The following is a 144179-nucleotide window of genomic DNA, read 5'->3' as shown; positions in this document are numbered from 1 at the left end:
GGGTAGTGTCACCGCATAAAAACACCAGACCAACGCCTCTTACGTCTGCTTCCATAACAGCAAGGACTTCTCTGGGTTACAATCGATTCCGCTGTCAGCCAGTAGAGTCCCATTGGTCTTTAATGTCAGTGTAACCATGCAGGCTGTGCTTACATTTTGAGGTCTACCGTCTTATATCATAATCTTGGACTGTTTGATCTATACAGTACTTTGGACTGGGATCACATCTCCACACCCGCCATCTTGGGCCCACCATCTTGTACTGTGATATCATAGAGGCTGCCCTCTTGAATTCGCCACCTTGAACTGCTCAGTGACTCTTTGACCTTGGTGAGAGGGGCTATAAATTAATTCAGTCAGGTCTACAACCAGTACGGCTGCCTTCTGGATTTTAGTACACAAGAACTCTTCCTGGGTAATAATTTCGTGATGGCTGGGTGTTGTGTGCTGTCCTTAGGTTAGTTAGGTTCAAGTAGTTCTAAGTTCTAGGGGACTGATGACCACAGATGTTAGGTCCCATAGTGCTCAGAGCCATTTGAACCATTTGAACCTGAGCCCTATTTTATACTTTGTTTCCCGCAGAGTGATGGGGTTCATAAATCAAGGGAGCTTGTCAAAAATCGGAGATAAGGTAGGAGGAGAGGGTTGGAAGTATATTATCCCTCATGACACGATGTAGATGGTCTCCAAAAAGTCCTGAAATTCTCAGAAGCCTTTGCTAGGCAATAGTATTTTTGGTGAACAAAATGGACTTGGCTAGCATTAATTAATACCAATAAACTTCCTTTCTTCCTACCTGTAGCTGAGAGTGATTTTTATGTACTTCTTTCCCTACAGACTTTCAACCGTATCCTAATAGCCAGTTGAAGGTGATTTATTGAGCTTTTAATGGTGAATCTTTCCAGTCCAGCCGTCTGATTTCAGAATCTTACCTGAAAGTAGTCAGGGAGCAACAGGGCTTTTAAACTCCTTTTTAACTTGTGATGTAGTGCCGTACCTCGCAGGTTAATGCGAGGCTCGCGTCTATTGTTTATTGATATTGATTTAGTAATCTAACAGTGCGGCCAGCTAATCCTGGTCTCCCGAAAAACATTTCCAATTAAATATGTGGAGCAGTATATTGCGTCTTCGGCCTTGTATGCAGCACATCACAAAGAGAACTTAGATTCAAACCAAGGCCGCGAATGTGACTTCGCATGATTTGATGGAAGCTCTGAAAAACGGACGAGAGGAATGTTGCACTTGGCGACGCCTCTGCCAGCATTGGAATAGTGGGCAGAGGAGAGCAGAGCTATGGAGAGTGGCCGGTATATCACGCATATCTGGGTACCAGTGCGACTTACTCAGCTTTTGACGTGGCTGTAATGTACACGAAAAACGAAGAGGCGATCGTAGCTCAAGTAGGAAGTGAAGCACAGACGTTGAAGCAATAATTTCCATCGGTATTGGATCGAATGAACAATTACACTACGCCAAATGCTGCGCCCTCATGACCCCCACAGCGATACTGCTAAGTACTAAATGTGCGCTGAATATGCAGTGTTGATATGAAAGTGATAAATATGTAAGAAACGTCAGTGGCAAATGCGTACTCAACAGAAAAAAAGACGTTCCCCTTGTAGAAAAAATGGCAGAAACGTTGGAATATTTGGCAGTAGTAGCATAAAAACTTTGATAGGGTATCCTGGCGAATTAAAACTGTCTGCCGGACCGAGACTCGAAGTCGGGACCTTTGCCTTTCACATCAGCGCACACTCCGCTGCAGAGTGCAAATCTCATTCTGGAAACATCCTCCAGGCTGTGGCTCAGCTATGTCTCCGCAATATCCTTTCTTCCACGAGTGTTAGTTCTGCAAGGTTCGCAGGAGAGCTTCTATGAAGTTTGGAAAGTAGGAGACGAGATACTGACGGAAGTAAAGCTGTGAGGACGGGGCGTCAGTCGTATTTGGGTAGCTCAGATGGTAGAGCACGTATCCGCAGCTCGTGGTCGTGCGGTAGCGTTCTCGCTTCCCACGCCCGGGTTCCCGGGTTCGATTCCCGGCGGCGTCAGGGATTTTCTCTGCCTCGTGATGACTGGGTGTTGTGTGATCTCCTTGGGTTAGTTAGGTTTAAGTAGTTCTAAGTTCTAGGGGATTGATGACCATAGCTGTTAAGTCCCATAGTGCTCAGAGCCATTTGAACCATTTTTTGGTAGAGCACTTGCCCGCGAAAGGCAAAAGTCACGAGTTCGAGTCTCGGCCCGGCACACAGATGTAATCCGCCAGTAAGTTTCTTAGCTACCGTTTTTTTTCTAAAATCACTCATGTTCGTCTTTTGCAAGTTGAAAAGATAAATTGCACGTTTTAGAATGAAGGTGAAAGCCACAAAATTACCTTCGACGAACATATGAACTCAAGTGTTCAAAGAGACTGCTCTGACGTCTGTATCTCGTGGTGTAATGGTTAGAAGAGTTGAGTGGCAATCTGAACGTGCAGAGTTGAAAGCTTCATTTTTTATTTTTTTATTTATGAAACCACTAGAATGGAAAAGACGGCCTAATTTCGTACACTGTTTACCCAAATTATGTAATCGACCATAGGAGGAACGAAATAGCTGGTCTTTCTGCATATCGGCTCCACTATAATTCAATCAATTTTCTTCAAGTAGCTACAGCTACGAAAGATATGGAACCTTATATCAGAGTAAACATCCAACCACAAAAGCAATCTTTGGTGAGCAATTGTCAAAAGATAGAACCGAACATGAAATGATTGTTAGTCCAATGTAAGGAACGTTACAGATTCGTACAGCTACACTTAATAGTTATTATCCCTAAATGTTTAGAAGCAGTGATTACGTTTTCCCAACAAACTGACGAAAGAGTACTTCGATCAACAGCGAACAATTAAGAATGCCATTAAGACCGTCGCAAAGAGCCAGTTTCATCGAATTAAAAACATAACGATACTGGATCATCTACTTGTCAGAAAAATTAGCTATAACCTAGGAAGTTTGTTATGGACTTCTAGAAATAAATTATGCCCATAATTCAAATCTTTACAGAGGTGCTTGAACTCAGATATTCGCATCTGGAGTAACGAGGTAAGTAAAACTTTTAATGGACTTTTAATCCGGTATAGCCAGTTGAATACAAACCAGACATCACGGTAAATTATTGAGAATAGTAAATGTCGTCCAGAATGAAATTTTCACTCTGCAGCGGAGTGTGCGCTGATATGAAACTTCCTGGCAGATTAAAACTGTGTGCTAGACGGAGACTCGAACTCGGGACCTTCGCTTTTCGCGGCCAAGTGCTCCACCATCTGAGCTACCCAAGGACGACTCACGATGTTCTGACGGAATTAAAGCTGTAAGGACGGCTCGTGAGTCATGCTTGGGTAGCTCAGATGGTAGAGCACTTGGCCGCGAAAAGCAAAGGTCCCGAATTCCAGTCTCGGTCCGGCACACAGTTTTAATCTGCCAGGAAGCTTCAGTAAATATCGTGATTCGCTGTATTTTGCTGTCGGTGGTCTAGTTAATCAAAACGTTCCAGCATAATGCACCATTACATAGCTACAAATTTCGTCTCTCACATGGGTCGGACCATTATTTAACTTGCCATTTGCATGGCCAAAATGCTTGTGTTAGTATCCATTGCGATGTCTACGCTGTGAAATGCAGTTTCAAAAGCCCTTCTAAGACAAAAAAGTGTCCAATTTCCACATGTTTTTCAGGTTTTCGTCATATATAGGTCTGACGTCTCAGATGTGAATTTTGGGGTGCACAGTATGCCGTATGCATGCATCTGAGATTATCTGCAAACTAAATATGTAGTCCAACAGCACCTAAAGGAAAAAAGACTAGAAGGGGAAGACGAGGAAGAAGATGGAGAGATAAGTGCAACTCAGTGAACCATCATGGCAGCAATAGCACCGTGGAAGAAGTTGGGAGAGGCATTTGAAAAACCGCGGGACACTAATTGCTGGTAAGAAACATAGTAATTAAACACATACCAACAAACGAATATACCGCTAGATGTCGTTACTAATGTCGTGGCTTAAACTCGAAACCTTTACCTGCAGTTAACTGTATTATGCTCCTGCTGCTGATTGTGGATGGATGGCTGTAACGGAGGTGTTGATGACCCATGTCAGACGTAGCATGTTGCTCTGATATTTACTTATCTCCTTTGTCATGCTGATGATGTCGAAGTCTTTTAATGAAGTTTTTTTCGACCACGCGGCCTTTCCTTCAAAGTGAGCCTAGCTGCAGCCGCACATGCTTCAACAGACACCTGCAGTATGGAAATATCGTAACTTGCCCTTCGCGTATGTCACATATCTGGCACATGAGATTTTAGGTGTCCTGGGCCCACAGGATACAGTTAATTGGCAGTAACTTTTATTGGTAAAAGCTAAACAAGTTCACTTCAAGGATGAGTATAGAAATGGAAGTTGCCTGTGTACTGCGAACTGTGGATTAACTATCCACCTGTGCGATGGTTGGAGCCTCAGAGTTTCAATTGTGTATTGCTAGACTAGAGATCTGAACCAAATAAGTGCATGGAATTCAGGACAAAGCAACAACAGCCTGACATTCGTTACACACATGTCTGCTGTAGGTACTTCCAGTACACATGAGTCTTTCTCCTTTTGTTTAAGAATTCGACGTTGCACACATGCGTGTTAACAGTGGTTCATATTCCCGAAACTGGCGATCGGAAAAAGGCCAAACAACCATTCATTATGTTTTATCGTCATCGTTATTACTCTCTGACATGAGTACATAAAAAGGCATCAGAAACACTATACAAAAATCACCTTTCCTTGGAATACGCTTGAACCAGCAGTCTCTGTCTTACTGTCTTAGTTGTATCTGCAACAGGAGGTGGACCAAATAGACTTCTCTTCTTTATTTAGACATATATTTCTTAAAAGAAATTGTCCTGAGATATATGCATGATATAGAGGCTAATTATTGGCGTTTATCGAGTTTACATTGCAGCTATCAGTTATTTGTTATAAAGTAAGACAAGTTTATTCAGAACCAGTTTACAAATGTTCATTCAGGGACACACACAAACACGTATGGAGCAGCACAAACTCAAGACAGAAGCGTCAATTTCACGTACGGATTTCGAATCCACTATCTCCAGAGAAGCATCTTAGTTTATTGGCCCACTTGGTCTCCACAAGCCGGACCACTTTGGCTTCACGGCAGACATAAATCAGCAAGAATTTTTGAATAGGTCTTCCTCAGTCTGACACAATTACACCTCCTTTTGACGGAGATGTAGACGTTTACTTCCTCTTCAGACACAGTATCAGAGCGGGAAACAGAAATCACATCGCAGGCAGTCAGTAGCCATGACTCAGTGCGAGAGTTCGGTTCGAGACAGAGTCGTCGCTCTGATTGAAGCAGACGGACTTTCAGCAAGAGATTCTGCTTCAAATGGCTCTGAGCAATATGGGACTTAACATCTATGGTCATCAGTCCCCTAGAACTTAGAACTACTTAAACCTAACTAACCTAAGGACATCACACAACACCCAGTCATCACGAGGCAGAGAAAATCCCTGACCCCGCCGGGAATCGAACCCGGGAACCCGGGCGCGGGAAGAGAGATTCTGGCAGGAGGTATGGTTTCTATACTACTACTGCAAAGAGATGATGAAGAAATTATTTTGAAAGAGGCACTCCCAACAGAGTTTCTTCCCCAGGCAGGAAGACAGTGAAAACGCACCAGAAGGACAGACAGCTTGTGAGTAAGAGTCAACAATTCCCCTTCCTAAACTTGAAGCAGTTGTGTCAAGAGATCTGCTTCCTGGGCAACAGGAAGGGAGAGGGAAACTCGACTGCACGCACAAAGACCAGCTGTGAAACAGGAACTCAGAGAGGAAAATGTTTTGCAGTAGCTGGGATTCGTGGAGATTTACCTGAACGTGGCACTGGAAAACTTAATTGTCATTGACGAGAATGTGTTTTCCAAGAATAACGATGGTTCTAGAATGATTTAAAGCCAGATAGAAAAGACATCGTGAAAATAAAAATGAGTTATTCGCAGCTGTCGGTTTCCTGCTGGAGTTGAATTTCTGCAAGAGAAGCAGGCATACATCACAGGCATGACGGAACTCTTGATAGCGGCAGTACGCCAATATACTGAAGAGTGTGATGCTTTCTTCACGGTGAATGCTGTACACCGAAAGAAAAAATGAAATGTGTACCCTATGTGATTAAAAGTATCCGGGCACCCCCAAAACATACATTTTTCATATTAAGTGCACTGTGCTGCCACCTACTGCCAAGTACTCCATATCAGCAACCTCAGTAGTCATTAGACATTGTGAGAGAGCAGAATGGGGCGCCCCGAAAACTCACTGACTTCGAATGTGGTCAGATGATTGGGTGTCACTTGTGTCATACGTCTCTGCGAGAGATTTCCACACTCTAAACATCCCTACGTCCACTGTTTCCGACGTGAAGTGGAAAGGTAAAGGGACACGTACAGTACAAAAGCGTACAGGCCGGCCTCGTCTGTTGACCGACAGAGACCGCCGACAGTTGAAGTGGGTCGTAATGTGTAATAGGCGGACATCTACCTAGACCATCAACAGGAATCCCAAACTGCATCAGGATCCACTGCAAGTACTATGACAGTTAGGCAGGAGGTGAGAAAAGTTGGATTTCATGGTCGAGCGGCTGCTCATAAGCCACGCATCACCCCAGTAAATGCCAAACGACGCCTCTCTTGATGTCAAGAGCGCAAACATTGGACAACTGAACAGTGTAAAAACGTTTTGTAGAGTGACGAATCACGGTACACAATGTGTCGATCCGATGGCAGTGTGTGGGTATGGCGAATGCCCGGTGAGCGTCATCTGCCAGCGTGTGTAGTGCCAACAGTAAAATTCGGAGGCGGTAATGTTATGGTGTGGTCGTGTTTTTCATGGAGGGGGGCTTGCACCCCTTGTTGTTTTGCGTGGAACCATCACAGCACAGGCCTACATTGTTGCTTTAAGCACCTTATTGCTTCCCATTGTTGTCGAGCAATTCGGGGATGGCGATTGCATCTTTGAACACGATCGAGCACCTGTTCATAATGTACGGCCTGTGGCGGAGTGGTTACGCGACAATAACATCCTTGTAATGGACTGGCCTGCACAGAGTCCTGACCTGAAACCTGTATAACACCTTTGGGATGTTTTGTAACGCCGACTTCGTGCCAGGCCTCACCGACCGATATCGATACCTCTCCTCAGCGCAGCACTCCGTGAAGACTGGGCTGCCATTCCCCAAGAAACCTTCCACGCACCTGATTAAACGTATGCCTGCGAGAGTGGAAGCTGTCACCAAGGATAAGGTGGGCCAACACCAACGTTACCGATGGAGAGCGGCACGAACTTATAAGTCATTTTCAGCCAGGTGTCCAGATACTTTTGATCACATAGTGTATGTTACCTGTAGCTTACGGAATTTCTCTGTGGGTCAGTCCTCGCTGCAATCAACGCTCGGTTAATGTTTTGTTATTTGCGTTCCTCTTTCTTTGGGGCAGTACCAATGACAATGTTGTCAAAAAATATCTTTTTAAAGTTTGTATTGGCCAAAAGATGTGTTAAGTACGCATAATGCTTACGCTATAACCACAGTATACGCTCCAAAAAATGAATCACGTTTGGTGGATGACCTTTTCAGTTTTCAGTATTCTTAAGAAAGACAAAACAGTAATAATTGAGACAGCTACTGATTTATGATCTTCAGCTTTCAGTCACTGCATCTGAGTGTTGTTAGTATTATGCTCTAGTCCCTAAGCCTAGTTACGCAAATTAGAGTAAAACTCATTGGTTAATACTGTTGATATTTCGGACGTTTGTCATTTCAACATTGCTTCCTTGAGATGCGGGGTATGTTCTGCATTTCCAGTCCCGCTCAAGATCAGCATCGATTATACAAACGAGTTATTCGTGAGGCTAGTAAAATTGGCAACATCGCATAATATGTTTGGCAAATCTTTGATCTCCATGTTACTTCTCGGAATGGTATATAATCAATCTGCTAAATTCACTTGATATTAGCTAATAGTACAGCCATGAGAGAGCGCAGAATATAGCATTGACTCGTTAGCATAGCTGTTACGTGATCGCTTTCTGAAACAATGGCTGTATTAGCTGTGGGTTCGACGCTCGCTGCAGTACTGTTATTTCCCATTTACGTTTTCCTCTTCTTTAAGTTGCCAGACCGAAAATATACAAGCATATTTCAAGAAAATGTCTGCATGATAAATCTTCTCATAATCGGTATTCAGTATTTTTTAGACCTAAAGGTGAAAAACTTACTAAATTCCTGAATTATACACTTGTAAATACCAGCGTTTTTTCTGCTTCAGCCAAAACAATATACAATTGCATTAAATGATGAGTGACACTGAACAACATTTTAAGTAGACAGACAACTTAATTTAGTCTGTAGCAGAGAGAGTGGGGGAAGTTGCAACAAATCGACTATTCATGTTGGTGTGTAGAATATATGAGTCTGGCAACATACCATCTGACTTTGGGAAAAGCATCATCCATACAATTCCGAAGACGGCAAGAGCTGACAAGTGCGAGAATTATCGCACAATCAGCTTAACAGCTCATGTATCGAAGCTGCTTATAAGAATAATATACAGAAGAATGGAAAAGAAAATTGAGAATGCGCTAGGTGACGATCAGTTTGGCTTCAGGAAAAGTAAAGGGACGAGAGAGGCTATTCTGACGTTACGGCTAATAATGGAAGCAAGGCTAAAGAAAAATCAAGACACTTTCATAGGATTTGTCGACCTGGAAAAAGCGTTCGACAATATAAAATGGTGCAAGCTGTTCGAGATTCTGAAAAAAAGTAGGGGTAAGCTATAGGGAGAGACTGGTCATATACAATATGTACAACAACCAAGAGGGAATAATAAGAGTGGACAATCAAGAACGAAGTGCTCGTATTAAGAAGGGTGTAAGACAAGGTTGTAGCCTTTCGCCCCTACTCTTCAATCTGTACATCGAGGAAGCAATAATGCAAATAAAAGAAAGGTTCAGGAGTGGAATTAAAAAACAAGGTAACAGGATATCAATAATACGATTCGCTGATGACATTGCTATCCTGAGTGAAAGTGAAGAAGAATTAAATGATCTGCTGAACGGAATGAACAGTCTAATGAGTACACAGTATGGTTTGAGAGTAAATCGGAGAAAGACGAAGGTAATGAGAAGTAGTAGAAATGAGAACAGCGAGAAACTTAACATCAGGATTGATGGTCACGAAGTCAATGAAGTTAAGGAATTCTGCTACCTAGGCAGTAAAATAACCAATGACGGACGGAGCAAGGAGGACATCAAAAGCAGACTCGCTATGGCAAAAAAGGCATTTCTGGCCAAGAGAAGTCTACTAATATCAAATACGGGCCTTAATTTGAGGAAGAAGTTTCTGAGGATGTACGTCTGGAGTACAGCATTGTATGGTAGTGAAACATGGACTGTAGAAAAACCGGAACAGAAGAGAATCGAAGCATTTGAGATGTGGTGCTATAGACGAATGTTGAAAATTAGGTGGACTGATAGGGTAAGGAATGAGGAGGTTCTACGCAGAATCGGAGAGGAAAGGAATATGTGGAAAACACTGATAAGGAGAAGGGACAGGATGATAGGACATCTGCTAAGACGTGAGGGAATGACTTCCATGGTACTAGAGGGAGCTGTACAGGGCAAAAACTGTAGAGGGACAGAGATTGGAATACGTCAAGCAAATAATTGAGGACGTAGGTTGCAAGTGCTACTCTGAGATGAAGAGGTTAGCACAGGAAAGGAATTTGTGGCGGGCCGCATCAAACCAGTCAGTAGACTGACGACAAAAAAAAAAAAAAAAAAAAAAAAGCAGAGAGAGACTTGCCGTGGTAGCGAGAAAGCTTCAGCAACCCCAAGCACGTGGGCGGAACATAACTACGTTCCTGGACTATTCTAATGTCATATTATGTAAATATCGTTCACTGTTTCACCTAAACCCTCTGACAGAGAGACGTAGCTGAAATGCTTGATGGTAGGTAAACCCAAATGAACGCATCTATGTTCGATATGTCTCAAACCAGTCAAAACGCTTGGTGGTTATTGTAAAGGTAGAATAATGTCTTTGAGATTGGTGAACTGGGAACATCAACTTGTCTCCTCACGCTACTGCTCATCAACTCTTCCTTAACTGAAAAATTGTGGGTCAATAATTATAAAATAACGGAGTGACAAGTAGATGTCGAGACCCCACGCCACAGCTGTAATCGCCTTGCAAGTATTTGATAAAGTCATTAAGATGATATGAGAAAGGAATAGATTAAAAATTTAGGCATTAAAGGGCGTTCATTGCATCTGTTAGGTTTAATTGACTGCGCTTAGCTCCCAGTTAAAACATTGCAATGTCATCAAAAATCTAAGCAAAACAAAATTCTTAATATCATGTTCAAAGTCAGGAAATCATAAACATCAGATTCACGGACTCCTTATCTACTTGAAGAAAAATACACTCCTGGAAATTGAAATAAGAACACCGTGAATTCATTGTCCCAGGAAGGGGAAACTTTATTGACACATTCCTGGGGTCAGATACATCACATGATCACACTGACAGAACCACAGGCACATACACACAGGCAACAGAGTATGCACAATGTCGGCACTAGTACAGTGTATATCCACCTTTCGCAGCAATGCAGGCTGCTATTCTCCCATGGAGACGATCGTAGAGATGCTGGATGTAGTCCTGTGGAACGGCTTGCCATGCCATTTCCACCTGGCGCCTGAGTTGGACCAGCGTTCGTGCTGGACGTGCAGACCGCGTGAGACGACGCTTCATCCAGTCCCAAACATGCTCAATGGGGGACAGATCCGGAGATCTTGCTGGCCAGGGTAGTTGACTTACACCTTCTAGAGCACGTTGGGTGGCACGGGATACATGCGAACGTGCATTGTCCTGTTGGAACAGCAAGTTCCCTTGCCGGTCTAGGAATGGTAGAACGATGGGTTCGATGACGGTTTGGATGTACCGTGCACTATTCAGTGTCCCCTCGACGATCACCAGTGGTGTACGGCCAGTGTAGGAGATCGCTCCCCACACCATGATGCCGGGTGTTGGCCCTGTGTGCCTCGGTTGTATGCAGTCCTGATTGTGGCGCTCACCTGCACGGCGCCAAACACGCATACGACCATCATTGGCACCAAGGCAGAAGCGACTCTCATCGCTGAAGACGACACGTCTCCATTCGTCCCTCCATTCACGCCTGTCGCGACACCACTGGAGGCGGGCTGCACGATGTTGGGGCGTGAGCGGAAGACGGCCTAACGGTGTGCGGGACCGTAGCCCAGCTTCATGGAGACGGTTGCGAATGGTCCTCGCCGATACCCCAGGAGCAACAGTGTCCCTAATTTGCTGGGAAGTGGCGGTGCGGTCCCCTACGGCACTGCGTAGGATCCTACGGTCTTGGCGTGCATCCGTGCGTCGCTGCGGTCCGGTCCCAGGTCGACGGGCACGTGCACCTTCCACCGACCACTGGCGACAACATCGATGTACTGTGGAGACCTCACGCCCCACGTGTTGAGCAATTCGGCGGTACGTCCACCCGGCCTCCCGCATGCCCACTATACGCCCTCGCTCAAAGTCCGTCAACTGCACATACGGTTCACGTCCACGCTGTCGCGGCATGCTACCAGTGTTAAAGACTGCGATGGAGCTCCGTATGCCACGGCAAACTGGCTGACACTGACGGCGGCGGTGCACAAATGCTGCGCAGCTAGCGCCATTCGACGGCCAACACCGCGGTTCCTGGTGTGTCCGCTGTGCCGTGCGTGTGATCATTGCTTGTACAGCCCTCTCGCAGTGTCCGGAGCAAGTATGGTGGGTCTGACACACCGGTGTCAATGTGTTCTTTTTTCCATTTCCAGGAGTGTATTTGAATTATGGTGAAGTGGATAAGCAGTAAGGACAGCTATTTCATTACTCTCATAATCGATTTGATAATATGCGTGAACATAGTCCAAAATTACGCTGTCGTTTTCTTTCTAGTGAACTGCTACTCGTAGTCATGGTGACGAACATCAGCACATTCTCCGTGCTATAAGGTATGCAGATTCATTACACGAGGTAATAATGGCATTGCGGGAAAAATGTATCAGCACACCCGGATCAACTCCCGATCAAAAAATTAAAACACGTAGCTTCAACATTGCTCCTTCCGATTACTACTCCACTCCTTTAATGATTATGCCACCAGAGTGACTGCACTGCAGTCTCCTTGAACACTTGAGTTCATAGACTTGTCGGAAGTAATTTTGTATCTGTTATGTTCGTTCTAAAGCGCGCGAAGTTATCATTTTAACTTGGAAATGACGAATTTGAGCGACTGTAGACAAAAAAGCTTGTTGGTAAAATTGGTCTCACATTCTTAGTCAACCCTGAACGGCAGACAGTGAGTCCTTGTAAGAGCATTCATAAAACTTTTATAGCCGTTTGTTCGTTCCCAGATGCTGTTGCTGCGATTCAAACATTCAGTCAGTCCATAACCTTTGTCGTATAGCACGCGGGGCATAGGTGAATACAGAGTGAGCATCGGATACCTTGCTTATCCTGAATCAATGACCCACTTCACTTGTCTGACAGAGTGAGCATCAGATATCTCGCTTATCCTGAATCAATGACCCACTTCACTTGTCTGACATCACACCCTGTCTCGGTTTTTTTGCAGCTGTTACCAAATGGTCCGATTTTTCTGCCGTTTTGTCTACAGTGGCACAACTTTTCTGCTGTTGAGTAAACCATCATATTACTACTGATGATTGTTTTGAAAATGAGAACCATTTGCATCACGACACTTCTCTACAGGATGCATCGCTGATGAATTTACTGCTGACAACATGTCTGGAGTAATTGCTTTACATGCAGCAGTAATTTGCTCTCTTATGTCCTTCACAGTCGTTGGAATCTCTTTACATGATCTCAGAGGAAGAAGTCTATCGGCATCATATCAAGCGATCATAAAGGCTGCATCTGAACAAGACTGCCTCTTCCGACCGACCCACTTGTTTGGATTCAGGCGATTTAATGCATGTCTTATCACTGTAGAATTATGATCAGGACAATCATCATGTTGGAACCACCTACTTTGACGAGCTCTTACGGACACATTTTTTAATTTATGAAAAAAAAATGTGCTTACTTTTCCCCTTTCTAGATGCCATCATCAAAAATAAGGGACGAACAGATGGTGTCCGTTGATATCACACCACACATTCACTCTCCACTGTCGTTGGTTGTGTGGTGTCACCGCCAGACACCACACTTGCTAGGTGGTAGCCTTTAAATCGGCCGCGGTCCGTTAGTATACGTCGGACCCGCGTGTCGCCACTATCAGTGATTGCAGACCGAGCGCCGCCACACGGCAGGTCTAGAGAGACTTCCTAGCACTCCCCCAGTGGTACAACCGACTTTGCTAGCGATGGTTCACTGACAAAATACGCTCTCATTTGCCGAGACGATAGTTAGCATAGCCTTCAGCTACGTCATTTGCTACGACCTAGCAAGGCGCCATTACCAGTTACTATTGATATTGTGAATAATGTACAGTCAAGAGCGACGCTCATCATTAATGCATTAAAGTTAAGTATTCCACCAGCTACGTCCGTTTTTTTCTAAATTCTAATTTCCTTGTCCTGTTCCAGACCTCACGCCAGCCTGCGTGAGCTAAAACGCGTGCCTTTCGGCTTCCTCTTGTAACCCGGTGTTGGCTCTCCTGCCAACCCACAACAGGTTGAATACGTAACGAAGCCAACGTGGTATTTCAGTTGACCAGTAATGCATGTTTCTGACATATACACCCCTATGTTTTGTTAATATGGCCTTATCAGAAGGAAATAGTTGCTCCGTAGATTTAACGTCTTTCTGCGGGAACCACTCACACTATTCAAAACGATGTTGAAAATCTCGGTACAGAGATATACGGAACGGCTGATATTAATGTCTTGAGTTCATATACTTGTCGAAAATAATTTTGTGTCTGTTATGTTCTTTCTAAAGCGCACATAGAACGCTTCTTTGGCTGATACTAAAACCTCTTTGTATTTGAAGATAAATGGCATCAGGATTTATTGCAGCATAAGCAAGAATCTCTTATTCTGTAGGGTATCTGTCTCAATTCGTATTCGTTTCCTTGGAAAAAAACCTTCCAGTCTCGCTAAGTCTTTTTACGAGTTTAAAGCAGGTGGAACCAGCTGGACAGCTTCTACCTGGTGTTCTCGGTTAATGATGGCACCATCTGCTATAGATTAAGAACATGTCGACCAGTTCTTACTTACTGCATGGCACTCTACTCCTGAAAATGGTTTATGCCTTACTAATGATTCAATTATGTGAATGTTATAAAAACAAGACACAGTTCCACTACACTTCAGTTTACTCCTGCAAAGGGCAAGACACAAATTGCAACATATCTATTTTCACCATTACCCAGCTTTCCATTGAGACTAGTGTAAATGTCACATATTTAACACCTCGGCGGCGCTCTTCTTGGAAAGGGGCGTAACTTGTGAAACCCCAGCGTCGTGACAAATAATATGTCGGGATTAACTGTGGCAGAGACGACTCTAAAAATTCAGTGATGGATTAAATGCTCACAACAGATTAAAGTGAAACTTAAGTTGGGATATTCACAAGCTTTTATTCAAAACCACTGACAGAGGATTTCCTAACTTAGGGAATCAAAAGCATGATTTTAGTGTACTCTCAATTTCTTACAAAAAATTATGTTGAAGAACAAACGGTAAAAGCATAACATGAAGTTGCTCGATTAACCATTAATTACGATGAAATTGAGGCAGTCAAATAACAGTAAGCAAAAGTTAATTGGTAGGAATTTGAATTTGTTAAGCATCATCTCCCTTTTCTAACAAATTTACCCCAATCTAACTACGCATCAATAAAAATGACTGTGTGGCTTGAAATAAAAACTGAATTTATCTCTACAACTGCGAGTGAACTGTCGAACTTGGGAAGGCTAAACAGGAAAATATGTTCCCTCCATCCTAACGTGCCGGTGCTGCAAGTTACTCTCGCCATATTCTTTGATGTAACGTGAGTAGACCGCTGATGGCGTGGCTGGCTGCTATCAGGTGCGTATCTAGAATTGCTGTGCTGTGAACTCGAATATTGGACTCCGTCTGTCTCTGCAACAGTGGGGAGCTGCTTTCCAAATCTGCCATCCTAGTCTGCCATCCAGGCTGAGAATGAAGTCAAGACTCTACTATCTCGTACCCCTTGAGAAGCCAGAGTACTTGTTTTTCAGGTCAGAAGGAAGACTGCCTGCATTTAGCGTCTAGAAAATTTTGATTACAACTCCTCAAAAAGTTACATTTTCTACACCAAAGGTGTAATTGTTTTTCTGTTAGAAACCTCCCACCAGAAGCCGGAAAAAACATCAGATCCAATAAGCCAACTTAGCGCTCCTGTATTCTTAAAAAAAAGTGTAGCGTGCAACAAGGTGGAGTGTAACGTAACTATGCCGGTGCTTGAGAGATAGCGTGCTGTTAACGAATTTTCAGAATGATAGTGCCAGCCCACACACGAGTGCTGCGACTTCTCCAACAATCCGACACCTCGAGTTCACTATCATCGATCATCCTCCATACAGTTCCGACTTGGCACCATCCGATTTTCATTTGTTTCCACAAGTTAAAGAAGACCTTCAAGGACTTTCCTTTGATAGTGATAAAGTGGTGCAAGAAGACGTGAGGCTTGGGTTCCGTCAAACAGTTTACAATGATATTGTCGACAAACTGGTCTCCCGTTTGGGAGAAATGTGTTCGTCACCAGTGTAACTATGTTAAAGAATAAATATGTAGACATGAAGAACAAAGATGTAGAATATTAATAACGTTTGTTTTATTCAAAAATATTTAAGAATTCTCACATAAAAAATTCGGAGGCATTACTTTTCTGCACGCCCTAATATCGTAGCTCCATTAAAAAAAAAATTGGTGTATGTATCTCTGAATTTGGAACAACGGATTGCTGTTTGTTTCACGATCCTTTGGCCACTGGTCGTCAAGGTTCAAACAGATTAAATATGTCTTTAGGGGACCAGAAGTACTGTAATTTGAGGTTAAAAAGTTAAGCGTGTTAGTTTGGCTTGAGTTACCATGTCTTGAGTTACAGCTTCCAAAGCTGTTGTCATGTGATGTCTCAGTTCTTTCATTGTTGTAGGTAACGGACGCACACAAACAAAGTATTTTATAAAGCACCAATAGAAATAATCACATACAGTCAATTACGGTGACCTTAGAGGCCAGTAATGTAAGGCTGAATCATTTGGTCCAGTGCGACTGATCCATCGTTCAGTAATACTTTGATTTAAAAATTCGGCCGGCCATGGTGGCCGAGCGGTTCTAGGCGCTTCAGTCTGGAACCGCACGACCGCTACGGTCGCAGGTTCGAATCCTGCTTCGGGCATGGATGTGTGTGATGTCCTTAGGTTAGTTAGGTTTAAGTAGTTCTACGTTCTAGGGGACTGATGACCTCAGATGTTAAGACCCATAGTGCTCACAGCCATTTGAACCAAGCCATTTAAAAATTCCAGCACTTCCAGATGCCAGTGTGGCGGTGCCCCATCCTGTTGGTAAATGAAGTCGTTCGATACAATCTCCAACTGTGCGAAAAGAAAGTTCTCAAGCATATCGATATATGTGCTTCCTGTAACAGTGTTCTCGATAAAGAAGAATGTACCATAAACCATGCACAAAACAAATTACATTTTGGAGAGTTCCTCTCATGTTGTACAAGTTCATGCTGTTGTTCCGTACCCCATATTCTGACATTATGACGGTTCACCTTTCCATATAAGTGAAATGTTGCATCGTCACTAAACACTAAGGAGTGTAAGAAAACTGTCGTCCTTCATCTTGCCAATAACGAAATTACAGAACTCCACACGTTATTGTTTGTCACCTTCACAAAGAGCTTCCAGTAGCTGAATTTTGTACGGTTTCATGTGCAAACGTCGACGTAACACACGCCAGACAGACATTAGGGGCATGTTGAGCTGACGAGCTGCATGGCGAAAGGATTTCTACGAACTCGATGTGAAACTATAGCGGACGCATTCAATGTCTGTGTCAGGCACTCGGGGACGGCCTGGCGATTTGCCTTTACGCAAACAACCGGTTTCTCTAATGTTCATGCCATCGTCTAATGCTCTATGCTGTAGGAGGATCCACATCATACCTAGTGTGAAAGTCACGCTGAATAGTTATTACTGATCCGTACTGCGCAAAACGTAGAACACGGAACGCCTTCTGTTGTCCCGATACCGTTTTTAAGAGAACTGAGGTGACGCACACTGCTACTACACAGCGGGAATCATGTAAAACTCGAGAGTTTGCTCTTTCCAACAGTACGTTGTTCAGGGGAATATCTCAAATAACGTAAAAGTTACAATTTTTTAAATTAGACGATTCTTTTTGATGTATTCTTGGCTATGCAAATGATTTTTCATTTCAGTGCAGTCGTACATAGTAGGTAACCACAACGCTATCTGTATTCTGTCTGTTGAATACCGCCTATTCGTCGAATATGGGGTGTCTAGGATACCTGCTTTCTCGGATCGCTAGACAACATACAAATAATTCGTATTCATGAGTTTTATTACAAAATGAGCAATTATAATACTTAACTTTGTGTTAAACAGATGTGTCGCAAACAAAGGCTGACAGACAAAATAAGCAAGCTTCTTCAGTATATACAATTCCTAAGGCGCTGCTATACTAGCGCCTAATCTTGAAGCTTCTTGGTCGCAAGAAGTGGCCGCGCTGTTTGAGGCGCCATGTCACGGGCTCTGCGGCCCCTCCCGCCGGAGGTTCGAGTCCTTCTTCGGGCATGGGTGTGTGTGTGTTCTTGATAGTTTAAGTTAGGTTAAACAGTGTGTAAGTCTAGGGAGCGATGACCTGAGCAACTTGGCCCCTTAGGAATTAACACACATTTGAACATTTGAAGCTTCTCTTCGAGTGGGCCGCGACCAGTTTTTTTTTTTTATTCTTTATTGTGATTTCATTCCCCTGCCCCATATGGGCAGGGGAGGGCTGTCAGCAGCACAATCCTCCGCTCTTCAGCCGAGTGACACGACAACTAAAACAAGACTAAAATAATACATACATAAGGTGACATGACAACGAAAACAAGAAGAAATTGATACATACATAAGGAGATAGAAAATAGAAAAGGGGAACATAAAACAGAGTAAGGGGAGAAAATGGAGGTAAAAATACACTGACATGTAGACGTTCATGGGGGACAGTTAAAAAAGTCACCAGAAAGTTAAAAAGCACAGTTGGCGATTCTTAAAACACAGAGAAGACACTGAATGCGCATGCACAGGTTAAAAGTTGGCCACAGTATTAAAAACACTCTGAAAAAACACACTTAAAACCCACTTGGAGCACACACAACGAAGAATAAAACTACCAGGTGGGACCTGCCGAGGGAAAGGTCAGAGAGGATGGAAAAGGAGGGGAGAGCGTTGGGCAGCTGGGGAAGCGGGGGGATGAAGAGAGGAGGGGCAACCGGAGGTTCACGTAGAGGCAGGAGACATGTGGGGCGGGAGAGGAAAAGAGAAGACAGGGCAGGAGGGAGTGCAGAGACACTGAAAGGAGGCACAAGAGATGGAGGGGAGTAGGAGGAGAAAGCCGCTCAGAAGGAGGGAAGGGGAGGAGAGGGAGCCCTGGGGAGGAGGCAGGAAGAGGGGGTTAGAGTTGGTAGAAAGGGTAGATGTCAGGGCGAAGCTCATCATCCGGGAGGGGTAGATGGTGGAAGTTGTGTTGGGAAAGGAGATGGAGGGTGTGGAGATGGAGAGAGGGAGGGACACAACGGTAAAGGCGCGGCAACTGGTTGGGGCTGGAGAGGAATGGAGACATCAGGGGGTGAGGGGGATCAAGGCGACGGACAATATATAGTGTGCGGATGTGTTCAAGGAAAAGGAGAAGATGGGGGTAGGGGATGAGGTCGTAGACAAATGTAATGTATTGCGAATACATAGAAAGAAGGATCCTTTATTGTATGATTATATGATAGCGGAACAAACACTGGTAGCAGTTACTTCTGTAAAATATCTGGGAGTATGCGTGCGGAACGATTTGAAGTGGAATGATCATATAAAATTAATTGTTGGTAAGGCGGGTACCAGGTTGAGATTCATTGGGAGAGTCCTTAGAAAATGTGGTCCATCAACAAAGGAGGTGGCTTACAAAACACTCGTTCGACCTATACTTGAGTATTGCTCATCAGTGTGGGATCTGTACCAGATCGGGTTGACGGAGGAGATAGAGACGATCCAAAGAAGAGCGGCGCGTTTCGTCACAGGGTTATTTGGTAACCGTGATAGCGTTACGGAGATGTTTAACAAACTCAAGTGGCAGACTCTGCAAGAGAGGCGCTCTGCATCGCGGTGTAGCTTGCTCGCCAGGTTTCGAGAGGGTGCGTTTCTGGATGAGGTATCGAATATATTGCTTCACCCTACTTATACCTCCCGAGGAGATCACGAATGTAAAATTAGAGAGATTAGAGCGCGCACAGAGGCTTTCAGACAGTCGTTCTTCCCGCGAACCATACGCGACTGGAACAGGAAAGGGAGGTAATGACAGTGGCACGTAAAGTGCCCTCCGTCAAACACCGTTGGGTGGCTTGCGGAGTATAAATGTAGAAATGTAGATGTAGATGATAAGCGTGGGGGACCCGTGACCAGTCGGGCGCGGCGCTTATATTGTCTTCGCATAGAGGCCTCTGCTGTCGCGTTGTCATCCTGGAGAGGGGTCGGTTAGCGTGCAGTTGGCTGACGTCTTGTCACAGCCCTCTCTGCTCTCTTGTTCCCGACTGGCGTGCCGGTGCTTGACTTTACGCCGTAACACTGTCTATAAGGAAAGTTTCGCCGCACGTTTCTCAAAATGTGCATGAATGTTCATTGTCTCTAGGACACACCACAGCACCTTGTACAGTACTGAGCCTGCTCGCTCAGTCACATGACATTTGACTCATGTGGGGGTAATGTAAGCAATACACGAAAAACTACTAATTAGCCACAACAACAATATATAGCTATGCTTAAGGTTTGGCAGTTTCGTGAAATTCAGGAGGTGATAGTTTTAAATCCTACCACCCTATAAATTAATGTTCTGTATGAAGGAATTTAAAATAAGGAATGTTACACAGTAGGCAGGGATACATAAACTTTTATGCTGATTTTTAATTAAAGCTAACTATCAAAAGCGAAAATGTTACCCTTCGAAAATTATTGCTTTATTCCGAACCCAGCACAATACTTTATTTGGTTATTAGGGACTAATTATCTATGAAGTGAGTTGCAAATGAGCAATTCGATCTCCATACACATAGTACAGTAACGGATAAAAAGTTTATCAGGTTTTAAGTAGCTTGAAAAATATGGTAACATTCAGATCAAACAAGGAAGAAATTAAACCAAGAAAAAAATGCGTAGAAATGAAAACAATCGTGTTAAACAGACTGTAACTGTGTTCGCGACAAAACATTACAGCAGCAAGAAGCGGGACGAGCAAAAGTTCCAGAGTTGTACACATCATGACTGCAAATGGTTCAAATGGCTCTGAGCTCTATGGGACTTAACTTCTGAGGTCATCAGTCCCCTAGAACTTTACAACTACTTAAACCTAACTAACCTAAGGACATCACACACATCCATGCCCGAGGCAGGATTCGAACCTGCGACCGTAGCGGTCGCGCGGTTCCAGACTAAAGCGCCTAGAACCACTCGGCTGCCACAGCCGGCTCATGATTGCAAACTTTTATTGATTTGTTAGTTACTGCTGTTACATTTGATCTGCACCCTAGAAGAAATTGCAGTTAGTGTTTCAAAGGCGTATATTTTTTATTAAAATCCATGGTACACTAAAAACATTGCACCTCGTCGTGGACATCGTAGCAACGGAAGTTGTTAGATCTCAGGGCGATACAGTAATAATACTGAAGATTCCTCGAACTGTGAAGCAAACTGCTCGAGCCGTGCTCCAGCACAGCACTAGTGAAAAGATCGTGTTATTCCTCGTGTAAAGGGGGCCACGAGCCACGTAACCGGATGCTCGACACACACATGCTCAAGCATGCTTGCACAAGCATGGACAAATTTTTGTATGCTTAACCATACTTGTAGAAGCTTCAGTCTGTTTATCAAAATATATCGAGCTCAGATTACTATTCGATAGCTTTGGCAGCCTTTTTCCTTGTGTTATGAAAAAAAGGGGGGGGGGACCCTATGTGTGGAGTAAAGTGCAGTTAAAGCAACGACAATATTATTCTAATATTAAGTATTTTTCGCTCCAGTATGTCCCACATTATTCTTATTTTTCTTCTCTTTCCCTCTGTTATGCAGGACAAGTCATAGTATGTAATGTTATACAGGGTGGTCCATTGATCGTGACGGGCCACATATCTCACGAAATAAGCATCAAACGAAAAAGCTACAAAGAACGAAACTTGCCTAGCTTGAAGGGGGAAACCAGATGGCGCTATGGCTCCCCGCTAGATGGCGCTGCCATAGGTCAAACGGATATCAACTGCGTTATTTTTTTTAAATAGGAACCCCTCATCTTTTATTACATATCCGTGTAGTACGTAAAGAAATATGAATGTTTTAGTTGGACCACTTTTTACGCTTTGTGACAGATGGTGCTGTAATAGTCACAAACGTATAAGTACGTGGTATTACGTAACACTCCGCCAGTGCGGACGGTATTTGCTTCGTAATACATTACCCGTGTTAAAATGTACCGTTTACCAATTGCAGAAAAGGTCGATATCGTGTTGATGTATGGCTATTGTGATCAAAATGCCCAACGGGCGTGTACTATGTATGCTGCTCGGCATCCTGGACGACATCATCCAAGTGTCCTGACCGTTCGCCGGATAGTTACGTTATTTAAGGGAACAGGAAGTGTTAAGCCACGTGTGAAACGTCAACCATACCTGCAACAAATGATGATGCCCAAGTAGGTGCGGCTAATCCGCACATCAGTAGCAAACAAGTTGCGCGAGAATCGGGTATCTCAAAAACGTCGGTGTTGAGAATGCTACATCAACATCGATTGCACCTGTACCATGTTTGTATGCACCAGGAATTGCATGGCGACGACTTTGAACGTCGTGTACAGTTCTGCCACTGGGCACAAGAGAATTACGGGACGATGGCAGATTTTTTGCCCGCGTTCTGTTTAGCGACGAAGCGTAATTCACCAACAGCGGTAACGTAAACCGGCGTAACATGCACTACTGGGCAACGGAAATTCACGATGGCTGCGACAAGTGGAATATCAGCGACCTTGGGGGGGTTAATGTATCGTGCGGCATTATGGGAGCAAGGATAATTAGCCCCCATTTTATCGATAGCAATCTAAATGATGCAATGTATGCTGATTTCCTACGTAATGTTCTACCGATGTTACTATAAGATGTTTCACTGCATGACAGAATGACGATGTACTTCCAACATGATGGATGTCCGGCACATAGCTCGCGAGCGGTTGAAGTGGTATTGAATAGCATATTTCATGACAGGTGGATTGGTCATCGAAGCACCATACCACGTCCCGCACGTTCACCGGATCTGACGTCCCCGGATTTCTTTCTGTGTGGAAAGTTGAAGGATATTTGCTATCGTGATCCACCGACAACGCCTGACTACGTGCGTCGGTGCATTGTCAATGCATGTGCGAACATTACGGAAGGCGAACTACTAGCTGTTGAGAGAAATGTCGTTACACGTATTGCCAAATGCATTGAGGTTGACGGACATCATTTTGAGCATTTATTGCATTAATGTGGTATTTACAGGTAATCACTCGGTAAAAGCATGCCTTCTCAGAAACGATAAGTTCACAAAGGTGCATGTATCACATTGGAACAACCGAAATAAAATGTTCAAACGTACCTACGTTCTGTATTTTAATTTAAAAAACATACCTGTTACCAACTGTTCGTCTAAAATTGTGAACCATATGTTTGTGACTATCACACAGCGCCATTTATCACAAATCGAAAAAAGTGGTTAAAACTAAAACATTCATATTTCTTTACGTACTACACGAATATGTAATAAAAAATGGGGTTTCCTATTTTAAAAAAAAAGCAGTTGATATCCGTTTGACCTATGGCAGCGCCATATAGCGGGCCAATCATAGCGCGATCTGGTTTCCCCCTTCAAGCTAGAAGAGTTTCGTTCTTTGTAGTTTTTTCGTTTGATGCTTATTTCGCCAGATATTTGGCCCGTCACGATCAATGGACTACCCTGTATAACATTACATTCTTTGACTTGTCCTGCCTAACAGTTCGACCTTTGTACAGAATTTAACAGTACGAAACGAAAATTAAATCACATCAGATCGCTGACGAATGCTTACACACACATTCAAGCCTTCACACGTTTGAGCGCTAGCACAAGCATGCATAATGGAAATCATGCTTGCGCAAATTTTTCCTACACGCGCTCAAGCACTCTTGTTCATGCATACTTGTGAAGCACTCAGTTAAGTGAGTGGCCGGTTAAGGGAAAAAATTAAAACCAAAAAAAACAAAACAGAATGCTGCCGTGGCAACGTCAATATAAACAGCTGTTGGCAACGTCAACATACGGAGCTGCGTGCATCGACTTGAGCTGTTGCTCTTAATTTCGATTCTTTTTCGAATTGTTTTCGGCAGTTTACTTCCAACGTGTGTATCGGAAACGTCAAGGGAAATACATTTCCAGTTCGGTTCCGGTGTTGATAGAGTACGAAAGACGAGTGCTGGCTTAGGTCGAGCATCTTGCTGTAACCTTTACAGTGCATTCCACGCTTTCGGCGGTAGAGTGCCACAGTCTTCTCGTGACATTCAAGTTGCAGTTCATCACAGAGGAGTAACGCACCTCTGCTGCCATGGACGCTGGAGACACCGCTACCATGGACGCCGGAGACTTTCACGCAAGAGCAGGAGACTGTTCTACGGAACACTTAGAATCTGCCAAGACATTGGTAAGTGTCTAATTTGGAACCAGTGGCGTACATACGTATTCCATGCAGCAATGTTGTCAGCGCTCCTCATGAGATATGGAGATATGGTCATAGAGCAGCACGCAGACGATGTGTTCTGGACGTAAGAGACGAAACCATACTGTCATCTTCTTATCTCAATATAGATACGAAATCGTGTTCGAGAAAGAAAACTGTGCTATTAGATCCTAACCTAAACACAGCCTTGGAAATCGCTACATATTCGGGAGAAACAGCCAAATATTTGTGACAGCTGACTGTAAATTTCATTGTTGCTGCTTTCAGTTGCAGCAATTTTACCTGGACTGTTAGGTACCAACCTAGCCACAATCTTGGAAATCTGACATATTCGGGAAAAATAGGTAAGTATTTGTGACATCCAAGAACAAGTTTCACTGCTGTTGTAGAAATTCATTGCTTGTTGTCGTCTTTCATCGGTGACGTGAAACCATCGTCCGGCAAAAATTTACTCACGGCGGCGGCGGCAGTAGTGTGCTGACGTTGGCAACGTCCGTTGAATTCTAGGAATTCACGACGACCAATAGCGACACAGATGCAGGCAGAAAATCAGGTTTCAGCCGGTAATTGGAAATTTATCTCCACAATACTCATACTTATTTGGTAACATCGATCGGGAATTCTAGTTCCACGACGAAGGACAAACACTTGTAGCTGGTTTCAATTCAGAACTTCTCTAGTGAGCAAATTGTAATATGTATGTCTTTCACGCAAGTACTAGAAGCTCATTGTTTAACCGATGGGAAAACCTCTCGTAATCTGCTTGACTGAAGTGTTCACAAATGTCATGTCTTGGGTAGAATTTTTAGGATAAATTCCAGTGTCCGATTCCACTCGTCGGGTTTGACCAATGATGTCGTACCTAAGGCAAAGATGTTGCATAGAGGCAATCTTTGAAGGGAACGGATCATACTCGATAACAAACGAATATAGCATGCGATAAAATTAAACTCACATTTAACGCGGTCATTATTTACTCACGATTTGCATGTAAACGAGTTGAAGATAACCGAAATAAATAATAACAGGAGTGTAAAAAATTTGTGTCTAGTTAGAATTATTATCATAATTTATGCGAATGGAGGGGCACAGAGAACCATTAAACTATGTTACAGTATAGTGCATTGTAAAATCGCACTTTATTTCCACAAACACTGCACTTGCAAAATTCTGCAATAATGCCCAATGATTACAAAAATATTATAGTGTACGGTAAGCCATTTCGTCAAGGAGAATTTTATGGTTTTACATTCGCTGGATTCGCCAACACACAAACAAACATTTGCATTCCAACCTAACCAAGACGTTGGGGTACTCTACAGATCGGTCTTTCACCACAGCCAGGTTTTTAGCTTTCATATTCGTTGGCTTTGTCAACTAACAACCAAACAGTTTCATTCTAACCTAACGTAGACCTCTGGTTATGGTACAGATTAGTCTGACACCACAACCAGATTTTTTGATTTCATATTCGTTGGCTTCGCCAACTCACAATCAAACTGTTGCATTCCAACCTAACCTAGACCTCTGGCTACGCTATAGATCAGTCTGTCACTACAATGAGGTTTTTGCTTTCACATTCGTTCGCTTCGCCAACTAACAACGAAACTGTTGGATTTCAACCTAAACTAGACGTCTGACTACGCTACAGATCAGTCAGTTATCACCACCAGTTTTTTGTTCTCGCATTTGTTGGCTTCGCCAAGTCACAACCAAACTGTTCCATTCCAATTTAACCTAGACCTCTGTCTAGGCTATAGATCAGTCTGTCATGCAACCAGATTTTCTCTGCCAATTCCAGCTGTGGTCTTATGTTCCAGACCAACAACACCACAGGAAATCACGATATATTCGAAAATACAGCCGAAAACAGCTTAACCGTACTTCTGGAAATCGCGACCTGTTACTAGAGTAATAGTCGAGTATTTGTAACAACAAAGCATATAAAAGTCATTGATCCATTCCGAGGAATTTAACACCAGATCACTAACCCTCCTAAATGTACGATTGCAGCTTGTACAAATTCGTGGTTCCCGCCAACGTTTCGAGCAGTTCACTTGTCAATATAAGATTAAAATAGGACATTTTGTACCTATTTTGTACGTGACATACCACTGGAAACCTTTTAACTAACTAGTGAATAAACTATAAATTGTGAGCTCCTTTGAATAAAATATGGAGTAGTAAAATTTACGATGGTTTAGTAACAATGTCACAATGTCCTTCCCTTTAATTTTCTGGGATTACGTTCTGTTGTTATGTCCAATCATACCATACCCTCGGAAATTTCTAGTAGGAAACCACGACATATTCTGAATGAAACAGCCATATATTTTTATCAAACAAGGGCCCAATGCCATTGCCATTGCTTCATCCGCATCAGTTTAAGATATCGTCTTATGTCCCAGCCTAACCACATCTTTGACGAAAAATAAGCAGAACCAGAACTATATATGTAGCCATAGATCTACTTATTTCTATACTGTATGTATGTTAATTTGTGCGCTCGCGCGACGAAACAGTCACGTTAACGTTGGCTAAATAGATCACGTCTGCTATTCCCACTGTAACTGGCTAAAGTTCACACTGCGTAACAAAAGCACATCGTACAGTGCAATTTCAATTTTACAGTTTCCGAAGCTGTCGTGCCATATTTGGTGGATTTCATATTTATGGCTCAAATGGCTCTGACCACTCTGGGACTTAGCATCTGAGGTCATCAGTCCCCTAGAACTTAGAACTACTTAAACCTAACTAACCTAAGGCTATAGATCCTGCCCGAGGCAGGATTCGAACCTGTGACCGTAGCGGTCGCGCGGTTCCAGACTGAAGCGCCTAGAACCGTTCGGCCACACTGGCCGGCTTCGTATTTACACTGCCTAATTTCCCAAATTTGTAGTTCTAGTGCCACATCGCATTAAAGATCTGTCCAAGGGACGTCCTTCTCTTCTCTATTTATTGTGCTACAGTGCCTGAAAGTGCAATACCGATATAAAAAATTAACATCAGGTGTCACACGCATTAACTCCAAGTCGGATCACGAGAGTAATCTTGTCTGTTTTCCATCAATAAAGGCAGTATTACGATTCATGCTATATAGTTGTGTGTAGTTTTGTCGCGATACAGAAGTAATTGTTTTTCGTAACCCGGGAGACATTAAGAGAAAACAGCGAAACGTTTGTAACAAGCAACAATATAATGAACAAAACGCCGGGAATTGATTCCAAGATATCAATACTCTTTCAAAACCCAACTATATAGAATGAGTGCAGTAGTGTTGTGTACGTCGCCTGTTTCCGGTTTACCTGTTGGATAACGGTATAGTGGAGTGTATAATAGATATAGCATGCTTCGTCCAAGTGGTTTACGTCACATGAGGATAACACAGTAGAAATTAATGTTACTGACTTCTGGTCTTTGTTCAATACATTTCCGAGACGTCACCACGTGAACAAAGTACAGAATGTCACGTGGGGTTTATGACTGAATTGAAGAGTTGCTAGCATATTCCATGTTGTTGTTAATTCTCACGTCACTGCATGGCGTTAGATACATGTACCTATGTTGGTGCTGTGTGTGAAACAGTTCCGGACTGTCGTCATGTGAATAGAACAGAGAGTGTAAAATTAGATTTGTGGTTGGGTTGGAGAGTTAGTAGCAAATAGATTGTTGTTCTTCACATAGAGGGAAGTTTGAGATTAAAAGTAATTACATCCGTTCCTTTAGGGGCATTTCCTAAAGATCTGTGTAGTTCTGTCTGGGTGATACTTTAAAACAGGGATTAGGAGTACTGCATATTGTTAAACTATCGTCGCAGTTATATGTTTTGTAAACTTTCACATTAATGATCTGCGAAAGGGACGTCTCTGTTTCTCCCATAAATGGAGTAAGGCTTGAAGGTGTGCCTTCATGTGGTCCTATTGTTCCAAAACGTCTGAGAATAACTTCGTGGCGGTACAGATCCGAGTCAGAGCGGGTGGACAGGGGGCCGCCCCGGTAATGGATGATATCTGGCACACAGCACAGTGTGATGCCGTACAGTTCTTAAGTCTGAAAAAATGTAGTCAGATGTGGTAGCGGTACACTATCTATACAGTACAATAAATTACAAACAACTGACAGAAACGTAACTGTTGTTGTGGTGGTGACTGGTCCAGAGCAGTAGGTATAAACATCCTCTCTGTAACAGTGCACTGTGTGCTAAGGGCAGTTTGGCGATAGCGGTGGAGTGTGGTCTCACGTTGTGCAGACGAGATGCCTTACGGAGAGTGTTGGTGCGACCTTACAGCAGTCCGGAGAGGCGGTGCCCAGTGCTGCCTGGTGTGGTATTTGTGTAAATTATATGCAAGTGCGTCCATTTCCCATTCCTGTCTACATGTACATCTACGTGATTACTTTGCCATTCACAATAAAGTGCCTGGCAGAGGGTTCAATGAACCACCTTCCAGCTGTCTCTCTACTGTTCCACTCTCATACGGCACGTGGGAAAAACGAGCACTTAAATTTTTCTGTGCGAGCCCTGATTTCTCTTATTTTATCCTAATGATAATTTCTCACTATGTAGGTGGATGCCAACAGAATGTTTTCGCAACTGGTGATTGAAATTTCATGAGAAGATCCCGTCGCAACGAAAAACGCCTTTGTTTTAATGATTGCCACTCCAATTCACGGTCCGCCGCTCGTGGTCTCGCGGTAGCGTTCTCGCTTCCCGAGCACGGGGTCCCGGGTTCGATTCCCGGCGGGGTCAGGGATTTTCACCTGCCTCGAGATGACTGGGTGTTTGTGTTATCTTCATCATCATCCAGGAAAGTGGCGCAATTGGACTGAGCAAAGATTGGGTAATTGTACGGGCGCTGATAACCACGCTGTTGAGCGCCCCACAAACCAAACATCATCATCATCATCATCCAATTCACGTATCATGTATGTGGTACCATCTCCCCTATTTCGCGATAATACAAAACGAGCTGCCCTTCTTTGTTCTTTTTCGATGTCATCCGTCAGTCCCACCTGATGCGGATCCCACACAGCACAGCGACACTCCAAAATAGGGCGGACAAGCGTGGTGTAAGCAGTCTATTTAGTAGAGCTGTTGCACTTTCTAAGTGTTCTGCCAATGAACCGCAGTCTTTGATTTGCTCTACCCACAACATTATCTATGTAATCGTTCCAATTTAGGTTATCTGTAATTGTAATCCCTAAGTATTTAGTTGAATTTTCAGCCTTCAGATTTGTGTGACTTATCGCGTAATCGAAATTTAGCTGATTTCTTTTAGTACTCATGTGAATAACTCCACACTTTTCCTTATTCAGTGTCAATTGCCACTTTTCGCACCATACAGATATCTTATCTGAATCATTTTGCAATTCGTTTTGATAATCTGATGACTTTAGAAGACGGTAAATGACAGAATCATCTGCAAACAATCTAAGACGGCTACTCAGATTGTCTCTTATGTCGTTAATATAGATCAGGAACAATAGAGGGCCTATAACACTTCCTTGGGGAACCGTGGATATTACTTCTGTTTTACTCGATGACTTTGCGTCTATTACTACGAACTGTGACCTTTCTGACAGGAAATCACGAATCCAGTCGCACAACTAAGACGATACTCCGTTGGCACGCAGTTTGGTTAGAAGACGCTTGTGAGGAACAGTGTCGAAAGCCTTCTGGAAATCTAAAAATATGGAATCAATTTGACACCCCCTGTCGATAGCACGATAGACGTATGGGACTGGGCAGTGACGAGTGTTCGCCAATCAGTACTAGTAAACCGCACAGTTTTAAGATCTGGAAAGGTGGTCTACTGCAAACAACAAGAGAGTTTTCAAGCATTTTAAACATAGACTAAGTGAATTTCTCACTATTCTAAATTTAGGATGAGTTTATTTTTTTACTATTCTCTCCCAGCAAATGTAGTAGTTGTTTAAACATAATGCAAGTGCACTTAATCTTAGGACATGTCAGATCCAAAGATAGGGTGACAATTGCCTAAACTGCGACGGTAATGGGTGGGGGGGGGGGGGGGGGGCAGAGAATTGTTTACGCCTGTGAACTTACGAGAAATAGTATGCAGGAATTCCAGAAATGGCCTCACTGTTTTAAAAAATACCGATAAGCCTCCGAGTGAATTATAGTCTGCAGAAAATACGTTAACTGGTTTTTCATGTCTTTGAAAATAGGTCAGGAGAGTGGATACTACCTGCAGGATGAAAGACATCTTCAGGCTCAGATTGACAAGCTTTGTCAAATAGACAGGCCTGAAAGTGCATGGGAAACAAACAAACACCTTTTGTCCAAGATCTGACATGTCTGGAGACTCCCCAGACTTCGATGGGATACGAGCCTGACTGTCGCCCATCATACGGCCCGACAACCAGGGCTGATGCTCTGGGGTGCCATTCCTTTTCATAGCTGGACCCCTTTGGTTGTCACCTGCGGTACCCTTATGGCACAGCGGTATGTCAACGATATTCTACGCCCGTTCTGTTGTCCTTGAGGACAAACTATCCCGGGCTAAGATTTCAGCAAGATAATGCACTCCCACATACGGCAAGAATTTCTACTGCTTGTCTTTGTGCTTGCAAAATCGTACGTTGGCCAGCAAGGTCATCGGATCTCTCACCAACTGAGAACGTTTGCAGCATTGTGGGTAGCGTCCTCCAACCATCTCGCGATTTTGACGATGTAATGCGCCAACCGAGCAGAATTCCTCTGGAGGACGTCCACACAACTCCATCGATCACTGATCTATATATATGCAAACTGAAGCTGCAAATAAAAATTTGTGCTAAAGCATCTGCAATGCTGTTCTAGTTTAGGCAGAATACCAAGCGGGCTCAGGTGTGAATGGGAATTTGGATTGAGGAGAGAGGCGTGCTAGGCTAGTTCGTGGGCTTGTGCAGAGCCTCTGTACTAGGGTGGCCAAGTGGTTACATTTGCCAAGTGAGCAGGAGACCTGGGTTCGAATCCCGAACTAGGTAAAAATTTTCATTCGTTGCTTCAGTCCCCATATACATCACAGATGGCTGAGACTTGCCCTATAACTGGTACAGGTTGAAGGGAGGGGTGTATACCTTGCCCATTGTTTCAGAACAACAGACTTGGACCTACAGGAGTAACAAACATCCTTTGTCGCAGGGGGGAAATTTGACAACAATACAGTCTGACCTCATGTTCTAGGTCATCCATCTTGGATTCTGACATCACAGACCTGCACCATTATTCCAGGTCAGCCATGTTGAATATTTTACCTAGCACAAATGACCAACTTCTACCAACATGACAATGAGCCATCTCGAATTTTTCAGTTTTCTGCCAATTTATACTTAGGATAACTGTCCTACTTACACAGCGACGTCACAGAAGTGGGGAAAAAACGCAATAGCGCATTTGGGCTATTGTTTGAATTTCCAACCAATTTTCGATTTTCCTGCCATTTTTTAAAAATTTTGCACCAAATTTTGAATTTCCTGTTATTTTATACATAAAACAATTAGCCTTTGTAAGAATTCTGGCAACAGTGCATCACAATGTAGGGGGTGGGCACGAAATCTGGCAAAATTGCATGCTGAGCTACTTCTCTCCCAATCTGTCCATCTTATCCTGCCCCTCTCTCTGTCCATCTGCTGCTCCTCTCTCTCCCTGTCCATCTGCTTGTCTCCCATCTTTTTTTTTTCATGTCCTCCCCTGTCTGTCCATCTCCTTCTCCCCCTCTAGCTCCCCCTACACTTTCTGTCTTCTCTCCAGGCCCTCTAAGTCTATCTTCGACTCCGCCCTCTCCTTTCCCTCATTTGGTTCTTACCTCCACAGTATTTCTTTCCAAATAGTAAGTAATATTTGAACCAAGTTTGGCTGTAAGTTGATCCAGGGGTTTAGAAGCAGCTTATTACCCACAACTTTACCGGAATATGTACATATACGTTTCGCATGTATCGTATTTCACGCATATTTATACACAATTTCTACACCTGTATCTCTAGCGAATGTCTCCCTGCAGTTTCATTTTCAAGCAGCACAGTGTTTATGAGGCTGTGTGTCGTGAACGATGTGTCGTACAATAATATATTTTTGCAGATACATTCAATGGCATATGTGACTACGTCTGTAAAATGGGTTGCAACTACAGTCATTAGTAGAGAAGTAATAAATTTAAAGATAATGTCTGATGTGGCAGTTGTACTGCATGGACAGCGAAAATGTGAACGATAAGCATTTTCGCTTTCATCATTTCGTGGTAGGTGTGAGCCAAAAAAAGTCTTGTTAAGGTTTGAAATTAGCTGCAATGTTGCTGCAAGTCACTAACTACTACCGTTCTGAAATACTGGATGAATTTATTCTGGCTGTTTGCGCGTCGTGAACTATGCCTCTTTTTGACTCCCAGCTTCCATCCCTTCGACGGGTAGGTAGTTCTTACCTCCATCGTGATTCTTCCCAGACAGTAATTAATTTGTGTACCAAGTTTGGCTGGTATCGATCAAGTGGATTACAAGGATATGTGGACCATACATGCATCCAGTTTTATGGTGTATATACAGGGTGATCAAAAAGTCAGTATAAATTTGGAAACTGAATAAATCACGGAATAATGTAGATAGAGAGGTACAAATTGACACACATGCTTGGAATGGCATAGGGTTTTATTAGAACCAAAAGAATACAAAAGTTCAAAAAATGTCCGACAGATGGCCCTTCATCTTATCAGAATAGCGATAATTAGCATAACAAAGTAAGACAAAGCAAAGATGATGTTCTTTACAGGAAATGCTCAATATGTCCACCTTCATTCCTCAAAAATAGCTGTAGTCGAGGAGTAATGTTGTGAACAGCACTGTAAAGCATGTCCGGATTTATGGTGAGGCATTGGCGTCGGAAGTTGTCTTTCAGCATCCCTAGAGATGTCGGTCGATCACGACACACTTGCGACTTCAGGTAACCCCAAAGCCAATAATCGCACGGACTGAGGTCTGGGGACCTGGGGGGCCAAGCATGACGAAAGTGTCGGTTGAGCACACGATCATCACCAAAAGCGCGCGCAAGAGATCTTCCATGCGTCTAGCAATACTTTGTTTCTTTTTTTTTGTTCTAATAAAACCCCATGTCATTCCAAGCATGTGTGTCAATTTTTACCTCTCTATCTACACTCCTGGAAATTGAAATAAGAACACCGTGAATTCATTGTCCCAGGAAGGGGAAACTTTATTGACACATTCCTGGGGTCAGATACATCACATGATCACACTGACAGAACCACAGACACATAGACACAGGCAACAGAGCATGCACAATGTCGGTACTAGTACAGTGTATATCCGCCTTTCGCAGCAATGCAGGCTGCTGTTCTCCCATGGAGACGATCGTAGAGATGCTGGATGTAGTCCTGTGGAACGGCTTGCCATGCCATTTCCACCTGGCGCCTCAGTTGGACCAGCGTTCGTGCTGGACGTGCAGACCGCGTGAGACGACGCTTCATCCAGTCCCAAACATGCTCAATGGGGGACAGATCCGGAGATCTTGCTGGCCAGGGTAGTTGACTTACACCTTCTAGAGCACGTTGGGTGGCACGGGATACATGCGGACGTGCATTGTCCTGTTGGAACAGCAAGTTCCCTTGCCGGTCTAGGAATGGTAGAACGATGGGTTCGATGACGGTTTGGATGTACCGTGCACTATTCAGTGTCCCCTCGACGATCGCCAGGGGTGTACGGCCAGTGTAGGAGATCGCTCCCCACACCATGATGCCGGGTGTTGGCCCTGTGTGCCTCGGTCGTATGCAGTCCTGATTGTGGCGCTCACCTGCACGGCGCCAAACACGCATACGACCATCATTGGCACCAAGGCAGAAGCGACTCTCATCGCTGAAGACGACACGTCTCCATTCGTCCCTCCATTCACGCCTGTCGCGACACCACTGGAGGCGGGCTGCACGATGTTGGGGCGTGAGCGGAAGACGGCCAAACGGTGTGCGGGACCGTAGCCCAGCTTCATGGAGACGGTTGCGAATGGTCCTCGCCGATACCCCAGGAGCAACAGTGTCCCTAATTTGCTGGGAAGTGGCGGTGCGGTCCCCTACGGCACTGCGTAGGATCCTACGGTCTTGGCGTGCATCCGTGCGTCGCTGCGGTCCGGTCCCAGGTCGACGGGCACGTGCACCTTCCGCCGACCACTGGCGACAGCATCGATGTACTGTGGAGACCTCACGCCCCACGTGTTGAGCAATTCGGCGGTACGTCCACCCGGCCTCCCGCATGCCCACTATACGCCCTCGCTCAAAGTCCGTCAACTGCACATACGGTTCACGTCCACGCTGTCGCGGCATGCTACCAGTGTTAAAGACTGCGATGGAGCTCCGTATGCCACGGAAAACTGGCTGACACTGACGGCGGCGGTGCACAAATGCTGCGCAGCTAGCGCCATTCGACGGCCAACACCGCGGTTCCTGGTGTGTCCGCTGTGCCGTGCGTGTGATCATTGCTTGTACAGCCCTCTCGCAGTGTCCGGAGCAAGTATGGTGGGTCTGACACACCGGTGTCAATGTGTACTTTTTTCCATTTCCAGGAGTGTTTATTATTCCGTGGTTTATTAAGTTTTCAAATTTATACTGACGTTTTGATCACCCAGTATATATTTATAAATCTTTCACCTTGTAGCCACAGCTTAAAGCACATAGCAGCTGTACAAAATAAATATTTCGAGTCTGTAGTCTTGGACGGCAACAATGTGAAAATGAGGGTCTGCTTTCGAGATATCCCTGTTACCTTCTGCACAATGAGAAAGACGGCATGAACGCTGCCAAAAAATCCGTCTTTAGTTTCTGCTAGGTTTCGACCTACAACTTCATGCTGACGTTTAGTGGTAACTCCTTGCTGACCATGACCCAACAACCTATTAGCAAATTCTAATATGCAAACAGTTGTTCATGAGGCTCCTGCCCAGATGCCTCCAGCTTTATTGGTCCTGGGCCGCTACATCCCCATGTCTTACACAGTTTTTTTTCCATTCAGTACCTTAAACAACCAAAATAATTGTTTCCCTGTACTGGTTTATTATCTGAAAACATTCACTTTATGATCTTTATCTGTTGGTGTAAGTTTTCTTGGGGGCTAAGAACGCCCTCTTTATGCTACAGCAATAATTTTAGAGTGGCTCGCTCTGTTGCTAGGAAGAGCCTGTGTCTCCTGAGGGGAGCTTGGTGGAGGAGGCGGCAGAAGAGGAGGAGGTGGAGACGGCGGCAGAAGAGGAGGAGGCGGAGCCAGCGCCGGCGAACACGTGGGAGGCGTGGGTCAGGCAGCAGCGGCTGCTGAAGCAGTTCGATGCAGTGCACGACGAGGCGCAGCGGCTGCGCGTCATGAACTTGCTGCTGCAGGCCAAGATGAGGCGCTACTTAAAGCGGCGCGCCAAGTCCCTGGGCAGCACTTCGTCCTCATTTTCCGTAAGTCCAACTCGTCACCTCTTCCCACTACACTCCATTGAACAGCAGTGTCTCTCAAAACCTGACGACTCACCGCTATCCATTACACTCCTCGACAGAATTAGTTCACATCTGTTACCTCTGGGAGACTGAGCTCTCAGTGCTAACCTCCATTCTCCACAGCATGGCAGAACCACAAAAACTTCCTCTGTAAGACTGCCCCTCATTCCTACTAGGGTTACACCAAAAGTAAGGTTCCCAATGAGCTACAGCCTAGAGGGAAGGTGCTAGGCTAAATCCGACAACAGTACCACGCGCAGTGGCTCCCCCACTCTCGAGCTCGCCCATCCGCCATAAGGTTCGTATGAGCAGTTGCCAGCGGGTTCGTGCGCATGCGCAGAGCTGAATTCGCGTATGAGCAGTGCCTTCCTCCCGCTTCTGGCTACTTGAAGCGTGGCTGTTTGCTGTATGAGCAGTAGCAGCAAGTAACCAGAAGCTACCCGTAAAAATTTTTCTGGCGCGCCCAAGCTGCCAGATTCGCGCATGCGCAGAGCAAGCTGAGTTATAGTGGGGGGTGGAGGGGTCCTTCCCACGTGACCTGTGTATATGTTTCGTGTCTTCGTTTACAGCTCCCACGTCAAATGAAATCAAAACAGATTTCTGTGGCCACGAGCCATCAAGTGAATTAATATACAGTCTCATAACCATGAAAGACCAAAAGAAGTTAGTAGTTTCAATTTTCTGATTTTATATTATTTCCACATTACAGCAATCAACCATTAATGCCTTAATGAAGCTATTTCTGTCTGTTTTAGAGAGTTTTGTAGAAAAATTTGCTTGTATTAATTTTTTTCCGCCGACGCTGTTAATTTATTTGAAACGAAGTGTTTCATTTCTTACTATTGGCTACTTTCAACCTCGTTCAATTTAAAGTGCAAATTTTCATTTTCTGGGACGAATGACGTTATACCATAATAAAGAACAAACATGACAATACAGCACTGAACCTCCAAGAAAATTGGTATCACGAAAACCACATGAAAAGCTGAATATCAGGTACTTCAGAGGGCATCTGGACATCGAAATGTGCAATTAGAGCGGAATGAAGCATTTTAGTATGGTTTATGAAATCCCGATGCTGCTGGAGTAGTCTCTGATGTCCTGTTCCTTTTATGACACTGTAAGATCTCTTAATGCTATATACGTACGAACATACGTAAACATTGACTTGAAGCTGACTAAGTAGGAAAATTTGGTCAGTAGTTTTGAACTAAATATTTTGTTTCAAATATAATGACAGCTGTAGCAGAATCTTACAAATCTGCCTTCTGTGGAAATGCTTTTCGAACACAAGGCACTCGTCTAGTACTTCCTCTAGGCCTGAAGTTATTTCTTAATTTGTGTTTACGTCTTAAATTTATAGAATGCCATTCTATGTTAAATTTTAGACTGGCAGCGTACCGTATTTTATCGTTTTAACCCCCCACATGGATTCATATTTATTCCTAGAGTAGAATATAAACTGTCAGTTGTACAGTTTCTTTGCCTCAAATACAACAATGTTAATTTTTTCACATTCTGAAATAGTCATGAAATTTATTGGCCTTTATTCCGGTGTAAGCTACACAAGAAACTGTCTCATTTTTTTGCAAGAAATTTGTGTTCCATCCTACTAGCTTTTTGCAGTGCTATGTAGATGTAAACCTGTTGGAAATGCTACATAACAATATTGAAGAGTGCGAATTAAAAAGAAAATCTGACAAAGTCACCCCTTAGCAAAATTTTATTGTACTTCGAGCTGTGGAGTCTAATTTTGAAATGATATTTTGCCAAGAACTGTTTCCGTATTTCCATCGTTTATCTGAGTAGGATATGATAAATCAATTTCTCTAAGTACAACTCAGTATGTCCTCTCAACAACATGCCGCATGGCTCCACATGTCACGTTATGCCCTACCACGCACGAAATTCCTCCAGGAATACGATGAAATGCGTATGAGCAGAGCAAGCACCAAGCAGGGGCTGCCTACGTCATCGTGGCTGCGCATGCGCAGTACAGCCTGGTGTCTGGCGCTTTCTGGTAACTGCTCAAACGAACCTACACGCTACGCGCTAGAGACGGGTAGTTCGCGAACGAACGGGTGCAAAGGAACGGTTCACCAAGATGAACGAAAGAACCGAGGAACGAATTTCAAGGAACGATCGGTTCATAGTTCACTTCGGTCGCGGCGGTCTACTTATAGTTCCAGGGAACGAGGAACTATCGGTTCATTTCAGCGGTTCTAGGCGCTGCATCTGGAACCGCGCGACCGCTACGGTCGCAGGTTCGAATCCTGCCTCGGGCATCGATGTGTGTGCTGTCCTTAGGTTAGTTAGGTTTAAGTAGTTCTAAGTTCTAGGGGACTGATGACCTGGAAGTTGAGTCCCATAGTGCTCAGAGCCATTTGAACCATTTTTGATCGGTTCATAGTTCACTAGTTCACTTCGGTCGCGGCGGTCACTTCGGCAGTTCTCGTTCCAGCCTCGGTCGCATGCTCGTCTCAGTCTCGGTCTCCCTCGGCCGCACTCGTCGTTCTTCGCAAGACAACCTGTCTCAGTTCCACTGTCGACTACTCCTAGTTATTTCAGTATCCAGTTCGTTTCGTTCACTGCGCTCGCCCGTTTTACATGTGTTCCAAGCTGTTCTTCCACTTGGGTTGGCTGTTCAGCGTCCACGACCGGTAAACAAAAAGTATTTTACAGTTACGTAAGTTACATAAAAATCACGTTGTATGTAATAGGTAGGTCTTTTCAGGTAACAAACGGGCATATCAGCTCACTTCATTATATCGATGAACAGCAAAAGACATAATTATAACAAGGCAAGTTTCTTTTGTTATTCATATATTTTTTGGTTTCATCGACTTGATTTACTAACTAACTTTCAATAATTTGCTTAATTTTTAGTCTAAGAAAATTCATATAAATCGATTTTCGTGTATCTTTCATATACAAAACATCACATTTAGGAAGGCTCTAATTATTTTTATGTTTGGTTGTTTCTAATTTGCATTACCTACTAGTTTGGTTTCTTTGGAAAAAAAAGTGGGTTGTGGGTCATTTTGGCTCAGTAGCAAAAGCGGTGCTTCTCCATTTGAAAAGACATAGATTGCCATAAAATCGTATTTACTTATTATCTCAAAAACATTTGTTCAGAAGGAGCTTTCAAACCAAAAACTTTACTACTGCGAACTTAATTATTATTATTATTGCTCCATTAACTTTAATAATGCAACATAAAAACCTAATTTTTACTAAGCGTTTGACGCAAGTATGATGAGAAAACCGCATTTTATTTTATGCTTCCATTAAGTCTACTTCGCCTACGAACTCAGAGACAACGTGAAGTATATATAGGGTGTAAACGATTATTGTTTACAACGTAGCATAGCTATGTAGTGGAAGTCGAAACGAAGAATTTTATAGAAGACATTTGTGGTCTATTAAGTTGGGAAACAGCCACCAAGAGGTTTACAAGACTACACGTGCTATAGCTCACGCGCGTCTCGTGAGATTTTCATGTTCTCTTCTCCAGCTCTCTACACATCGTCATCGATTGTTTCGCCATTGTTGCTTGCATTAGTTTGTTATTTCTTCACTGCCTAATTATTACATGTTTGTCTGTTTGTTATATCTGCTCGTAACGGGCAACACATCGTCCGTAATCGGCGAGCAGTCTGTACTTGGGGCCGGTTTTCCGTGCCCGCTACAGTTGGCTAAACGAGAGATTCTGCAGAATCACAGAAATTACTTCTAAAAGTGTGTAAGACTTCTGTAATGAATAAAAACTACACTCCTGGAAATTGAAATAAGAACACCGTGAATTCATTGTCCCAGGAAGGGGAAACTTTATTGACACATTCCTGGAGTCAGATACATCACATGATCACACTGACAGAACCACAGGCACATAGACACAGGCAACAGAGCATGCACAATGTCGGCACTCGTACAGTGTATATCCACCTTTCGCAGCAATGCAGGCTGCTATTCTCCCATGGAGACGATCGTAGAGATGCTGGATGTAGTCCTGTGGAACGGCTTGCCATGCCATTTCCACCTGGCGCCTCACTTGGACCAGCGTTCGTGCTGGACGTGCAGACCGCGTGAGACGACGCTTCATCCAGTCCCAAACATGCTCAATGGGGGACAGATCCGGAGATCTTGCTGGCCAGGGTAGTTGACTTACACCTTCTAGAGCACGTTGGGTGGCACGGGATACATGCGGACGTGCATTGTCCTGTTGGAACAGCAAGTTCCCTTGCCGGTCTAGGAATGGTACAACGATGGGTTCGATGACGTTTTGGATGTACCGTGCACTATTCAGTGCCCCCTCGACGATCACCAGTGGTGTACGGCCAGTGTAGGAGATCGCTCCCCACACCATGATGCCGGGTGTTGGCCCTGTGTGCCTCGGTCGTATGCAGTCCTGATTGTGGCGCTCACCTGCACGGCGCCAAACACGCATACGACCATCATTGGCACCAAGGCAGAAGCGACTCTCATCGCTGAAGACGACTCATCTCCATTCGTCCCTCCATTCACGCCTGTCGCTACACCACTGGAGGCGGGCTGCACGATGTTGGGGCGTGAGCGGAAGACGGCCTAACGGTGTGCGGGACCGTAGCCCAGCTTCATGGAGACGGTTGCGAATGGTCCTCGCCGATACCCCACGAGCAACAGTGTCCCTAATTTGCTGGGAAGTGGCGGTGCGGTCCCCTACGGCACTGCGTAGGATCCTACGGTCTTGGCGTGCATCCGTGCGTCGCTGCGGTCCGATCCCAGGTCGACGGGCACGTGCACCTTCCGCCGACCACTGCCGACAACATCGATGTACTGTGGAGACCTCACGCCCCACGTGTTGAGCAATTCGGCGGTACGTCCACCCGGCCTCCCGCATGCCCACTATACGCCCTCGCTCAAAGTCCGTCAACTGCACATACGGTTCACGTCCACGCTGTCGCGGCATGCTACCAGTGTTAAAGACTGCGATGGAGCTCCGTATGCCACGGCAAACTGGCTGACACTGACGGCGGCGGTGCACAAATGCTGCGCAGCTAGCGCCATTCGACGGCCAACACCGCGGTTCCTGGTGTGTCCGCTGTGCCGTGCGTGTGATCATTGCTTGTACAGCCCTCTCGCAGTGTCCGGAGCAAGTATGGTGGGTCTGACACACCGGTGTCAATGTGTTCTTTTTTCCATTTCCAGGAGTGTATATACTCCAGGGGGGAGGCAACGGCCCCCTCTTGGTGCCCTCCATCCTTCAATCACCTACACTACTAGTTTTCAGTTTTTCACAAGAACCATATAGCAAGCACAAATGAACGGTGAACGAGTAAAAATGAACGGTTCCCAAAAAAGAACTATCAGCAGTGAACTAGTTCCCAAGGATGAACGAGTTTGCCCATCTCTACTGCGCGCTCAGTGTTGGCTTGGCAGCCGTCTGAGACGGAAGTGTTGATCGCCGCTCCCGCCATGTGCGAGGTTCGAGCAGTAATCCGGTTTCTCCACGTAAGGAAGTTACCATCTGTTGAGATTCATCGGCAGCGGACTGAGGTTGATGGTGAAGAGTGCACACCATGTTCATTCAGCACGTCCGCAAATGGTGCAGGGCTTTTGTTGAGGGTCACACAGAAGTTCACAATAAAGAATGTAGTGGAAGGCCGCCTATTTCGGATGCGATTGTCCCGAAGATCAACACTTAGCTGCTCAAAGACTGGAGGGTCATTGTCCGTGAACTTTTTGAACGCGTTCCTCAAGTTTCGCACCCCACTATTGAAAGAACTTTAACAGAAACTTCCAGGCAGATTAAAGCTGTGTGCCGGACCGAGACGTGAACTCGGGAACGTTGCATTTCACGGGCAAGTGCTCTACCATCTGAGCTACCCAAGCGCGACTCACGCCCCGTCCTCACAGCTTTACTTCTGCCAGTATCTCGTCTCCTACCTTCCAAACTTCACAGAAGCTCTTCTGCGAACCTTGCAGAATTAGCACTCCTGATAGAAAGGATATTGCGGAGACATGGCTTAGCCACAGCCTGAGGGATACTTCCAGAATGAGATTTTCACTCTGCAGCGGAGTGTGTGCTGATATGAAACTTCCTGGCAGATTAAAACTGTGTGGCGGACCGAGACTCGAACTCGGTACCTTTTCTTTGAACCTTTCAGCAACTGTATCGTCTGAATTGGGAAGTCGGTAAAAGGATCCAATTATTATTTTATTCCGGTTGCCAACAATGACCTCTGCCTCAAGGCCTTATGGTGCACAGTGCCATTGGGTACAACCAGAAATCATAGTTTGTGCTTGTCCAGGGTACTGTGACAAGCGTGACTTACATGAACGACATCCTGCGACCTGTAGTCATACCCTTTCTGCATAGCACACCAGACGCCATTTTTCAGCAAGACAATGCACAACCACATGTTGCTACAATAACACGTGCCTTCTTGGTGTCACAGGACCCAGCCTTTTGCCCTGGCCCACCAGATCGCCACTCTTGTCGACAATCGAAAATGTGTGGAACATGGTGAAATGACAGGTGGAGCACTGTGACCCAATGCCAACCACCACAGATGAGCTTTGGAACCAGGTGAATGCAGCATAGATGGTTATATACAGGACGCCATTGGCACCTTATAATCATTGGTGCCATTATGCATGGAACAAGTTATTAGGGCCCATGGGGGCTCTTTTTTGCACCTACTAGGCCACAGGACACTTGCTGACCAAGATGCCTGAAATGCTAATTTGAATGTCCTATTTCTAGTCCTTCAAAGTGATTTTTTTTTCTGAACATGAGTGTGTAAAAAAGTATGCAGTTATTGTACAAGAGAGTCATCCTCTTAAAGTGTGTAGAGCTCTTTGCTAAGGATTAGTATGTCAGGGTGCTGGAATATTAATAATAATGTCTCATTTCTGGTAATATTCCAGACGATCAAGAGTGCAGTTGTAAAGTTATTAGAACATGTTAAAGACTGGCAGCTGCCACCTCCTGTATTGGTCTGTGTGGTGAATTGAAGAAATATTTATCTGTTCCCAGTGTGTGAGGGTAACGTAATTGTCTACTTACCCAAGTGCCCGGCAGTAGCATTCAGCCACTCCCAATCTGGCGCAATGCAGCCAGCCACGCACGTAAAACCGTTCCACACTCCATTCTGGCTCGACCGGATGTGGCACCATGGCCATGGCACTGTGTGGGAGTCCTTGCACTGGTTGGGTGAAGAGGGTTTGGGTTGGGTTGTTTGGGGAGAGAGACCAAAAAGCGAGGTCATCGGTCTCATCAGATTATGGAAGGACGTGGAAGGAAGTCGGACGTGCCCTTTCAATGGAACCATCCAAGCATTTGCCTGGAGCGATTTAGGGAAATCATGGAAAACCTAAATCAGGTTGGCACTGGTTGGCAAAGCCTTTAGTGCAGGGCAGTCATAGCACATGTTGGTCGGGCATGCATAAGAAACACATGGCGTGGGTCATGGAAGATAAGCTCCTGCAGTTTTCTTGTTTATAGTGGATGTCGCTATTGTTTCCATCCTACCCCAGTGTTGTTGGTAGTTGTAACAGCACAAGTGGGCTAGGAACTAGTGGGGGAATGGTGAAAGATGGAACCTTGGGATTTCAGTGTAATTTAGTGATGTCTTGCGTGTGACATACAATGAGTATTTATATTTTTTAACATACCTAAGTTTCTGGAGAAAAGTTACTACTTGCTTTTTTTATCCCTTGCCAATTTTTTTACACATCTGATACTATAACACAGTATCTAATTTGCAGTGGGCAGTCTGATAGTGAAGTCACAGTGCCTAGGCCATTTTTGGGTCATAAATTATAGTAATCAAAATAAAAATAGGTCAGATAAACATCCAACAGCCATTTCGAATCACAAAATATAAAAGTTAAGATACTGGTGGTACAACTATGTTTGCAGTTTTGTATCATACATTATACTAATGGAAATAAGGTTAACTACACATGCAGCCATCTAGAAGCCATTTTGGCTTATAAATTATAGTAACTAAGATGAGATAGTCAAACATTTGACCTAAATAAATACTGAGTAATAGCACAAATGAACTACTGGGCTGCAGTTTGTTTATATAAAGGTCAAAATTTATAGCCATTACGAAAACTTTCAAACGGCACATGTACGAAACTTCTCTGATATGATCTACTTCTATGAAAAATTCCTATAGCCACAGGGTTTTTTAGTAACTGTCTTTAATTTTGTTACCTGCTTCCAACTAAAGTGTATAGAGAGTGGATGATGTAACACCAATTTTATTTCAGCAAATAACTAAAATTTAATCATGTGATATTAAAAGCAATTTAAACCCTGGACCTGAAACCTTTGGTCGCCTTCAGAATTCCATGTTCTAGGCAATTTTGAATTTTACATCTCACTATGTCATGAACATTCTATGTGTCAATCTACATTAAATAATAGATAAACTGCTAAACGGATTTTTCTCAAATTTGATAAATATGATTCTCTACGCTCATGACAGACGTGTATGCTTCATCAAAATGCGTGTAGAATGTAGTTTTAAAGATCTGTCCATCCAAAACATAAGCAGTCCAGGTTGGAAATTCTAAGTTTTCTGGTCCTAAATATTTCGAATCTCTACAGTTTTTAATCCTAAATAGAACAAACGTGCTTTATTTTCGATCAGAAAAGAGTCTACGAGTAATTCTAGATCAAAACCAAAACTGGACTCATTACATAGCTACAATGTGCAAGAAGGCATCAGCATCTCTCCATGACCATTAAAAATACGAAAACCTCTTCCCGCTTGACCAGAGAAAGAATATTGGACAAACGGTTGTTGTTCCGGTTCTTGATTACACCGTCATTACTCTAACGGTCTCTATCAGGAAAACTCACTTCACTTGGAACTGGCGGTGAACGCATATGTCAGACATATCTGTGACGTTCGACTCTTTTGCCATGTTTCACCATCTCAAGCACAACAAGCACAATTATGCTGGCTATGTGCAGACCAGTGCAGAGATTTCCATGCATGCTGTTACCTCTACCGTCTTATCGTGGTATGCAATCCCTCATTTCTCTCCTCGTCTGCTCAAGGCCGGAGAGGTACGAATCACCCATTGTACGCCATGTGAGTAAAATGTACGTGAACAACACAGCAGAGAAAATCGTTCTCAACAGAGCAAAATCCTTTTTGTCCATTCCACTATTCAATTCTTGGCAGTACTGGGATGCTGAATTTAGTATGATCTCCCTTTCTATTACAGAAAACTGAATAGCATCTTTAGCGTCAAAGGATAGTTAATGACAGATCTATCAAAACAATGATAAAGTCAGCCTTTGCTCTGCATGCGCCCCATACCACATTTCTGCTAAATAACTTTCTTCCCCTCCAGATCTTTGCCATTTCCTAAGGCCCCTATCCAAGGGCATCCATACCAGAACACGGGGAGGGGGCGCACCCATCCCCCTTGCTTTCAGGGAAAGAAAGAAAATAGTATAGTCAGGCGTTTATCTTTCAAGAAAATGATTTAAAAGTAGGTATTAACGCAGGTTTTTAACGGGGTCGAAATTGGAACTTTTTTATGCCCACTTACAATTCGCCATTCGTCTTTCAAAATATTAAAAATACTCCAACCCCCAAGTCTAGCCCATGCCCCACTCTACAAACTGTAGTATGGGCGTCCTTGACTTATTTGGCGCAATCTATCTAAATTTATCTTCCTCCCAACTCATCGTGTCAGAAAATATCACTTTTGTCAATCCATAAGCATATTTTGTATCTACTATTGTCGCTATTATTGTTATTATTATTGTTTAGTAGCATTTGTAGCAATACTGTTAGTATTGATGCTATTAGCTCTTAGTATTGTTATTCACATTGTGATTCGATAAATTAAGTTTCATTTCTATTACTATTTACCATATTAGAATTAACATCATTTCCTTAAGTGTATGATATAAAAAATACTGCATGTGTAGAAAACTGGTCCACTGTAAGAGAGGGGCTTGAGAGGCCCAAGTCTAATCAGTTTAAATAAAAAAAAATATAGATAACAAAAAATAATGAAATCAGATCTTTCAACCTTCTTCTGCAATTTCTCTTCATCTTTAACAGGGAAAAGTGCTTTCTTTTTTCATTATGCTTATCTTTTGCACGCTAGCGTAGTATACGTATATTTCTTGTGCAGATATCGTCAAGTCCATCACTATCGGTTGGAGGAGAGACAGAGCAACTCGCTGAATATCTTGAAAAGGAACTGCTCAAGGCCGGAGAGGTACGAATTACCCATTGTACGCCATGTGAGTAAAATGTACGTTAAATGCCAACTGTGCCTGGTTTCTGCGCAAGTTTTAGCTTCCTATTCTTTACCTCTGCTAACTTCAGAATTTCGCAAAGTCTATCCCAGTCGACACTGTCTAAGGAGGTAAAAAGTCCACTGTTAAGATCGGTTCAAGATTTATATCAGTGATCTAATTTATTTACTCGAGTCAGTAGCATACACATAGGATTCTATAAATTCACAATTTAAGGTAAGGAAATTGATGGAATTTATATGTATACAAACATAAAAGAAAATTGAAATCAGTCTTTTTCCCAGAAACGAGCAACTGACACAGCGCTTTCTTGTGCCATGAACACCTCCGCATCGATTTGAGAACCAGCACAGAATAAACAATGATCCGAATTTTCATTGTCTGTACTTCTCTACATCACATAGTGTTGGCCCTTGTAGGTATCCCCATTTCATTAGGTTGTCCTTAGATTTGCTTATGCCCGTTCGTAACCTGCTCAGCACTCTCCATGTGGTCCAGTCCAAGTTGTGAACTGTCGCATCCCAGCACAGTTTTGTAGTGCAATAGGAACGTTGACGACAATCTGAGGGTTGTTGGGGTCTCCACCTTTGTTGTCGGAGATGAAAGGGAGAAAGCTCACCGAAACGGAACTTAGTGGTTATTGGTTGCAGTGGTAATGTTTTAGAATTAATGGCAGGATGGGTATGCTGAAGAGTTCAGTATTTACACTCCTGGAAATTGAAATAAGAACACCGTGAATTCATTGTCCCAGGAAGGGGAAACTTTATTGACACATTCCTGGGGTCAGATACATCACATGATCACACTGACAGAACCACAGGCACATAGACACAGGCAACAGAGCATGCACAATGTCGGCACTAGTACAGTGTATATCCACCTTTCGCAGCAATGAAGGCTGCTATTCTCCCATGGAGACGATCGTAGAGATGCTGGATGTAGTCCTGTGGAACGGCTTGCCATGCCATTTCCACCTGGCGCCTCAGTTGGACCAGCGTTCGTGCTGGACGTGCAGACCGCGTGAGACGACGCTTCATCCAGTCCCAAACATGCTCAATGGGGGACAGATCCGGAGATCTTGCTGGCCAGGGTAGTTGACTTACACCTTCTAGAGCACGTTGGGTGGCACGGGATACATGCGGACGTGCATTGTCCTGTTGGAACAGCAAGTTCCCTTGCCGGTCTAGGAATGGTACAACGATGGGTTCGATGACGGTTTGGATGTACCGTGCACTATTCAGTGTCCCCTCGACGATCACCAGTGGTGTACGGCCAGTGTAGGAGATCGCTCCCCACACCATGATGCCGGGTGTTGGCCCTGTGTGCCTCGGTCGTATGCAGTCCTGATTGTGGCGCTCACCTGCACGGCGTCAAACACGCATACGACCATCATTGGCACCAAGGCAGAAGCGACTCTCATCGCTGAAGACGACACGTCTCCATTCGTCCCTCCATTCACGCCTGTCGCGACACCACTGGAGGCGGGCTGCACGATGTTGGGGCGTGAGCGGAAGACGGCCTAACGGTGTGCGGGACCGTAGCCCAGCTTCATGGAGACGGTTGCGAATGGTCCTCGCCGATACCCCAGGAGCAACAGTGTCCCTAATTTGCTGGGAAGTGGCGGTGCGGTCCCCTACGGCACTGCGTAGGATCCTACGGTCTTTGCGTGCATCCGTGCATCGCTGCGGTCCGGTCCCAGGTCGACGGGCACGTGCACCTTCCGCCGACCACTGGCGACAACATCGATGTACTGTGGAGACCTCACGCCCCACGTGTTGAGCAATTCGGCGGTACGTCCACCCGGCCTCCCGCATGCCCACTATACGCCCTCGCTCAAAGTCCGTCAACTGCACATACGGTTCACGTCCACGCTGTCGCGGCATGCTACCAGTGTTAAAGACTGCGATGGAGCTCCGTATGCCACGGCAAACTGGCTGACACTGACGGCGGCGGTGCACAAATGCTGCGCAGCTAGCGCCATTCGACGGCCAACACCGCGGTTCCTGGTGTGTCCGCTGTGCCGTGCGTGTGATCATTGCTTGTACAGCCCTCTCGCAGTGTCCGGAGCAAGTATGGTGGGTCTGACACACCGGTGTCAATGTGTTCTTTTTTCCATTTCCAGGAGTGTATTTATGTAGTTCATTTATTATCTCTTTGACAACTTATAAAGGATATGCCAGTTCCTAACTCCTTCTTTAATAAATGTCGGAATCAATTTATTCTTATCAACAGGCCACACGCCTAAGCTTACAAGAGACAATTACTATTCCGTAAATCGTTCTTGTTAATTACGAAACTGCAAATGCTATCTATTCTAGACAAAGACAGATCGTCTATGTTCAAAGCTATTGCCCAGAATAGATAATGATTACTTATCTTGCAGTTGATGTGTGTGTCACCAGATCTGATCACCGACTTCTCGCTGAGAATATTACTTCTGGATACTTCTGCTGCTGCTGCCTGGCATATATACTGTTCTAAGTCGCGGCTAACCTATAATGTCTATTCGGAATATTTCCATTAGCTGGCTCCTTCGACGCGTAAACATTTTAATGTTCGATTTCTCTTATAGATTTCCACTCGATGTTACTACTTACGTATACTGGAAAGCTTCCTTTAGCGTCAGGGCTTGTGCCTCTTGGCGCAGTGTCAGATAGATCCATCACGTGTTTAATCCGTGATCCGACTTGCTACTTGATGTCCCTACTTTACGTAAAATATGGTAAACTTCTGTTGATGTCTGACTGCGGCTCAAATCGTGTCTTAATGTGCGTATATTGCTCTTAGGCGTCTTACCTCTCTTCCCTTCACAAATATCCTCCTCTATGGTTTTCCAATTCTTAAACTCTGATACCTCTCATTTCATGAAGTTACAACTGTTCTCCTTCCATCTGATGTGACAAGTGTTGCTTACTAATTTTTTTCTTTTTTTTTCTTGGAACTGGACAGAACAGATAGTGAGCATTCTACTGGCTTTACCCCTGCTTGCAGTAGACTTATTTTGGCTTACCTCAGTTTTCCTCTGGCTTTCTTGGCTGATGTATTTAGTGCAGCTGTTGACTGTAAAAAGCTCTTCCTAGTTTTCCGTCAACATCATGGCGAAGCATATCCATGCAGCGGGTGTAACTCATTTTCTTAGACTTCCTTTCTTTAGACATTTGCTTCTACTTCTCAAGTTTTGTCAGCAGGGGAATTCTTGCCCTTCAGTATAATTTACCAACAGGACTTGTTTTCAGACATACATTATTTACCCTTGTAGTTTAATTAAGGACATCAACTTCTTTCGTGTGTCCGGGCATATACCACGCTGGAGAGGCATATTCATCAGGCCAGAGAGAGACTGCTATGGCAAAAGTACGTACCACCTGGCGTGGGCACTCCCATCACCAGCAACAAGCTTCCGGATGATGTAGTTTCGAGCTAACACCTCATATTTGGTACTAAGACAGTGGCGCCATTAATTGAGTGATCTCTCTACGGTAACTCTGTGGTACATGGGCGTAAAACAATGCTCAAGCTCGCCACCTCCCCAAACCAGTTTCACTTTTCATCCAGCCTGTCTGTTTCGTTGGTAGAAAGAGCAGACCTGAGTTTTATGTGGGTTTGGCTTCAGCTGGTCCTTGTCATAGTAATTAGAATTTGTTCCCAGAATTATTACCAACACTACTATCTCTTCTTCAGAATCGCCTATCTATACTGGCAAAGCAAAGTCGTCGGCAAATATGAAGCCTTTGCTTGGGTTAGGTCTTGGCTGATCATTTGTGTAGACGTGAAAGAACACCGGTCACAACACACTTCTTCGTGGTAGACCTTATCTTTGAACACTCGGTGCTTTCCTTAGAACACAAGAGAGACTCTTCGATTGTTCAATAAGGTGGCAATTATTCTGCTGAAACCACAGTCCTGCGTCAGAGCGTAGATCTAGTGGAGAATTATGTGGTGTCACCACTCCAGTGATCTTCCCCCTTTCAAAAACATCCTCTGTGTGCTGCGTTGGATAAGTTATTGTAGTAATCAGCAATTACATAAGGAGTGATCAAAGAGTTCCTTTCGAAGACCACACAGTCCACAATCGGTTTGCCAATCTGGAAAAATCGCCATGAGCATTGCGGTAAACATACCACCGACGCACCAAGTTGAAGATATCCTCATATTAAAATACTGTGTCCTGCAGTGTGAAGAAATCCGTAGCTGGCAGCGACAGATCCTTGTCCGACAGGAATCGTCGACCCTTCGAGGAACTGGTGTTTGTCTATATGCAGCATCGTTGACAGAACCGACTGCGGACCTTTGATGCAGAGCCGGGTGGAGGGTCTGAATCAGAGGCTAAAACGGTTTTGCGACCGTGTTGGCTGCAGATTCCTTGACTTGAACCATAGGGTGGTTGGGTTTCGGGTTCCGCTGAATAGGTCAGGAGTTCACTACACTCAGCTGGCGGCTGGACGGGTAGCGGAGGCTGTGTGGCGAGGACTGGGTGGTTTTTTAGGTTAGAAGGCCTCGGGAGAGTACGGGGTGGGCTGCAATCTCGAAGGGTGCATGGCAAATACAGGACGTGCTTGGATCAAGGAACAGTCGGAATTGTAGTTGTAAATTGTTGTAGTTGTGCTGGGAAAGTCCCTGAACTTCAAGCGATAATAGAAAGCACAGAAGCTGAAATCGTTATAGGTACAGAAAGCTGGCAAAAGCTTGAAATAAGTTCTGCAGAAATTTTTACGAAGTATCAGACGGTGTTCATGAAAGACGGATTAGGCAGAATTGGTGGTGGAGCGTTTGTGTCTGTCAGTAGTGGTTTATCTTGTAGTGAAGTCGAAATAGATACTCCGTGCGAATTGGTATGGGTGGAGGTTATACTTAACAGCCGAACTAAGTAAATAATTGGCTCCTTCTACCGACCCCCAGACTCCGATGATATAGTTGCTGAACAGTTCAGAGAAAATTTGAGTCTCGTAACAAATAAATACCCCACTCATACGGTTATAGTTGGTGGGGACTTCAACCTTCCCTCGATATGTTGGCAAAAATACTTGTTCAAAACCGGTGGTAGGCAGAAAACATCTTCCGAGATTGTCCTAAATGCTTTCTCCGAAAATTATTTTGAGCAGTTAGTCCACGAACCCACGCGAATTGTAAATGGTTGCGAAAACACACTTGACCTCTTAGCCACAAACAATCCAGAGCTAATAGAGAGCATCATGACTGATACAGAGATTAGTGATCACAAGGTCGTTGTAGCTAGGCTCAATACCGTTTCTTCCAAATCCACCAGAAACAAACGCAAAATAATTTTATTTAAAAAAGCGGATAAAGTGTCACTAGAAGCCTTCCTAAGAGACAATCTCCATTACTTCCGAACTAACTATGCAAATGTAGACGAGATGTGGCTCAAATTCAAAGATATAGTAGCAACAGCAATTGAGAGATTCATACCTCATAAATTGGTAAGAGATGCAACTGATCTCCCATGGTACACAAAACAGGTCCGAATCCTGTTGCAGAGGCAACGGAAAAAGCATGCGAAGTTCAGAAGAACGCGAAATCCCGAAGATTGGCTAAAATTTACAGACGTGCGAAATTTGGCACGGACTTCAATGCGAGATGCCTTTAATAGGTTCCACAACGAAACATTGTCTCGAAATTTGGTAGAAAATCCGAAGAAATTCTGGTCGTATGTAAAGTACACAAGCGTCAAGACGCAGTCAATACCTTCGCTGCACAGTGCCGATGGTACTGTTACCGCCGACTGTGCCGCTAAAGCGGAGTTATTGAACGCAGTTTTCCGAAATTCCTTCACCAGGGAAGACGAATGGAATATTCCAGAATTTGAAACACGAACAGCTGCTAGCATGAGTTTCTTAGAAGTAGATACCTTAAGGGTTGCGAAGCAACTCAAATCGCTTGACACGGGCAAGTCTTCAGGTCCAGATTGTATACCGATTAGGTTCCTTTCAGATTATGCTGATACAATTGCTCCCTACTTAGCAATCATATACAACCGCTCGCTCACCGATAGATCTGTACCTACAGATTGAAAAATTGCGCAGGTCGCACCAGTGTTTAAGAAGGGTAGTAGGAGTAATCCATCGAACTACAGACCTATATCATTGACGTCGGTTTGCAGTAGGATTTTGGAACATATACTGTATTCAAACATTATGAATCACCTCGAATGGAACGATCTATTGATACGTAATTAGCATGGTTTCAGAAAACATCGTTCTTGTGCAACGCAGCTATCTCTCTCTTCGCACGAAGTAATGGCCGCTATCGACAGGGGATCTCAAGTTGATTCCGTATTTCTAGATTTCCGGAAAGCTTTTGACACCGTTCCTCACAAGCGACTTCTAATCAAGCTGCGGGCCTATGGGGTATCGTCTCAGTTGTGCGACAGGATTCGTGATTTCCTGTCAGGAAGGTCGCAGTTCGTAGTAATAGACGGCAAATCATCGAGTAAAACTGAAGTGATATCAGGTGTTCCCTAGGGAAGCGTCCTGAGACTTCTGCTATTCCTGACCTATATAAATGACCTGGGTGACGTCCTGAGCAGTTCTCTTAGGTTGTTCGCAGATGATGCTGTAATTTACCGTCTAGTAAAGTAATTTACCGTCTAGTAAGGTCATCCGAAGACCAGTATCAGTTGCAAAGCGATTTAGAAAAGATTGCTGTATGGTGTGGCAGGTGGCAGTTGACGCTAAATAACGATAAGTGTGAGGTGATCCACATGAGTTCCAAAAGAAATCCGTTGGAATTCGATTACTCGATAAATAGTACAATTCTCATGGCTGTTAATTCAACTAAGTACCTGGGTGTTAAAATTACGAACAACTTCAGTTGGAAAGACCACATAGATAATATTGTGGGGAAGGCGAGCCAAAGATTGCGTTTCATTGGCGGGACACTTAGAAGATGCTACAAGTCCACTAAAGAGACAGCTTACACTACACTCGTTCGTCCTCTGTTAGAATATTGCTGCGCGGTGGGGGATCCTTACCATGTGGGATTGACGGAGGACATCGAAAGGGTGCAAAAAATGTCAGCTCGCTTTGTATTATCCCGTAATAGGGGAGAGAGTGTGGCAGATATGATACGCGAGTTGGGATGGAAGTCATTAAAGCAAAGACGATTTTCGTCGCAGCGAGACCTAGTTACGAAATTTCAGTCACCAACTTTCTCTTCGGAATGCGAAAATATTTTGTTGAGCCAATCCTACATGATCATCAAAATAAAATAAGAGAAATCAGAGCTCGAACAGAAAGGTTTAGGTGTTCGTTTTTCCCGCGCGCTGTTCGGGAGTGGAATGGTAGAGAGATAGTACGATTGTGGTTCGATGAACCCTCTGCCAAGCACTTAAATGTGAATTGCAGAGTAATCATGTAGATGTAGATGTAGATGTAGACGTATCGGCAGCCAAAGAATAACAGCACTCATTTGGTAATAACGTCGCCATAGGTGACGCTCATCGAAAGTACGCGAATGCCACAAAATCCGTCGTCTACATGTCGATGCTTATACACCCGCATCGGGGTCGCGCTACGTTGCATGTACGCTGCAGCAACGTCCTCAAATGGAAATTTTTTGATCGTCTCTTATAATGGTCTGATAACTATGTGGACATGGACAAAGCCCAGAACTCTTAAGCACCACAATGGTCCTTCATTGTGATTACTATTCCATGGCTGCCTCTACGGCATACGATGTTGAGGCTACGGGAAAGGGGAAAAAGGGCTGAAACCGTGCGGTAAAATTACTGGTCTGCTCCGAGTCACTGAGTGCCCTACAAGCTATTCAGCACACGTTTCCAAGCATCTGAAAAATTTAAAAACCTCCTGCAGTCCGCTGTTTCCATCCAAACGCTACGACCTGGTTCACGAGGGACTTCAAAGGAAAGAGCTCGCAGATGCAGTATGAAAGGATATCCTTGCGTGCTGCACTGTGGCATTCTCAACGTGCGCTTCCTTACATGCCGCTGTTCCTGTGTCCATTCATTTAATGATATAATTTTTTATTCCATGGACCACAATGTATTAGTTTCTGTATATGCTGATTCTCCAGCTTAAATTGGATACCAGTCCAGTGCCACTAGTTTACGCTATCATTAAATCAAAGAAGCTTTTTTGTTGTTTTATTTCTATAACATACAATTTGTAACTTCCGAATGTGTTAAAACAGAAACCTTCTTAAACCTAAAGAATACTTATCTCAATATACGGGGTGATTATAATCAAAACTATACTTTTAAAACGCTGTAGAAATAACACCATTGGTCAGAATGGCGTCAAATTGCAACGGAATATTGTCGGAGAAGGGGGAAAACGTGTGGCAGAGCAAAAAAAAAAAATAGTGTGAAAACTGATTAATAGATGGCACTGTATGTGTCAGAACATGTAAATGAAAACACCTTGTAACGCCGGAAATGCATAGCCTCCTATTTCCATCTATTGTACTATTTTTTTTCCTTGCTTTGTTACCTCAAGATATGAAATTTCTGTCTCTTTGTATATTGTAATTGTTTTACTGTTTGTATATATATATTTATACATTTATGTCGATGTATAATTGGTTTGTTTCGTAAATATTATTTGTATTTTTACGCTGGGTCTTGCCTAGGGAAAACTGCTATCGAACGATTACGTCGATAGGTCGTGTGAAGAATCAAAGTGTGTAGGATCTTTGGTAGTGTTAACTCTGCCGCGTGGAGCGCGGGCTGAGCAGAAGGAGTGTGGCGGGAGTAGCGAGTGGAGCAGGAGGTGTGTTGTGTGACGCTCCCGCGAGTTGCCGCGCTTTCGGGGTTTGGCAGCATGTAATTGCGCTCGACTTGCGATGATAGTTTCTGAGATGGTGTCGCGGACGGGAAACATTAACTAGCGCACATCAAGAGCCCGTTTCGTCTGGTGACCGTGTAGAGAAGAAGGCGCGCCAACATCCAGCTTCTGCAACAGCGACGGCCGACAATGAGTGACTGTCGCCACCTCCTCGACCGACGGCTTCAAACCTTCAATCAACCGACAAGGAAGACTGGACGCACGTAAAGTTTTAGAACTGTATGGCAGACCTCAGCTTTTCAAACTGTTCCATTTTCGTCACTATAATTACAGCAACTTAGCATGAACTTTTGTTGCTCATTGTCCCAATTGCATTACCAAGCAGAGTCCCTTCCTTTTCCGAAATGAACCCGAGTGTCGCTGAAATTCAAACGCCAGCATTAAAGTAATATAGCTAACTCGTTTTCACTGCTTTAATTTCAAAGTCCAATTATGGCATTAATAGCTGGCTACAATATTCAGATTACACAAGCACGAATTAAGAGTGCGAGCTTTGTTACCGTATTTTAGCTTACCTGTGACTGCAGCTCAGCTTGGTACGTACTAAATTTTACTATTGTTAATTGTTCAGAATCATTTAATTCAAGTTCAAAGTTAAATCTCTTCTTTCTAAATTGCGTAGATTCAAGTAGCTTTTGAAATGATTGTTGAGGTAGTCCAAGACTAACCGTATTTTACTGAATTTCGATGTGCTTCAGAAAGAAAGCTCACTATTAACTTCAGTCACTAAATTAACTTTCGATTTTCCGGTTTTATTAATTCTTTTGCTAAATTAAGTCAGGGTGTAGCGAAATTTATTACTTCTGACAAACTTTCAGTTTTCACACTACACGTGTCAACCTTCAGTTGCCACGCTTCTAGTGCTAATTATATGTGTAATAACCTTTCTTTTTCAGTTTCTATAGTAATTGTCCTTAGGACTGGCGACCGTGATTTCCCCCAAATCTCAAATACCTAATTACCGCTAGTTAATTGTTAACGTAACGGCTGCACATTTACTTTCTTTATTAACTTTACCCATTTTCAAAATTAATTTCCACCAGTTTCATTAGCACTTTTCCTTTCATTTAGATGTAACCCTTTACTCCCTCTTTACCGACAGGTTAACTTCGGTGACGATTGCTTTTCCAAAACTCCCATTAGGTACACGCGGCTTCATTTTTCACTGTCATTAAGGTCGGTAAGTGAGGGGGAGGTTACAACCTGGCCGCGCGGGATTAGCCGAGCGGTCTTGGGCGCTGCAGTCATGGACTGTGCGGCTGGTGCCGGCGGAGGTTCGAGTCCTCCCTCGGGCATGGGTGTGTTTGTTTGTCCTTAGGATAATTTAGGTTAGGTTGTGTGTAAGCTTAGGGACTGATGACCTTAGCAGTTAAGTCCCATAAGATTTAACACACATTTGAACATTTTTTTTGAAGACACCTGTCATGCGCACGACCTATTGAAGTTGGTATAAACACGCCGGGTACACGGTTTTTCCTTCTTTCACATCTGCGGGGTTCGCCATGACTGTCTCAATGCAGGATCGCGCTTTGCTTATAAAGCCGTATTACAAAATGATGACTGTGCACTCGTCGTTCTGCAGAAGTTCCGTATACTGAACGGTTTGAAAGAAGGTGTTGGTCGGATGACTGCTGTGGTTCTGGAAAAATGATTCGGAAATTCGATAAGACGGATTCTTTTGGTGTGCAACCTGGTACAGGGAGGAAACGAATTGATTCGACATCAGTGAAAGCAGTGGCCACGGCACTGCAGGAGGAGACGAGTGGTGGTGTGCAAACGTGTAGTGTACGGAGAATTGCCCGAACATTGGACATACCCGTGACCACAGTGCGTAAAATCATACGGAACATCCTTCTTTGCTATCCATTCAATATTACCCATGTGCACAAGTTCCTTCATGTTGACCTGCCAGCAAGAGAGACCTTTGCTTTAGAATTTCTTGCTCGCCTGGAAGTGGACAATTATCGGCCATTTTGTGGACAGCCGAAGCCTACTTCCATGTGACAGGATATGTCAATACACAGAATTGTCGAATATAGTCAACGGAAAATCCACACACAAGTCAACCAGTACCACTTCATCCTGAAAAGGTCACTGTGTGTGTGGGTTTATGGCATGATTTATCACAGGGTCCTATTCTTTCGAAGAGACAGCTGCTTCTGGCCCTGTTCCCAGTACCGTCGCTGGTAAGCTCTGTGAGTGTCTTTTCCAGCTCTCCGACAGTGTGGATGTGTGGATGGGGTCACTTTTATCAGAGATGGCACACCTCCGCACATTGCAAATCCAGTTAAGCAGCTGCTAAAGCGCCATTTCGGAAATTCTAGAATTATCAGCCGCCATTTCTCTACAGCCTGGCCGTCCCTATCACCTGATCTTAATCCGTGTGACTTCTGGCTGTGGGGATATCTGAAAGACGTTGTGTTCAGTATTCCGATTGCAAACTTAGTCGCACTGAAGGCGCGCATTGCGCAATCCATTCTGAACGTGAGCCCAGATACACTTCAGTTGTGGAACATGCGCTTTCTTGATTTCAGCTTGTTGCAGAAAACGGTGGAGAGCATATGATTTGCACCAGTCACATGGAAATTAATTTACATCTACACCTACATGGTTACTCTGCAATTCACAAAAAAAAAAAAAAGTGATTCAAATGGCTCTGAGCACTATGGGACTTAACAGCTCTGGTCATCCGTCCCCTAGAACTTAGAACTACTTAAACCTAACTAACCTAAGGACATCACACACATCCATGCCCGAGGCAGGATTCGAACCTGCGACCGTAGCAGTTGCGCGGTTCCGGACTGCGCGCCTAGAACCGCGAGACCACCGCGGCCGGCTTTAATTCACACTTAAGTGCCCAGCAGAGAGTTCATCGAACCATTTTCATACTACTTCTCTACCATTCCACTCTCGAATGGCGCGTGGGAAAAAGAAACACCTAAATCTTTCCGTTCGAGCTTTGATTTATTTTATTATGATGATCATTTCTCCTTACGTAGGTGGGTGTCGACAAAATATTTTCGCCTTCGGAAGAGAAAGTTGGTGATTGAAATTTCGTAAATAGATCTCGCCGCAAAGCATACCGCCTTTGTTTCAGTGACTGCCACCCCAACTCGCGTATCATATCAGTGACACGCTACCCGCTATTGCGCGATAACACGAAACGAACTGCCCTTCTTTGCATTTTTTCGATGTCCTACGTCAATCCTACCTGGTAAGGATTCCATACCGCGCAGTAATATTCCAGCAGAGGACAGACAAGTGTAATGTAGGCTGTCTCTTTAGTGGGTTTGTCGCCATCTTCTAGGTGTTCTGCCAACAAAGCGCAGTCTTTGTTTTGCCTTCCCTACAATATTATCTATGTGGTCTTTCCAATTTAAGTTGCTCGTAATTGTAATTCCTAGGTATTTAGTCGAATTGAGAGCCCTTAGATTTGTGCGATCGTATACCCAACATTTATCGGATTTCTTGTAGTACTCATGTGGGTGACCTCGTACTTTTCTTTGTTTAGTGCTCATTGCCACTTTTCGCACCATACACAAACTCTCAAAGATCATTTTGTAATTGAAATTGATCGTCTAATGATTTTACTAGACGGTAAAGTACAGCGTCATCTGCAAACAATCTAAGGGGGCTGCTCAGATTATCACCTAGATCATTTATATAAATCAGGAACAGTGGAGGGCCTATGACACTATCTTGCGGAACGCCATATATCACTTCTGTTCTACTCGATGATTTACCGTCTATCACTATAAACTGTGACCTCTCTGAGAGGAAATCACGAATCCAGTCACATAACTGAGACGATACTCCATATGCACGCAATCTGATTAATAGTCGCTTGTGAGGAACGGTATCAAAAGACTTCTGGAAATCTAGGAATATGGAATCGATAGGAGATCCCTTGTCGACAGCACTCATTACTTCATGGGAATAAAGAGCTAGCTGTGTTGCACAAGAACGATATTTTCTGAATCCATGTTGGTTATGTGTCAATAAGTCATTTTCTTCAAGGTGATTCATAATGTTCGAGTACAGTATATGCTCCAAAATCCTACTGCTAATTGAGGTCAGTGATATGGGTCTGTAATTCAGTGGATTACTCCAATTTCCTTTCTTGAAGATTGGTGTGACGTGTGCTACTTTCCAGTCTATAGGAACAGACCTATCGTCAAGTGAGCGGTTGTATATGATTGCTAAGAAAGGTGGCCAAGCGGTTAAAGGCGCTACAGTCTGGAACCGCGTGACCGCTACGGTCGCAGGTTCGAATCCTGCCTCGGGCATGGATGTGTGTGATGTCCTTAGGTTAGTTAGGTTTAGGTAGTTCTAAGTTCTAGGGGACTGATGACCTTAGAAGTTAAGTCCCATAGTGCTCAGAGCCGAGCTAAGAAAGGTGCTATTGTGTCTGCGTACTCTGAAAGGACCCTGATTGGTATACCATCTGGACCGGAAGTCTTGCCTGTCTTAAGTGATTTGAGTTGTTTCGCAACATCTAAGATATCTACTTTTATGTCGCTCATGCTAACAGCTGTTCTGGTTTCGAATGCTGGAATATTTACTTCGTCCTCTTTCGTGAAGGAATTACGGAAAACTTTATTTAGTAACTCTGTTTTAGTGGCACCATCATCGGTAACATTTCCATCGCTATCGCGCAGTGACGGTATTGACTGTTTTTTGCCACTGGTGTACTTTACATACGACCAGAATCTCTTTGGGTTTTCTACTACATTCTGAGACAATATTTCATTGTGGAAACTATTAAAAGCATCTCGCATTGACGTCCGCACTAAATTTCGAGCTTTCGTGAAACTCAGCCAGTGTTAGGGATTTTGCGTTCTTCTGAGTCTGGCATGCTTTTTTCGTTGCTTCTGCAACAGTGTTCGGACGTGTTTTGTGTACCATGGTGGATAATCCGATTTGATTTTGATTGATGCTTTTTATGCGGTTTTTGGACTCAGGACAATTAAAAACCTATGTGATTGATGCGTTTTATGCGGTTTTTGGCTTCAGGACAATTAAAAACCGATTTTTCACATCCGATGGAATATGACCCGTCCGTGGTGGGTGCGCGTACGTAACTAACAGTATCACGCATGTACACCCATGCACACTGATCTGTACAGTTTCTTTAGTGTCAAACGTACACGTTAGGCATTGTTGTATGATTCATTTGTCATTTGTAGTCGACCACTATTAAATTATGATGCTTCCAGCTCCATCTGTTGCTCCTTTTTGTAACTATTTATTTTTCTTCTACCATACGTTTTTTCCCTTCTCCGATAATATTCCGTTACAATTTGACATCATTCTGAGCAGTGGTGTTATTTCTATAGCGATTTGAAAGTTTAACTTTAGTTATAATCACCTTGTATAGGCAGTTATGTACCGTGCTCGCTTCTCTATGTATGTAGGACTAAACTCAGAAACGACTGTAGGGATTTTGATCTGGTTTTGACTAATAGATATCCCGGTCTCGAGGAAGTTTTCTGAATATATAAGAGGCAGTCAAAAAGTTTCCGTTTGAGGGCGTTGCTACAGCGTATATGCGCCGTAGCGCGACTCCGATGCGGTTGTATGAGCACCAAGGTGTAGGCTAGAGATTAGTGTGGCATTCGTGTCTTTTCGACGTGCATGCGGTAAATGCGGAAACTTCAACTGTGGCGACGTTATCACCAAATGCGTCCAAACAGGGTAAACACCAAGTTATTTGTTTCTTGATTGCCAAAGTGCGAACACCAGAAGACGTCCATAAGGGAGTGAAGAATTTGTAATGGGCAGCAGGCATGTCGGTCGAAAACCACCGTTGTACAACGGTGTGCCAAGTTCCGTGCTCGTCGCGATTCGGAACAAGGGGCCCATGGCAAAATTGTCGTAACGCAGATGTTACACCGACCCAAATGAGAGACACTCGAGCATCGGCCCTGTAGCCCTGATTATCGCGCCTTCGGTCCCTTGAAAAAGGCCTTGAAGGGTTGACGATTCCTGTCGACGAGTACTTGCAGCAGGCAGCTACGGACTTATTCTCACAACAGGACACGTTGTTTCACCAAAAGGGTATCTTCAATCTGGTGCATCGGTGGGATGGTTGCCTCAATGCTCACGGCGATTTTGCCTGACCGGCACACCGACTCTGGACTGTACGGCCAACGAACAAGGAACTTTTTGATCCCCACTTATAATTTACAAATATTTCGTTGAAAATGGCTGTACTATAATCAGTTAAATAACGCCGCCGCTGTGAAATGATAACACCGCCATTTAGCAGAACAGTAACCGTAACTCGAGACAGATGTGAAGCTTGGGCATAACCCAAGTCCAACCTGATGATCTAGCACGTGCATCAAAACTGAAAGGTCGCGGTATGGAATCTTGGTTGGATGACGTGTTTTTAACCTTCTTTTGACCTATCATTCGCCTCTCAATGACTTCGACTTTCGCCAGAAGCGAAATTTGATTTAGATTCCATGTTAAACACTAGATTTCTGCGTTAGGCAGTCAAGTCGTCCGGTCGCAGTACGAAGCCAGATGGGAGGAAGTGGGGCGGGGAGGTGTGGAGAGGGAGTCGCTAGGAACGTAATAGATTATACCGTCTTTACAAACTTGACTCACCCATGTTTCTCACTATATCATTTGGCTCGTAACATTTGAAATCCAGCCGGCTTGTACATTCTTTCTCTACAGCATAATTTGAATTTTAAACTCTATCTGTATTATATAATACACTAGCTATACGCCACCGCTTCGCAACGGAAGGTAAAAAAAAAAAAAAAAAAAAAACCATTGCACACCTCAAATACATTCCTGGCCATTAAAATTGGTACACCACGAAGATGACGTGCTACAGACGCGAAATTTAACCGACAGGAAGAAGATACTGTGATATGCAAATGATTAGCTTTTCAGAGTAGTCACACAAGGTTGGCGCCGGTGGCGACACCTACAACGTGCTAACATCAGGAAAGATTCTACCCGATTTCTCATACAAAAACAGCATTTGACCGGCGTTGCCTGGTGAAACGTCGTTGTTGTGATGCCTCGTGTAAGGAGGAGAAATCCGTACCATCGCGTTTCCGACTTTGATAAAGGTCGGATTGTAGCCTATCCCGATTGCGGTTTATCGTATCGCGGCATTGTTGCTGGCGTTGGTCAAGATCCAATGACTGTTAGCACAACATGGAATCGGTGGGTTCAGTAGGGTAATACGGAACGCCGTGCTGGATCCCAACGGCCTCGTATCACTAGCAGTCGAGATGAAAGGCATCTTATCCGCATGGCTGTAACGGATCGTGCAGCCACGTCTCGATCCCTGAGTCAACAGATGGGGACGTTTGCAAGACAACAACCATCTGCACGAACAGTTCGACGACATTTGCAGCAGCATGGACTATCAGCTCGGAGACCATGGCTGCAGTCACAGCTGACGCTGCATCACAAACAGGAGCGCCTGCGAAGGTGTACTCAACGACGAACCTGCGTGCACGAATGGCAAAACGTCATTTTTCCGGATGAATCCAGGTTCTGTTTACAGCATCGTGATGGTTGCATCCGTGTTTTGCGACATCGCGGTGAACGCACATTGAACGCGTGTATTCTTCATCGCCATAATGGCATATCACCCGTCGTGATGGTATGGGGTGCCATTGGTTACACGTATCGGTCACCTCATGTTCGCATTGGCGGCACTTTGAACAGTGTTACGACCCGTGGCTCTGCCCTTCATTCGATCACTGCGAATCCCTACATTTCAGCAGGATAATGCAGGTCCTGTATGGGCCTTTCTGTATACAGAAAATGTTTGACTGTTGGCCTGGCCAGCACATTCTCCAGATCCGTCACCAATTGAAAACGTCTAGTCAATGGTGGCCGAGCAACTGGCTCGTCACAATACGCCAGTCACTACTCTTGATGAACTGTGCTATCGTGTTGAAGCTGCATGGGCAGCTGTACCTGTACACGCCATCCAAGTTCTGTTTGACTCAATGCCCAGGTGTATCAAGGCCGTTATTACGGCCAGAGGTGGTTGTTCTGGGTGCTGATATCTCAGGATCTATGCACCGAAATTGCATGAAAATGTAATCACATGTCAGTTCTAGTATAATATATTTGTCCAATGAATACCCGTTTATCATCTGCATTTCTTCTTGGTGTAGCAATTTTAATAGCCAGTACTGTATATGTTCCATCCAGAATGAATTATCACTCTGCAGTGGAGTGTGCGCTGATATGAAAATTCCTGCCAGATCAAAACTGTGTAAGACAGTGGGGCTCGAACCTGGGACTGAGTCGGGTTCCGATAGCTCAGTTGGTAAAGCACTTGTCCACGCAAGGGAAAGGTCCTGATATCGAGTCTCAGTGTGGCACACAGGTTTAATCCACCAGGAAGTTTCAACGTATTTCATTTCCAGAAAACGATTTTATCAACACCATTCGTATCACCATGTGTTTCAGTATACATCAACAGACAAAGAAGTGAAGAACGCAGAAGGAGAGGAGAAACCAAAATGTAGCTTCTTTTTTTTCGAGAATATGTGCCGTTATTTCAGTAATAATAAAAAAGCACTCTGTCTGTAGGGCACAAGCGGCCCATCGGGATCATCCGACGGCCGTGTCATCCTTAGCTGAGGATGCAGGTAGGAGGGGCGTCTGGTCAGCACACCGCTCTCCCGGTCGTTATGATGGTTTTCTTTGACCGGAGTCGCTACGATTCGGTCGAGTAGTTCTTCAATTGGCATCAGGAGGCTGAGTGCACCCCGAAAAATGGCAACAGCGCATGGCGGCCCGGATGGCCACACATCCAAGTACCGGTCATGCCCGACAGCGCTTAACTTCGGTGATCTGACAGGAACCGGTATATCAACTGCGACAAGGCAGTTACCTCGGTGATAATAAAATCAATAGAAATTTACGAATATTTTAGCACTGTGAGCTCACTTATCAGCATGATGTGACACTCCCTCTGGGTTGGATGCATTCACTGATTCGTTTCGGAAAGTGCATCATAAAACCGTCTCCTGAGAAATTTTGACCACTACTTCATGAGTGGTTCTTGACATACTGAATACTGGCAGGTGAGAGAGTTGATGGCCAACCTGACCCACATATGTTATGTTGACAGATCTGGGGATGCTGATAGCTACTGGAGAACCAAATTATGATGCGTACCGTTCATAGACACATGTGCTATGTGCAGACGAGCATTGTCATGCTGTAAAATTGCACCACGATACTGTCAGGACGCGCTACCTCCGTGACATACCATTCTGCCGTTCGAGTTCCCCTAATCTCCACCAGCTCTGACTGGAAGTCATACCTGAGGGCTCCCCACATCCTAATCCCAAGAGTGAAACCGATGTGTCTCTTGAAAACATGGGAAGAATGCGACCTCTCCCACGTCGTCACCATATTTGCCAATGATAGTCATCGGGATACTGCAGAACCCCGATTCTTCACAGAAAATAACGTGACGCCATTTATCACAAGTCTGTGCTTTCACTCACGGCACCAAACTAAATACAGCTATTTGGGTTGTAGTGTTAACAACAGCCTACAAATTTGATGGAAATTACCTAGTATGGCTGCTGCTAGTCTCTGACCAGTTGTGTGGGATGACAGAATGTTGCCGGGGTTCCATATTACTTGTTCCCAGATGGCAGGCAAAGCTGGGGAGGGAGGTCGTTCAAACCCGCATCCAGTAATCCTGATTCAGGGTTTCTGTGATTTCCCTCAATCGCTTCAGGCAAACGCTAAGATGGTTCCTTTGAAACGATACGGCTGACTTCCTACCCCCCCCCCCCTCCAGTCCCTAACCCAATGGGACGGATGATTCAAATGGTCAAATGGCTCTGAGCACTATGGGACTCAACTGCTGTGGTCATAAGTCCCCTAGAACTTAGAACTACTCAAACCTAACTAACCTAAGGACAGCACACAACACCCAGCCATCACGAGGCAGAGAAAATCCCTGACCCCGCCGGGAATCGAACCCGGGAACCCGGGCGTGGGAAGCGAGAACGCTACCGCACGACCACGAGATGCGGGCGGGACGGATGACCTCACTCTTTGGTCCCCTCTCCCAAATCAACAAACCAACCAATCTACCTCTTATAAAAAATTACAAATATGTAAAGCTGCCAAATGGTTCAAATGGCTCTGAGCACTATGGGACTCAACTGCCGTGGTCATAAGTCCCCTAGAACTTAGAACTACTTAAACCTAACTAACCTAATGACATCACACACATCCATGCCCGAGGCAGGATTCGAACCTGCGACCGTGGCAGTCGTGCGGTTCCAGACTGCAGCGCCTTTAACCACTCGGCCACTCCGACCGGCTTAAAGCTGCCATCTGGCCGTGGGTGCTTCAAGTATATAGTGGTACCAGCATCTGACAGAGTTCGAACTCTGTGTCTGTATATAGTTCTGTGTTTAGCTTCGGCCGACCGACGTGTCCTTCTCTGCCAATGGGTTCATTAGATGTGGTATGGAGCAGCATGTTGTCAGCAACCGCTCTCCCGCTCGTTGTCGGATTTCTTGACCTTGGAACCGCCGCTAATCGGTCAAGTAGTTTCTCAATTGGCCTTACGAGGCTTATCGCACGTTGTACCTGTCCTCCACCAAGGAAGAACCCCTATCAGTACTGAGAATCGAAGCTGGGTCCTCCGCATGGCAGTCAGCCGTGCTGACCACTCTGCTAAGGAGGCAGACACGTACTGGTGAGCCAAAATTCGCGCTCGCGGCCATGAAACGCGATTCCTTGCTTCATTTCCGGATTACGACAATAATAGCACAGTTATCCACATGTGTCCGACACGCTTAATATATTCTCCCTGTTATTGCTATCAGCTTTCTGTGGGTGGCTATTGCATGTTGAATTTGAGAATAGTGGGTGGTTACATTAGGATTGTGTGTGCTTTGTGAGACAGAGAGGTAGCTTTGACAATCTGTCATGAAGATTATCTACGTTTTGTGGAAGATATGCTGTCACTGATACTGTATGTAACACATTACAACTGGCTGCCCTTCTTGAATTTATGGCATACAATTACTTTTAACATCTCCACATCGATATGTTTTCTAGTTATTTCTGTACTATTACAGGTAATTTATTTTTAACTGATTATTACTTTTCATTAATATTTCTTGCCATGTCTGACCAATAATCGCTATGTCACCGTTAAACTGTAGTTATAGCATGTTTTTTGATAAGAAACAGTGTACATGACAACTTTAGTGGGAACATCAAAATTATAAAATAAAAAAATTGATACCTATACCTGGAATCAAACATGAGTATTCCTTCTCAAAACGCTGTCCACTGCACTAACTGGGTAAGCTCCTTCTTTTTTAACGGATTTGACGCAGTTAATTTAAGGCGTGTCCAGATGCCCTTCCTGTCGCCAATGTGTTATTCCCTGGGGCAGAATATGTACGCCCCAACACTCAGCGTGTGTGCTATAGGTAAGTGATCAAAAGTTTTGTAAATAGTCGCGAATCGTGTATCTGAGGCTTTAATAGCCTATCAGTACAGTGCTCACCTGGTGGGGTGTGGAGAACCCCCATTAAGACCATCCCAGGCTGTGTAACACACCGACCCTCGCCATTAATCCAACAGGCAGATTCTATCCTGGGCTAGACGCCTCCCCAACTAAGAAGGTGTGCTTTAAAATGCATAGCTATCTGGTTGGGTTCATGGGTCATACGTATTCCTCTGGTTATTTACATGTGTAATACCTTGACAGTTTCTGACCCTTGCTGTGACCATATAGTACCATTAGCATGTTCTTAAATAACCTGCTGTATAAATCAAATGTATATTGCGTATGTCACACAATGCGTTCCATCCTTTACTACGATTCCAGTGCATCAATGTTTCCATAAGATTACTCTTTTCTGTATTTGATCAAGAATATAAGTTGAAGCAAAACCGTTTTAGCTAGATAAGTAGCAGAAGATTGGGCAAAGTGTTCAACTGAGAATGACGATGTGTAAATAAGCAGGTTGCGTTGCATCTAGATAAATGGTAAAATAAAACTCTTTGATCAACATTCTGTGCATTAGATGTATATTACTTGGGTAATTCACTAAGTAATGTACGACATTTATTTTTTTCAAAACACATGTATTCTTAAGAGTTTGAATTTGGTGAGACTATCAATCAAAAATTTTTTACAAGTGTTAAGGAAGGAAGGAATGAAGGACGGAAGGAAGGAAGCAAGATTTGGTTTACTGTTCCCTAGACGTAGAATTCATTTGAGTTGAAGCACAAGCTCGGATTATGCAAAGGATGGGGAAGGGATTCGGTCATCCGGCCGCGCCCTTTCGAAAGAAACCACCCCGGTTTTACCACAGCGATTTAGAGAAATCAAAGAAGAGCTACACTACTGGCCATTAAAATTGCTACGCCAAGAAGAAATGCAGATGATAAACGGGTATTCATTGGACAAATATATTATATTAAAGCTGACATGTGATAGCATTTTCACGCAATTTGGGTGCATACATCCTGAGAAATCAGTACCCATAACAACCACCTCTGTCCGTAATAACGGCCTTGATACGCCTGGGCATTGAGTCAAACAGAGCTTGGATGGCGTGTACAGGTACAGCTGCCCATGCAGCTTCAACACGATAGCACAGTTCATCAAGAGTAGTGACTGGCGTATTGTGACGAGCCAGTTGCTCGGCCACCATTGGACGAGACGTTTTCAGTTGGTGAGAGATGTGGAGAATGTGCTGGCCAGGGCAGCAGTCGAATATTTTCTGTATCCAGAAAAGTCCGTACAGGACCTGAACCAGCGGTCGTGCATTATTTTGCTGAAATGTAGGGTTTCACACGGATCGAATGAAGGGTAGAGCCACGGGTCATAACACATCTGAAATATAACGTTCACTGTTCAAAGTGCCGTCAGTGCGAACAAGAGGTGACCGATACGTGTAACCAATGGCACCCCATACCATCACGCTGGGTGATACGCCAGTATGGCGATGACGAATACACGCTTCCAATGTGCGTTCACCGCGATGTCGCCAGACACGGATGCGACCATCACGATGCTGTAAACAGAACCTGGATTCATCCGAAAAAATGACCTTTAGCCATTCGTGCACCCAGGTTCGTCGTTGAGTACACCATCGCAGGCGCTCCTGTCTGTGATGCAGCGTCAACGATAACTGCAGCCATGGTCTCCGAGCTGATAGTCCATGCTGCTGCAAATGTCGTCGAACTGTTCGTACAGATGGTTGTCGTCTTGCAAACGTCCCCACCTGTTGACTCAGGGATCGAGACGTGGCTGCACGATCCGTGACAGCCATGCAGATAAGATGCCTGTCATCTCGACTGCTAATGCTACCAGGCCGTTGGGATCCAGCATGGCGTTCCGTATTACCCTCCTGAACCCACCGATTCCATATTCTGCTAACAGTCATTGGATCTCGACCAACGCGAGCAGCAATGTCACGATACGATAAACCGCAATCGGGATAGGCTACAATCCGACCTTTATCAAAGACGGAAACGTGATGGTACGCATTTCTCCTCCTTACACGAGGCATCACAACAACGATTCACCAGGCAACGCCGGTCAACTGCTGTTTGTGTATGAGAAATCGGCTGGAAACTTTCCTCATGTTAGCACGTTGTAGGTGTCGCCACCGGCGCCAACATTGTGTGAATACTCTGAAAAGCTAATCATTTGCATATCACAGCATCTTCTTCCTGTCGGTTAAATTTCGCGTCTGTAGCACGTCATCTTCATGGTGTAGCAATTTTAATGGCCAGTAGTGTATGTCTTGGTGGCTGGAATCGTATTTGAGTCGTCGTCGTCCTGCATGAGAGTTCATTGTACTAACCAGTGCGCCACTTCAATCGGTTTTACAAGTACTATTTCTCTAGATAATCACCACCACGTTCTAATGCCTAACGCCAGCGTCGTGTAGGAGCAAGTACTCCCTGTTGGCAAGAGCTCTTGTCCTATACTGTTAGCCATGTTTTTATTGCATATATCAGGCTCTTATCATCTTCAAATAGTGGTCAATTTGGAGTAATCTTAAGTGTCCCAAATAGATTGATTCGCCATTCTGAGAGCAGTGATTGTGACAAGAAAACCGGAAAAAAACTGTTTCCTGAGAGAGTGTGTTCTTGTATGTAAATAACACCGAATATTGCAGAATAACTTCTCTTACATTAATAATAAAGTCCCGGAATCTGTAACAAATGTGGGCCGGCTGGGGTGACCGAGCGGTTCTAGAGCTTCAGTTTGGAACCAGGCGACATCTACGGTCGCAGGTTCGAATCCTGTCTCGGGCATGGATGAGTGTGATGTCCTTATGTTAGTTAGGTTTAAGTAGTTCTACGTTCTAGGGGACTGATAACCTCATAAGTTAAGTCGCATAGTGCTCAGAGCCATTTGAACCATTTTGAACCCTAACTTGGCGATCATGCAGCTCAGTTTCTGCACCTCATGACGCTTCACATCTTTTGACCATTCGTCCAACTATACCCCTGCATCATTACAGCACACTGCTCACAAACGTGTAAGCATGTCCCCATCTTTTCTTTTCCGCAACCAAGAATCCAAGTAGACCACGTGTCTTGCGTAGCCATTTTGATGCGGATTTGCTCGATAATTTGCCTTCGCACACACGCAAAAGAAACATCAAATTTGAAGCCCCTGAAATATAAAAATACCGACACCAAGAAGGAGTTGTGCGAGATAAGTGAAGGTGAGGGGAGGAGTGTATCTACGTCTGAAAGATAACAACCGTTGAAATTTCGTGCCAATAACGCTGGTAGCGCCACTCTGAGGATGCAAATAATGTTTGCTTTAAATACGATCTGTATTAGTCGTGAGCATCAGCTACCCTTGGGATTTGACGTAGTGAGCTGACGTCACTCAAGAATGCTTCTAAGACGAAGGAGACGCCACTATCAATAGCTCACTGTGTTTGAGCGAGGTCTTGTAATAGGGCTACGAGAAGCTGGATGTTGCTTCCATTATTCTGCAGAAAGGCTCGGCAGGAATGTAGTCACTGTACATAACTACTGGCAACGGTAGTTACAAGAAGGTACGGTCGCAAGAAGACCGGGCTCCAGACTGCCATGTGGCACTACCGAGAGGGAAGGCCGTCGCGTTCGACATACGGCTGTGTCGCATCATACTGCGTCTGTAACAGCAGTTCGAGCACCACTTAGTGCCACAGTAACACAACGAACTATTAGAAATCGGTTATTTCAAGGACAGCACTGAGCTAGGCGCTCTGTAGTGTGCATTCCACTGACCCCAAACTACCGCCATTTGTGATTTTAGTGGTGTAAAGCGAGAGCTCATTGGAGGGCTGAGCTGAGGTGTTTTGTGGTTCCTGATGATAGCCAACTGTACAAGAGTGTTACACCTGCAGTCTTGAGAGAAATGCAGGTGGTGAGCCATGGCCTGCTCTTTACTGAGTCTTGCAGTGAAATGTCTCAGCAGTTTATTTTTTTTAGTGTTCAGCCCTGAGGTTGGTTTGCAGCAGAACGACATTCTCCTCTTCTGTCTGCTTCCCTCTTCATTTCCACGTATGTGTTTCATCCAACGTCATTCATGATATCCTTGGTCGCCTGCACTGATGCCTTCCATCAATAGCTCCTTCTGCTATTGTTCCAGTAATGTTGTTGTGTCGTAGAATGTGCCCTACAAGTTTGTCTCTTCTTGTTTGGATGTGCCTCGGCAGGCGTAGCTGCCTGTTATTCTTGAATGTGATGATATCTGCCAATCAGACTCCTTACTTTCTGTGATCATTTCAGCATCTGTTGTGTTATGATCTGACTTAATATTCTAAGATTATTTCTGAGCGTATATTTCTAAACTTTCCTCAGCATGATTAATTGATAGTACAATTGCAGGCTTCTGTCCAATTTGATTCTATTTAGTGCATGATATGTTACAGTCTGACTCAACTATAATCTTGAACTACTATGAGCTGTAGTCTCATGTGCACTTGTTCCTTAAATTATTTTGCATTTGATTATTTACACCTCCTAGCTCAAATAGGAATGGAGACATAGGAAAAATGTGTTTCTCAACCACTGACTAGTAGGTTGCCCTGCACAGCGCGTGTGTTGTGTTGGAGTAGTATCAGTCTGCTCTGTAGACCTGTTTTACCAGGATCGTAGATACAGATGGGTATGGCTGTTGGAAGGTTGAGACAGGTAGAGGAAGGGATGGACAAAGGGAGGGGGCAGGAGGGACTGGAAAGGGAGAGAGGGAGCATGAAAGGATGGAGAGAGAGGGGGGAGGAGAGGAAGCACAGCGAGAGGTAGAGTAGTACGAGATGGATAGGCAGAGTGGGGAGAAGGAGAGGGATAGGGAGAGGGGGCTGTAGGAGATGGACAGTGGAAGTGGGGAGGAGAAGGTGCATGTGGAAATAGGGATATGAGGAAATGGACAGAGAGAGAGAGGGCGAGGAGGAGATGATTATAGAGAGGCTGGAGCAGAAGATGGACAGAGAGAGGGGGAGGGGAGGAACATGCAGTAGGCAGGTGGAAGGTGCAAAAGGGTAGTGAATAGGTGGAAAAGGAAGAGGGGATGTGTGTGTGTGTGTGTGTGTGTGTGTGTGTGTGTGTGTGTGTGTGTGTGTGTGTGTGAAGCTGGTCAGAGTGGCCGAGCAGTTCTAGGCGCTACAGTCTGGAACCTCGCGACCACTACAGTTGCAGGTTTGAATTCTGCCTCGGGCATGGATGTGTGTGATGTCCTTAGGTTAGTTAGGTTTAAGTAGTTCTAAGTTCTGGGGGACTGATGATCTCAGAAGTTAAGTCCCATAGTGCTCAGAGCCATTTGTGTGTGTGTGTTTGTGTGTATGTATGTGTGTGCTTGTGCACACGCACGCGCGTGCATATGACCAGGAGCTTCTCCTCCACCATTGGACTGATTTCAACCAAACATAGTACACATACTCCTTGCTATTGAGAATGAGCACCTTGGAGGTTAGAACCTCATAGCATACATAGGGGTAGAAATACGGGCAAATGTGTTTCCTACTGCTGACATGTAGTCTGCCACCATGGCAAGCATATTATGTGGGTACTTTTGGCATTCCTTTCAGTGGCTATATGTTAACTTGACATGAGGGAGAAGAGACAGGGAGGAGAGATGGAAAATGGGACAGAGAAAAGTGGGAGAGGAGATGGACAGAGAGAGGGAAGGGAGTGGATGTACAGAGAGAGGGGGAGTATGGAATGAAAAGAGAGAGAGTGGGGCAGAAAAGATGGATAGGGAGAGAGGGGAGAAGATGTACAGAGAGTGTGTGGAGGAGGGGATGGACATAGAGAGGAGGAGGAGGAGGAGGAGGAGGAGTGGACGATCACAATGCGAGGAGGAGAATGAGATCGACAGGGAGAGTGGGGAGGAAGAGATGGACAGAGAGAGAAGGGCAGAGAAGATGTCTAGTGAGAGGGGAGAGAGAGATGGTGGGGGAGAGGTGGAGGAGGAGATGGACAGAGAGATGGGGGAGGTGGAGGAGATGCAAGAGGCTGGTATAATGTGCCAAGTGGTAGTGGGCAGGTGGAAAAGGAAGAGGTGGCTGGGTCTACATGGACAGAGAGAGGAGGATAAGAATATGGACAGAGGGAGGAGGAGGAAGATATTATGAGAGTGAGGGGAGGAGGATATGGTCAAAAGAGATGGGGTATGAGATAAAGAGACAGAGTGTCGGGGGAGGAGGTGATCGACAAATAGAGGTGGAGGATGTGTTGGACAGAGAGATGGGAGGCGGGGAGCAGAAAGAGAGTTGGACACAGAGGGTAAACGAGGAGACTTTTCAATATATGTGTCAAATGCGTATGTGGGTGAAGCTGTGGGGAAAAGTTTACCACATAAATAAAATATTGGCAGAAATAAAAAAGCTGAGTTTAATTTGTTAATGTGTGGGGCTTTCGCAATCTGTTACAATTTCTGCATGAATGATATCAATGCAGATTGCATTGTAGAGGAGTGATATGATGAAGAGGATGTGATAAGTAATGAGAAGGATCATTTAATGAGATTTAGGTGTCATGAGGTGATTAGGATTGTATCATGAAGAGAAGGGGTAGACTGGAGCCTAGACTTGGAATAGAAGAGACAGAGTAAGTCATAATTGCTAGGTTAGATCAATCTCAACAATTATTTGCCGGCCGATGTGGCCGTGCGGTTAAAGGCGCTTCAGTCTGGAACCGCGTGACCGCTACGGTCGCAGGTTCGAATACTGCCTCGGGCATGGATGTGTGTGATGTCCTTCGGTTAGTTAGGTTTAATTAGTTCTAAGTTCTAGGTGACTGATGACCTCAGAAGTTAAGTCGCATAGTGCTCAGAGCCATTTGAACCATTTTTGAACAATTATTTCACGGTATTGAACGAGGGGTGAGGAAGTTTGAAATTACTATGGGTAAGGGTGTGTGGAGATGCAAACAGGCATGTGGAAACTCCGGAATAATGGAAGGTCAGAATTTTTCATGATAAGTACAAAGAGGTGTTGGTAGCTGACTTTGTATGAGACATAGGGCAGACAAAGGCATTGCTGGTGTGGAGACTTTACCAGTTAGTATAAGATGTGGATGGGGGTGGACTAGCGTATAAGGGCAGCAAGACAGAGTGCATCAAGTTCAATGATTTGAAAGTACTGGCAAATTCGCAGATCTTTGTCATATTTTCATAACCGGGTATTGCTTAAAATCCAGCCACGCTGATGTTGGGATCTTGTTGGAGTCAATATAGTGAGAATACAGCAGACCACTGCACGAAGCACCGAAAGGCCACTAGTAGTTGGTTCACGGAAATATTGCGCTCTGAATGAAACCGTCAAGTCGACTATAAACCAAAAAATATGCCACCGACAGGTTTCTGTGTCGACTGTAGACTGACAGTGCTGTCGGCACAGGTGCGGCACCAGCTGGAGGCCGAGATGAACCGTGCCGCCCTGGAGGAGGAGGAGCTGCAGCAGCGCCTGGACGCTGCACGCCAGCTGGTGGCACAGAGGGAGGCACAGCTGCAGCAGCTGCAGGAGAGGGCCATGGCGAGGCTGCGTGCACCGCCCGGACGCAGGCAGGTAGGCTCAGCAGTCCACGAGACCAAAGGTCAGGGCATCGACTCTCGCTACATTACGGCCAACATGATAAGGCGTTCCAATTATTTACACTATGGGCCATTAAAATTGCTACACCACGAAGATGACGTGCTACAGACGCGAAATTTAACCGACAGGAAGAAGATACTGTGATATGCAAATGATTAGCTTTCCAGAGCAATCACACAAGGTTGGCGCCTGTGGCGACACCTACAACGTGCTGACATGAGGAAAGTCTCCAAACGGTTTCTCATACACAAACAGCATTTGACCGGCTTTGCCTGGTGAAACGTCCTTCTTGTGATGCCTCGTGTAAGGAGGAGAAATCCGTATAATCGCGTTTCCAACTTTGATAAAGGTCGGATTGTAGCCTATTGCGATTGCGGTTTATCGTATCGCGGCATTGTTGCTGGCGTTGGTCAAGATCCAATGATTGTTAGCACAACATGGAATCGGTGGGTTCAGTAGGGTAATACGGAACGCCGTGCAGGATCCCAATGGCCTCGTATCACTAGCAGTCGAGATGACAGGCATCTTATCCGCATGGCTGTAACGGATCGTGCAGCCACGTCTCGATCCCTGAGTCAACAGATGGGGACGTTTGCAAGACAACAACCATCTGCACGAACAGTTCGACGACGTTTGCAGCAGCATCGACTATCAGCACGGAGACCATGGCTGCCAGACTGGCGTATCACCCGGCGTGACTGTATGGGGTGCTATTGGTTACACGTCTCGGTCATCTGTTGTTCGCGTTCATAGCACTTTGAACAGTTGACGTTACGTTGCAAATGTGTTAAGACTCGTGGCTCTACCCTTCATTCGATCCGTGCGAGATTCTACATTTCAGCAGGATAATGCAAGACCGCATGCTGCAGGTCCTGTATGGGCCTTTCTGGATACAGGAAATGTTCGACTGCTGTCCTGGCCAGCACATTCTCCAGATCTCTCACCAACTGAAAACGTCTGGTCAATGGTGGCCGAGCAACTGGCTCGTTACAATACTCCAGTAACTACTCTTGATGAACTGTGGTATCGTGTTGAAGCTGCATGGGCAGCTGTACCTGTACACGCTATCCAAGCTCTGTTTGACTCAATGCCCAGGCGTATCAAGGCCGTTATTACGTCCAGAGGGGGTTGTTCTGGGTACTGATTTCTCAGGATCTATGCACCCAAATTGCTTGAAAATGTAATGACATGTCAGTTCTAGTATAATATATTTGTCAAATGAATACCCGTTTATCATCTGCATTTGTTCTTGGTGAAGCAATTTTAATGGCCAGTTGTGTATTTATCAGTTTCTTGAACTCCCTGAGTAATCTTCAGCGTTCTTCTGTAGCATCACACTTCACTAGCTTCTATTTGCTTGTTGTTTATTATGATTATCATCCACATTTCACTTCGTTAGAAGGTCGCACTGTACACAAGTGCCTTAAGAAAAAGTGCTCTAACACTTAAATTTATATCTGATGTTAAAACCGTTCTCTCTTTCAGAAACGCTTTTCTTGCTATCGCCAATCTGCAGTTTCTACCCTTTTCTTCTCCTGCCATCATCAGTTATTCTGATGCGCAAGTACAAAGACTCCTCTACTATTTTAACGTATCATTTCCTAATATAATTCTCTCAAGGTAAACTGACTTCATACGACCACACTCGAAAACGTCTGTCTTACTTTTGTTTTGTTCAACTTGTAACATTTTTCAAGTCGTTCTATTGCTCAATGAAGTCCTTTTTCATATCTGGTGAAGTTACAATGCAACAGGAAATATTTAATTTTTAAACATTCTACCGAATAGTTTACACAATTTCCAAATTTTCCCCTGTTTTCTTCAGTGCTTGCTCTGTATCCATAACATTGATAGTGGTGTGCCCAAGAAGATCCCAGCAGCAACGCTACGCACAGGGGTGGCACCACATGGTCTTTTTGGACGACTCCTGGCTCCATGTACAGCATCATTATGCATGGCTCCTCACCACTCACCGGCACGACGACTCGGGAGCTGCGGCATAGCGGTCAAGCAGCACAGGACAACGACCCATGTCTCATTAGCTGCGACACACTCGCGAGTGTAGAACAAATTTATTTTATTATTTTCGTCTACAATCACAAAATAGTTAGGTCCTTAGACCATCGGTTTCAATCAGAGGTCACATCTTCAGAATTGCAACAAAACTTGTGATAAAAACAATAAAATAGGTGATAATGAAAATTATTACTAACATACATGTAGAAAAGGCCCTCTAAAATATAACAAAGCACACCTGTTTTAAAACATGTCTTAACATAATGAAGTCCTAATACAATGAATCCATACTCATGTAGTCAAAAGATACACACAAAATCGACATATCGTCGTCGCACATATTTAAAATGTGGTATATGCTAGCCTTCAGTATAGGCGGAATCTTCTTGTTAACAGTGCTATTGTTCATAACAAAATGCACTACAGCAGTCACGAAATTTTTGTCTCACAAGCTCATCAGATGTCGCTATGGCCCACATGTATTCGTCGATATATAATTGTACAAAGCGCAATGAAAACAAGAATACAATAGATACAGTCTACGGTCGGCTTACCAGATATAGAAGTTATTACAGTGGTACAATGCAATAAATTAAAACCAAGACTAAAGTTAAATTTAGATTGTTAAAAGAAAATAAAGAATTGTTTAAGTGATGACATGTAATTCCGGGACGCTCTTGTGGCGATGTAAGACAAAAATTTAATGAAGTATATAAAGGACAAACATACGGAGCTAATAGAATAGCCGGCCGCGGTGGTCTAGCGGTTCTGGCGCTGCAGTCCGGAACCGCGGGACTGCTACGGTCGCAGGTTCGAATCCTGCCTCGGGCATGGGTGTGTGTGATGTCCTTAGGTTAGTTAGGTTTAAGTAGTTCTAAGTTCTAGGGGACTTATGACCTAAGATGTTGAGTCCCATAGTGCTCAGAGCCTAATAGAATAATATAAAAATGATAAAATAAGTAGGGGAAGAAGCCCACGGGTTGAAACAACAGACCGTAGTAAGCAATCAGCGCACTGTTTGGGCATCGCCGCCAGAATGCCACATAGACGAGAAGTCCCTGCGACACGCCGTTTCAAGAAAGGAACGACAAAACACCGTATCAGTCACTTAATAACGACACGCCGTTTCAAGAAAGGAAAGACAAAACACCGTATCAGTCACTTAATAACATTACCTAGTTAATAAAATCTATTAAAAACTGAGAAGGGCGAAATCAACACATGAGTAATACCCTTACTGTAAGAACTTAAAAGCAAATACACTACTGGCCATTAAAATTACTACACCAGGAAGTGTGACGTGCTACAGACGCGAAATTAAACCGACAGGAAGAAGATGCTGTGATATGCAAATGATTAGCTTTTCAGAGCATTCACACAAGGTTGGCGCCGGTGGCGACACCTACAACGTGCTGACATGAGAAAAGTTTCCAACCTCTTTCTCATATACAAACAGCATTTGACCGGCGTTGCCTGGTGAAACGTTGTTGTGATGCCTCGTGTAAGGAGGAGAAATGCGTACCATCACGTTTCCGTCTTTGATAAAGGTCCGATTGTAGCCTATCGCGATTGCGGTTTATCGTATCGCTACATTGCTACTCGCATTGGTCGAGATCCAATGACTGTTAGCAGAATATGGAATCCCTGGTTTCAGGAGAGTAACACGGAACGCCGTGCTGGACTCCAACGGCCCCGTATCACTAGCAGTCGAGATGACAGGCATCTTATCCGCAAGGCTGTAACGGATCGTGGAGCCACGTCTCGATCCCTGAGTCAACGGATGGGGACGTTTGCAAGACAACAACTATCTGCACCAACAGTTCGAAGACAGTTTGCAGCAGCATGACTATCATCTCGGAGACCATGGCTCCGATTACCCTTGACGCTGCATCACAGACAGGAGCGCCTGTGATGGTGTACTCAGCGACGAACCTGGGTGCACGAATGGCAAAACATCATTTTTCGGATGAATCCAGGTTCTGTTTACAGCATCATGATGGTCGCATCCGTGTTTGGCGACATCGCGGTGAACGCACATTTAACACGTGTATTCGTCATCGCCATACTGGCGTATCATCCGGCGTGCTGGTATGGGGTGCCATTGGTTACACGTTTCGGTCACCACTTGTTCGCATTGACGGCACTTTGAACAGTGGACGTTACATTTCAGATGTGTTACGACCCGTGTCACTACCCTTCATTCGATCCCTGCGAAACCCTACATTTCAGCAGGACAGTGTACGACCGCATGTTGCAGGTTCTGTAGGGGGTTTCTGGATACAGAAAATGTTCGACTGCTGTCCTGGCCAGCACATTCTCCAGATCTCTCACCAATTCAAAACATCTGGTCAATGGTGGCCGATCAACTGGCTCGTCACAATACGCCAGTCACTAGTCTTGATGAACTGTGGTATCGTGTTGAAGATGCATGGGCAGCAGTACCTGTACACACCATCCAACCTCTGTTTGACTCAATGCCCAGGCATATCAAGGCCGTTATTAAGTCCAGAGGTGGTGGTTCTGGATACTGATTTCTCAGGATCTATGCACCCAAATTGCGTGAAAATGAAATCACATGTCAGTTCTAGTGTAATATATTTGTCCAGTGAATACCCGTTTATCATCTGCATGCAGTCGCGCGGTTTCAGTCTGAAGTATCTAGAAACGCTCGGCCACTCGGCCGGCTTCTCTTGTTGTCTCTTGTCTTTTCGTTTGGTAAATATCAGGCTCTTTCAACAAGTTAAGAGCACGACCTTTCTGCACCCTGTGCAGAATACGCATACTATTCTCGATACTCCCTTCAGTTGCCCAGTTTGTGATAAAAGCAACCCCAAAGCAATTATGTTACACGGCTGAGAATGCCACCTTTAACCTTGCATTGAAAGAGCGGCCGGTTTGGCCGATATTATGTTTATCACACTTACTACAGTCAACCCTGTATGCTCCAGAGTGCTTAATGGGCAGAGTGATTTTATACCCAATGCCTACACTGATTTACACTGAAGAGGCACAGAAACTGGTACAACTGCCTAGTATTGTGTGGGTGCCACCACGAACACGCAGAAGTGCAGCAACACGACGTGGCATGGACTCGACTAATTTCTGAAGTAGTGCTGGAAGGAACTGACATCATGAATCTTGCAGGGCTCTCCATAAATCTGTAAGAGTAGGAGAAGGTGGAGATGCTGAATAATATTAATGTCTGGGGAGTTTGGTGACCAGTGAAAGTGTTTAAACCCAGAAAAGTGTTCCTGGAGCCACTCTGTAGCAATTCTGGACGTGTGAGGCGTCGCATTGCCCTGCTGGAATTGTCCAAGTCCGTCGGAATGCACAATGAATATGAATGGATGCAGGTGATCAGACACGATGCTTACGTACGTGTCACCTGTCAGAGTTGTATCTAGACGTATCAGGGGTCCTACATTACTCCAACTGCACACGCCCCACAGTATTATAGAGCCTCCACCATTTTGAACAGTTCCCTGCTCACATGCAAGGTCCATAGATTCATGAGGTTGTCTCCACACCCGTACACGTCCATCCGCTCCATACAGTTTGAGGCGTGACTCGCCCAACCAGACAACGTGTTTCCAGTAATCAATAGACCAATGTCGTTGCTGACGGGCCCAGGCGAGGCGTAAAGCTTTGTATCGTGCACTCATCAAGGATACACGAGTGGGCCTTCGATTCCAAAAGCCCATATAGGTGATGTTTCGTTGAATGGTACGCGCGTTGACACTTTTTGATGGCCCAGCACTGAAATCTGCAGCAATGTGCGGAATGGTTGCGCTAGTGTCACGTCGAACGATTCTCTTCAGTCGTCGTTGTTCCCGTTCTTACACGATTTTTTTCCGGCCGCTGTGATGTCGGAGATTTGATTTTTTACCAGATCCCTGATAGTCACGCTACACTTGTGAAATGGTCGTACGGGGAAAACCCCCTTTAATCGCTACCATGGAGATGCTGTGTTCCATCGCTCGTGCGCCGACTATAACACCACGTTTAAACTCACTTAAATCTTGATAACCTGCCATTGTGGCAGCAGTAACCGATCTAACAACTGTGCCGTACACTTTTTGTATTATATAGGCGTTGCCGAGCGCAGCGTCGTATTCTGTCTGTTTACATATCTCTGTATGTGAATACGCATGCATATACCACGTTCTCTGCCGCTTGAGTGTATTTAACAATGTTGTGCTTTAATCACTTTTTTTTCTTTATTATATTTCAGTCACCCATCGGGGCGGGCTGGCAGCAGCATATGCTCTGCTCTTCAGCCGAAAGACATAGAACATGCAATAGAAGTCATTTAAAAATTACATAAAGGAGAAAACATGTTGTACATTGATATAAAAAAGGGGGTAACATAATGGAAGACATTAGACAAAAAGAAGCTACCGTAAAATGGAGATAAAAACCGTAAAAAAGTAGCGGACACAAAAACCAACACTTTGGGACCATTGAAAGAACACAAGGCGAAGTATGACCAGAGCATAAAAGTATCGACGGATGGCGCAGCGCCGGCCGGTGTGGCCGAGCGGTTCAAGGCGCTACAGTCTGGAACCGCTCGACCGCTACGGTCGTAGGTTCGAATCCTGCCACGGGCATGGATGTGTGTGATGTCCTTAGGTTAGTTAGGTTTAAGTAGTTCTAAGTTCTAGGGGACTGATGACCTCAGATGTCAAGTCTCATGGTGTTCAGAGCCATTTCATGGCGCAGCACATAACAATCACAGACAGTAACACTAAGTACATGTCCAGAAAATTAAAATAACACCTCTTGACGCTCAGGAGAACAGCACCAAACACAACACTGACGTGGCACACTGATGATGGTGATCAAAACGGAGGATCTGCCAGAAGCAAGGAGATGAGGTAGAAGGGAAGAAGGTAGGGAGGGAAGAGAGGGGGGGGGGCGGAGATGGGCGGCGGGGGCGCCGAAGAGGGCCGGGGAGGGAAGGACGTGGGAGGGAAAGAGGCGAGGATGGGGTGCAGGGTCTCAGGGGGGAAGGGGGGCAAGGAGGAAGATCTGCTCTGGGAGAAGGAGAGGATTTCTCACTGAAGGCCTCTCTTATTTACACTACTGGCCATTAAAATTTCTACACCGCGAAGATGACTTGCTACAAACGCGAAATTTAACCGACAGGAAGAAGGTGCTGTGATATGCAAATGATTACCTTTTCAGAGCATTCACACAAGGTTGGCGCCAGTGGCGACACCTACAACGTGCTGACATGAGGAAAGTTTCCAACCGATTTCTCATACACAAACAGCAGTTGACCGGCGTTGCCTGGTGGAACGTTGTTGTGATGCCTCGTGTAAGGAGGAGAAATGCGTACCATCACGTTTCCGACTTTGATAAATTTCGGATTGTAGCCTATCGCGATTGCGATTTCAGGGGGGTAATACGGAACGCCGTGCTGGATCCCAACGGCCTCGTATCACTAGCAGTCGAGATGAAAGGCATCGTATCCGCATGGCTGTAACGGATCGTGCAGCCACGTCTCGATCCCTGAGTCAACGGATGGGGACGTTTGCAAGACAACAACCATCTGCACGAACAGTTCGACGACAGTTTGCAGCAGCATGGACTATCAGCTCGGAGACCATGGTTACCCTTGACGCTGCATCACAGACAGGAGCGCATGCGAAGGTGTACTCAACGACGAACCTGGGTGCACGAATGGCAAAATGTCATTGTTCCGGATGAATCCAGGTTCTGTTTACAGCATCTTGATGGTCACATCCGTGTTTGGCGACATCGCGATGAATGCACATTTAACGCGTGTATTCGTCATCGCCATAATGGCGTATCACCAGGCGTGATGGTATGGGGTGCCATTGGTTACACGTATCGATCACCTCTTGTTCGCATTGACGGCACTTTGAACAGTGCACGTTACATTTCAGATGTGTTACGACCCGTGGCTCTGCCATTCATTCGATCCCTGCGAAACCCTACATTTCAGCAGGATAATGCACGACCGCATTTTCAGGTCCTGTACGAGTCTTTCTGGATACAGAAAATGTTCGACTGCTGCCCTGGCCAGCACATTCTCCAGATCTCTCACCAGTTCAAAACCTCTGGCCAGTCACTACTCTTGCAGAACTGTAGTATCGTGTTGAAGCTGCATGGGCAGCTGTACCTGTACACACCATCCAAGCTCTGTTTGACTCAATGCCCAGGCGTATCAAGGTCGTTATTACGGCCAGAGGTGGTTGTTCTGGATACTGATTTCTCAGGATCTATGCACCCAAATTGCGTGAAAATGTAATCACATGTCCGATCTAGTATAATATATTTGTCCAATGAATACCCGTTTATCATCTGCATTTCTTATTGGTGTACCAATTTTAATGGCCAGTAGTGTATATCTGGTCTTTGTCTCTACCTAGTATAGAGTGGATTACAGATTAGCTTTTGTTTTCTTACATTGAACGTACACCTACCGATTGCGACTGACAGGGCTGTGACCATTCTCGACGCGTCATTTGGCAGGAGGCGGAGCGGATGCTGAAGCGCGTGTGGCCACAGCTGCAGCGACTGTGCAAGGAGCGCCTGTTGCACTCGCGCGCCAAGCACGAAGTGGAAAGTGCCAGACAGCAGGTGGCCGAGCTGGACGTGTTCGGGCCGCAGCGCACTCTTGCGGCCTACGAAGAGATGGAGGCCAATGCCGCTAAGCTAGCAGAGCGCGAACAGGAGCGCGCAGAACAGCTGTACGCTCTGGGCAGCGTCGCCGAGCAGGACCTGCAGCAGGCGGCTCACCTGGAAGACACGCTCCTGGGCACTCGCCAGGCGATACTCGAAGCGCGTCGCAGGGACGTGCAGGCCTCCGTGGTCCTGAGAATGGTGTGTAGCATACAGCTATAGCAAATACAGAGGGGTCCAAAAAAGTGTATCCACTGTTTAAAAGTCCATAACTTGCAAACTAATTGACGGAGTTGTCTCATTTTTGGTGAAAGTGTAGCTCAAAGTCCAACTTAAAGATATCACTGTAGGTGTTCGAAATGGTCGCCATTAACATCTGAGAGGTGGCGGCTTTTAGATACACACAGTGACTTGTCCCTTCTCATATTTATATCTTACTCTAATTCGATTTGGGAAAGAATGGCCGAGTATTGTCATCACAAGGCTAATATTGAGAACTCAGAAGATATGAATATTTTCCTCTCTAATTGCAAATGGTGGAAAGTTGCTATTGCTTCACACGTGGACTTCCCACGCAGCGTCTCTCATCACCCAAGTGGTCTGCTGACGGGCGGGTTCTGCTGATCTTGAAATGGTTATGCTGACGGGTGTGAGGGAGTCGAGTGGATGCTTTCCAGACGCTGACATTGTCATAAGAGCGGGGGCGACATGCCCACAGGGGCCTGAAGGAGTGGCTGGAGCTAGAGATTCCGTTACTTAGTGAAGACACTTTCTGACGGGCTACCAGCAAGGTGTGGTAATGACTTGTGTTCCCAGGCAGTCTTGGCGGGCAAATTCCCGCGTTTTCTGCAAATTCACAACTGTGATTGACTTACTCAGGGGATAGGTCCATGACGTAGCAAAATTGGTGCAGAAATTGCAGCCAAGTATCTCCATTGGTGGAACAGTAGTGCTTCGGCAATAGAGTGGAATTTTCCACCGGTTTTCGAGTTACTGATTGGCACGTTTTAACCACGGCCACTGTTGTGGGGGCGGGAATGTTCTGTGTTCGGCTTGTATGGGTGCTCTTGGTAGTGTCGAGTCTCTCCTTTCCGTTGGAGTAGGTTACAAGACCGCGCTCTCGCTGCTCTGGACAGCCTGCCTTCCATTGGCTGTCTAATACACTTTCATTTAATTGTAACTGTTTGACGAAGTTGCTGAAATTTCGACTTCAACGTAACTTTTCGAGTACAGTTGGCAATTGAGCGTTCTGCATACAAGCGGCCTATGTTGTCTGTCTTGAGCAGTTTTGGCTAAAGTTGACTGTATCGGAGTTACTGTGTGACTTCGCTTGTTACAAATCAATCACTGTACCGTCAGTGATTGTGGAGCGAGCCTTCTTCGTTTCCCTCAGAGGTGAATTTGTGTTGCTAGGAAGTCTTTAGTCTGGAACAACCAGATCAGGATAATTTGTTCCGGGCTATACTCGCGACATTATCATCACAACGATGGGACGTTGAAGCAATCAGCCATCGCCTCTGGTATGCCAGATCATGTCCTTGCAGTTAAGAACACAGCTTGGTAATGTATGTCTGCAGCACCGGCAGATTAGGGAATTTTGCTATGTGACAATCAGAGCTCAGCATAGCGCGCCTGTTCCCATCTTTTCTAACGTGGTTCTGTCTTTGGTGTTCATTGTCTGAGTTTTCACTACTGTAGCAGCAATTAATGTTGGGTTGGCTGGGTGTTTCTCTTAAGATTTGAGTTGCAAGGAATTGGCTTCACATACCACTTGGTCATAAGTGTCACAATCTAGTTTATGGACATCTTCACCTTCACAGCATTTATTTGAGTATCCAATTTGATGTATTGTAAATGTTTCATGTGTTTTGTTTATTATTTTGAGTTTAGTCACAATAAATCAAATTGTTATTTTGGACAGAACTTTGATTCTGATGATCGGTAGAGCAACCCTTTCATTTTTCACTACGTTAATGAAACTTTCCTTTATCAAATTAATTTCTATGAAATTAAATTATTGCAGGGTCGATTGCAGTCAGTTCGCGTTTCTTCTTAATCCATGTGCAACAGGAAAAGGCGGAGTTAGAAAAGAGGGGGCTTAGAGCATCATTTCCAATGAAGATACTAGAAGAATTTAGTGTTAAATACACTGCTAGCTCCGGCACCTCGCACATCCACACACAAACGATGCCGCCGAAGTGCAGCATTAACTTCTGACTGCAACGTGTTCAGTTGGATATTTGCACATGAATGTACGATGGATTCTCGAAGTTCATCCAATGTGCGTGGCTTTTATCGATAAACGACGTCCTTTAGTGTTCCCCACAGGTAAAGGTCCAGAGAAGTTACGTCTGGGGAACGTGGTGGATACTCCACAGCACCTCTATGCCCTATCCACCTTCCTGGTAGATTTTCGTCGAGATACACCCTAACACAATTTTGGTAGTGGGCTGGGGCACCATCTTGTTGAAAGTAAACTCTTCCGTCTCCATACAAGTCTCAGATGGCAGGTAAAATGGATGTCTGGAGCTTCTGAAGGTACACCTCACCAGTAACTGTGCCGTCAAAGAAGAATGGCCCAATCAAACCCCGGTAAGACAACCCACATCACACATGTACTCCTGGCAAATTCACGGCTTTGTCTATATGGACGTTCGGATTTTCGACGGCCCAGTAGATGCAAATGCGGCGATTTACTGTGCCATTGAGTTTGAACTGTGCCTCATCAGACCACACAATCAGCTCTGCAAACTCTTCATCATTGCGCACCATGTTAGTAAACAACTCGCAGTACTCCATTCTACGATCTGGGTCGTCCTCGTTCATTGCGTGTAGCAATCGTGGGATGTAGTACATCCACTTTGCTGTCTTCAAAATTCGCCGAACACTTCAGCGACTCACTCCAGTTTCACGGGCACACTGTCTCACAGACTTCTGTGGTGAGCGAGTGAATTGTAACACACGACGAGAGTTAGATGGACTTGTTACTGTTACAGGTCGTCCAGATCGCCGTTTGTGTACATCTTTAACACAGCCTTCGGCTTCAAATTTGTCTCGAATGCGACGAACGGTTAAATGTGTCGGTGGCTCTGTTTGATACTCATTTCGCCATTGCCGTTAAACCTCATTAATGTTTTAGTACTTAAAATACCACTTCAAAACTGACTTCCTTTCATCGAATGTAAGCCTTGCGCCAGCCATGTTTACTCGCGTAACTAGGTGCAACTAAGAACAGAAGACTGACTATCTGGCGACTGTCATCTGACAAAACAAAACAACGCAATACAACGCTTGTGTGGCTATTGCCGGAACTACAAACTATTACACTACCAAAGATGAGACAACTCCGTCAATTAGTTTGCCAGTTAAGGACTTTTAAACAGTGTATACATTTTTTTGGACCCCTCTGTATGTTTACTAAATATTTCACCATGTACGGTGTTGTTTGACGTGTTTGTCAAACAGTGCGTGTTTGACTGAAATTTTGATTGACGGAAAATTTGACATGATGGCGGATATTGTTTGTGTTAATGTTTCGCCGCAAATGATTGGTGCTAAATACTTTTATTACAATTTATCTCACTGTATCATGAGTTTCCACAACTATGGTAACTACCATCAAGGATAAAAAATACAGTGGCAATTAGCAAACTTTGAATTCTTTTGTGTTTGGCAATGAACTACAGTTTCAAATATTGAAATATATTTCTGAAGCTCAATTTAACTGCAGTAGTTACAGATGAACTATTTAAAGCAACATATGAAAATTTGTGCTGGACCGGACTCAGGTCCGGATTTCTGCTCTTCACGAACAGTCGCTTATCACTTTTTTGCTATTGTCTGAAAAAGAGGGGTCAGGTGCAAAGTGGACAATGGATGCACCATGTCCCGCTACCGATCTCAGGTTAAGAAGAGTGGAGGGCAAAAATGCATCAAGTAAAAGGTGGAAAGACTATTTTCGTACCAGTACCAACTTGTTGCAAAAGTTCGTGCTACAGCATGCCTCATAGAGCCGAGGGGAAGGAAAATGAAACCGAGTCCTTGGCGGCTGCCAAACAGGAAGAAAATCAAAAGAGGTTATCTTGTTATGATGTGAGGACGCTCCATGGGGCTACTTTCTGGAGAGTAACGATTCATGTCTTCTCTTTTGCAATGTGGTCGTCGTTAGTACTTTGTACCTAACACGAAGGGTTCATGGTTCAACTTCTATTCTCGTAGATAATCCAGCTGCGAGGTAGATTATGGGAAGTCCTCGAGAGAAATTCTGAGAAATATTGCTGGCGCTGGCATGGTGTACAGTCGCACAGTGTCGATCATTTAAATAATGCCAAAAATCAAGGACTGTCTTCTCACCATCATCGAATATATACTCTATGGCGTGGCCTCATATCTATGTTACAGAGTTCGTTAATGCTCTCAAAAAGTACCCCACATCCAATTATCTGGTTTGAAGTGATGCGTGTGAGGAAAGCTAAAATATGGCATACTAAATGCCAAACATCCTTCGCCGATGTGCAGAGAAGGTGATGGTCATCTGTATCCATCATTCCACAGTCTATACTTTACAGAGAGCCTGCGAAGATAATTGGATGTAAGCAAGACTGGATACCTCCTTTCTGTTACCTGTTATGTATCAAGTGGACTTCAGCACATGAGTGGAGGCTCTCACTACCTGCGACACAACACCCCATCCTATATAGGAGTAAATCCTTTTAGTCACATTCGATGTCATGCCCAGTTGCAGATTTGTGTGTAAAGTCCTCGGCAGTGTCAAGTGTGTGGACAATAGTGAGACGGTGATGTAAGTTATTTCAAGGAAGAATTGGCCAATGTAGAAGAAAGGCACTAGAATGTCTGACAACAGCACTGGGGAAGAGGGAGTGATCGGCACAAAGGCCTCCAGCAGTAGCCTTCTAAGCCAAGTCAGACCACGTCGCCACATCTTCATGTGAGAGCTTACAAACAGGGCCTTTGCTCTCTTCTGAAGATGAAAAAGGTCGGAGCTCCCTCTGTCTCTTGGGAGGGTGAGGAACATCTTTCAGATCTTAAACAGCATACCTGTGCTGACAGAAGATCCCAGAGCCACCAGCATGCGACAGGCCAGTGATGGAGGGATCAGAACCATCTACTCAACATAGGGAATGCATGACACCAAAAAGAGGTTGACATATTGTGTCCGTTGAAGGATGTCTAGAGTCTTACGACTGTGATCAGTTAGCCTTTTTTTTTCTTTATTGTGATTTCATTCCCCTGCCCCATATGGGCAGGGAAGGGCTGTCAGCGGCACAGTCCGCCACTCTTCAGCTGAGTGACATGACAACTAAAATAGGAATAAAATGTTAGATACATAGGGTGATAAAAGAAGGGGAACATAAAACAGAGTAATGGGAGAAAATGTAGGTAAAATTAGACTGACATGGAGACATTCATGGGGGACAGTTAAAAAAAAGTCACCAGAAAGTTAAAAAACACAGTTGGCGATTCTTAAGGCACATAGAAGTCACTGAATGGATGCACAGGTTAAAAGTTGGCCACAGTACTAAACACGCTACAGAACAACACACTTAAAACCCACTTGGAGCACACATGACGAAGAATAAAACTGCCAGGTGGGACCTGCTGAGGGAAAGGTCAGAGAGGATGGAAAAGCACGGGAAGCGCAGGGATGAAGAGAGTAGGGGCGTCAGCAGGTACACAAAGAGGCAGGAGACATGTGGAGTGGGAGATGAAGAGGGAAGACAGGGCAGGACAGAGTGCAGAGACACTGAAAGAGGGCACAAGAGAGGGAGGGGGAGTAGGAGGGGGAAGCCGCTCAGGAGGAGGGAGGGGGAGGAGAGGGAGCCCTGAGGAGGAGGCAGGAAGATGGGGTTAGAGTTGGTAGGAAGGGTAGATGTCAGCGCGAAGCTCATCATCCGGGAGGGGCAGATGGTGGAAGTTGTGTTAGGAAAGGAGATGGAGGGTGTGGAGATGGAGAGAGGGCAAGACACAATGGTAAAGGCGTGGCAACTGGTTGGGGGTGAGAGGAAGGGAGATACCAGGGGGTGAGGAGGATCAAGGCGGCGGACAATATATAGTGTGCGGATGTGTTCAAGGAAAAGGAGAAGGTGGGGGAATGGGATGTGGTTGTAGAGGATGCACGTGGGGGACGGAAGGCGGATGCGGAAGGCGAGGCGGATTGCATGGCGTTCGAGGAGTTTGGAGGGCTTTATAGAACTGGGGAGGGGCGGAAATCCAAGCTACGCTGGCATAACAGAGGATGGGGCGGATCAAGGATTTGTAGGTGTGAAGGATGGTGGAAGGATGCAGACCCCACGTCCGGCGGGACAGGAGTTTCAGGAGGGGGAGGCGGTTGTGAGCTTTGTTTTGGATGGTAAGGAGATGGGGAGTCCAGGTGAGGTGGCGGTCGAGTGTGAGGCCAAGGTATTTGAGGGTAGGAGTGAGGTGGATAGGACGGCCATAAATGGTGAGATACAAATCATGGAGGCGGAAGGAGCGGATGGTGTGGCCTATGATGATCGCCTGAGTCTTGGAGGGATTGATACGGAGGAACCACTGGTTGCACCAAACGGTGAATTGGTCAAGGTGGGTTTGGAGGGTACGTTGGGACCGTTGAAGGGTAGGATCATTGGCTAGGAGGGCGGTGTCATTCAGTTAGCCCTGCTCTGATCTTGGTTAATAGACACCTGTGGTTGAAGGCTATCGAGCACCAATGTCAGTTGTGAAGTAAATTCCCAAGCAATTGTATAAGCTACTAATAGCAGAGGGTGACGCACCCATCCCGCGGCCTCTTACCTACAGGGTGGTCCATTGATAGTGACCGGCCAAATATCTCACGCAATAAGCATCAAACGAAAATACTACAAAGAGCGAAACTTGTCTAACTTGAAAGAGGAAACCAGATGGCGCTATGGTTGGCCCGCTAGATTGCGCCGCCATAGGTCAAACGGATATCAACTGTGTTTTTTTTTTTAATTACAGATTCGTATAGTACGTAAAGAAATATGAATGTGTAGTTGGACCACTTTTTTCGCTTTGTTACAGATGGCGCTGTAATAGTCACAAACGTATAAGTGCGTGGTATCACGTAAGATTCCTCCAATGCGGACGGTATTTGCTTCGTGATACATTACCCATGTTAAAGTGAACCGTTTACCAATTGCGGAAAAGGTCGATATCGTGTTGATGTATGGCTATTGTGATCAAAATGTCCAACGGGCGTGTGCTATGTGTGCTGCTCCGTATCCTGGACGACATCATCCAAGTGTCCGGAACGTTCGCTGGTTAGTTACGTTATTTAAGGAAACAGGAAGTGTTCAGCCACGTGTGAATCGTCAACCACGACCTGCAACAAATGATGATGCCCAAGTAGGTGTTTTAGCTGCTGTCGCGGCTAATCCGTACATCAGTAGCAGACAAATTGCGCGAGAATAGGGAATCTCAAAAACGTCGGTGTTGAGAATGCTAATCAACATCGGTTGCACCCGTAGCTTCTTTCTATGCAACAGGAATTGCATGGTGACGGCTTTGAACGTCATGTACAGTTCTGCAACTGGGCACAAGAGAAATTACGCGACGATGACAGATTTTCTGCACCTGTTCTGTTTAACGACGAAGCATCATTCACCAACAGAGGTAACGTAAACCGGCATAATATGCACTATTGGGCAACGTAAAATCCACGATAGCTGCGACAAGTGGAACACCAGCGACCTTGGCGGGTTAATGTATCGTGCGGCATTATGAGAGGAAGGATAAATGGACCCCTTTTATCGATGGCAATCTAAATGTTGCAGTGTATGCTGATTTCCGACGTAATGTTCTACCGATGTTACTACAAGATATTTCACTGCATGACATAATGGCAATGTACTTCCAACATGATGGATGTGCGGCACTTAGCTCGCGTGCGCTTGAAGCGGTATTGAATAGCATATTTCATGACAGGTGGACTGGTCATCGAAGGATCATACCGTGGCCCGCACGTTCACCGGATCTGACGTCCCCGGATTTCTTTCTGTGGGGAAAGTTGAAGGATATTTGCTATCTTGATCCACCGACAACGCCTGACAACATGCGTCAGCGCATTGTCAATACATGTGCGAACATTACGGAAGGCGAACTACTCGCTGTTGAGAGGAATGTCGTTACACGTATTGCCAAATGCATTGAGGTTGACGGACATCATTTTGAGCATTTATTGCATCAATGTGGTATTTACAGGTAATCACGCTGCAACAGCATGCGTTCTCAGAAGTGAAAAGTTCACAAACGTACATGTATCACATTGGAACAACCGAAATAAAATGTTCAAACGTACCTACGTTCTATATTTTAATTTAAAAAACCTACCTGTTACCAACTGTTCGCCTAAAATTGTGAGCCATATGTTTGTGACTATTACAACGCCATCTATTACAAATCGAAAAAAGTAGTCCAACTAAAACATTCATATTTCTTTACGTACTACACGAATATGTAATAAAAATGGGGGTTCCTATTTAAAAAACGCAGTTGATTTTCGTTTGATCTATGGCAGCGCCATCTAGCGGGCCAACCATAGCGCCATCTGGTTTCCCCCTTCAAGCTAGACAAGTTTCGTTCTTTGAAGTTTTTTCGTTTGACGCTTATTTCGTGAGATATTTGGCCCGTCCACGCTCAATGGACCACCCTGTATAGACAGAACATGCCATTTTTGGACGTTGAGACCACTGCCGCATGCTGCGCTACAGGTGGTCATCCACGTCAACTCTGCATAGGCATCATCACCGCCACGAAGCCAAAGTACCAGATCTCTGGCATAAGCAGTGCAGCAAAAAGTATGTCCGCCTAGTGCCACCCTTCCTAGGCGTTGTCGGAGGGTCGGAGGTCACACAGAAGTGGTTCCAAAGTGAAGGCATACAGATCGCTAATATAGGACAGCACTGACTCACTGATGGTCGGACCAGGATCAGCAGCGTGATACAGCCGTTGTACAACACCCTGGGCGTCACTCTGCAAGGAAGAGGCATCTCTAAATCTAGAATGGTGTCCGGGTACGCCATATGTCGAAATGCTGTCGTCAAAAACGCCTGGTCAACGCTATTAAAGGCTTGAATGAAGCCGAGGGAGGTCGAGACCCTAGGCATTTGGCTATCATAGTGAGTAGGACTTCTGGTCAGGTGAACATGAAATCTAATAGAGGTAATGCAGGAGTAGGTTTAATAATGAATAAGAAAACAGGAATGCGAGTAAGCTACTATGAACAGCATATTGAACGCACCGAAGACAGACACAAAGGCAACCACCACCACAGAAGTGTGAGTTCATGCGCAACTAGCTTAGCGCATGATGAAGGAATTAAAGAAACGCATAATGAGATAATAGAAATTATTCAGATAGTTGAGGGAGACGAAGATTTAATTGTGATGGTGGACTGGGATTCTACAGGAGGAAAAGGAAGCGAAGGAAAAGTTGTAGGTGTGTGTTGACTTGGGTAAAGGAATGAAATAGGAATCCGCTTGGTAGAATTTTGCACATGGCATAATTAAATCGTCGCTAATACGTGGTTTAAGAATCATGAAAGCAGGTTATATACGTGGAACAGACTTGGACTCACCGGAAAGTTTCAGAGTGATTATATAATGGTAATACAGAGATTTCGGAACCACATTTCAATTTGTAAAGACATTAGCAGGAGCAGATGTACACTCTGACCACGATTTATTGGTTATGAACTGTAGATTAAAACTAAATAAAAGGTAGAAAATCATGTGATGTGGATAAGTTAAAAGAACCGCAGGCTAAGTTTCAGAGAGGTTATTAGGCAACGATTGACTAAAACAGGAAACGGAATACAGTAGAAGACGAGAAAATTTTTGAGAGCCGAAATAGTGGATTCAGCAGAGAATGAAATAGGTAAAAAAACAAGTCATACTAGAAATCCTTGGATAACACAGGAGATACTGAATTTAACTGATGAAGGGAGAAAATATAAAAATGCAGCAAATGAAGCAGGTAAAAGGGAATACGAACATTCAAAAAATGAGACTGACAGGAAATGCAAAATGGTTAAGCAGAAATGGCTAGAGGACAAATGTAAGGATTTAGAAGCATATTTCACTAGGGGAAATACAGATATTGCCTATGGGAAAATTAAAGAGGCGTTTGGGAAAAAGAAAAGCAGCTGTATGAATATCAAGAGCTGAAGCTGAAAACCAGTCCTAAGCAAAAAAGGGAAAGCTGAAAGGTGGAAGGAGTATGTAGAGGGAGATGAACTTGAAGGCAGTATTATGAAAAGGGAAGTGGATGTAGATGAAGATGAGATGCGAGAGGAATTTGACAGAGCTCTGAAAGATCTAAGTCGAAACAAGGCCCTGGGGTAAACGATATCCGTCAGAACTACTGATACCCTTGAGAGAACCAGCAGTGACAAAGCTCTTAGACCTGGTGTGCAAGACGTATGAGACAGGTGAAATACCGTCAGACTTCAAGCAGACTGTAGTAATTCCAATTCCAAAGAAAGCAGCTGTTAACAGGTGTGAACACTAGCGAACTATCAGTTTAATAAGTTGTGGTTGCAAAACACTAGCACAAATTCTTTGCAGAAGAATGCAAAAACCCATGGAAATGGAACTCGGGGAAGATCAGTTTCGATAGCATAGAAATGTAGGGACACGCGAGGCAATAGTGACCCTGCGACTTATCTTAGAAGATAGGCTAAGGGAAGACAAAGCTATGTTTATAGCTTCTGTAGACTTACAGAAAGGTTTTGACGATGTTTAGTGGAATACTCTCTTTGAAATTTTGAAGGTAGCAGGGCTAAAATATAGGGAACAGAAGACATTTAACAACTTGTACGGAAACCAGATGGCAGTTATAAGACTCTAGGGGCATGAAATGGAAGTAGTGGTTGAGTAGGGAGTGAAATAGGATGGAAGCATGTCGCCGATGGTATTCAATCTGACGGTGAGCAAGCAGTAAAGGAAACCAAAGCAAAAACTGGAGAAGGAATTAAATTTCAGGGAGAGGAAACAAAAACTTTGAGGTGTGCAGAAGACACAGTAATTGTGTCAGACACGATATAGGCCTTAGAAGTGCAGTTGAATGGAATGGACAGTGTTTTGAGAACAGGATATAAGATGAATAATTTTGAAATTTGTGGTAAGGTCTTATGGGACCAAACTACTTAGGTCATCGGTCCCTAAGCCTACGTACTAATTAATCTAACTTAAACTAACTTAGGCTATGGGCAACACACGCACAGCCATGCCCGAGGGAGGACTCGAACCTCCGACAGGGGAGCCGCACGGACAGTGACAAAGCGCCTCAGAACACGCGGCTATACCGCGCCGCTAAGATGAATGTCCAGAAAAGCAAAGCAAGGATAATACAATGTAATCGAATTAAATTATGTGATGATGAGGAAATTAGATTACAAAATGAAACACTGAATGTACTTGATGAGGTTTGCTATTTGGGCTTTAAAATAACCATGACGACCGAAGTAGAGAGAATATAAAATGTAGACGGGCAAGCCGACGGTGGTGGCCGAGCGGTTCTAGGCACTTCAGTCCGGAACCGCGCTGCTGCTACGGTCGCAGGTTCAAATCCTGCCTCGGGCATGGATGTGTGTATGTCCTTACGTTAGTTAGGTTTAAGTAGTTCTAAGTCTAGGGGACTGATGACCTCAGATGTTAATACCCATAGTGCTGAGAGCCATTTGTAGACGGGCAAAGGCAAGAAAATTGTTTTCTGAAGAAGAGAAATTTGTTAACATTGAATATAGATTTAAGCGTACGGAAGTCTTCTCTAAATTTTATTTATGGAGTATTTATATGGAGTGAAGGCACGTACGGAAATGAAAATTAGATGATAAACAGCTTAAACAAGAAGAGAATAGAGGCCCCTGAAATGTGGTGCTTCAGAAGAATTCCCAATATTTGACAGGTGTATCGTATTACTAATGAGGAGGTACTAAACAGAATTGAGGAGACAAGAATGTTGTAGCGTAACTTGACTAAAACAAGAGGTCGGTTGAGAGGATACACACTGATACATCAAGGGATCCTCCAGTTAGTGTTAGAGGGAAACGTGGAGTAAAAATTGCAGAGGCAGACCACGAGATGAGCACAGAAGGCAGCTTCAAAAGGCTGTGGATTTCAATTGTTATTCGAAGATGAAGGAGTTTGCCCAGAATAGAGTGGCCTGAGAGCTGCATCATATCAGTCTTCGGACTGGAGACCGAACCAGCAACAATATAAGTCGATACTGCAGTACCGTAGCATATCGATACCGCCAGAGCCGGGACCTCGAAGATTCCTCCGGGCGCCGCGAGCTGCGCTGTGAACGTCTTCGCCAGTAATAAACCTCCAGGTTCCAGAATGAGATTTTCACTCAGCAGCGGAGTGTGTGCTGATATGAAACTTTCTGGCAGATTAAAACTGTATGCCGGACCGAGACTCGAACTCGGGACCTTTGCCTTTCGCAGGCAAGTGCTCTACCAATTGAGCTATCCAAGCACGACTCACGCCCCGTCCTCACAGCTTTACTTCTGCCAGTACCTCGTCTCCTACCTTCCAAACTCTACAGAAGCTCTCCTGCGAACCTTGCAGAAGTAGCACTCCTGGAAGAAAGGATATTGCGGAGATATGGCTTAGCCACAGTTTGGGGGATGTTTCCAGAATGAGATTTTCACTCTGCTGCGGAGTGTGCGCTGATATGAAACTTCCTGGCACATTAAAACTGTGTGCCGGACCGAGACTCGAACTCGGGACCTTTGCCTTCACTTGCCCGCGAAAGGCAAAGGTCCTGAGTTCGAGTCTCGGTCCGGCACACAGTTTTAATCTGCCAGAAAGTTTCAACCTCCAGGCTGCCGACCAACGAAGACCGACAGGACGGCGTTATAGGCGTCAACCACATGGCACCACGCTCTATTTCTACATCTACTTCTACTTGCAGTTTCGTGCTTCTAGTGAAAGTTACGTGTTGCTAGTTGTTGCCGAACATTACTCCAAGTTGATGATAGCTCCATTTGCAAATATCCAGTACCTAGATGCACGCCCAGTGTCAGGCCTCTGATTACTGATGGCCACGCCTAGAACACGTTATCAATAGCGCAGCAGTTTTTCAGAATAAGTTGAATACGATATATTTATTCAACCTGCATTTGTGTGAACAAACCTTTTGCTTGACTGTCCAGATTCCTGCGGTGGCAGGTTCTTTGACCACCTTCTACGCACATGTCATTAGCAACGAGGCAAAATAAGAGGTGCCAACACGCTACACATGAGATTATACATAGGGTGTTCTAGGAGGAATGGTCAGTATTCATGCATATGACAAGAACTATCATTTGAAGTAAAAGCTTCATATTGTCATACGTCGTGGTCCGAATGATTTCCGAGATGGAACACATTTAATGTACATGGTTATTTATTTTCAGTATTATGCAATACATTGTCACATTTACACATGTGCTACAGTAAGTGAACATTACAACATGCGATTGACAAAGTTTCAACTGAAAAGAAACCATATTTTAAACAAGTTGGCCTCTAAGCATTATAATACACGTCACATTAAAGTTCACAAAAAATATTCGAATATCCGATGTTCAACTTGAGTACTTTTGTATAGTCTCGGGAGAATATGTTGTGTTGCTTTGCTGTGCGCCTCTGCACATTCTACCATGAGGGCAGCGGTGTCTATGATGTGAACAAGCATTTCAACTTGGGTATTCGTCTTTCGTTTCTACATCCTGGACTTCGTCCAATCCCACAGACGAAAAATTAGTAGCGTATGGTCTGCGACCTTCGTAGCCGGTTAACTGTACAAAGGGCGTTCAATAAGTAAAGCAAGACTGCTTTTTTTGAAAGCATGTTGGTTTTATTCATGATTCCAATACACCATATTATACCCCACTCTTTTGGCTACAAAAAATCTATTTTTCAACATAAACTCCGTTCAATGCGGCGGCCTTACGCCGCCTTACAGGGACGGCCTTTGCGCCCACATGGTACTACTCCAGGCGACTTCGGAGACAACGTCTTCCTGCATCATTGTAGACCGTGTGGCCGAAGGAACATCATCGAGGTGTTCAACAAACGAATTTTCCTAAAAATGCGAGTTCTTTATTTCATCATTTCCTCTTTTCTTTACCATTTCATCATTTACTCTTCAATAATAACTGTGAAACCTTCCCGTCTCCTCTATATCTCTTTTGTTACGCAACCCTCCCTTCTACAATAACCTATGAAACCTTCCCTTACGGTTTCTATCTCTTGCTTAATAATAACAACTGAAATCTTCCCTTTGAAATTAATTCTCTTTCTCGATAATAATAAGTGCAATCTTCGCATACAAATTTAAATGCTGCTTATTAAAAGTGATTTGCTGATTATTTCGACGAAACATGTATCGTCATCGTTGCCCTCAGTCGTTATTTGCAATAACCCAAAACTGTTCCTTACCTCTTTTACTATTACTGGATCGCCATCTGACTGCTAAATCGAACTGCGACATGAATATACTTACTCTGTTTTACTATCCTCTATTAGCTGCTGGTGGGCTGTCATAATAAGTGGCTGTATTTATTACCAAAGCTAGCGTTATTCTTTAATAGCAAAGCTGACGTTATTCTTTAATTAATTTGACTGAAGTTATGTAATTCATAGTTAAACTTTTTCTTGACAAGAATAAAATTTTTGCAAAATTTTACGTTGATGGTTTTTGGGATGGATTATAGTCAGTAATGCAAAATTGCTGGCAAAAATTACTTATATTCTGAAAACGATTGTTCAAATATTTACTGTTGGTAATGAAATGATTTTACAAACGTTCAAATGGGACTTACTTTTTACAATAATTTTACAACTAGTATTGCGCAAACATACCTTCAGTAGACTTGAGTATCTCAAAAAAAATTAATAATAATAATAATAATTCAATAATATTAGTTCCTCTTATGATAATAGTTAGCTGATGTCTCTGTACATCCGTTTATAATCTCTTGTAAATCACAGCTGGTGGCCGGCAGGCACACCACTCCTCTCAACCTCTCGCTTCAGACCTGCTACTAAAAAAATGGTTCAAATGGCTCTGAGCACTATGGGACTTAACATCTATGGTCATCAGTCCCCTAGAACTTAGAACTACTTAAACCTAACTAACCTAAGGACATCACACAACATCCAGTCATCACGAGGCAGAGAAAATCCCTGACCCCGCCGGGAATCGAACCCGGGAACCCGGGCGCGGGAAGCGAGAACGCTACCGCACGACCACGAGTTGCGGACAGAAGCTGCTACTGACTCGCTTCACATCTCTGTTACTACTGACTTCCTACGAACGCTAAAGTGCGGTCTATCCCGCCAACAATGCTTTCTGGTGCAGACAGTCCCTGCTACAATTACAAAGTGTATCAATGCGCGGTCTTTCCCGCTCTTTTCTTAAAATATGCGGTCTCTCCCGCCCTTTTTAAAATTATATCAATGTGCGGTCTCTCCCGCCAACAATACTTTAATGCAGACATTCCCTGCTACCGCAATTATTTCCAAAATGACAAATATTAATTATTCCTACTTAATCCTATTAATAAAATATAAACATCTTTCATAAATTGTGGTTTGACAATAGACAATAGAAATATACACGTCTTTACAACCGGACCTGTCAACATGTTACCGATCACGCCGCACCAAACATTGTCTCGTCTGTTGATTCCGTTCCGCGTAAACGTCGCTTTATCAGTGAATAATATTAATGAAAGCAGTTGACGACTGTCATTTAACCAGTGACAAAATTCAAGTCGCGTGGCAATGTCCCCAATGTGAAGATTATGGAGTTGCTGTATTTAGAAAGGGCACAGGTTTTCATCATGCAAAGTTCGCCATATGTGTATCAGTGGGACACAGATACGTGCAGAAAGTGTTCGTGCGCTGGTAGTTAGACTAGGCAACGCCATTTCAACAATGTGCTGCTCTTCCTCACAGGTCGTTGAACTACACATTCAGAAGAAAGAGTGGAACTTTGTAGGATACCTGTTTCACACAATGTACTGAAAACTCTGGAAAACACTCTACAGCCAGGAATTCGACGTATAGGAAAGCACCGATGGTAGACCCCGTCAGCAGCAGGAGCACTGCCATAGCAGAAGCCGTAAACACACCGCCTACATATACTGCGTTAGTGTAGATGAGTAGCATTTTCGCCAGCTTATGTACAAACAAAGTTAGCCGAAGCTTCTGTCTCATACACTCTGTATTCCACACACTTATAAACTCACAATACATCATACGAGGTGCTACAATAAAGTAATGAGACTGATTTTCTTTGCAAGATGTGGCAACCCTGCAGGCTTGCGTAGGCACAATATCTTTGACCTTGGTCTATAAGCTGCTTCTAGTCCAAGCGGCACATCGATGCAACTGCTGAGTCGTGAGTTACGCTGTAATAAGTTAACACATCTACATCTACATTTATACTCCGCAAGCCACCCAACGGTGTGCGGTGTGTGGCGGAGGGCACTTTACGTGCCACTGTCATTACCTCCCTTTTCTGTTCCAGTCGCGTATGGTTTGCGGGAAGAACGACTGTCTGAAAGCCTCCGTGCGCGCTCGAATCTCTCTAATTTTACATTCGTGATCTCCTCGGGAGGTATAAGTAGGGGGAAGCAATATATTCAATACCTCATCCAGAAACGCACCCTCTCGAAACCTGGACAGCAAGCTACACCGCGATGCAGAGCGCCTCTCTTGCAGAGTCTGGCACTTGAGTTTGTTAAACTTCTCTGTAACGCTATCACGGTTACCAAATAACCCTGTGACGAAACGCGCCGCTCTTCTTTGGATCTTCTCTATCTCCTCTATCAACCCGATCTGGTACGGATCCCAAACTGATGAGCAATACTCAAGTATAGGTCGAAAGAGTGGTTTGTAAGCCACCTCCTTTGTTGATGGACTACACTTTCTAAGGACTCTCCCAATGAATCTCAACCTGGTACCCGCCTTACCAACAATTAATTTTATATGATCATTTCACTTCAAATCGTTCCGTACTTATACTCCCAGATATTTTACAGAAGTAACTGCTACCAGTGTTTGTTCCGCTATCATATAATCATACAATAAAGGGTCCTTCTTTCTATGTATTCGCAATACATTATATTAGTCTATGTTAAGCGTCAGTTGCCACTCCCTGCACCAAGTGCCTTTCCGCTGCACATCTTCCTGCATTTCGCTACAATTTTCTAATGCTGCAACTTCTCTGTACACTACAGCATCATCCGCGAAAAGCCGCATGGAACTTCCGACACTATCTACTTTGTCATTTATATATATTGTGAAAAGCAGTGGTCCCATAACACTCAGCTGTGGCACGCCAGAGGTTACTTTAACGTCTGTAAATGTCTCTCCATTGATAACAACATGCTGTGTTCTGTTTGCTGAAAACTCTTCAATCCAGCCACACAGCTGGTCTGATATTCCGTAGGCTCTTACTTTGTATATCAGGTGACAGTGCGGATGTGTCGAACGCCTTCCGAAAGTCAAGGAAAATAGCATCTACCTGGGAGCCTGTATCTAATATTTTCTGGGTCTCTTGAACAAATAAAGCGAGTTGGGTCTCACACGATCGCTGTTTCCGGAATCCATGTTGATTCCTACAGAGTAGATTCTGGGTTTCTTTGTGTCTTCCGTCACGGAAATGGAACCGCATACTATTGCGCAACGGTATGCCATTTCTTTTTGCGTTAAATTGGGTGAAAACGCGACGACAACTTACGATAAGCTTCAGAAGGCTTTTGGAGAGGAGGTTATGTCAAGAGCTCAAGTTTTTCGTTGGCATAAAATGTTTAGTTAAGGCTGAACGAATGTTGAAGATGAAGACCGCAGTGGACGACCATCAACCTCATGGACGGATCTCAACTTGGCCAGGATGCGTGCACTCGTACGATCTGATCGAAGATTATCCATGAAAATGATTGCAGAAGAACTGAACATCAATCGAGAAACAGTTCATCTAATAACTGAAGATCTTGGTATGAGAAAGACTGATGCAAAAAAGGTCCCCAAAAATCTCACACCACAACAGCGAGAAACGGGAAAATGTGGCAACCGATCTGTTAGAGTAAACGGAAATCAATCTAGAATTATTGAGCCTTGTTATCACTGGTGATGAAAGTTGGTTTTTTTAGTACTTTCCAGAGACAAAACGCCAAAGTTCGCAATGGTGCTCAAAGGGATCACCCACACCAAAAAAAGCTCGCATGTGAAAGTCAGAAGTGAAATTCATGCTTCTGTGCTTCTTTGATTCCAAGGAAATTGTTCATAAAGAGTGGGTGCCTCCTGGACAAACAGTTAACCAATATTAATACAAAGAAATTTTAGAAAGACTTCGTAAAAGAGTTCTTTTTGTCCGTGCCGACATTGCTCATAATTGGATTCTGCATCATGATAATGCGCCACCCCATATTGCTCTGTCAGTACAGCAATTTTTAACCTCAAAACGAATTTCAGTACTACCACAGCCACCTTATTCACCAGATAGCGCTCCGTGTGACTTTTTTCTATTTCCAAGAGTCAATACGGCGGTCAAGGGACACCATTTTCAAACAACACAAGATGTCCAAAAAGCTGTGACGAGGGTCTTGCAGGATATAACAGAAGATGAGTTCCAGAAATTTTACCATCAATGGCAGGAGCGCTGGAAAAAGTGTGTGCAATCAGGAGACAACTACTTTGAAGGAGACAACACTAAACTTGACCAAAACGGTAAGCAACAGTTTTTTTTCACATCAGTCTCATTACTTTATTGTCACACCTCGTATATCATTGTGCATCCAACAGAGTAGTTTACTGGCAGAAAGACATCAATGAGTCAGATTGGGCTAGAATAAAAGGCGGAAGAGGCTGAGTGGCTAAGACACGTACATGCATGCCACAAGCCCAATAAATAATTTACATTAAATGTGATGTATCTTTGAAACTATTCTCGATATAGGACACATGTCTATATGAAGAGTTTTTGCTTCAAATGAACATTCCTGTCATATTCCTGAATACTGGCCATTCCTTCTGGTGCACCCTGTACACATTTGTACACTCACTGTCATAAAAATAGCTGCCCCAGAAGGACCCAACTGATACATTTCAGTCTGGATGGGTGTGTTGCACTCCATCAGCCATACCATTCAGAACTTTTCAGTCGGTCATGCACTTGGGGAGTACACGTGGGTTCGTGATGTCATGCACAGTGGTTGATATAAGAGTGTTCCAAAGACCATACCAGCCAATACAACAATGGGCAGCGTCACTAGAGCATCACCTGGACGTGTACTGTGGCCAGGGATCACGTTTTACAGTAGGTTGCCCAGCTGGACGATTTTGAGAGGGGCTGCATTGTGAGGCTGTGGCCCTGTCATTGTATTGTGCACCACACTTGTCATGTGGACACCACTATTGCCCTTGTTCTCAGAAATCGGTGAGGGAAAGCATGGTGTGTAGCATCCGAGGTGCGACACCACAAGGAGGGCTGTCCACCACACATGAGCAGATTTGACAGCAATGATAAGTATCATTCGATGGGCTGTTCGGTCTTCTACATAACGTCCTGTAAGCGCTAGTACCAATGGCAATTGGCTACATGATGCAGGGCTCATCACACACCAACTGCTATAATGCCTGCCACTCATATAGCGTCATGCCCGATTCTCCTGGCGTCGGGAAAGACCCACTTCTAACTTGGAGGCCACAACCACTGGGTCTGTGTCTAGAGGCATAGTGGAGAGCACCACAAAGACGAATATATGGTCTCTCATGACATGTCCTGCCAGTTTCGTGTGACAGTATAGGAAGTGTTATTCGGACTCCACCTAGATCCACCAACCTGTAGGATCTCTTCACCAATCTGCAAGTGGCGCTGTATGGAGTATCACAGGACTCATCTGAGACCTGCACTTGTCCATACTGCACTTCTACATGTCTTGATCATGTAGCACGCAATACATGTCCTTTCCTCAGACATGAAAGTATGAGGTACCATCTGTCTGCCTGTCACAAATGATCACAATCTGCCATGTCTTTCTGTGTGCAGCTCCTTTATGATGATGAGTGTAAACTGATGTATATGTTTATGTTCCACATCTCCTAAGTCACTGTATCCATTTCAATCAAATTTAGTACATTTACTTCTTATCGTCTGGAAAGATATCTGGAAGGAAGTGCTGTTGGGGTAAATGCCACCTGTCTCTCTTGAAGATGGAGGTGTGCATGGGGGTGAAAAAGTGTGAAAATGCCTTAAGTCGAGGTACCCTGAATGGTTGGCATGCTGTGTGGGTAGTATTGGGCAGTGTTTCAGAGGAAATTGGAAATTTGTGCTACAGACTATGGGACCAAACTGCTGAGGTCATCGGTCCTTAGGCTTATGCACTACTTAATCTAACTTAAACGAATATACACTAAGGACAACACACACACCCATTCCCAAGGGAGGACTCGAACCTCCCGACAGTGGGAGTCACACGAACTGTGATAAGGCGCCTTAGACAGCACCGCTACCCTGCGCAGCTTGTTCCAGAGGGTTTACTTACAGATGGACATGGCTGAGATTGGCAGAGAGAAAGGGAATGAGGGAGGAAGAGAGAGGGGGAGACACAAAAAGGAGGGAGAAGATGAACAGAAAGAGAGGGCAGGAGGAGGCAGATTGAGGGGTAGCAAGAGATGGACACAGAGGTAGTAGAAGAGGAGATGGACAGAGAGAAAGGGTGGTAAGAGATGGACTGAGTGAGGGGATAGGAGTAGATGAATAAAGAGAAACTGAGGAGAAAATGGACATAGAGAGTGGGGAGCAGGAGACACACAGAGTGATGAGGAGGAGATGGATAGATACGAGGAGAATGTCGATGAGAGGAGGGAGAAGGGAACAGAAAGAGGGGGAGAAGGAGGAGGATGATGATGATGAGGAGGAGGTGGAGGAGGAGGAGGAGGAGGAGGAGGAGATGTACAGAAAGGAGGAAAGGAGGAGATCGCAGAGAGAGAGGGTGGAGGCGATGGAAGGGGATCGGCGGAGGAGAAAGTGGACAGGGAGAAGGGGAAGAATCAGATGTTTTCAGTATATATAGCCTGTCTGTATGTAGCGACTTGGAGGTGGCTATGTTGGAGGCAAGTAGAAGATGGCACGAGGTAGTGAGCAGGTAGAAAATGAAAAGGGGGATGAGGAGACGGACAGAAAGAGGGATGAGGAGGAAATGGAAAGAGAGAGGGAGACAGAGGAAATGTGGGTTGGGCTGTTTTGGGGGCGAAGACCAGACAGCGAGGTCATCGATCTCATCGGATTTGGGAATGACAGGGAAGGAAGTCGGCCGTGCCCTATCAAAGGAGCCATCCCAGCATTTGCGTGGAGCGATTAGGGAAAGCACGGAAAACCTAAATCGGATGATCGGACGCGGGATTGAACCGTCGTCCTCCCGAATGCGAGTCCAGTGTGCTAACCACCGCGCCACCTCGCTCGGTGGAGGAAATGTGCAGAATGAGGATATGGAGGAGATTTGTGTTATATATGTGCTTAATTTTGTATGCAGCTGAAGCTGCAGGTAGTGTGCTAGTGTTGACAGGGTGATTATGTGATGTTACAAGCTTCCAGAGGTATTAGAGAAGGATGAATGTATCAATCTGAAGTAAGGGGCCCTGGTCTGGAAGCGACCTAGTCGAAAGCTACAAGCGAAAATCCTTTTGATACCTCTAACAGTGGACCTCTTCTAGTGCAAGCTCTTTGCTTTCCATATTTTGAGAGGTGGTAATAGGGACAAAAACATGGACAAAATGTCTAGTAAACAAGGACTCTAAAGTGTATATCTTAAGACCTATGAGCTCTTGTTCATATCTGATACTGAGAAGCGTATCTCTTCTGACTTAAAAGTTGGTTCACTCTTATAACAGTGGAGTAGGCTTCCAGCCATGATATAAGGAAGCTGTAGTATGAGACTTCGCACGTGTGCAGAGGGAGAGAGAGATAAAGAGAAATAGACAGAGAGAGAGAGAGAGAGAGAGAGAGAAAGAAAGAGAGAGACAGAGAGAGAGAGAGAGAGAGAGAGAGTGAGAGTATGGGAATGGAGAGTGGGTGCTTCTTGAAAAATAAGCTGTGATCTGAAACCGATTTCGAGCATAGTAACGGGCGTAAAAATCTACCGTTCAGTTGTGACTTGGTTTATGTCCACGATTTTGATATGTGGGTCAATGTATGTGGGTGATACTGGTAGATTCAGTACTTCCAAACTTACAGGCATGAATGTAGACGCTGGACAGACCAATTACAGAACTACGTTTCTGCTCACAGGCCCGACAGGAAGTGGTGAAGGCGAAGATGCACCGTGACGATTTGTTCAAGGAGAGAAACGAACTCACACGAAAGATGGAACTCATGGCGTACCCGGAGCTACTCCGTGACCACGAGGTGAGTGAAGGTAGAGCCACGTTGTCTCGCCCTGTACACGGGTAAGATCTGCCATCACCGTTGTTTGGATCGTTGTTAGCTTTTGACGCTGGGATGTGACAAATTGCAGCATTCTGTGACATAAGTTTATAAGCAATGCCATTACACGTAGCTCAATTACTCGTATTGTAAGTGTTGATCAAAAAGTTTCCGTTTGAGGGCGTTGCTGCAGCGTATATGCAACTTAGCGCGACTCTGATGCTGCTACATAACAACCAATATGTAGACAACGATTTAGTATGTTTTTCCTGTATTTCCATCGTGTGTGCGGCAAATACGCAAACTTGAATTTTGGCGACGTATTACCAAATGTGTCCAAAGGGGACCAACGTGCTGTCATTCTTTTCTTGCCTGCCGAAGGACAAACACTGATATACATCCACCGGACAATGAAGAATGTATGTGAGGCAGCATGTCTGTCGAAAATCACCTTTGTAGTTCATGATAACTCATGTCCCCAAACCGCAAATGTAGTAACGCAAAAGTTATTACAACTCAAATGGGAGACACTTTGGCACCTCCTTGTAGTTATCATTTTCCCCCATGCGATTATCACGTCTTTGGTACGTTAAAAAACAAAAGCCTTGAAGGGTAGACGATACCTATCGGATGAGGATTGCAACAGGCTGTTATCGAATCCTAATTCTGGATTTCAGATCGACCTATTATGGAAACCATTGTTTTTTATGTAAACGCCCAAACATGGATCAGTACCTTTAGCGCTATGGTCAGTGGGCAGTTTTATCTAGTCCTTTAAAACGTAAAAATGTTGGAAGTAATAATCATTCTAAGAAAATCAATTCTAAAAACAGTTTTTCTGTATTATTATTACCTTATTTTTTTGTACATGTTCTGTTATGTGGGAATTTCTTTACGTTACCATATGTTGGTAGCTTGTCATCTGCAATTAAATGAAATCATTGTGAGTTTGGTAGGCGAGTTAACGTAACGAGTTAACGTAGCCCAACAATATAAAAAAGGCTAGGGTAATAACAAGGACAAAAACTATTTTGCACCTGATTTCGTTACAATAATTATTACTTAAAGCATGTTTACATTTCATGGACCTAAATAAATCTACCCATTGACAGTATCACAAAGCTGTTGAAGCATGTTTGGATGTTTATAACAAAGCAGTTATTTGCATAGCAGGTAGACCTGAAACGCAGTAATTTTGTCTGCAAACGCGGCTGTGCTACGGCTTCAAAACCAAGTGATGAGTAATTATACTGTCCGTCTGAAAGGCTACCATACTCAGGATGGGCAAGTAGCTGTGCCTCGGAGCATCTGATTGCGGTTAGATTGCAGAGAAGTACATGCATGGAGCAGACTTGGGTCCAAATTTCTACCTCTCTCGATCTGCCAGTGAACAGTGCATTTCTACGCAGCAAGATCGCATCACTAAATAGTTGATACTTAAGTCATAAATATACACTCCTGGAAATGGAAAAAAGAACACATTGACACCGGTGTGTCAGACCCACCATACTTGCTCCGGACACTGCGAGAGGGTTGTACAAGCAATGATCACACGCACGGCACAGCGGACTCACCAGGAACCGCGGTGTTGGCCGTCGAATGGCGCTAGCTGCGCAGCATTTGTGCACCGCCGCCGTCAGTGTCAGCCAGTTTGCCGTGGCATACGGAGCTCCATCGCAGTCTTTAACACTGGTAGCATGCCGCGACAGCGTGGACGTGAACCGTATGTGCAGTTGACGGACTTTGAGCGAGGGCGTATAGTGGGCATGCGGGAGGCCGGGTGGACGTACCGCCGAATTGCTCAACACGTGGGGCGTGAGGTCTCCACAGTACATCGATGTTGTCACCAGTGGTCGGCGGAAGGTGCACGTGCCCGTCGACCTGGGACCGGACCGCAGCGACGCACGGATGCACGCCAAGACCGTAGGATCCTACGCAGTGCCGTAGGGGACCGCACCGCCACTTCCCAGCAAATTAGGGACACTGTTGCTCCTGGGGTATCGGCGAGGACCATTCGCAACCGTCTCCATGAAGCTGGGCTACGGTCCCGCACACCGTTAGGCCGTCTTCCGCTCACGCCCCAACATCGTGCAGCCCGCCTCCAGTGGTGTCGCGACAGGCGTGAATGGAGGGACGAATGGAGACGTGTCGTCTTCAGCGATGAGAGTCGCTTCTGCCTTGGTGCCAGTGATGGTCGTATGCGTGTTTGGCGCCGTGCAGGTGAGCGCCACAATCAGGACTGCATACGACCGAGGCACACAGGGCCAACACCCGGCATCATGGTGTGGGGAGCGATCTCCTACACTGGCCGTACACCACTGGTGATCTTCGAGGGGACACTGAATAGTGCACGGTACATCCAAACCGTCATCGAACCCATCGTTCTACCATTCCTAGACCGGCAAGGGAACTTGCTGTTCCAACAGGACAATGCACGTCCGCATGTATCCCGTGCCACCCAACGTGCTCTAGAAGGTGTAAGTCAACTACCCTGGCCAGCAAGGTCTCCGGATCTGTCCCCCATTGAGCATGTTTGGGACTGGATGAAGCGTCGTCGCACGCGGTCTGCACGTCCAGCACGAACGCTGGTCCAACTGAGGCCCCAGGTGGAAATGGCATGGCAAGCTGTTCCACAGGACTACATCCAGCATCTCTACGATCGTCTCCATGGGAGAATAGCAGCCTGCATTGCTGCGAAAGGTGGATATACACCGTACTAGTGCCGACATTGTGCATGCTCTGTTGCCTGTGTCTATGTGCCTGTGGTTCTGTCAGTGTGATCATGTGATGTATCTGACCCCAGGAACGTGTCAATAAAGTTTCCCCTTCCTGGGACAATGAATTCACGGTGTTCTTATTTCAATTTCCAGGAGTGTACTTAGGCAACTGCTGCTGGCCAGATAAGTGTCAACACACTTGTAGTACAATGATGATAAATACACGGAAGGCTCGATATTATTTGGTCACACCACTGCTAGGCATATACTTAAACTAGTAATAACCATTAGATTATGTGAGCTATCTACTGGAAGAGAGTATAGGCGGTAATGCCACATAAATATACTGGTACGGATGTTACATGACAAATCCAGATTCAAAGGAAGAATTCTAAGATACTGCAATTCATCCACAGAGATCACTTACAAAACTCTAACCAGACCGGTGTCTTACTAATATGAGTTAGTCTGAGATTCACATCAAGTTCAACTAACAGAAGTGATTGAGTATAACCACAAAAGTTGGCGCACATTTAGTCAATGTGTGAGTGTCCCAGAAATGCTCAGCTATTCGTAATAGGAAACGAGATAGAATAAAGTATTGTGCAAAACATAAAGGTTTACTCTTAAGTACTTGACTCGCCTTGGAACATATAGTCTCGGAAAGATAATGCTTCTTCTTGCGTTCATCTCATCTAATCATTTTCGACGTTGTGTATGTAATGCGCTTTGCATAGCCCGCCGTGCCAAAAGATTCCTCTGGAAGCTGTCACTATGAATAGATGTTCCTGGAGTACCGATTGATATTTGTGACTGATCTCAGGAATTTTTGATGAACAGGGCACAGATTGTTATCTCGGATGGAGAGTCAGTGACAGATATAGAACAAACATTGGGTGTGCGCCAGGGAAAGGTGTTGAGATCCTTGTTGTTCATGTTACAGATCTTTCAGACAATGTTAATAGTAACTACAGTCTTTTCGCCAATGATGTACTTATGTATAATGAAGTATTATCTGAATAAAGCTGCGTAAATATTTAGTCAGGCCTTAATAATTTTGGAAATTTGTGGTAAGTTCCTATGAGACCGGGACCAAACTATTGAGGTCATCGGTCCCTAGGCTTACACACTACTTAATCTAACTTAAACTAACTTACGCTCAGGACAATACACATACCCATGCCCGACGGGGAGAGCCGCGTGAACCGTGGCAAGGCGCCTGAGACCGCTAGGCTACCCCGCGCGGCACCTTAATAAGCTTTCAAAGTGGTGCAATGATAGGCAACTTTTGTTAAACGTTCAGAAATATCAAATTGTGCACATCACAAAACGAAAAAGCGTAGTATCCTAAGACTACAGTATCAACGAGTCACAAATGCAACCAGTCAACTCATGTGTATACTTGGATGTAACGCTTCGCCGGCCGAGGTGGCCGAGCGGTTCTAGGCGCTACAGTCTGAAACCGCGCGACCGCTCCGGTCGCAGGTTCGAATCCTGCCTGGAGCGTGTGTGTGTGTGTGATGTCCTTAGAATAGTTAGGTTCAAGTAGTTCTAAGTTCTAGGGGACTGATGACCTCAGAAGTTACGTCCCATAGTGCTTAGAGCCATTTGAACCATTTTTGTAACGCTTCTTATGGATATGATGTGGAAAGATCACACTGGATCAGACGTAGGCAAAACAGATGGCACACTTTGGCTTACTGGTACAATACTTGGGAAATGCAATCAGTCTACAAAGGTGACTGCGTACAGATTACTCGCGGGACTCATCCTAGAATATCCCTGAAGTGTGTGCGCCTGTTGAACATATACAGCGAAGGACAATATGAATGATCACAAGTTTGTTTGAGCAGCGGGAGGTTGTCGTAGAGATGCTGAAGAAACCGAATTGGCAGACGCTTGCAAATAGATGCAAACTATACAGAGAAAGCCTACCTACATAGTTTCTAGAACCGTCTTTAAATCGTAAGTGTAGACAGACGGTGGTTACAATTAAACTTTCGCTACTTGAGAGAGTGTAGACGAAAAACTATTTATCGTATGGCTACCCAAATTTATAAGATTGATGTTCAGGCAGTCCGCTGCAGGATTTGCGTTGTCAGTGGTGTTAGTGTCATGACTTCCTGTTAGACACCAGTACTTGTATGGGAAGTAGAGTTGAAACACAAGAGCAGTGTGCATTACATTTGCAGGCAGTATACATTGGTCTGGACAATATGGGTGGGCTTTCTACATCTACATCTACATGGATACTCTGCAAATCACATTTATGTGCCTGGCAGAGGGTTCATGGAACCACATTCACAATTCTCTATTATTCCAATCTCGTATAGCATGCGAAAACAACAAACACCTATATCTTTCCGTACGAGCTCTGATTTCCCTTATTTTATCTTTGTGATCGTTCCTCCCTATGTAGGTCGGTGTCAACAAAATATTTTCGCGTTCGGAGGAGAAAGTTGGTGATTGGAATTTCGTGAGAAGATTTCGTCGCAACGAAAAACGCCTTTCTTTTAATGATGTCCATCCCAAATCCTGTATCAATTCTGTGGCAGTCTCTCCCATATTTCGCGATAATACAAAACGTGCTGCCTTTCTTTGAATTTTTTCGATGTACTCCGTCAGTCCTATCTGGTAAGGATCCCACACCGCGCAACACTATTCTAAAAGAGGACGGACAAGCATAGTGTAGGCAGTCTCCTTAGGCAGTCTTCTTAGTAGGTCTGTTACATTTTCTAAGTGTCCTGCCAATGAAACGCAGTCTTTGGTTAGCCTTCCCCACAACATTTTCTATGTGTTCCTTCCAATTTAAATTGTTCGTAATTGTAATACCTAGGTATTTAGTTGAATTTACGGCTTTTAGATTAGACTGATTTTTAACGCGTTCCTTTTAGCAACCATGTGGATGACCTCACACTTTTCGTTATTTAAGGTCAACTGCCACTTTTCGCACCATTCCGATATTTCTTCTAAATCGTTTTGCAGTCCAGCTCTTCGTGAGTGTCGACGCATTAAAGGAATACGGAGGGGTCCTCTTTGAGCATCGGGCTTGAAGAACATGATTCGAAAATCCGAATTCATTCGCGATTTGGGAATTGCTCCTAGGAGAGACCGACGGTCAGTAGCGTCACAAATTGTAGAAGTTACTGTTGCCATGGCTGAGAATGCTAGAAGCAATATGCGATCTTCAAGCAGTGCACAAGCCGTGTCACGACAGCTGAACATTTCATGTTCCACAGTTCGAAAAGTGCGGCGAACAATTGTGAAATGATACCTATACAAATTTCACATTACTCACCAACCTTCTACACGTGACTTTGCTCTTACGTTTCTTGAAAGGGTTGAAGCTGATGACCTGTGCCTTGGAACATTTTGTGTAGTGGTGAAACGTACACTGAGATGACATAAGTCGTGGAATACCTTTTAATACCGTGTTGGACCTGCTTTTGCCTGGTGTAGTGCAGCACCTCGACGTGGCATGGACTCAGCAAGTCGTCGTAAGTCTCCTGAAGAAATATTCGGCCATGCTGACTCTATAGCCGTCCGTAATGGCGAAATTGTTGCTGGTGCAGGATTTTGGCATGAACTGACCTCTCGACTCATGTCGGGCAACCTAGGTGACCAAAGTATTCGCTCAAATTGTCCAGAATGTTCTACAGACCAGTGGCAAACAACCGTGGCCTGGTGACATAGCGCGTTGTCACGCATAAAAATTCCAACGTTGTTAGGAAACATGACATCCATGAATGGCTGCAAATGGACTATAAGTAACCGAACATCCAGCGACCCAGTCCATTCAGTGTAAAAACAGACGACACCATTATGGAATTACCACCAATCTCATGTAGTATTGTTTGTCTGTTAGCACTGACAACTCTACGCAAACGCCGCGCAATCTCAGGCGCCTTGTCACGGTTCGCGCGGCTCCCCCCGTCGGAGGTTCGAGTCCTGACTCGGGCATGGATGTGTGTGTGTGTGTGTGTGTGTGTGTGTGTGTGTGTGTGTGTGTGTGTTGTCCTTAGTGTAACTTAGTTTAAGTTGGATTAAGTAGTGCGTAAGCCTAGGGGCCGATGACCTCAGCAGCTTGGTCTCATACGAACTTACCACAAATTTCCAATTTGCAAACGCCGCTGCTCTTGGTCGTTAAGCGAAGGCCGTTCGCCACTGTGTTGTCCTTGCTGCGAGGTAATGCATGAAAACTGGCGTTCTCGGCACACTTTTGACACTCTGGATCTCGGAATATTGAATTCCCTATCCCGTGCGTGTAGCTCCAACTACTGTTCCGCATTCAACGTCTATTAATTCCCGTAGTGCAATCACAAAATGGTTCAAATGGCTCTGAGCACTATGGGACTTAACTTCTGAGGTCATCAGTCCCCTAGAACTTAGAACTACTTAAACCTAACTAACCTAAGGACATCATACACATCCATGCCCGAGGCAGGATTCGAACCTGCGACCGTAGGTGCAATCCCAATCACGTCGAAACCTATTCACACGAATCACCTGAGTACAAATGACAGCTCCGCCAATACACCTCTGTTTTATACCTTGTGTACGCAATACCACTGCCGTCTCGATATGTCCATGTCGCTATCCTATGTCTTTTGTCACCTCACTGTACTTTACACTCACTGGGGTAGTGAACACACAAATGTCGCATTTGGGGATCGTCACCGCCAACGAACTTTCATGACGTTCCCCTGTATAGTGAACACGTCACTATGTGGTGGGGCTTCATGCACAGTTCAGGAATTGTCTAGTTTCCTTTGAGGAACTCGGACCCCAAGGACCAAGGAGATGCAACATGAACGGCACAAGTTACTGTGATCTGCTTCGTTAACATGTGATGCTTGCTCTACGGAAGACAGGTGCTTTGGACTCAGCTATTTCCATGGACGATGAAGCTCCACGTCACACTACTCCTGAGGTCCGGGCGGAGGTTCGAGTCCTCCCTCGGGCATGGGTGTGTGTGTTTGTCCTTAGGTTAATTTGGGTTACGTAGTGTGTAAGCTTAGGGACTGATGACCTTAGCAGTTAAGTCCCATAAGATTTCACACACATTTGAACATTTTTGAACTCCTGAGGTCACTAGGCTATTCCTCAATACATTTGGCGAAAACCGAATCATTGGCCGGTCGTTCCAAACTGCGTGGCCACCTGAATCACCAGATTTGACTCCATGTGATTTCTGGTTGTGGATTTACTTCAAAGAGAGTATGTATCGACGGGACGCTAACACACGTTGGAGGTTGAAGATTAGCACAGTGAAGGAAGTTGCCAAAATCCGACCTTAGATGCTTCAAGCAGCAGTAAAGCAGTCTCTAGTGCGGTACCAGGCTGTCGTGTATGCAGATCATCATCACGCCGAGCAACGTTTGTAACATAGAAAGTAAACATAATACGCAACTAACAACTGATCTTTAACATTTCATCAGGCGTGCATTTTTTGCCAGAACCTGTATGTCTCTTTACACCCCAAGTGGGTGGAAACATGTCATGCCAAACCTTAATCGCTTTAACATCTGGTGGGTTCCCTTGAAATCAACACTCGAAATTTCTTTACACAGAAAATGGTATTTCATTTACGCATTTACGCATTGGGCTCTCTCTTGAGGTGCAGTTATTTCTGGTGATTATATAGCAACTGAAGCAAAGCTAAATGAGTTTTTTAGAAAATAATCTACATTTGCTTTATATGATGCAGCAAACCACAAGTGTCGGCTTCTCATAGCTTTTTAATTGCTTTTGGGTATCACTGAGTTTCATGTTGAAGCCTGTATTTGCCATTTCTACGGACTGAGCAGCAGTCTTCAATATGACCTGGCTGTCTGACCGTTGAATGTTATGATTTCAGCCCAGCATGCTTCCATCAGTTCGCTCACAACGTGACTCTGTCAGACTCTATCTACAATGACTCAAAATGTCCTCTGCTGTAGTACCACAAGACCACGCCCACCCTCTCTGGCTGTACCATTCTGCTAGCGCACTGCATCCACGTGACAAAGCCGAGTGAACGACACCCGGTCCACACCACTCCTTACCTCGCCGGCGAGCTTCACTCACGCTAAAGAAACGAGACCTTTAGCTATGTCACGGCACAACGCGAGACGCAGTGGAGAGCAAAGGAAGCGCATCGTACCTGCACACATTGCAGTTTCGCAGTCTGTGCGCAAGCGAGTGACTTGCGCATCTACACCTACATGGTTACTCTGCAATCCACACTTAAGTGCTTGGCAGACGGTTCATCGAACCGTTTTCACACTACTTCTCTACCACTCCACTTTCGAATGGCGTGTGGGAAAAAGGTACACCTAATTCTTTCCGTTCGAGCTATAATTATCTTATTTTTATTATGATAATCATTTCTCCCTACGTAGGTGGATGTCAACAAAATATTTTCGCATTCGGAAGAGAAAGTTGGTGATTGAAATTTGGCAAATAGATCTCGCCTCAAAGAAAACCGCCCTTGGTCATGTCCGAAAGAACAGATGCCATTTTCATAATTGTAATGTAGGCTGTCTCTTTAGTGGGTTTGTCGCATCTTCTAAGCGTTCTGCCAAAAAAGCGCAGTCTTTGTTTTGCCTTCCCCACAATGTTATTTATGTGGTCTTTCCAATTTAAGTTGCTTGTAATTGTAATTCCTAGGTATTTAGTCGATTTGACAGCCCTTATATTTGTGCGATTTATAGTATACCCATACATGGCAGGCCATTGTCATACACATGGCAGGTATGCGGCTGGAGATATAACAAGAGAGATGGGGCTAGAGACGTATGTTGTACGTTGCATTGAAGCCGGCCGCGCCATGTTACATGCCCCAAAACAACGGTACACTAATGTTTACGATTGGCTCTTGGATTTAATTTCTCGCGCGTGAATAAAGCATTTGATTTAAATAGTAAACGTTACGATGCTTTCTAAACTATACTGCGTCAATCAGGTATTTTCAGAATTTTTCAGGTCTTAAATGCATACTTGATGCAGGAAGACGTCGAATTTGGCCTCATTAATGTAACTTATTTGCTGTCATTGTAACTGCTTCAATTGTAGATTCTTTGCGAAACATTGTACGTTCTATTAGCTAAACAAAACACTTTTTACGCCTTGTTTCTCAAACTTATTACTGTACTACCGAAATTCCAGGTTATAACTCGATTTTAGAATGTCGAGCGGTCGCCGCAACTACGTCAGTCAACCTTGCAATGGAGTTTTCTGCACATGTCGCTGTAATCTCCTGGCGAAGTTCATCCTGCGTGTGTGGTTTACGTCTGTAGATGTTATCTTTCACAGTTCCCCACATGTAAAAGTCCATAGGCGTTAGATCTGGCGACCGTGGAAGGAACTCAATGGGCCCACTTTGTCCAATCCAATGTCCTGGAAAATTGTCATCCAGGAAAGGTCGTACGGCTAGGTGGTAGTGTGGTGGTGCCCCGTCCTGCCGGTAGAAGACTGTAGTGGACTGACAAGACAGCCAGTCCACAGTGACGGGTAACCGAAAGGCACGCGTTTAATTCACGCAGGCTTGCTTAAGTCTGAAACAGGATACGTAATGAATGCTATAAAGAAAAGTACGTAGCTGCTGGAATACTTAACTTTAATCCATCATTTGTATACAGCATTCTTGATGATACAAGTGAGACTCTCTCTAGAAATGGTTAATGGCGCCTTGCTAGGTCGTAGCCATGGACATAGCTGAAGGCTATTCTAACTGTCTCTCGGCAAATGAGAGAAAGGCTTCGTCAGTTAGTCGCTAGCAAAGTCGTCGTACAACTGGGGCGAGTGCTAGTACGTCTCTCTAGACCTGCCGTGTGGTGGCGCTCGGTCTGCAATTACTGACAGTGGCGACACGCGGGTCCGACATGTACTAATGGACCGCGGCCGATTTAAAGCTACCACCTAGCAAGTGTGGTGTCTGGCGGTGACACCACAAAGACCTCTTCATCAGCTCCATAAAGTGCGCGTATACCTGGAAAAATTGATGTGTGTATTATTTCCCGGTACACTTCTCCAATTACAGTAGCATCAAAGGAAAAGGGTCCTACTAAGCCCCTAGATGATAGTCCACATCGCAAATGAACCCCTAATAGATTGACCGCTTTATCCACATAAACATGCATTTTCGGTGCCCAGTTCACACTGTTATGCCGATTCACGGTTCCAATAAGTTTAAATTGTGTCTCGTCAGAAATTGTTCGTCATCAGTTACGATTTGCTGATACCATTCGCAAAATTGCATTCGGTGATCATTAATCGGGTGCAGTAATTGCGGAATGTAAATTTCCGCTTTGCAGCTTTCAGAATTCTTCGTACACTTGTACTACTAACCCCCACTTCACGTGCATATTGCGTAGCAGACTTCTGTGGAGAATTAACAAACGTTTCCAACACGAGTGTCGGCGAAGCACGCCTTGTAGCTTTACGCTGCCTTGCTGATCTTCCTTTGTGAATATCACAAATCGTTGAATGCAATTCAAACTTCTCAATGATATGTTTATTTGTTAGGCCGGTTTGCGGTTCTGTTTCAAACTCCCACCTTCACTGACGTTGCACTTTAACGGTATAATCAAACTTGAAAAACCACTTCACAATACATTTTCGCTGCTCGAATGTCAAGCGTGCTCCGGCCATCTTGTTTTCTCAATACCGAGATGAAAGTAACAACATCTGTTGAGCCAAAGACCATACTACAACACGCTCGTAACTCAAATCGAACGACAATGTCGATATCTCGATAGAGCCTCACGAAGGGGGTATACATTTTTCTGGCGGACTCTGTATCTCGGACTAGAGCTATACATAGGAATGGGAATTTTTGTCGTTATCTACTCATATATGAAACCAGCAAGGTGCTTCTGTGTAGAGATTATACCACTGCCTAAAGGGGTAAATAATCTGTTTCTTAATTGAAAATGTTTCTATTTGAGTGAGTTCTGCGTCCTTTCCTCTATGTGTAGGACTTCTATAGCCAGTGTTACCATATGTTTCTGCGATTTAGTTTAAGCAATGTTCGCCCTTCTTTAATCTCCAGCTTCTATGGTGTTCTGAGAGACTAGTATAGACTGACATCCCCATCTTTCCAATATAACAAGACTGAGACTCTTCGTAGATAATCTCATGAACCCCATTCATCATGATGACTGGTTGTTAATCTTCTGAAATGGAAGAAAATCTATCTAATGTCTGTGGGACGTAGGGAAACACAGAGAAACACTTCGCCTATAAAATATATTTTCATATTTTAAGTTTTACCTATAAAATATAAAGTGCACCATTTTCTTTTCCCTCTACGTACATCGTTCATTGAGAACAGTAGGAATTTGGCTTGCTTCTTCAGTTTTTATCTGAGAATTTTGTGAATAATGTTGGTTAAATTCTTTATTTGTAATTGTAGGATGTTAAGAGGTAGCTGGGGTGTATGTATCAGAAAACTAGTCTTCTTAGTAAAATTTAAATTTATGGCTATATTTCCTGTCTGAAAGCTGATGTACAGGAAATTATTGGTGAAACCACATAACTGCATTCTGATGTTTATGATTCTTATCTTCTGGTGTTGTCTACTGGAACTTTTCACGTTCAGTCAATATCATCGAAACATTTATACCAATACACACCGTGTTCTGTCAGTAGTTGACTCTTAAAAATATCAGCCTCCCACTTGTCCATGAACATTTCTGTTAGTAAGGTTGATGACGTTGGGTCCATTGCCGGCCCAGCTGCTTGCTTTTAACGCCTCCCTTGAAATCAGAAATAATTTTGGTTATAAAGATTCCACTGTATTAATTATCCTCAGCTCTTCTTCCAGATTAATGTTATGTACATGCAATAATTCTGCCAGTACATATACAGTCTTCCACAGGAATGCTTGAGAAGCTGTATACATCAAAAGAAAGTAATTTTGCATTTTCTGGGATATTAACGCCTGTTAACAGTTTACTAAATCTAATGTTGTTGATTCTAGCGACTACATAGTGCACTGTGTCTGTATTGCAGATACTACTGGTCACATTGGCACTTTTGGTTTGTGGAGTCTGGCTGTAGAGCCCTAGAATTCATTCGAAGAATATGTTTACAAATATATCCAGAAAAAAGTGTTGGAGCACTTGTATACTAACTGCTTAAGCTGATCAAAGTATTTTGTTGTTGGAGCTTTCTGTGTTTTTGTGGCTGCCCTGTCTGTAAAAATTCATCTACTTTGCTTGTGTAACACGTTTTCTTTAATGGCACTAAAATACCTACCTTATCCGCTTTGGCTAAAACCACGTTACTGTTTTCAACCTTAGTTTTAAGTTCCTTCATGACTACAGTGCGAGGTGGCGTAGTGGTTACCACAATGGACTCGCATTCGGGAGGACGACGGTTCAAATACGCTTCCGGTTATACTGTTTTAGGTTTTCCATGATTTCCCTAAATCGCTCCAGGCCAATGCCGGGATGGTTCCTTTGAAAGGGCACGGCCGACTTCCTTACCCATCCTTCCCTAGCTAGATGACCCCGTTGTTTGGTCTCCTCCTCCATATCAACTAACATCTCCTTCATGACTAAGAATTAGTTTTTCTTCTTATGTTACAGTTGTTTTGACTGCTGTGCCTGCCTAATTTCTTCTGCACACTGTACTTTCGTAGCTATATCTTTATGCAGGACTAATTCTAGATCTGATTATTTGGGCTAACACTTGGGCTTTTGTCACGACTTCACAGGCGTTTCTTCTTGTGCTGACAGTGCTAACCATGATAAGTTCACAATTCTATGTTCTGACTGGACTGGCTATTTTGTCATCTTCGACGGCAACAACTGTTCTAATTTCTTCTTCTGACCGGAAAACGTATTATAAATGATATCTGAAACTGGACAACACAGTCCAACAAGATAACTTCACATAGCTATAGCATGTGAGGAAGCACTATATATATATATATATACTAATTTGAAGCGCATACTCACATTAACAGATCCCTGGCAACCAGCTCGACTTCTCATGCTTTCTTCATAGTTGTTCTACTGTCTTCTTCACATGTCATGCAGAAGCACAGTTACCTTTGATCTTGATGGTAGCGTATTTTGGGATTAGCTCGTAATCTAGGCACTGTTTTTTAACCAAATATGTTGAGATTCTTTCGCTTTCTCGGTTAGGATTCGTCTATAAAGCACAGTTAACTTTACTCGGCTTCCAATCTTAATCATTTCAATTGATTCAAAAGTGGGTTCGTGGTGAAACATTGTATATTATACCAATTAAACAAAACACTTCTCCAGCCTTGGTTTATATACATATTACTGTATGACCTAAGTTTTGGGTTATAAGCTCATTCTTTAGCACACAACCAATCCCAAATATTAGAATCAAGCCAAGATGAATGTGAATGTGTTAACTACTTTATTTATCAATTCGTGGCTTTAACTATAAAAACCATCATTTTGTCATAGTTACATAGGCTTATATAAAATTCTTAAGATAGCATTTACAGTAACTGTGTATAAACATACATCGGACTAGAACTATGGACACGAAAGCGAATTTTTTGTCATTATCTACTTATGTATGAAGGCGTTAAGGTACTTCTCCTATGTAACAGTGTCTAAAAGTGTGAATAACGAAACTGAGTCTCTTCATACAATAATAAATGTTTCTAATTTCCTAACATTCCTAAGTGAGTGAACTTCGCATAGCCATCTTATGTTTAAATATACGTTTCAATAATCAAGAAGAGACATATGATGTGACAATGCTGCTTTCCACAATCCAGCCTTTTCTTTAATACAGATTGGCGAAACTGCTGTTCACGTTAAGTCCTCTTCCTCAAAATAGTAAGGGTGTAGTTTACTATGTTTGTTCGGTTATCAATGTTTTTTTCTCACAGAGTTGACCCAGAATTTTCGAGCTCGACAGACTGGAAATCTAAAGTCAAATGAGATAAATAAAACCATTATATTTAAATTAGAAAGTGCAACTAAGATTCATACATATAAAAATATCTTGCTTACACGAGTCCAGTTACGAATGAAATGTGATTCCTGTACATTTTAAACTCTAATCGGATTGATAAACATAACCGTAGATGACTCAAGCTGTCATTTTTTATCAAAACATTTCCACGAGTCAACAATCAAAGAACTAATCTAATGTTTGGAGCAACTGACATGGCGGACGTCGGCTTTGAGTTTGTGATGTCATGACAACTCCCTTATTTAATATATGTTCTTGGTCATGAGGGCAGGTAGTATGGGTCATTTTTGGAAACTTCCGGCACGGTATAAAAACTGTATTCCCCTTCTCTCTCTCAAACGTAAAGACACGAGCAACTGAAATACGTATGCCAGAGTGTCCTTCGGCTGAAATCAGTCACGTGATGTCCACGATCAAGGTGTGGTGCAATCTTTGCCTTGACCGCTGAATTTACGAAAACATCATTAAGGATTCAATATAGCTAAATGTTTGACTCTTAGGTTCCTGCGCAACCACCCCTCAGAAATCGCGAAGTAGTTGGAAGAAACGGCCAAATACTTGTAACAAACAAAAACACAAGTGTTATTACTGATCGTTTCACTTGCAGCAGAAAATCTTCCGCTTTTCAGTCAGACTTAAGTTAGAAAATCGAAAAAAAAACTGTTTCCTGAGAGAGTGTGTTCTTGTATGTAAATAACACCGAATACTGCAGAAAAACTTCTCTTACATTAATAATAAAGTCCCGGAATCTGAAACAAATGTGGGCCGGCCAGAGTGGCCGAGCGGCTCTAGGCACCACAGTCTGGAACCGCGTGACCGATACGGTCGCAGGTTCGAATAATCGGGATGTCCTTAGGTTAGTTAGGTTTAAGTAGTTCTAAATTCTAGGGGACTGATGACCTCAGAAGATAAGTCCCATAGTGCTCAGAGCCATTTGAACCATTTTGTAATAAATGTGAAGATGGAAAAAAATATTAGCATACTGGAGGATGCAAAGCTACTTCCTTCGACTTCTTAACTACACGTTTAAAACCAAGAGAGCATAGTGAGCACAAACGACTTTCAACAACATTATCTTACATCTTCGGATCCGCTGAAGGCTTTTACCACCTGTGTGTCATTACCTGTCACTTAATTGTAACAAAGAGGGATATGTTCTTTTTTTTTAACTGAACATTCAATGCGCTGTTGCTTTGGAAGGTCATAGTGTTACAACACGTGTCAACGAAATACGAGGGGTGTTCCATAAGTAATGCAACACATTTTTTCTCGGCCAATATCAGTTGCAAAAACGCGTAATTTGCTGTGGAACATCGTGGAATGTTGCCTCTTCAGCCCCTATAATTTCATATGGTTCTGATGCGTGGCATGCCCGCATCTCGTGGTCGTGCGGTAGCGTTCTCGCTTCCCACGCCCGAGTTCCCGGGTTCGATTCCCGGCGGGGTCAGGGATTTTCTCTGCCTCGTGATGGCTGGGTGTTGTGTGCTGTCCTTAGGTTAGTTAGGTTTAAGTAGTTCTAAGTTCTAGGGGACTGATGACCATAGATGTTAAGTCCCATAGTGCTCAGAGCCATTTGATGCGTGGCATCACTATATCTAACCTAGATCTCAAAACGGCGATTGTAACGGAGGTGCGGTCCAAGCATAGATCTGTCATTGAGTTTTGTTTAGCGGAAAACCAGAGCATCGCAGATATTCATAGGCGCTTGAACAATGTTTAAGAAGACATCTAAGTCAACAAAAGCACGACGAATCGTTGGGCCAGGTGTCTGTCATCAACTCATCAAGGTTGCACCAACTTGTCCGATTTCCCGTGGGCCGGCCAGCTGAGCACAGCTGTGATTCCCGCAAGCTTTGAAGGTCTGAATATTCTCATTCAAAGTGATCGACGATCAACTCTGAAGTGTGGCTCTCCCGTTTATCCGTGCGGTCTAATGCAAGGCTTTCCGGGCAGGAAGGAGCGCCTGGTTCCCGGCACGAATTCGCCCGACGGACTTGTGTCGAGGTCCGGTGGGCCGGCCAGTCTGTGGAAGGTTTTTAGGCGGTTTTCCATCTGCCACGGCGAATGCGGGCTGGTTCCCCTTATTCAGCCTCAGATACACTACGTCGGCGATTGTTGCGCAAACAAGTTCTCAATGTACGCGTACACCACCATTACTCTACCACGCAAACATCGGTGGGCCGAACAACACAATAACCCTGGGTTCGGTGTGGGGCGACGGAGGGTCGAAGTGGACTGTGGTAGTCGTCGTGGGGTTGTGGACCACTGTGGCTGCGGTGAGGATGGAGCCTCTCCGTCGTTTCTAGGCCCCTGGCTAATATACAATACAATACAACTCTGAAGTGTACTACACTTCCTCAGGTCACTGGAGAAACGACGTCAGCGCGTTCGTCGCCAGAAAAACGCAGACTAACTTCTTCCTCTCCATGACAACGCAAGGCCGCACACAAGTCTGAGCAGCTCACAAAATTACATTGAACTATTCTTCCTTATCTAACCTACAGCCTTGATCTCGCACTTCCTAAGTTGCATGTGCCTGGCCCAATGTAGAATGCAGTCCGCGGAAGCAGTACGTGGACCATGGGGATGTTATTGATGCTGGAAGACGTACGTTCCGAAGCCGACCGTGCGGGCACACTGGTCTTCCATGTAAGGCAGCGTAAGGTCGTCGTACTGGACAGAGATTATGCAGAAAACAGGGTTTTGTAGCCAAAAGGGTGGGGAATTTGAATAAAACCAACCTGCTTGCAGGAAAAAAATGTATTGCGTTACTTATTGTTCGCCTCTCGTAAGATGAAATACAGAATTGTCTCAAGAGAGAGTAATTTCTGATTTCAGCCAAAGGACTAGTGGAGATATTGTACTGAACTCCTTTAGCTGCTTGTCGTGAAGATCACGCCGATCGGCAAAATGGACAAAGAACCCTTGCTACTCCAGCTACCACCATCAATGTCCCTATCAGCTAAGACAACGATCCTGTAGTGTTGCCGGGAATATCTCACTGAACTGCTGTACTTGCTTACAGGAGGTGCGCCAGCAACTGCAGGTGGCGAAGGATGAGCTGGACAAGGTGCGCAAGGCATACTACATTCAAGAGAAGCGCATAGCGACGGCGCTCAGGTTGCTGCAGCAGAGAGAGCAGAGTCTGCGCGAGGTAACACATGGCCCGTCGTCGTACCAGCCCTTCACTGTGCTGCGCATGGATGCCAAATGTGGGCCCTCACTACACGATCTCAAACGCGACCGCTAGGCGCCTGTGTCTGAAAAGGCCCACCCCTCACCCTGCTTTCTTATTTGTGTATGATGAAGTATAGTCATCGGTAACACTTTTTACACATGTAAAGGGCAAACTGTAAAATTCGTGCAATGACAGCAAGATCCCTATCTGCAAAAAGCCCCACTCTCACACTCCTAGCTGTCTTGTGCGTCATGACATGTCGTCACAGATAGTAGATTTTACGTATGTGTTGGTCAAGCTGTAAAATTCGGCATTGTTGGCTAGGTCCCTATCTGTAAAAAGCCCCACTCTCACACTCCTAGCTGTCTTCTGTGTCATGACATGTCGTCACAGATAGTAGATTTTACGTATGTATTGGGCAAGGTGTAAAATTTGTGCATTGATGGCTAGGTCCCTATCTGTAAAAAGTCCCACTCTCACACTCCTAGCTGTCATGTGCATCATGACATGTCGACACTTGTAATAGACTCTATATATTTATTGGGCAAGCTGTAAAATTCGTGCATTGATGGCTAGGTCCCTATCTGTAAAAGTCCCACTCTCACACTCGTAGCTGTCTTGTGCGTCTTGACATGTTATCACAGGTGGTACATTTTACGTATATATGGGGCAAGCTGTAAAATTCGTGCAGTGACGGCTAGGTCCCTGTCTGTAAAAAGTCCCGGTCCCACATTCCTAGCTGTCTTGTGCGTCATGACATGTTATCATTGATGGTAGATTTTACATGTTTATTGGGCAAAATGTAAAATTCGTGCAATGACAGCTAGATCCCTGTCTGTAAAAAGTCCAACTCACACACTCCTAGCTGTCTTGTGCGTCATGACATGTCGTCACAGGTAGTAGATTTTACGTATGTATTGGTCAAGCTGTAAAATTCGTGCAGTGATGGCTAGGTCCCCGTCTGTAAAAAGTCCCACTCTCACACTCCTAGCTGTCTTGTGCCTCATGACATGTTGTCATTGATGGTAGATTTTACATGTTTATTGGGCAAAATGTAAAATTCGTGCAATGACAGCTAGATCCCTGTCTGTAAAAAGTCCAACTCTCACATTCCTAGCTGTCTTGTGCACCATGACATGAGATCATTGGTAATAAATTTTACGTGTCTTTGTTGAGAAAATTGTACAGTTATTGTAAAGATTTCCGGTGGACTTCGCAAGCTACTGCCAAATGCATAGTGGAGGGTATATTGTACCAATATTTGTAAAGTTTTTTCCTATTTATTCGGAAGCAATCTTCAGGCGAGCTACATCGAACATAGGAATAAGTGCATAATTCAGTGAAAAACAGATTAATAATACACGCTTTTCTGATGGCACGAAGTTTGCACAGCTACACACACTACATGAAAAAAGTAATAAAATCGCAATGATTTTGGACTCAAAACGATTTCAGGAAAACCGAAAACATACTTATTAGCAAAACTGCAAAGATCCCATCAGGTATTAATATTAGCCTAACACCATACCTTGGAAGTAATACTCCAAGTGATTAAATGTCGTTACGGATGATTCCGTGATGATATTACAAACTCTCAGGGTTGATGGAGAAGGGTAGATGTATCAATTTGAGGTAAGGGACTCTGATCTAGAATTGATCGAGACTAAAGCTATAAGTGAAAATCTTTTCTGTTACCACTGACGATGAACCTCTTCTATTGCAAGCTCTTTGCTTTCCATATTTTGAGAGGTGGCAGTTTGGACCAAACTAATAAAATACAGACCAGTAAATATGGGCTCTAAAGTACACACCTTAAGAGCTCTGAGCACTTGTTCAAATTTGTTACTGTGAAACACGTCTCCTCGATACTGAAGAAAAGCTCATACCTCTTAAGGAGGGCATTTTAGAGTCCATATTTGTTGGACTCCTTTATTGTTTTTGTTCACACTACTACCGCTGAAAATTTTCTACCCTACATCTTAGCAACAACAGTACAGTACAGCCGTTATGCTGATCCCTCACAGCTTTAAAGTCTGCTACACAGCATAACAGGCAAGGCGACGAAGTGCTACCAACATACTATGCACAGGCGTGAAATTGACAAACTGTCCGAACTTTGTCAGACTGTTTTCAATCATGTGTATGACAATATTAATGGTGATTAGTGTATTAAACGCAACACGTAAATATAAGATGTAAATGAAAGAAGAAACGTTAATTAGTATGAACTGTACTAAAAAAAATGAATTTCAGTTTATCGAGAAAACACAACTGTTTTAGTAAGGCAAAGTACCCCAGATTGTTACGAATTAGCAAAATATTTTGCGTATTCGGCTGCGAAACGGTCTGTGTCAACGTTCAGACCAATCATACTAGATTACCGTTGTTGACCTACCATTAAAATGTGCAGATTTAACAATGAATGAAGATTCATAACGAAATTCAGTTAAAAATCATTCAGTGCCACACGTAAGTCAATTCAGTTATTGACAGAAGCGGAAAAAGTAATCAGTAAGAAGTATGAAATTCTACAAGATCTTCATATTTACATCCACAGGTCGCCGGTACAAAATAAAGGTAGCAATAAAACCAATGGGGGGCGCGAGAATTTCTTAAAATTGCTTTACTGCCAGTCTTTCTGCCTCCATCGAGATTAGAACCGAAAACAAACCAGACCTCCCTTGCAGTATAGCAAACACCTTTCACTACGCTAGCAGACAACCCAGGCAAACAGCTCTCTATTATTACCCCAGACATGAATAAGCCGGCAATTTCACAATGAGAATGGCAAAATGATCCGCAGTTTCTGTTGCGTAGAGCTTTCTGGACTCAAAAACAAAAATTTTCTACCTTTATGTCACCTCTTATGTAGTGGACTGACAAGACAGCCAGTCCACAGTGACGGGTAACCGAAAGGCACGCGTTTACACACGCCGGCTGGCGTTAGGTCTGAAACAGGATACGTAATGAATGCTATAAAGAAAAGTACGTAGCTGCTGGAATACTTAACTTTAATCCATTATTTGTATACTGTATTCTGGATGATACAAGTGAGACTCTCTCTAGAAATGGTTAATGGCGCCTTGCTAGGTCGTAGCCATCGACTTAGCTGAAGGCTATTTTAACTGTCTCTCGGCAAATGAGAGAAAGGCTTCGTCAGTGTAGTTGCTAGCAAAGTCTTCCGTACAACTGGGACGAGTGCTAGTACGTCTCTCTAGACCTGCCGTGTGGTGGCGCTCGGTCTGCAATTACTGACAGTGGCGACACGCGGGTCCGACATGTACTAATGGACCGCGGCCGATTTAAAGCTACCACCTAGCAAGTGTGGTGTCTGGCGGTGACACGACATCTTATGTGACAGTCATTCGGGATGTTTATCTAAATAACAAAATACTGTTGTTAGCGAGTAAATTTAGTAGGATAATTCTTCACCACCCCAGGAAATAAACGGCTACATAGCTGTTGAACGTATTCTACAATGTTTCGAATTCTCCATTAGACTCGCCACAGCCAGAAAACATTCATTAGCCGAAGTGTTTCTGAAGCTACCTAGCAATGGGAATGCTCGCTCTTCAAAAAAAAAAAAAAAAAAAAAGGTTGAAATGGCTCTGAGCACTTTAAACCTAACTAACCTAATGACATCACACACATCCATGCCCGAGGCAGGATTCGAACCTGCGCCCGTAGCGGTCACTCGGTTCCAGACTGTAGCGCCTAGAACCGCACGGCCACTCCGGCCGGCCGCTCTTCTAAAACGCGGTGGCATTAATACTGGGATCTGAATTACCACGTGTATAGGCAAATGGATTATATTTGCATTCCCGTAAACGAGATTTGGATCGAAATCATAGCTACGAGTAACATGCTGATGTATCGACTGAAACTAGAGCATTTCCAATAAAGAGTAGGGGGGATTATTTATGCGGCCCTCATCTTCAGTAACTGTCGTAGCTATTTTCGTTGTTAGGATTTCGTCACCTAAATCGGTGTTTCTTCTTTCATTTATATCTTATATTTACGTGTTGTGTTTAGCACACTAGTCAGCATTAATATTGTCATACACATGATTGAAAACAGTCTGAGAAAATTCGGATAGTTTGTGAATGTCACGCCTGTGCATAGTATGTTGGTAGCACTTCGTCTCCTTGCCTGTCATGCTGTGTAGCAGACTTTAAAGCTGTGCGGATCAGCATAACGAAAAGGCGAGGGGTCTCGCTCGTTTTGTCCACAGCTGTACATGTCTTACACTGTCAAAGGTATGAGAATGATTTTCGCTTGTAACTTTCTACTCGTCGTTTCGAGACCTAGGGTTTTTTTTACCTCAAATTGATACATTTACTCTTCTCCATCATCCCAGAGAGTTTGTAACATCATCTCTGAGTCACGCTGTATAATACCGGCAATCTCGTTTGCAATGGAGGCATGGCCGGTTAATAAAGCAACGAGGAAGAAAATCGAGGCACTATAAATGTGGCTGTCTCGACTAATGTTAAAAATATCCAGGACACAAATAATTACCGATGATGACGCTCTAAGGCGAATCAATGAGGATAAGGAGTTGGGTTCAAAAATGGTTGAAATGGCTCTGAGCACTATGGGACTTAACATCTGTGGTCATCAGTCCCCTAGAACTTAGAACTACGTAAACATAACTAACCTAAGGACATCACACACACATCCATGCCCGAGGCAGGATTCGAACCTGCGACTGTAGCGGTCACGCGGTTCCAGACTGAAGCGCCTAGAACCGAACGGCCACACCGGCCGGCTAAGGAGTTGGGAAACACGACCAGAATTATAAATCTATTTGGCAATATCATGAGAGGAGAAAGACGCAATATTCTAAGACTGACGATTGAAGGAAAAGTTATAGGGGAAAGATCAGTAGGAAGAAGATGTACATCGTGGCTGCAGAAACAGAGAGTGGTTCCGATGCACTTCCCTACAATTATTTATATCTGTCAAGTTGAAAATAAGATTATCCATAATGATAACCTTCTGAGATAGATGCACATTAGGAATTAGGAGTCCTATTCCTTTCGAGTATTCAGCGAGCGAAAATAGACTATCTGTATACCTCTGCCTCAGTAAGCACCCTAATCTTGTCTTATGTCATTTCTATGTATATTACGCGAGATACACAATGGTGACAACAGAATGGGCCACAGTTTCCATGGCTATTCGTCCTTCTTCTTTCTCCTTCTTTCTCCAGTGGAATTACAAGTCTATGGTGCTTTAAGCCTCTTCAAGAAGTTTTACCAGTCCTGATCTTCCCAGTGCGGCTATTCATCAAACCCCTCAACACTAACAGTTGCTATATCTTCTTACATATCTTCCATTAATTACTTTCGTGATCTTCCCTTCTGTCGTTTTACAGTTGGTGTCCATTCATTAACCATTTTTTCCTTTCTACCAACATCCACCCTAATAATGTGATCATGTCAGTCTGTTCTCTAATCTTTGTTAATCTTAAAGTCCCTGTAAATGAACAAACTTGTTTATCTAATTAGCTGTGATCTAGCCACATATTTGTCAAACAAACACGTACAAGTACAAACAAAGCTTGTCAATGTAACCTTACTTTTGAAGCAGACGTTTTGCGTGTATGCTGTATTTTGACATAGTGGGAATGGCTAGAAAAGCAGATCAAGCATTGGAAGCACTGACTCTGGCATTTTCTTTAAAAAAATGGCATTTTCTGTGGATGGACAGTGAAACTTTTAATAACTAGTTTAGATTTACTTCACCCTCTCATTGAAAAAGAAGACACAAGTGTGCGAAAATTTATTCTCTTCTACATGGTCCTCTAACGACAGTTCATTAAAATGCCAAACATGGAAACATGCAATCCACATCATCCATGGAAGAACCGGAGAGCTTCGATATTTTTTTTTCCATTTTAATGCACTCTCGCCTGTATATTATGCATAGAATACTGATTTGTCTAGAACCTCTTTCGGTGCAATATATGGTTGGAAATGATGTGACACCTCTACCATTCTGGCAACGCCAGTGCTATTTTGTTTTTATCCTTGATCGTAGTTTCCATAGTTATGAAAACTCACGACTCAATGAGATAAACTGTAATAAAAGTATTTTTCACTAAACGTTTGCGGCGAAGCGTCGACACAAACAACATCCGCCATCTTGTCAAACTCTCCATCAAACAAAAGTTATCGCAAACATGGCAAACACTACCTGTGCTTGACAAACTCGTCAAACAATACCGTATATGGTCAAATATTTGACAACCATAGTAAAGTTCAACAGATTGTTTGATCATTTAAAGTGTCAGCTCCTCATAAAGGCGGTCAAACTAAATATTTTTCGTAGATCTCCATGTACCATTATTATTATTATTATTATTAGTAGTAGTAGTAGTAGTAGTAGTAGTTGTGCGAACTGCCTCGTAGACCTTCTGCAGCACCGTGCGTCAAATATTCTGATCTATTGCTCATATGTAGTCTACTCGTTAGTGCCCATGTTTCATATCCTTACGTTACGACTAGCCTGACCATAATCTTATATAGCGTGTTTCAGGAAGAATATTAAATATTTTATGAGGTCCAGTTTTCATTGGTTAAGAGATACAGCTGTCAGAATGTAAGCGAAACAAATCCTTGCAGAAGGTGTTAAGCAAAGGCAAACGATTAAGTTTAGAGTTGATTACCATAAATTACATCCCCGACTTCAATGCACTTTCGAATTCCCTTCACACGATGTTTCCTGAGAACAGCACTTTTCATCATACTAATCATCAAATCGTCTCTTGCGCTGCTTTTTCTCTGCAGTTTTCACTTTTAAACCACACCCACGGTTTAGTAACTTCCGCGGCCAAGAAATATGACTATTTCTACCAGTCCACCTTCTCAGGAACATAAGGTTTATGTGATATGTCATCTGACGACTAAAATGTGCTACTGCCCCTTCGTGCTGGGAGGACATAACCCATCATTGTAACCAAGAATTCTCTTCCAATAATGCCAGAGCATCGTTTTCCAGGATGTGCTGACCTCATTTAAAAAAATAAATAAATAAATAAACTAAAGCACCAAGGCGTCCTCAGAATAGAACACGTGGTGCTGCCAAGACACTTCGAAAATATAACTTTAAATGTAATGACTTGCATTTGTTTAATGTCTCCTTTGTGAATTTGTTTGGGTTGTATTCCAATAGACGTATCTTTGTAATTAATAAAAATTGGGCATATGGAAAATGCTCCAATCGTAGCACAAAAATGCGAATATGTCCTAGGCAGAGTTAGAGATGTAAAAGAAGAGACCTAGCTTTTCACTTGTCTGGCAGTTCACAGACACTTAAATCAAAATATCTGGATATATTCGCGCTGTTTTACTTGTTATTATTACTACCCATATCATGTAATACAATGCATCATGTGAAATAAAGTAACATGATACATGATGATGTCACGTCGTATAACATGACACAAGCCATCATATCATGTTTACTGTCGCAGGCGAACTTCTGGATTTTGGACACAGGATCTGGGACTTTAGCTCATAAATTGCAATATGCCGGTCTTCCAACACCTTGCAGCTAATGGAGGTCAGTGTGCTGGAAAGCAGGGTTAACTCGTAAAAAAGCGCGAATATGTCAGGATGTTTTGATTCAAATGGCTTTGAAACTGCCAGATAAATCGAGAAGCTACTTTTCTTCTTTTACATGCCTACCTCTGCCCAAGACATATTTGTCTTTTTGTGCTATAATAGGAGCATGTTTCATTCTCGTTCCCAACTTTTACTGAACCATAATTCTGACACTAGACCGCCATAACTGTCATTTTGATGACTCTGCCGACAACTGATGTGGAGTGGGTATTTTATTGTTTTGAGAACCATATTGCTTATATAGTGGCAACGGATAAAGCTTTCACAAAACGACGAGGCGGCTACTAATTACGTGTGTCTACCTTCTTACAAAATGTGAACCGACATGCACAAGTCTGAAACATAGAAGTGGCGCGCGTAAGAAAACTGAAAAAAAAAAAAAACCACGTGGTTTTCGCAAGTAAAATCAGAATGAAGCTAGATTTTTGAAATCAAGTTTTTAGTTTCATAGTAAGAATGAATTTTTTATTCATTTGATTCACTTTAAACCGTTTCTGAGCATTCAACTCACGTAAGAAGGAATTTTACGTGGTACGTTTAACCCGAATTTAAACCAACGAATCTCGATACCGGGGAATGATTATTGCATTAAAAAAAATCATTTTGACATCCTCCATTTATCTACCTTCGTGCAAATTTTAACCGATTCGTACAAGTTTAAAGTATAGAAATAGTGCGCTTCAAAAACGTAGAAAAACTTTTTTTGCACGTAAAATCCAAAATAAGTAAGATTTTTATTTATGGGTGAATTTTTTTGCACGTAAAATCCGAACGGTGAACATATAAATGGTGCTGTTAGCTGAGCATTAATTTGAGTCCAATTAAAAATCTTTTTCAATAGAAATTAATCGATTTGCCTGGGCGCCAGCCCCAGTACACCGTTCAAACCTGCCTCAATACACTGTAACGTAGCTACAGTAAGGCAGATCCTTGAATGGCTGTACAAATGGCTGCTGGTGCCGTCCAAACCAAAAAAATTGCACCACTAGGTCAAATAGGAACCGAGCACCAAGACCACACCGAACCGTTATTCTGAGCGCGGCTTTTTCATACATATTTATTACAGCGCTTCTGCTCTGTAAAGATGGAACGTATCATTCGAATTACTCTTTACTGCTACCTCATAAAATACGAGTATTTACTATACCTCCTGAAGCAGCCTGTGTACGTTGTTACATAATTAATAGTTAAAGGCGCTACAGTCTGGAACCGCGCGGCCGCTACGGTCGCAGGTTCGAATCCTGCCTCGGGCATGGATGTGTGTGATGTCCTTAGGTTAGTTAGGTTTAAGTAGTTCTAAGTTCTAGGGGACTGATGACCTTAGAAGTTAAGTCCCATAGTGCTCAGAGCCATTTTTAGAGCCACATAATTAACAGCAAAGACTGATATGAAGATATGCTGTAAGAGAAGCAGAAACGTTCCACTAAATACGAACCTGCAAACAAACCGTTTTCGAGGCAATTCCGAACGTGTAGTTAACAGCCGCCCCCGACTTTAATATGGAATGGTCTGTGGTTGGGAAATGTGGTATCAGTGGTATTGTAACTGAATGTTACCATCAGTTCGTCCCAAACATCCAGAGTAGAAGAGAAAGTATTTCTACTGTAGCTATATGAAAGTTGGCAGTATGCAGACTGATGCAATAATCAATAACAGTTAATGATAGCTATGGTACAAAATTGTCCTTAATTTTGATAACAGTTTGATATGTCGCACTTGAGTTCCTGTACCTAATGCAATGAAATCTAAATAATTTTGCCGTCTCTTGGCACCTTATGATATGGACACTATGACTAAAAATACTACACTTGTAGTTGACTGTATCTATTGCTCTATAAATACACTCCTGGAAATTGAAATAAGAACACCGTGAATTCATTGTCCCAGGAAGGGGAAACTTTATTGACACATTCATGGGGTCAGATACATCACATGATCACACTGACAGAACCACAGGCACATAGACACAGGCAACAGAGCATGCACAATGTCGGCACTAGTACAGTGTATATCCACCTTTCGCAGCAATGCAGGCTGCTATTCTCCCATGGAGACGATCGTAGAGATGCTGGATGTAGTCCTGTGGAACGGCTTGCCATGCCATTTCCACCTGGCGCCTCAGTTGGACCAGCGTTCGTGCTGGACGTGCAGACCGCGTGAGACGACGCTTCATCCAGTCCCAAACATGCTCAATGGGGGACAGATCCGGAGATCTTGCTGGCCAGGGTAGTTGACTTACACCTTCTAGAGCACGTTGGGTGGCACGGGATACATGCGGACGTGAATTGTCCTGTTGGAACAGCAAGTTCCCTTGCCGGTCTAGGAATGGTAGAACGATGGGTTCGATGACGGTTTGGATGTACCGTGCACTATTCAGTGTCCCCTCGACGATCACCAGTGGTGTCGGCCAGTGTAGGATATCGCTCCCCACACCATGATGCCGGGTGTTGACCCTGTGTGCCTCGGTCGTATGCCGTCCTGATTGTGGCGCTCACCTGCACGACGCCAAACACGCATACGACCATCATTGGCACCAAGGCAGAAGCGACTCTCATCGCTGAAGACGACACGTCTCCATTCGTCCCTCCATTCACGCCTGTCGCGACACCACTGGAGGCGGGCTGCACGATGTTGGGGCGTGAGCGGAAGACGGCCTAACGGTGTGCGGGACCGTAGCCCAGCTTCATGGAGACGGTTGCGAAAGGTCCTCGCCGATACCCCAGGAGCAACAGTGTCCCTAATTTGCTGGGAAGTGGCGGTGCGGTCCCCTACGGCACTGCGTACGATCCTACGGTCTTGGCGTGCATCCGTGCGTCGCTGCGGTCCGGTCCCAGGTCGACGGGCACGTGCACCTTCCGCCGACCACTGGCGACAACATCGATGTACTGTGGAGACCTCACGCCCCACGTCTTGAGCAATTCGGCGGTACGTCCACCCGGCCTCCCGCATGCCCACTATACGCCCTCGCTCAAAGTCCGTCAACTGCACATACGGTTCACGTCCACGCTGTCGCGGCATGCTACCAGTGTTAAAGATTGCGATGGAGCTCCGTATGCCACGGCAAACTGGCTGACACTGACGGCGGCGGTGCACAAATGCTGCGCAGCTAGCGCCATTCGACGGCCAACACCGCGGTTCCTGGTGTGTCCGCTGTGCCGTGCGTGTGATCATTGCTTGTACAGCCCTCTCGCAGTGTCCGGAGCAAGTATGGTGGGTCTGACACAGCGGTGTCAATGTGTTCTTTTTTCCATTTCCAGGAGTGTTGCATCTATGAAGTCAGGTCTCTTGTCTTCAGAACAGAACGAATGGAACTATGCTCCATAGCGTAAGTGCAGGAAATACTGGTTCTGTTGGAACGGCTGTAGTGCAGGAACAAAGCGTGTGCGCATGGCGTTTCGACTTTTGTGCCTTTAGGCAAAAGAATCTCCAACTACGCCAATACTAGGCAGAATCAAAGTGGTCTACTCTTGAAAGAGATCCCTCTTGCAGTTGTTAGCACTATGAGCAGATGAATACCACGCACTGATAGACATGGCACGGAAGAACAGTGGAATCCCAATTAGTGAGCGCCATCTGCAGCGACAGCTCAGAACTGAAAAAGCAGTGGGTGAGTGATTGTGCCTGTGTGCTGGTAACTTCTCATGGTATTGCTTTGTACCACTTCTCATGCACACAGCAGTGGTAGATGCAATACGGGGCATCGGCACTTTTTGTTGCTGATGTAAGACCCCTACACGTCAAAATGTGTCAAGACAAACAGGTGGATTAGGGACTGTATACGGTGCTCAAAGATCTCCTGAGCTCAATACTCCGGATTCTCGTGTGTAGGCTTATCTCAAAAGTGAATTGTGTAGCATTCCTATAGACAAGTTAGAAGCACCGGAGCAGTGAACTGCAGATACTTGTCAGAGCATGTTGGGTGTTCTGGGACTGTTCGGAAGATTTCGTAACTTACTGCAGAGACAAGAGAATAACAACGCCCAATTGTAAGAATGACACGAGGAATACCTCCCTTAACAAATACGGAGAGTATAGTAAATTATAACCTGTACCATACTGAGAAGTACTGTATTCCCTGTCAAATAGACCATGCGGGATTCACACATCAAAAAAAGTTTAGCATCACCCCTGTTCCCAGAAATCCTGAAGATAGACGTTGACTGTGCATACTGTATCACAGACACAGTCCCCTTGACTGTTCAGAGATGTCACTAAACCCGCCTTAAGATGCAAACAACCATGCATGAGCAACACCTATTAGACGGAGGGGTCAGACAGCCGATCAGTTCCAGTCATTGCACCAGGAAGGAGGTACACGGCGCGTGTTCTGTAGTTCAACCATGCCTATACGGTCAATAACGCGGTTCAATCGCGTCCGCATTGTTACTTTGTGCCGGCAAGAGTGGCCGAGCGGTTCTAGGCGCTATAGTCTGAAACCGCGCGACCGCTACGGTCTCAGGTTCGAATCCTGCCTCGGGCATGGATGTGTGTGATGTCCTTAGGTTGGTTAGGTTTAAGTAGTTCTAAGTTATAGGGGACTGATGACCTCAGAAGTTAAGTCCCATAGTGCTCAGAGCCATTTGAACCATTTGAACAGGAGAGCTTCTGTAAAGTTTGGAAGGTAGGAGACGAGATACTGGCAGAAGTAAAGCTGTGAGGACCGGGCGTGAGTCGTGCTTCGGTAGCTCAGTTGGTGCCGGAACGGTAGCTCAGCGTGTTCGGTCAGAGGGTTACGTGCTCTCCTTAATAAAAAAACTGAGTTAATCGATAAACAACGAACTTCAATGGATGTCTTACGACGTCCGCCCGAGCAGATGCAACGAGCAAAAGCGAACAAAATGAGATTAAAAAAAAAAAATGAAGAAGAATTTGGTAGAGCACTTGCCCGCGAAAGGCAAAGGTCCCGAGTTCGAGTCTCGGTCGGGCACACAGCTTTAATCTGCCAGGAAGTTTCATTTTTTTGTTACTTTGTGCCAGGAAGGGCTCTCAAGAAGGGAAGTGTCCGGGCGTCTAGGAGTGAACAAAAGCGATGTCGTTCGGACATGGAGGAGATGCTGCGAAACAGGAACTGTCAATGACACGCCTCGCTCAGGCCATCTAAGTGGTTGACCGATACCTACGGATTATGGCTCGGAGGAACCGTGACAAAACGCCACCATGTTGAATAATGCTGTTCGTGCAGACACAGGATGTCGTGTTACGACTCAAACTGTGCGCAATAGGCTGCATGGTGCGCAACTTCACTCCCGACGTCCATGGAGAGGTCCATCTTCGCAACTACGCCACCACGCAGCGCGGCAGAGATGGGCCCAACAACATTCCGAATGAACCGCTCAGGATTGGTATCACGTTCTCGTCACCTATAAGTGTCGCATATGCCTTCAACCAGGCAATGGTCAGAGACGTGTTTGGAAGCAACCTGGTGGAGGTTCCCTTCTGTTTTGGTGTGGCATTATGTGGGGCCCACGTACGCCGCTGGTGATCATGGAAGGCGCCGTAACGGCTGTACAGTACGTGAATACCATCCTCCGACCGATAGTACAACAATATCTGCAACATATTGGCGAGGAATTCGTCTTCATGGGCGACAATTCGCGCCCCCAGGTTGCCCGTCTTGTGTATGGCTTCCTTCAGGATAACAACATCACTCGACTAGAGTGGCCAGCATGTTCTCCAGACATCACCCCAACCAACATGCCTGGGATAGATTGAAAAGGGCTGTTTATGAACGACGTGACCCACCAACCACTCTGAGGGATCTACGCCGAATCGCTGTTGAGGATTAAGACAATCTGGACGAACAGTGCCTGGATGAACTTGTGGATAGTATGCCACGACCAATACAGGAAAGCATCAATGCAAGAGGACGTGCTTACAGGGTATTAGAGGTACCGGTGTGTACAGGAATCTGGACCACCATCTCTGAATGTCTCGCTGTATCGTGGTACAACATGCAATGTCTGGTTTTCATGAGCAATAAAAAGGGCGGAAATGGATTTTTACGGTTATCTCTGTTCCAGTTTTCTGTACAGATTCCGGAACTCTCGCAACCGAGGTGATGCAAAACTTTTTTTGATATGTGTACATGCCCAATTAAATGGGGATTTAATGGGGAAGTCTACGTTTCAAATGCATTTGTACCAACTAAGACGATATTTCGCACTGCACTCAGCTGAAGCTTGTAACCACTCTTTCACAATTACTATCTTACAAGCAGTTTGTTGTCAGATTAATGCCTGTTGGCATGTTTTTCTTCCATTATCACGTACTTCCACCTGTGTCTACTTTCACTGTTGATTATTATACACCCTAAACATACTTTTCAAGCCAATGCACAGTGCGTGGTATCAACATTATTCCATTCATGTATTAAGCACGGAAAAAACGATAGTGACACAAATACTTGGGGAAGTAAATGCGAATCCTTGAAGAGAGGTGGTGCAAGAGGAAGGAAGGAAGATTACGGTCCCGTCGACATCGAGATCATTAGAGATGGGGCACAACCTCTGAATGAATCAAGGAGGGGAAGGAAACCAGCTGTGTCTGTTCAAAGGAACCATCCTGGCATTTGCCTGGAGTAATTTAGGGAAATTATGGAAAACTGATATCCGTATAGTCGGACCTAAATTTGAACTGTCGTTCTCCCAAATGCGAGTCCAGTGCGCTAACCACTGCACCACCACGCTCGGTAGCGATGGAGTGCCTCAATCTCCTCGTCTTACTCTCGTGACCCCTGAGTGAGATATATGATAGTGGTGGCAGAACCATCGTACAGTTGTCCTCGAATATAGTTCTCTAAATTTACACAAAAAGAGATTCTCAACAACTCTCCCCCCCCCCCCCCAATATGTATCCACCACTGATTGCCCGTAATAGGAGAACGTGGTGACGCAGCTATAAAACCTGGACTATGGTACAAAGAAAGAATAGCATTTGGTTGGAAGAGCAGTTACACACTTTTTCGAACTTCTGATCGAATTTACGTCCCAAGAGTGAAACGCGGCGCGGAGTATGGTGGCTTGCGGAGTAGGATGTAGATGTAGATTTGGACAATTTTGTCCGGTGATCCAAGGACTGCATGGTTACTATGCAAGGTTGCTTTACTGCCGAGGATTATGTGACGATTTTGGATGAGCAGGCCCATACCATGCTACAGTATTTGTCACCCAATGATGATGCTGTGTTTCAAGACTACAGAACCTGCTCAGGCAGCTCACATCGTCCAGGAGCGGTTTTGTGAGCTTGAGGGTGAACTGTCCTATGTCCCCTGGCCACCTCAGTCACCAGATCTCAATGATATTGAGCCTTTTTTGAAAGACATCATGTTTACGCCAGCGACTCTTAAACTTTTTTTTTCCACTACTGCAGTTTCGGCCTTACGCCATTATCAAGTGCAGAGGTTTTGGCTTTAAGCCATGTCAACTTTATACTCGCTGACACATTTATGTGTCGTTGTCATTTGCTGTTATATACATTCGTAACGCTGAAACAGCAAAAGACAACGACACATAAATGTGTCAGCGTGTATAAAAGTTGACATGGCTTAAAGCCAAAACCTCTGCACTTGATAATGGCCTAAGGCCAAAATTTCAGTAGTGGAAATAAAAAGTTTAACAGTCGCTGGCGTAAACATGATGTCTTTCAAAAAATTGTACATGACTGTGAATCCCAGTTATGAATTAATTTATTGAGCCTTTGTTGTCTACTTTGGATAAAAGGGTATGTGATCGCTGCCGACCTTCGTCATACATACCTGAACTTGCCACTATTTTGCAGGAAAAATAGAATATGATTCTCTTTAGGACATACATTTATCCATTCAGAGAGCAATCGAAGCTGTGTTGAATGCCAACAGTTTTCATACACTGCATTAGGCGCGGAAATGTGTTGTGCTGTCGGCGTTTTCATAGTTCTTTCCACTCTATGTCCGTCCTCTTTCTACTTTTAATCCTATGGATACTACCCTTTCATTGCGTACGAGTGTATCTTACTTTTCCATATGTCGTTTATTAAGATTGCTAACATCTGCTGAGGCTCTAACATTATGTGGAAACCCGCTGTATTTGATGGAATATTCTTCTAGGCCTCATTAGCCGATCAAGTTAAAAATTTGTGTCAACACCTTCAATGAAAACGGCCGTCAGCAGTTGAGCACAGTTTGGTCTCCGAACATTGGAAGTTGAAGTCTTCCTGCAGAAATAGTGAACATCCAATCACTCGCAAATTAAAAAGGTTTATCTACCATGGTTTCAACGCTTATAAATACGTTTTCTTCAGAAAGCAGTATGCAAATTTAGAGAACCAGCATTTGAGGCTAACTGCAGTACAATTTTACTGCCGCCAACTTACATTTCGCGGAAAGACCACAAAGCTAAGATAACAGAGATGAGGGCTCGTACAGAGGCATATAGGCAGTCATTTTTCCCTCGTTCTGTTTGGGAGTGGAACAGGGAGAGAAGATGCTAGTTGTGGTACGAGTTACCCTCCGCCACGCACCGTATGGTGGATTGCGGAGTATGTATGTAGATGTAGATGTAGATGTAGACAACCTAAGAAGTTAACAGTGAACGTATGCTGAGATGCGCACACACACACACACACACACACACACACACACACACACACACAGGTAAAATTATATTTCGATACGAATACAGAGAAACTTATTCGGACTTACTGGATTGCATGTTGCGGCGGAGGTTAAAATATAGCCGGAAGGAGTCAGTCAAACGTAAAATCCCAGTTCAGTTGCTGTCAGACGGTCCATAAGTAAAAATTATTAATATACCGTAATAAAATCCCAGCTTCATAACAAATTAAAACACGCACTCCATGGTTATTGTCATATGGTATTCCGCCACCATTGTCCAGCTACTGCACTAGTAGTATGCGCAAGGAGGACGTGCGATAGTGAATAAAACATTATCATACTAAACTTGCTTAAAAAGTTAAAATTAAAATTATGACATTCACAACCAGATCATATTTAACGGTGTATATGTTTAAAATTAATAAAGTACCATCAAATAATAAGTTACCATCTAAAAAAGGTTATTGTGGTAAATCAAATTACAAAAAGCTTTGAATAGCGCAAATGGAAACAACAGGGAAAGGAACCATGGTGTGGAAAGGGGGAGGGCGAGGGAAAAGGCTGACAGGGGAAAGCAGTGGGGGTAGACGAAGGGAAGGGAAGGGAAGGGAAGGGAAGGTGGTGGTAGGGGCGAGGGGAAGATGGAAAAACCGGTATAAGTCTCAAATAAAACTTATCTGAAAAACTGTGAACATCAAACCTGTATAAATATATGACACATCATAAAAAATGAGAAACACAAGTACCACTAGCATTAACAGGCGAAGAAAATGACATAATCTATAGGCGTATGGAAGATCGAGCCATTTCTCTACTGCTTTAACGAAACTAAGGGCCTAAAACTACCTAGAAAATTTCTATTTTTCAGTTGCACCTGTTCACCTAAAATAGATCGATCTTTGTGCGTAAAATGTTTAAAAATCTCTAATTCTTCTCGCAGGTGAAGCATTGTAAGGTGGTCATGTCATTTTGTTTTTTGTATGTCATCAATGTGCACGTCAGTGAGAGAGAGAGAGAGAGAGAGAGAGAGAGAGAGAGAGAGAGAGAGAGAGAGAGAGAAAGTGAAAGTTACATTACTGTTAAACAATCTTTGGTCTTGTCGTGGCATAGTCTTTTCCTCTGCGCAGTCTGATATATTCTTTATTGGAGTGTGGTATGTGGTGGACGTATTCAGTAGTGCTGGTTTGACTTGTGGTGGTGTCAGCTGGATGAAGAATATTGTACGGCACAGCAAGGATGAATACATTAGAAAGCAAAGAGAATATATATTTTGAGTAACATTATTTTTGAAGAGAAGAAGTTTGAGATAAGACTGCAGCACTCTGCAGCTAGGAATGATTATTGTCAGCTAGTAAACTTGCTCAGAGCTGAGAGAAAGACCATCTCACTTCGCTGAGTCGTGCATTAACGTATTGACTGATTAAGCTGCTTGCTTTTTATAGACACTCTCAGTTAACATTATACCCTCTTTAAATCACTGTTCACTTTGTTAAGCATAGTATTGTCCAGACCTGTGTGATGTGTGAAGATCACGTGAAGTATTATTCTGTATTTTTGGACATATACTTCATTCTAAAATTGTTTTCTTGAAATATCGTCTCATAGCGACAGTACTCTCCCCATCTCACTGCTCATCATTACGCGTTATCACATCTCACAGTTTGAATATAGTTTGGAAATTTTATTTATAAATAGAAATCTAGCTTAGCTGCTACCTGCTTGCTGTTTGCTTTTTGTGTTTTCGAGAAATCTGTAACAATGTTGTCAAGACGCGAAGTAGGTGGAAATTCTGATTAAGGCCAGATAATTGTTTTACTTAAGTTACACATTTAATATAAAGACAAGTTGCTTTCACATCAGCTACAGTTCAGTTAACATAAGGTTCTGCTAAGTCAAAGTTTAGCATACGGGTTTCAGTAGGATCACAGTTTATGGGACATAGTTTTTGGTAATACATAGATTTTATAGAGTGTGAGGTGATGTTGGGATGAATTTCATAAAGAAACACGTATAATGGGGAGGTTACAGCCTGCAACCTTTAATTTTTTTGTGCAATAGTTCTGAGTCTTCTAGTCTCCGTAATGTGTGTTCGAAAAGAATCAGATGTTCAACAAAAGTAGAACTGTACACATTTTCTCCACCTTTGTTAAGCAGGTGCTCTTTATTTCTTACTTTAACTTTCTCCCCGTCTGTCCTATGTAATAGTTGCGGCAGTCATTACATGTAATTTTTTACAGAGAAAGCAACTTTGCAGCCATATTTATTATTTAAGAGTCTACTTATCTCGTGCAGTACATTTCCCGGAAGAGGTATAAAAATAAAATTAGTCTCACTTCCTGTCTTCAAGCGGCTTTGCCCAAAGTTGAACACTTAACAGATTTTTTTGTCTTTATGTTATGATCAACCAAACTAGCGTCATATCCACTGTTAATTATAATGGATTTAACTACGGATGTTTCTTTTTGGAAACAATGCAGTTCCAAAGGAGTGCGCACTACGCGATGTATTGCAGAGTGCAAAGAAGCGGTTTAATGGGTTTGTGCATGACATAGCTGGAATGATGTTATTTGCTAAAGGAGGTTTACGGAAAATGTTAAAACTGATTTTGTTGTTAAGTAACCTAAGTTTCAATTCCAAAATATTACGTTCTCCATTATCGTTTTGTATTTCTTTTGTGAAATTTATTTTCTCATGGTTATTGTTAAAAGCACGGAATATTAGTAGTACATCTTGGGCACTGCCATTAAACACTGAGTATGTGGACTATGTAACGAGCACAGAAAAGAATCTTACTCTTCAAAACTAGATTACTCTTGAAATAATTTTCTTCTAACGCATTTGCAATATTATCTGATGAATAAGTTTTTCTATTCGTAACGAGATATGATTGCATCTGTGTGCATGTGTGTGTGTGTGTGTGTGTGTGTGTGTGTGTGTGTGTACACTGAAGAACCAAATACATTGGTACTCCTGCCTAATATCATGTAGGGCTCTGCCGGCTGCGGTGGTCTAGCGGTTCTAGGCGCTCAGTCCGGAACCGCGCGACTGCTACGGTCGCAGGTTCGAATCCTGCCTCGGGATGAATGTGTGTGATGTCCTTGGGTTAGTTCGGTTTATGTAGTTCTAAGTTCTAGGGGACTGACGGCCACAGATGTTAAGTCCCATAGTGCTCAGAGCCATTTGAACCATGTAGGGCTCTCGCGAGCACGCAGAGGTGAGGCAACACGACGTGGCATCGACTCGACTAATGTCTGAAGTAGTGCTGAAGGCAATTGACACCATGAATCCTGCAGGTATGTCCACAAATCCGTAAGAGTACGAGGGGGTAGAGATCTTTTCTGGATAGCACGTTGCAAGACATCCCAGATATGCTCAATAATGTTCTGTGGAGTTTGGTGGCCAGCGGAAGTGTTTAAACTCAGTAGTGTGTTCCTGGAACCACTCTGTAGCAATTCTGGACGTGTGGGTGTCGCATTGTACTGCTGGAATTGCACAAGTCCATCGGAATGCACAATGGACATGAATCGATGCAGGTGATCAGACAAGGTTCTTGCATATGTATCACTTGTCGGAGTCGTGTCTAGACCTATGAAGGGTGTCCAACTGCACACGCCACAGACCATTACAGTGCAGTCCGCTCGATACAACTTGAAACGAGACTCGTGCGACCAGGTAACATGTTTCCAGCCATCAACAGTCCAATGTCGGTGCTGACGGGCCCAGGAGATGTGTAAAGCTTTGTGTCGTAGAGTCATAAACCATACACAAATGGGCCTTCGACTCCGAAAGCCCATATAGATGATGTTTCGTTGAATGGTTCGCACGCTGACACTTGTTGATGTCAGAGCACTGAAATCTGCAGCAAACTGCGGAAGGGTTGCACTTCTGTCACGTTGAACGTTTCCCTTCAGTCATCGTTGGTCCCGTTCCTTCAAGATCTTTTTCCGGCAGCAGGGATGTCGGAGATTTGATGTTTTACCGGATTCCTGATATTCACGGTACACTCGTGATAGGGTCGTATGGGAAAATCCACACTTCATCGCTATCTCGGAGATGCTGTGTCCCATCACTCGTGCCCCGACTATAACACCACGTTGAAACCGACTTAAATCTTGATAACCTGCCATTGTAGCAGCAGTAACCGATCTAACAACTGAGCCAGACACGTGTTATCGTATATAGGCGCTGCCGACCGCAGCCCCGTATTCTGCATCGCAGCCCCGTATTCTGCATTTGCATATCTCTGTGTTTGGATATGCATGCCTATACCAGTTTTCTTTGCACTTCAGTGTAGATCTCAACAATCTTTCCAGGTCACATGCGTAAGTTACCTATATTTCCTTCTCAAGAAGACGATTTTATAAACGCTGAAACCGTGATAAAGAGGTTTTAATAAACCATCCAATGTGCAACTGATTAGCTGTTGTATTTCTACAAGAAGATTTCATTCTACTGTTGCTCCTCCAGCCACATACAAAATTTTAAAAATGGAAGTTGAAGTGAATCCAGCGGGAGCGCAACGATAACATTACCTTAAACGGCCCCAGACTGGCAACAGTGACGTCAGACACGGTGGCAAGAATAAATAAGTATGGCAGCTGCAACCACAGCACAGTCATCGGTTGACAATGACCGAGAAGAACTCGGTTGAAAGGTCGTGGATACGGAACTACTTGACGCAGCTGGAAGCTAGAGAAAATTTTACGAAATTTATATTGCAATGAAATTGTGCATTCAAGCGCAAGATTATATAATGATAAGCCAAAGATTCCGAAATCAGATGTTGAGCTGTATAACTTTTCAGTGGCAGATGTGAACGCTGGAATAATACATTGGTTATTACTGCAGGTTAAAACTGATGAAATTTCAGAAAGGTAGAAAATTTGGTAAGTTGAAAGAACCGTGGCGAGTTTCGTAGAGAACATTAGTCAACGACTGACTGAAACAAAGGAAAGGGATAGACTGGAGAAATGAAACAAGGAAGAGTGCAGGGCATCAAACAGGCAAAAAGCCAAGGCCCAGTAGAAAGCCTTGGATAACACACGAGAGACTGAATTTAATTGAAGAAACGGAGAACATTGAAACGCATCAAATGAAATGGTTAAAAGGGAATATATACGTCTAAATATTGACAGGAAATGCAAACTGACAAAGCAGGAGTGACAAGATCAGAAACGCAAGGCTTTAGAAGCATGCGTAGCTAGGGAAAATAGAAATGCCACCTAAACGTAAAATTAAGGTGCCCTTTGGAGAAAC

At 44.2% G+C, this 144179-nt stretch overlaps 1 protein-coding gene across 1 annotated transcript; it reads left to right on the top strand.

The window, feature by feature from the left end:
* Positions 1-73508: 73508 nt before the first annotated feature.
* On the top strand, positions 73509-122777 carry LOC126101419 (meiosis-specific nuclear structural protein 1-like). The gene is made up of 4 exons (XM_049912080.1): positions 73509-73730; positions 82272-82622; positions 104730-104846; positions 122553-122777. Exons 1-4 carry the CDS (start codon positions 73509-73511, stop codon positions 122775-122777), a joined length of 915 nt encoding a protein of 304 aa, XP_049768037.1.
* The last annotated feature ends 21402 nt before the right edge of the window (positions 122778-144179 follow it).

This window comes from Schistocerca cancellata, chromosome 9 (genome assembly GCF_023864275.1).
Source record: "Schistocerca cancellata isolate TAMUIC-IGC-003103 chromosome 9, iqSchCanc2.1, whole genome shotgun sequence".
NCBI lineage: Eukaryota > Metazoa > Arthropoda > Insecta > Orthoptera > Acrididae > Schistocerca > Schistocerca cancellata.
Note: the sequence above shows the minus strand (reverse complement) of the source record. Positions and strands in the feature narration are given on the sequence as shown.

Coding starts and splice junctions, on each gene's coding strand:
- LOC126101419 (XM_049912080.1), top strand. CDS start 73,509: ATGCCACCGACAGGTTTCTGTGTCGACTGTAGACTGACAGTGCTGTCG. Junction 73,731..82,271: donor CACCGCCCGGACGCAGGCAG/GTAGGCTCAGCA, acceptor GTCATTTGGCAG/GAGGCGGAGCGGATGCTGAA. Junction 104,847..122,552: donor AGCTACTCCGTGACCACGAG/GTGAGTGAAGGT, acceptor ACTTGCTTACAG/GAGGTGCGCCAGCAACTGCA.